The sequence below is a fragment of the Lissotriton vulgaris genome, chromosome 5, assembly GCF_964263255.1.
Source record: "Lissotriton vulgaris chromosome 5, aLisVul1.2, whole genome shotgun sequence".
Taxonomy (NCBI): domain Eukaryota; kingdom Metazoa; phylum Chordata; class Amphibia; order Caudata; family Salamandridae; genus Lissotriton; species Lissotriton vulgaris.
In genome coordinates this window covers 1,318,323,731-1,318,467,909 of record NC_141693.1, presented here as the reverse complement: position 1 = coordinate 1,318,467,909, position 144,179 = coordinate 1,318,323,731, and positions in this window count along the sequence as shown.

Here is a 144,179-nt window from a genome sequence, read left to right as displayed (position 1 = left end):
CAAACAGAGCTAGGGTCTACAGAGAAAATTAAATGTATTTAGTGACTACTGTAAGGCTAAACTTTTAGTAGTAAATATGGATAAAACAAAGATCCTGTGTTTTGGTAAAAGGTCTAAAAGTTTTAGCTGGTACCTAGGCAAAACAAAATTGGAAACTGTAAAGGAATATAATTACCTACGCCTATGGTTTGAAAGCTCCTTAAAATGGGACATACATATTGAAGCTCAAATGGCAAAAGCATCATCCTCTATTTGTGGGTTGAAAAAATGTTATAGAGATTATGGGGACCGGTCGCATAAACCCATGCTAAAGGCTTATGAAGCAATGATCCCTCCCCAAGTATTGTATGGGGTGGAAGTTCTCCACTTCAGCGGCAAAGTGGGTTGGGATCCTGAGGAAGGTAAGGTGTTGAAAATGCTTCTGTCCTTGCCGAAGTCAGCGATGATTCAGGCAATCAGATTAGAGACAGGAACAATAGCATGGAACATTCAGGCCAAAATGGCAGTGGCAAGGTTCTGGAAACGACAATTTCTAGAGGAAACCCAGAAGGTGTCCCTTTGGTGCAGTAATGAAATCCGGCATAGCAACCTAAAATGGGCAGCGGTGGCAAAAAGGAAAATAAAGGAGGTATCCGGTAGTTTAAAGGTGAGAGTGATTGAGAATCCTGTAGAAATTGCATTCACCAAGGGCCTACTTAGAGCACAAGGAAGGGAGCTATCAAGAAACCAGGACATAAAATACTTGAGAAAGAAAAAGTCGGTCCAATGTATGTTAGAAGCATGGGAAAATGATGCATGGTATCCATACTTAGAAACCCTGCCGAACTACGGATTGAGGTGGGAAATTTTAAAAATCCGAATTGGAATTAACCCTTGGCTATTGGAGGGGAGATTAAAGGCAGAAATGCTATATCCTGACGGTCGATGTAAGTGTGGACTGGAGATGAAGTGTGATATCTTGCACACACTGTTGGATTGCCTTACAAGTTTAGGAGTGAGAAAGCAGTTCTTACGGCCATAATTATTATTTTTTTTAAACATTTTTTGAAAACCTTTATTGTGCATGAAGAGTGGTACAAATACGGGCCTACAACCGTCAGGCCGGCCACAATACTGTTTAGCACATAAGTAAGCAATACGGTCCCCCAGCGACATCAGGCAGTATGGCAATAAGTAACAGCAGTTACACTGAACGGAATAGTGTCGCTAGGGAGGAGGAGCATTGAAGGTTTAGATTTTTAAAATTTTAAGTCTAAAGATAAAATAATGAAGAATAAACCAAGGAGAATCGAGTCCATATATTAACTACACCACATGGGCAGGCAGCATCAAGAAGTAACATCAATAACGAGGACTCCCCATCAAATCGGCGGTACAGTATAGATCAGCAGGAGAGTCAGTTCGCATTTACATTCCACCCACAGTGCTACCCACTCCCCACTAATCCCTAACACAGACCCAAAACAGAAAAAAGAAAAAATTATAAGAGAAGATCATACATAGGCACCATAGAAACTAACTAAAACTAAATATAACCCCCCACCCTACACACATGCAGATGCTATGGCCTGCCCCCCCCCTAGCAGAGTGTCTGTCGCCCCAATAAACCCGAAATTTAGAAAGAAAGGAGAAGTAAAGAAAGGAAGAGAAAGAGGAAGGAAAGAAAAATTAAGGAAGGAGAAGAGAAGGAAAGTTAAAGAAGTATAATCCAGTGATATAGGGAGTAAGAACAGAGTCTATCCTTGAACTCCCACAAAATTATAAGAGGAGGGTCAATTCACAAGTCCCCCGGATTACCCCGATCTCAGCCCTCACTTCCCTGTAATCATCATAAGCAAGCAAAGAGAATCAAACAACAAATGAATAGGGAAGAATATCAAATAACACATCGTCGCGCTGAGGAAGCACTCCAGTCCGAGTCTCAACCAGCCATTAATCACAGTTCGTTCGACAAGGGCACGTCTAACCCTGGCCAGATCGCAGACGCTGTCGCAAACTTAGCTCCAATGAAAGCCCCGCCTCAGGTGGAACAAAGAGAGAAGATGGCCGCATTCGGCGAAGAGACGATCCCCCAGGACAAAATGGCCACTTCCAGGCACACACAGTTTTGGCAGACCAGAAGGGCAACAGTCCAAAGTCCATCTGTAGTTGTGGAGCACTGGGGGTTAAAGTAGCATAGCGAGGCGTGCAGGTATTAAATAAAGCCAGGAGCCGTGCCTGCCGGGCCACACGGGAGGATAGTGATACCGTAGCCCGAGTAGAATTCTTAGGCAGGATAGGAAACATTGTAGCGACGCCGGGACCGGCAGGCGGCAGGATTTCTGAAGCAGCAGAGTGAGAAGTGTGCACAAGATCACAGGCGCGCTGTAACAATGTAGCCCGCACACCATCGCGCGGGGGTCGGTCGGAGGGAAGATGTAAGCAGCCAGACATTATATCCTGAAGTCCGAGCGCAGCTTCATCCAGTTTCTGTCCCAGTACTCGGGAGCACTCATACATATCCACCGTCAGGGCAGTGAGAGCGCTCATAATAGAGGCGCAGGTATATTCAGGCGGGGAGCCATCCGTGTCCACAGTATGGAGTGTAGCACCACGTTCACCACTCCGCCAAAGTGCCTGCAATGCAGCAGATTCCAAAGCCGAGGTAGAGCCCATAACGATCACAGAGGAGAAGTCCGCCATATTGCGCTGCTAGGGGTTTCGCCGATCGAGGAGGCAAGCCAACAATGGACAGACTGGAATTTTAGCACTGGATAGCCGGGTCCGTCTCCGCTTGTGCAAGACCTAACAAGAAACCCCTTCACGTAAATGCTGGCAGGAGCGAGTGAAGCGGCTAATCATGGCCGCCTGCTGCATGGACGGCAGAAAGGAGCAGCGCGTCTCACCTCTGTGTCGCATGGGAGCTGTGAAGCAGAGTGGATCCACAGTCAGGCGACATGCACTCCCCAGCGAGGGCAGAGACCAGCACTCTCACAGCCCACAGTCCGCCTGGGAGCGTTCCGTATTGCACCGCTCCATCAGCCCTCCGAGTCGCATCCCCCTCCGGCGTTGCACAGGGACACGGGGTCCCGGGTGCAGTAACGGTCCGCAGAGAAGCATGCCCTTTCTCCGGATTGCAGACGGATAGAGACACCGGGGGAACACCTCCGGTACCAGCGCGACGTCAGCTATCTCCAGCGTCTACTCTGTGTCAGGATCTGGAGCAGGATGGTGCTGCAGGTAACAAAGGATCGGGGAGCCGGGCGACTACACGTCCGTCCCCGCCGCCATCTTGGCTCCTCCTCCCCTTACGGCCATTATTTATAAAATATGGCATACATTCACGAGGGCAAGCTGCTATTCTACTGATAAAAATGGAAAAATTGGATACTGCAATTGCACTAGGGAATTATCTGAGAGGTGTAAATCGTTTGGCCAGGGAAAAACTCAAGAAAGTATTGTGACTCATTCTTTACCTACTTTTGCAGGAGATAATGTGAAAGACCGATGTACGTTTAGTTCAAATGGTTTTAACTTTTGTAAAATAATAATGATGTATGTAAAGGGCTTTTTAAAGATTGTAATGCTTATTTTACTAAGTTCAGATGTTTTTAACATTTTTATTGATCTTTTTTTTAAATTGGAAATATTGAAAAATATGAGCCAATGGTATCTTATGTCTTTACTATAAATGTATAAGTAGAGCAGCTCAGAATAGTAACTGTGTGATTTTAGAGATCATTACGTATCAATTGTCATTGTTTGGATTGTAATGTTTTATAATTTTTATGAACTCGAAGTTTAGAGACCATGGTCTAAATAAACGGATTTTCTCTCTCTCACTAAGCCTATCCACAAAAGTGAGGTACCATTTTTATCATACGACATGCAGAAGCATAGAACAGTAGAACATATATTATTACCATTTGGATTTTGCTGCATTTTGACCTTGCAAATGTAAACCAGGGTGCAAGAAAGAAGATATTTAAAAAATACTCTCTAAATCATATGCTTACTACGGGTTCTCACGAATTCAGAGATGTACAAATAACCACTGCTCCTAAACTCCATATCTTGTACCCATTACAGAAATACATAGGTTTCATGATACCCATTGTTCGCTCTACATATTTCACCATATTGGTCTATATTTGGTACACAAAGAAAAACCATTGTATGTATGGTGCTGCTCAGTTGTTGGCTCTAGGTACCTACGATTTTTGGGGAAACTACAAACTCTATATATCCCAGCAACCAAAAGGGTCTAGCTAACATAATGGTATATTGTTTTTGTATGTCAACCATCATGACAAACAGTTACAGGTGAAAACATCCTAAATGGCTGTTTTTCATACTAATTTTCAAAATGTCTTTATTTTACCACTTACTACTCTAGGAAATCCTTGACCGATTTTAGTAGTCTGTACCTTTCCTTGATCTCCCATGGGTTTCACACTGGTTTCTACCTGTTGGAAAACGAGGCAGCATCTGTGAGGCCTGCAGAAATAACATGACTACATTTGTCCTTCACTGGTAACCAAACATCCAACTGTAGTGCCTGACACTCAGAAGGTAGTGTTGCAGAGCAGTCTGAGGCTTACTCAAGGGAGGTGGTGTGGGCTAGTAATCGGCATTTGTAAGTGCGCACAAATAGCACTCAATAATTGATTGTCCAGTCTGTACTTTGCTTTATAAAAGTAAGAGTACATTTATTAAACACATACCCTACTCAATACTATGCACCAATTTACAAATATACATAAGCTGTTGGAATTACTTTGTGACATTGCATAACATCTCCACCCCTCCAGCAAGGGGGGGGGGTGGGGTCTAGTACCACCACTCCCATGTATGCACATCATCTTGTCCCCAATGCAGTTAGTGGATCATAACCTGGAGCAAGGGCCCTGCACACGGGCACCATCCCAGTGGCGACCCACCCCAGTACTTCAACCAGCATTTAAAATAGGTAACCCTGCCTTGGTGACACACAACCCTGAACAAGCATTTCCTACTGACCATAAGTTATGCACCTCTATACCTTAAGGGCTAACCTAACAGTCTGGGTTCTTCACCTAAGCGCAGCAGCAAGAATACATGTTTAAGCATCACTTTAGAATGATCTGACTCGTAACATTTGGATATCATTACAAATGCATTGCAATTACAGCCCCTTAAGGCATAACAGATGATCACAGGATTAAATAAATACGGTCAGACACCCTAGCAGGAGTGTCTAGCCACTTAAATCCACCTTGCTTATGACATCACCTTACACCAGTACTTCACATTACACATGTAACCTTCAGTCCCTCTAAAAGAAATTACATTAGTAAAAGCATTTCCAACGCAATTACACCTCTTCACCTCCAGGGGATGCCCTTCTCCGACGTCCCCAACTCAGCCCTTCGCTCCACGATCACTCCGTTACCGACCGGTATTGGGCTTTTTAGATGTAGGTGACATTTTTGTAGGATTCAGTATTTTACCGAATCGGTAATTTAAGGATTCGGTAAAATACCGAATTCTTAACATACAAATTACCGAATCCAGGATGTAGGGAGCACTCAACTTAGTGCATCCCTCAGTTAAGGATTCGTTATTTACCACCAACTAGAAGTTGGTGGTAAATAATGAAAACCTTTGAAAAAGCATTTTTTTGTGCTTTTCCAACAGTGCTATGTTGCAGACATACATGCCCTTAGGGCATGTATGTCTGCAACATGTGCACCCATACACAATTGAGGGGTGCAACAGGGTGTCAAAGTGACACCCTGCCACCCTTCAATGTTTCCCCCTTTTACCAAATCGGTAATTTCCGATTCGGTAATTGCCATTCATTCTTTTGGGCCTCCAGGCCCATAGGAATGAATGGCAATTACTGAATCTGTAAATACCGATTCGGTAATTACCGAAACTTACCGATTCGGTAATTTTTTACGAAAAATTACCTACATCCCATTTACCTGTTCTTAAATACCGAATCGGTATAATTCGGTATTTAAGAGTCGGTAAGCTGGGATTACCTACATGTGGCCCTTGGAGAGGGACTTCCAGTTTCGTGCTGGGGGAGACTGCGTTTCTGGAGCAGCTCCCCCTGCACCTTACACAAATTTGGCGGCGACCCCGTTCTCCTGGGGCACCACAAGTACCAAAATGATGTTTCCACCATGCCTTGCAAGGCATTGTGGGGCGCTTCAGGCTCCTTCCCTGCACTTAATTATAGTAGCGGCTCCGCCGCTTCTTCGGAGGAAGCCGCGATTGCGCTGTGGCTTTCGCTGCATCTCTCGTTTTTGATGGGGGGCCCGGACCCACCCGGACCCCCAGGTGACTTGCTGTGGCTCGTTGGGGGGCCCGGTTCCAACCGGAACCCCAGGGGTTTCCTTGCAGCTCGGGGAGCCCACCCCCGGCTGCTCCTGCGAGGGAGTGCGTTCCTCTTTACTTCAGGGAGGTCCGGTCCCACCCGGACCTCCCGCAAGGCCAGCATGCAGACGAGCAGCCTGGGGAGCCCACCCCCGGCTACTCCGGCCGGCTCCTCGCACAGCCAACACCTCCGTGTGAGGCCGCCGGAGCCGGTACCTTCATTCTGGTCTGCCCGCTCCAGCGGGCAGACACAAAGGTTCCCGCTGGTGCTGGCGGACCTCGGGGGAGTGCGACGCACTCCCCCGCCTCCCTCCAGCTTCGGCCGTTCTTCGGGTGCTGGGATGGGGTACCGGGCCCCCTCCGTGACTTCAGGGCGAGGGGATGGGGTCCCGGGCCCCTAGACATCTTCGTCGGGGGTGCGACGGTGCTCCCCTGCCCCTCTCCTTCACATCACCGGGGGCCAGGGTGGGCTCCTGGCCCCCTTCTGGCATCTTCAAGGGGGGCGTGACGGCACCCCCGATTTTGCTTCCTCCTGGGGCAGCCCACAGGACCTGACACACCCTGTCGGCATGTTGCGACTGGCGGCGGAGCCCCACACGCTTCGTCGTTGGTCCCAGGCAGGGTCACAGGTCGCCTACCTTCTCGGGGGCATATCTCTGGTGGCCCCTCGAGTCCGATTTGTCCTATTTTCACGTCTTCTTGCTCCTGGTGGCGTCCCCCAGTCACTGGGAGCATTCTCCTTCGTCCTCTGGATCTCCAAGAGGGTTAATTCTGCAGAGAGCGTTTTTTCACTGGCTCCCCGCGCCTCTCTTCTCCCTGCGCAGAGGCCTCTTCTTCTGCGCACAGTCCTGGGCTCTCCTTCTGGTGCTGTTAGGGACCTGGGGGGCAGTCAGGGGTGTCCTAATTCCAACTGCCCATTGCCAGGCTCCAGCACCTTCAGCCTCAGCAGACCACACCCCAGAGAGAGCTCTCTTTCTGTGCAAGTAATTTTTAAAATTTGAGTATGGGACTGGCAGGAAGTCTCTGTGTATCCTATCAAACAGCGAGACATCACTTCCCTGCCCCTGTTCCCTCCTTCTTGTCCAGTCTCTGGGTTGTTCGAAATGGGGTTGTCCAGTGTCTCTGGCCACATGGCCTCTGAAACCAAACTCCTTCCCCCCTCACTGCCTTTACCATGGTTTAGCTTGGTGCCTGGCACCCAGCGACAGCAGATGATGGATTGGCTTGTAGCTCCACCTATCCTTTCTCCTTGGAGAGAAGATCTTCGCTCTAGGAAGAAAGGTTATTAATCTAACCTGCCAGGGCCAGACCCCAGCCAGGGACTCAGAGAAATATGACATTTCTGGACGACCCAAAAGTAGTACACATATGACTTTGGACTCTGCAGAATACTTATTTTCACATCCGCTACACATGACTTTAGTGCGTGTCTGGAATCTGTAGGCCTTGTGGAAGTAACTCTAGCCATGGGTTCCACCTCCCCATAAGGGAATAATGAAGTGAAAAACACAATAAAACACTCTGACTTTCCCTGGCATGTTTCTTTCCAGTGCATAAAGACTATTCCATGTCACCACCCAGTTCTGTAAAGGTCCTGCCACACCATTCAGTTTGTACCTGCTCCTGGACTGCGCACGCTAGGAATCTCCCATGTGCAGCCCCTACACGCATGTACACATATGTCTGCATATCTCCCCTGTGCAGACCCTACACGCATGTACACGTGTCTGCATGTAACCAACGAGGTGCGCCATTCTCCAGCTGCTGCGCAGTGGCCTAGTCAAGCCAGGTGGACAACAGTAAAATATCCGAGGTCTCCTTCATTATGAGCTCACTGTGGGTGAGTCCCAGATTATGAGGCTCCCTCACAGTAAAAGCTCAACAATTAGGTGCTCAAAAAGCAAAACATCTGGGCGGCCCCTGGTGTCAGAACCACCTTCTAACACAACCACAAACTGAAAGCAGGTTGAGGACACAAAAAAATATGAAAAATGGGCTTCCTCTTGAAAGAAATTCCAGAACTGTGATAAAATTATACTTTTTTTTAATTAGCTATGCATGTCCCTGAAAGCTGGGAAGATGGTGACTTCAGCCTAGCAAACTATTTGTGGCTGCCATTCTTAGGCAAAAAAACAGACGCTTTTATCCAAAGCACTTTATTCTATTTTTCCAGAGAAACTAAACATTTGACTATATTTTTCCTAGTTCCTCTGTCCCCTCCAGGGGAAACTACAAACCGCAGGTATCTTTAGAATACCCAGTACGTTGGAAAAAAAGGACTCAAATGTGGTCAGGGGCGTAACAAACACCCCCGCAGCCCCCACGGTGCGGGGGGGCCCCCAGTCTTCAGTAGGTAAAGTGGGCCCCCTCAGCTCTTCGGCAGAGAGCTGTGAGAGAGACAGGCTTGCACTAGAAAGCAGCTGCAGTGTGCTGTGCCGCCTGCTCTGAGCTCCTCCCAGTGACCCAGGTCTGAAGAGAAACAAAGTATCAAGTTACATTGCTTCTCTTCAGTCAGAGCCTGCCAGAATAAGGATGGGGTGGGGGCCCCAGAGAGAGCAGGAGGCAGCACAGAGGAGAGCTGACAGGGGCAGGAGAAGGATTGCAGCTCCAGGAACAGGATTTGCTGAAACGCATTGGAAGGTAAACAAGCATTTGCAATATATGGTTTTGCAATATATGCATTTGCATATATGCAAGTCATATATGGTTTGGATTGGAATTGTTAGTTGTGGAATTGTGTTGTGTGGATTGGATCTGTCTAGTGAAATAATGTCCATCATCTTCCTTTGGTATTGCTTTGTTCGCAGTAAGTTGGCAGGGTATCTCCAGACGTGGGTCCCTTGCTCACTTTGCCATGGATTCAAGATAGCCTGGCTGATGAGGGTTATGAACCCGAAACCGGTCCCAGGATGCTTGTTTCCGGTCCGGGGAAGACATGGCTTGGCAGTTCGGGCTGGACTGTTCCCAAGAGGCACAGGGTCAGACTGATTTGCATATGGCCATGTCTGAACTGGGGTGGTGGAGTGAGCTAAAGAATTATGATGGATTAAACCCGGATCAGTTGACTGGGGGGTGAGTGTTTGATTTTCTCAAGCGCTCCGTCCACCATCCCCCTTTGGTATCGCTAGTGAAATAATGTGGCATGGTTTGCAGTGTAATTATGTGGATAGTAATTGTGTGGTATTGAGTGTACTGGAATTATGTGGAGTGGGATTTTGTCGTATAGTGGGATTGTGTATCTTGGAGTGAGATTATCTGTAATGGTATTTTGTGTTGCAGAGAGGTATTTAGTGGAGTTTACTTATGTGGTGTGCTGTTAAATATTGTAGCTTGATGTGGAATTCTGTGGTGTAGATTGGATGTATGTGGTGAGTTGTGTAATTGTGTTGTTGGTTTGAATTATGTAGTTTGTTTCATATGTGGTGTGGAATGGAATTGTGTAGAGTTGAATTTGTGTGACGTGGAAGTGTGTGCTGTTGAGTGAAAATTATGTTGAGTGGTATTATAAGGCATGGTGTAAAGTGTAGTTATGTGGAACGTTGCTACGTGGCATAGACTGGATTTATGTGGAGTGTATTTATGCAATATGGAGTAGAGCATACTTGTGTGGAGGTGAATTATGTGGTGTTGAGTTGTATTATGTGGAGTGTAGTTATGTTGTGTGATGAACTGTGTGGGAATGAATTGTGGAAATGTGTGGCATGTAGAATTATGTGGCATGGTGTGGTGTATAATTGTGTGGAGTGGAATTATGCAGCATGTTGCAGAGTTGTATTTTGTGGAGGGTAATTATGCGTTTTGGAGTGGAGTATAAATATGTTGCATGAAGTACAATCATATAGGTTGAAGTGGAATTATGTGTAGTGTATTGTGTTCTGTGGAGTGTAATTATGTGGTTTGGAGTGTGTCGTGTTCTGGCTAAGGCCTAGAAATGATTGTGGACCACATGTGTAGTTAGTGCTGGTGGTCAGCTTTATGCTTGCCCACGCCCAGTGCCCTGGGCTATTTATTCACTCTTGTGCGTGCCCTTCGTGAGGACGTCGTGCTGAACCATTATCCCCACGCCCCGAGGGGGGGGGAGGGGTGGAGCCGGGGAACATCTCTGGGACCTCTGTGTCATGGTTGGGCTCAATTATGCAAACACTACATTCCTCCTTTACCCAGAAGTGAAAAACAAACAAAAACCCATCAACCATAACATGAACATCTTAAAGTCTTAAATATAGTCTCTGTGAGTTGCATTAAACACAAAAAAAGAACATTCTTACTTTGGCCTGACGGAAGTACAGTTCATGCTCCTTCAGCGTTGACATCGGGCCACAAAATTCCGGTACCTCTGGGATGGCTTCGGATAAGGGCGCAGATGGTACCTGCCCTGGCTGCCCCCGTCGGAAGGGGTTTGAAACATGTCCTCAGAGCCGTCTGCCTCGATGACACCTGGGTGCCTCTGTGCTCCTTGTGACGCAACGTCCCTTTGGGTTGGTGTGGACGAGTCGTCTTCGGAGCTCCCCGTTTCGCCGGTGGTCTCTTCTTCCACAGCTTCCCGTGGACCTTGAGACAGCACAGAGTGGTGTTCTCCGGAATACGAGAATCCTTCCTCCTCTCCACTCGGGACCTTCTTAAAGAATGACACGTTCCTTGTGACTTCTTCGCCACCCCTGGTCGCCGTGACCAGGGTGCCTTTAACATGGGTGACAGTCCAAGGGTCTAATTCAAACGGAAGGCGGAACTTCCCTCCTGGATGGCGGTCCTTCACTAGCACTCGGTCACCAACTTGAATGGGGCTGTCAGCAGCTCTTCTCTTCCGGGAGGCCTCGCGATTGGTCTTTGTTCACTGTTCCATGGATCGATTAGGCGGGGTTGGTGATGACGCCCATGTGGGGTGGTGCGGGATAGTGTCAGTGACTGCCCTGCCGATACAAAGGCGGCTTGGAGGGATTCCTGTGGTGCAGTGGGGTGTCAGCCTGTATTCACGTAGGAACTGATATAGGGCCAGCTCTAGGCTCTGGCTGTCCGCTAACGCGATTTGGATGGTCTTGTTCAGAGTCCTCATTAGTCTCTCGACTTTCCCATTGGCTTGAGGCCATCTCAGGGTTATGAGTCGGTGTTTGATGCGGTGGGACTGTAAGTACGCAGCCAGTTCGCCGCCGTTGAAGGGGGGACCATTGTCCGTGCGTAGTTCTCCAATGAGGCCATTGGTGGCGATTATCTTTTCCAGCTTGGGAATTACCTCGGTTGCAGCAGTCGAGGACAGGATCTCCACTTCGGGGTACCGTGAGAAATCGTCTATCACCACGAACATGTATTTTCCTTTGGGAAGGCTGCCAAAATCCGCACTGGCTCGCACCCACGGAGACGTTGGTCCTTCCTCCATAATCACTGGCGCCGGAGGGTTGGGTAGGCTAGTCGCCAACACACGGGACATCGCTGGACCATATCTTTGACCACCTTGTCAAGCCCCGGGAACCAGAGTTTGCTCTGAGGGCGTTTTTTTTACTTTACGATGCCCTGGTGCGCGCCATGTGCTAGGAGGGCTGCTTGCTGGGTGAGACTGTCGGGTAGTACCAGGCGAGGGCCTCTCAGGAGACACCCTTCCGGAGATATAGACAGTTCGTTTTGGACTTGGTGGAGTGCCTTCAGCAATGCTTGAGCCCCAGGCGTGCGGAATGATGCTGGGCTTTGGAGTGGCTTCCAGTTACCCGATACGATAGCCTGGATGGCAATCTGTAGGCAGTCGTCGTCCTTAGTGGCCTGCGCCACTTCCTCCAGGGAGATTGGCAGGGGTCTTGACCTTTCCACAATCATCCTGACATATTCCTCTGTGGCGTCAGCTTCTGCAGCTTCCGAGTCAGTGACCGGGCGGGCGTGTCTCGACAAGTAGTCGGCTGGGTTTCGGGTGCCAGGTCGATACTCCACGGTGAACTGGAACTCCTGGAGCTGGAGGACCCACTTCTCAATCAGAGGGAGGGGGCATGAGGAGGACCCCCGGAATAGCGGAATAAGGGATTTGTGATCTGTGATTACCACAAATGGGTGTCCGTACAAGTAGATGTGGAAGTGCCGGCACCCCCACAATATGGCGATGGCCTCCCTCTCGATCTGCGAGTACCGCTGTTCTGTCGGTGTGAGGGTTCTGCTCGCATATGCAACGGGGGCCGATTCTCCACACGCTTGTTGCTGGGTCAGCACGGCCCCTAGGCCTGTCGGGCTGGCGTCCACGACGAGTTGTGACTCGTTCCGGGGTCGAAGTAGACTAGGGTCATGTCAGCTGAGAGTGCCGCCTTGGTCTTCTGGAATGACTCTTGCTGTTCCGGCCCCCATTCCCAGGTGGCGGTGGCCTTCGTGAGGTCGCGGAGAGGGCCAGTGAGGTCAGACAGCTCCTTGATGAACCGCCCACAGTATGTGACCATCCCGAAGAAACTGCGGACTGCTGTCACCGATGTTGGAGCGGGGGCTTCGTGGATATCCTTGACCTTTTCCGGGTCCGGTCCTACTCCTTGGTCGGAGAACCTGTAGCCAAAGAAACTAATGTCTTTGCGTAGGAAATCACACTTTTCCCTGTGGAGGGTAAGACCTCGCTCTTGAAGCCGGGTAAACACTGCTTGGAGGCGTTGGATGTGCTCCTCTAGGGTTGGGGCATGGACCAAAATGTCGTCGCTGAAATTCAACACGCCGTCTAGCCCTTGCAGGACGTTCTGAATGATGTTTTGGAACACCTCTGCAGCACTCGATATCCCAACGTTGAGCCGGGTATATCGCCAAAGGCCGGCGTGAGTGGGGAAGGTGGTTATAGCGCGTGACTCCGGGTGTAAGGGAATTTGGTGGTACCCTGACCTCAGGTCCATTTTCGAGAACCACTTCGAGCCTGACAGTTCTCCAATGATGTCATCTATGGTGGGTGTCAGGTGGCGCTCCCGCTTGATAGCAAGGTTGGGGATACGCATGTCAACGCAGATCCGCACCGCGTCGGGCTGCTTCGGTTTTTTGGCTACCACAATAGGCGATACCCATGGAGTGGGTCCGCTCACCCTTTCGATGATTCCTGCTCGCTCAAGTAGGCGTAGTTTCGCTTCTACCTTGGGTTGTAGGTGGAACGCAATACGTCGGTGCCGGAGATCCACTGGGGCGACTGACTGGTCTATGTGGAGATGAATGGCAGGTCCCTTCAAACAGCCAATTCCTTAAAACAGCGAGGCGTGTCCTAATACGAGATGGTCGAGGCTGTGGGCTTGGACTGTGAGTGCGAAATGTATCAATCCGAGATCTTGGGCAGTTCTGCAACCAAGCAGGAATCCTGATCCTTCTTGTGACACGTAAATTTTGGTTTGTAAGCGAGTGGAGCTGTGGGACAGGGCCGTCCGGAACATCCCGCACAGGCGTAATGGGCGACTGGTGCCGTAGGCGTATACTTGCACTCTCGTTGGATGGAGTGCCGGTGCGTTCTCTAATGTTCGGTACACGCTGGCTGCCATTAAGTTGATTGTCGAGCCGGTGTCGATCAGAGCCGCTACTGCTTGATCCTGCACATTGACGGTGCACATGGGTTCCGCAGACGGTGTGGCTGCCAGAGTGTTGAGCATCCGCACCACGTGGACGGAAGCCGCATCTGCGTCGTCGTCGTCCATGTCGCTGCTGGTGGAAGTGTTTGGCAGCGGCTCTAGCTGTCTTACCCTTCTGGGTGGTCCACCCTGCTTCTTCCTCTGTGTCGACAGACATACACTTGCGAAGTGGTTGGCTTTTCCGCAAGCGCTGCAGATCTTGCCTTGTGCCGGACATACTCCGTTGTGGGGCGTTGCACCTCCGCACCAAACACAGGCGCGGTCTGAGCCGGTCTTGGTCTCCCTCGCCGGGACTGTTTCGTGCGGTTCTCTGTGGAAACGGTCTTGAGGGCGCACACAGGCTCCGTTTTGACTGCGACCGTCAGCTTTGGCTCCATGTGCGCGGCTCTGGCCTTCGACAATTCCTTAGACCGCCCTAGTGCCTGGATGTTGCGCATGGGCATGTTGTCCATTTCCAATACCCTCTCGCGCAGCTTTGAAGATGCGCAGCCCTGAATAAACTGGGCGCGGATCTCGTTGTCCACATCGGGGAGGGTGCATGTGCTGGCCAGCTTCTTCAGTCTCGCGTAGAAGACGTCTACAGACTCCTCCGGGAGCTGGCGGGCTTGGCGGAGTAGGAATCTTTCGTAATCCGCGCTGGGGAAGGGCTCAAAGTACGCTGTGATGGCGTCGCGCAATGTGGGGTAATTACGGGGCGGGCCGCCCTCCGTTACGTATTTCGATATGTCGTGGATCGCCTCACCTCGGAGGTGCAGCAGCATGGCACGCCGTCGCTCGACTGCGACTTCCGCCGCCACAAAGTAGTTCTCTAGTCGTTCTACCCATTTCCTCCAGCGTGCCGCTTGCGACGGGGGGTGCCAGTGACAGCGAATGGCTCCAAAGGAGGTACGTTAGCCATGACTGCTGCGGGCAGGCACCGGTGTCACCAGCGGGTTCTGTGGGCAATTCAGACAAACAGGTGCTTTTGGGCATGCAGGAGGAGCGAGATACGGCTCAGGACAGTCCAATTAGCGTCCCACGCGAGATGCATGAGAATTGGCAGGGTCTGTAGCAGTCTCACGCGAAATGCATGGGGCTTGGCACAGTCCGTAGCGTTGCACGCGGAATGCGTGAGGGTTGGCGCGCCCATCGCAAGCAGCGTCTCCGCCAGCATGTCTCTGCTTGCGTCTACACGGAGAGGGTTGGAAAGGCAGCTGGGTGTGCGGAGGAAGTCGCTTAGCCGGGTTTGAGTGCGGCCAGGTGGAGGGAGCAGCTGGAGCGCCGGGTCTTCGGGGAAAAGTACGGTGCCACCGCCAGACTGGAAAGGCGGTCCGCGGCTGCGGGGGCGTATCAGCGTGTCCAGAGCGCAGGAGAAGCAGCGGTAAGACCAGGTCCAGGCGCGGGGCAGCAGGGGATGCCCCGAGTGCACGGCTCGACTTTGCGCCGGTGGGGGAGGCCGCAGGGGCTACGGCAGTCCGCTCCTTGGGCAAGAGCGCAATGGTGCCTTGCACGCGATGGGGTGGCGAGACCACCTCGTCGCCAATGTCGTGTTCTGGCTAAGGCCTAGAAATGATTGTGGCCCACACGTGTAGTTAGTGCTGGTGGTCAGCTTTATGCTTGCCCACGCCCAGTGCCCTGGGCTATTTATTCACTCTTGTGCGTGCCCTTCGTGAGGACGTCGGGCTGAACCATCATCCCCACGCCCCGAGGGGGGGTGGAGCCGGGGAATATCTCTGGGACCTCCGTGTCATGGTTGGGCCCAATTATGCAAACACTACAGAGTGGTATTAAGTTGTGTGGAATGTTATTATGTGATGTGGAATTATGTGGTATGAAGTGAAGTGAAAATATGTGTTTTTTAATTTTTTAGGATTGTAATTATGTGGTATGGAATGTTGTACAGTTACATTATTTATAGTAGAATTGTGTGGCATGGAATTCTGAGATGTTCAAATGTGCTGTGTTTGGGAGACTTAGCATAGCTGCCAAAGGTTTCAGATTGCGATGTGTGACATTTTCATAATTTCAGTGTAGTTATGAGTGACATTTCAACTACTATGAGTGACACTTTCTTGTGAGAAAAACCAAGCAATGACGAGGAGGGAAACATAAATATTAGAAATTACGCCCATTTGAGCAACTAGAAACTCTAAGAAAGTCACTGAACTAAAGTGCGCTCAGAGCAGGCTACTGAAAACTGAGCAGACTGTGTGTATGTCACCCATTACGATTGTTTCTGCCCTATTCCCCCTCCCTCTAGTGTTACTTTTTCCAATGTTTACATATTGCTCCCCAGCATTTCTGATGTTTTTTGATCAATGCAATCTGCATCTACACATATGTAACCTGTGTAATTTCTTATGTAAAGTGCTCTGGTACCTCCGGGTCTAGCTAGCGCTATATAAAACTTCAAAAATAAATAAATTACTGTTACATTAGGAAAACGTCACACTTACCACTCTGAAACCTTGGCATCTATGAGTCAATCAGTGTGAAAATGTGCTCTAATTGAGGTGTATTCTTTGCACCCTCATGGTGACCAGCCTGCCAGGTGGCTTTGCAAACTTGCAAGCGCCAAGCAGTTTTCATCAGCTACATGTTAATGTAATTTTACAAAATAAATACATAGGATGTTCTCTGCAGAAATCAGAGGTTTGCCTGCGCCAGGTTACACTTACTCCCACACTTTACAAGTGGCACGTCATTCAAGGTCCAATAAGGCCTCCCTTTATGTCTGGTTACTCTGCGTAGGAATGCTGCAAAGTTGTTTTTAAATGCTAATCTGTGGTCAGATTAAACCTTCCAAAAAGAGCTGCTTTCATCTATGAGTAATCAGTCCATTTCTGGGATGCTAAAATTACAGTAAGAACCAGTGACTTACCCTTTAGTGCCTCCTCAGTGATGTCTGTCTGAGGTAGGGTGCAACTGGGATCTAACATGTTTTAGGACTATGTGGTCTAGACTGCCCTGGGCTGAAGTGTTTTGTCTTTTTAGCCAGGAGTGTGAGGAGGGGAGATCCGAGCCTGAAGCAGTATGTGCAGTGGTGCCTCTGATGCTCCCAGACTAGAGTTAGGTCACAGCGCCCTGCGCCACAGTAGGCACTTTGACCCTTGGCGCAATCAGCTTGTCTGCGGAGCAAGGTCTGTCAGTGCATTAATTCAACACCTGCTGGACGGACGGGGACCTGAGGCCTCCTCTGTGTGTGTGTAAATTGGGCCTCACGGGCCTGCGACCAGCAGGCAGAGGCCCGAACTTGAGAGGCTGGATGAGGCAATATAGTAGACTGCCAGAGCATGCCTCTCGATGGACTCTAGTCAAAAGAGGTGCATTGAGGACCGCGGGAGGGCCAACAGGCGTTGGATGGCTGCGAGGTGACTGATCACAGTAACAGGAGGGGAGGGGAGGTTATGTCTATGCACTCCGAAACTGTATTGTCGGGTATCAATACAATGTCACCTGGGTACAGTAACGCTTTCGAAACCCAATGTCAATCATTTAGCAATTACTCAATGTAATACCCCCAATATTTAGGGGCTCTGGCTCATCCCTACTTGCCCTCTCGCATGCACCACTCAGGTGAAATGTTCTGTCCCAAGAGTTAGACTATTACGCATGGGCGGCCGCTCTTTTGCCTGCTTGAAGCCTTACTTATGGAACTCTCTCCCTGTGTAGCTTCGCACTGAAACTCTTTACGGCAAATTCCGTAAATGCCTAAAAACCTCGTTATTTAACCAATCATTTATTTTCATTCCCTTCTGTTCCTTATAGGTTGGTGCCGGTAAACCCTCTTGGGTAGCTGTCGTGCCTAATAAATTAAAATAACATAACTTAATCAGTGCATCTATATATCTATCTTGCATCTGAAGAAATCAACGTTCTGAAACAGGTAAAAAGTTACCAATACACATAGGTCACAGGAGTTACGAGACCTTCACAATTAACGTTTTTCTTTTTCATTCCGGTATGTCTGCTGCTGGAAGTAGCTTTTACCGCCATGTGAAAGTTTCGAAGAAAACAAGTAGGAATCCGCCTGGAATATTATTCCTTTAATACTTACTCATCGTTATTTCCGTTCCCCAACAACACAGTAGCAATGAAATCAGCACTCGCTGTGGTGTCATAGTGTTGGAATCTTAGATCCCTGCACCACCATGCACACTGGCTGTTTTTGCACATTGCTCCCCGCAGGGAGGTGGAGGTTATCCCGGGTCACATCACCAACTCCGGAGCTCCGGTGCCCTTCTCAAGCCCCAAGCTCCTGTCAGGAACCAGTCCATGCATATGTCACACTTGAAACAGCTGACATCGTAGGGCTGCCGGTGGACATAGTACGGAAATACAGCAAAATGTTGTGGGCATAGAAAAGGGAAACTCCTTACAGGACTACCACACAGGCAGCTGTACTGCATAACAAAATTTACCGCATCGCATTTAGGAGACAGGGGAAGTGTAGGAAAGTGAGTTTCTGTGGCAGTAACCCCCCACTTTTTGCCAGACTACTGATGCACTTTTATTTGGTGTGCCCTGGGTCCCTGCCAATCAGGTTACCAGGGCCTGTGTTCTTTCACCCAAAACAAATTGAATTGGCATCTCTGGCCACAGGTCAGCCCCTGGTAAATGGTACCACAGGTACCCAGGGCACTGTGACCAGATAAGGCCTCTAAGGGCTGCAGCACTTATTGTGCCACCCTTAGAGGTCCTGTACCACTACACTCACACACTGCCTTTGCAGGCTGCATTGTTTGGTGCAGAACAAAGTGAAGAGTCAATATGGCACACATCCCTGTGTGCCATGCCTACAAGCCACTGCTTTGTCATAGATCAGTCACCTCTCTAGCTGGATGCCCTATGGTCATGAGCCCTGTACCCCTATAGTGTCTAAGTCCATTCTTAGACATTGTGAGTGCAGTGCTGCCATTAAGAGTATATGGTGCTGAGAGTTTGGAATTACGAACCCCACAGCACCATAATGGCTACACTGAAAACTGAAAACTTTGGTATCAAACTTCTCAGCACATTAAACCCATTCTGATGCCAGTGTGGGATGTAATGAAAAACGTACACCGAGGGCATCTCGGAGATGCCCCCTGAAAACAAACCCACCTCTAGTGTCCCGACTGAGTGGCTGCTTAGGTTGCTAGTAACAGACATGTTTCTGGACCCCTGAGTCAAGAGCCTGCTGCTCTCGGGGGCCTGAAACTAAGCACATCCTGGGATGAGGTGCCAAGCCTCCTCCCCCAGGATGGGCAGGGTTCACAAAGGGGAAGCTTCAAAGGCTTGCCGCCTTTGTGAACTTCCCCAGATCACTTGCTGCTTTCAGCAACTGATCCCCACTGGTTCCGTCCCCCACTTAGGGCGGGAGATCAGGTGGGAAGAACAAGTGAGGAAGAGAGGTGTGCCCACCTCTGCCAACTCCACCCCTCAGGTGGGAGAGGCGAGGTGAAGCACAACTCCGAGTCCCTGCCATCTTGAGGATGGGGTACCCAACCATCCGGGGACAGGCTTGTGCCCCCCTCCCACTGGAGGGTGGCAAAATAGGGGGTGTACCCACCCTAGGGAAAGGACCCATTGGTCCCTGCCCTCTACCTACCTGTAACATCCCTAAATCCAGTATTTAGGCGGCACCCTGAACCTTGCTTCCTCAGATCCAGAAACTACAAGAAGAAAAGAAGAAGAAGGACGGAACAGCCGTGCAGTCAGCTAACAAGAGGAAGACGCCCACTGACTTGGCCCCAGTCCTACAGGCCTGTCTCCCCTTGAACTTGCTCCTGCGAAATCCCAATGTGTCCTGTAGCCAGCAACCTCAAAAACCCTGGAGGACCTGCCTGCCTTTACTTCCAAAGACTGCTTTTCCCGTGAACACCGGATTTGTTCAACTGCAACCTCTGGCAGCAGCCGGAGACCGCAAATCCAGCCCACTCTGAACCTGCTACACCCGGCCCGAGTTTGAGTGGAAAAACACGACGAGGAGGTCACCCCGGGGATCCTGAAGCGAGATCAGGTGCCCACTGACCTGCCTCAAGCCTCCAGCTGATGCCTGAAGTCTAAATCCAGAAGGCCCCCCTAACAGCGACCAGGAGCTGGCAAGAAGATCCGACCCCAAAAGGCACCCCTGCACTCGACGTCCCACGGCTTTGTGTGACCAAACCGACATTGCCTAGCCAACCCCTAACTTCACAACTTACCTCTGGTCGCACCCAGAAGTCCTTCGTCTCCCTGCCTGCAGTGCTTTTGCAAACCGGACGTTCTCCATTGAAAACAGCAGGGCGCCCGACGTCGAAAGAGCACTTTGCACCCGGCCGCCTCAGTGCCGCTGAGAGTGCACCTTTTGTGCTGCTTTGTTTCTCCATTTGCCATGACCTAAACCCTCGGAGCTTTGCTCCCACAACCCAACCAAAATGTGTTTACTTACCTGTTTACAGGAAATGTCCCAGTGCTGATTCTAGGTATCCAGCACTGAGTTAGAAAAGTAACGTAAAAAGTAACTTGCCTGTAATTTACTGAAAAAGCCTATTAATTTCAATGTACTGTATTTGCTAAGTATTGCACCCAACTGCATCTCCTGTAAATCAAACAAAGTACAATTCCTGTTGCATTTTCAAACTTTTCTACAATCAGCAACTTATTACTGTAAAGTATTTAATGCTTACCTCTGCCAAGTTTGATTGGTTCTAGAAATATAACAACAGTATATATTTTTATACAAAAACAACTGGCCTAGAGTTCAGTTCTTGTGTGTGAATTCATTTGCTGACTGAGTGTGTACATCAAATGCTTAATACTGTCTTAAGGTCGACCACTCTACCACAAATAGAGCGTAACTTTAACCTCTGCCTACCTCTGGGGTCACCTGGACTCTATACACACTATACCTCATTTTGGTGTAGTATATATAGAGCCAGTTTCCTACAAGAAGCACCAGAAAACAGACGGCGGCCACAGGGATTTAATACTAGATCAGAATTGATTAACAGCAATGGCACCCGAGGAGGCACGATGCCTGGTATGCGTGATTTTGCATTTCTGTGCTGAGGATCACCACACCTAAATGCGTTTGTCTAACGCCAGATGTGTGGTACTTGGCAGGGATGAATTCGGTGGCGTGGATTTGGACAAGCTATGCACGCTAAGGCTTTTATGTTATGGGGTATAAAGTGGACGTTTGACTATTTTTCTTTGTAAAAATAATATGGGCTGTTTCTTTACCTTCCGATGCATTTCTGAACAATTTGTTAAGCAAAATTGCATTGTTGCATTGTGTGAGCATACAGTGAAGAACAAGTGTCTGGCAGACATGCAAAAAATCATCCTACATCTCAGTTTTAACGCCCACACTTCTAAGCAGTAATTCCAGTCCTAGAATGAGTTACCTGTTTGCTTAACAACAACAGTTAGTAAAACAAGTATGTGCTTTGCAAGCCTGTATAAGTAGCAACGGTTTTAAAGGGACTTGTTTTCGTGCAAGGTATTGCTTTTCCCAGTTCACAGAAGGGATAAAAAACATCTCCAGATAATAATAGGATTGACAGGAAGGTGCGATAGCAGAATATTGATACGTGTGGATCTGGTGAGGACTGCGGGCAGCAAGTGCTTGATACGCTATTTACATAAGACAATACTATATATTTTTTCATTATCCTCTATTAGTTATTAATAAGGAAGGAGGAAGAGAAGCGTTCACCAACAGCATTCAGTTAGTCTTACGGAGACAAAGAATGCTGTGGTCTGTGGTAGATGCCGGCCAAAAGTCATAGTTATATGTATCAGGAGCTGCCAATGAAAGGAAGTGGGAATGCACTTTAGACGTTGCCCGTATTGATGGCTACTGTGCGGTTGCAGACTTTGTTGGGCTGACAGTGGGTGGGGAAATGCTACGCTGTCACTATAGGTTTAATTACATGAATCGCTCATTCTCTCTGGTGTTTGTCCTTGGGGTACTTGCTGACTGGTGCTACACATGGGATAAGGTTTGCCTTTGACAGGAGGTATGGTTTAGTGGGGTGCATAGAGTAAATTATTGTTGGTGTGAGGATACAAAAACTCGGACCCTTTGTACATTTAATATTATTGTGTACAACATGCAGAGGATGAAAAGAAGCAGGAACGGCGTTGATGCCGTAGAGGCTAACAGCAAAAACTGGGGTGGTCAGTTGAAGAGATTATTTAACATGTTTTAAACTACTACATTGGCATTGGGGAGGGCAGCAGCTGAAAGGCGCTGCGCCCGTGGATTTTGTCTGTCTGCCTGCCTGTACTGGGGTTTGTGAAAGGACTCTAAGGTCCAGAGAGCTGCGTGGGCCGTGAGGAGACCGCCCCGCCTCTTCTCCACATCGGGCACCACTTAAATACATCTTGCGCCTCCTGCTTTGCGGGAGACGCTGCGCCCGTGGATTTTGTCTGCCTGTCTGCCTGCACTGGGGTTTGTGAAAAGACTCGAAGGTCTAGAGAGCTGTGGGGGCCGTGAGGAGACCGCTCCGCCTCTTCTTCACACCGGAAGTACTTTAAGAAGTCTAGCCTTCCGCTGCGCGGACGTGCGCCGGGCCAAGGGTGGGCCCGTTTGAGCCCGTTAGAGAACGGATGAGGATGGGACGGGCCCCTCCCTAACAACTGCACTGGAAGGTTAGTGTGAATCCAACATATAACTGCAACTAGTTGGACCAGCTATTGTACCTTAGTAATTGAACTTTGATTAAGACTTTGTCTCCATTTGTTACTCGCTCAGAATTACATAATGACTTCACCTGCTGGGAGGAAAGGTAGAAAATCCATTACAGGGGGCTCCATAGTGGGAACGCTGGATCAGTTTTTGATTAGAGCATCCTCGATTTTAGCTCACGAAATCACCCAGACAGAAAAACGATTATCTATGGATTTGACTTTGGAAAAGCGCTCCTCACTGGGTTTAGCACAAGCAAAATCACCATTGCAATCCCTGGCCATAGCATCTAGGGAAGCAAGCTGTGATAATGTGGTGGAAGGAATCAATTCATCACCACAGGAAGTGCGCGAGTTCGACGCTGGTGGCGAGAGGCATTTTGGTGTACTTAGCCGACAGTGTGGTTGATTTAAGAACCACTATTTCTTTTTAAACATTTTAATAACATCTGTGAACTTTTAAGCAAAATCTGATTTTAAAATGTGCGGGTGAATTAGCGGGCAGAACTTTGCACATTGTTATTTGCACTTTTCCCCTCTGCACCTACCCAGTCGGTCCCCCGTTCCGTCACGGCTGTCTGTGCCGCTTGAACGGAGGGACGCGACTCCTCCCCCTCAGTCTACAAACGCGCCAGAACGAACAGCCTCGCTGGTGTGAGCAGCGCGACTTAGGCGCTGGTGGCGAGAGGCGTTTTGGTGTACTTAGCCGACAGTGTGGTTGATTTAAGAACCACCATCTGTGAACTTTTAAGCAAAATCTGATTTTAAAATGTGTGGGTGAATTAGCGGGCAGAACTTTGCACATTGTTATTTGCACTTTTCCCCTCTGCACCTACCCGTCGGTCCCCGTTCCGTCATGGCTGTCTGTGCTGCTTGAACGGAGGGACGCGACTCCTCCCCCTCGCAGGCTCACTTCCTGGGTCCCTCCTATAAGGGGATATGTGTCCACGGTGGCGCAGCGGACGTGCGCAGCGGGCGCGCCGATGGCATGCCAAAGGCAAGCCCGTCTGCGCCCGTCCGCGACTGGATCGTGGCCAGGGCCTACCATGCTGTCAGCTCGGGGTTAGGCGCAAGCAGGATTGTCTGGTCTAGAGAGGATCTACTGGCGTTGAAGCCGGGACAGCCGTGCAAAGCATACATACCGGACTCGGCTAATGCCAACATCCCACAGGTATGCTCAGACTGTGGAAAATCTCTAAGCAGGGCAATCTCCTCCAGGCCTCGTAAGCCTCAAGCCCAGGCAGACATTTTTAGCTGCAGCCTTAAAGCTGGTCTCTTAAACTGCAGGTCTTTGGTAAAGCATGCTGACGACATCTGGCTATTGCTAGAGGACCGGGAGTGGGACACGTTATTTCTGACGAAAACTTGGTTGAACTTCCACAAAATGACCGCCATTGCCCTAGCGGTGCCACTTGGTTTTAAAATGAGCTTTTCCAATCGGGCTGAGGGTAAAAAGGGCGGGGGGTGGCCCTCATCTTTAGAGAGCGGTACACGCTCACATCCTCCATGCCGACTGCGATTGCAGGGGTGGAAGGATTGCATTTCTGTCTTCAAATTAATCCTCGTCAGTCACTGGCGGGGCTAGTTATCTACCAGCCCCCGGACTGCACAGAGGCCAGTTCAGTCGATCTTATAGACACTATCATCCAAAGCTCCCTCCTCCATTCATATTTCATATGTACATGCCGAGAAAGTGGACTGTCCGCTGGCGGAGCAGCTTATTTCCACACTAAGTGCCGCTAACTGACAATGCCCAGCACAGGCCCCACGCACAAAGCAGGTCATACGCTTGACCTGATATTTTCAAACATCAGGGATTTGTCAGTTGAAACACCACTGCCGCTGCTTTGGTCGGATCATGCGCTAATCCCTTTTATGGTTAGGATACCGGGGGGAGGGCCAGAGACTGGGAAGCGCTCTTTCCTGCAAAGACAATGGAAAAAACTGCTCCCTGAAACTATGGGTCCTGTCCTGGCTCGGAATACCCCGGCACTCACTTCCAACACTAATAGGGATGCTGAGGCCATGAGTCAATGGATAGGCGATATGGTGACGTCTATTGCGCCAGCAAAACGGACAATGTCACGGAGGGGATCCCCCTCAGCTCCCTGGTTCTCCATGGAGCTAAGGGCTGAAAAGTCAGCCTGTAAGAGGCTAGAGCGGCTATGGACGGTGAACTATTGCGACCAAGGGAGGGTGCTTTACAGAGCCGCCATCCGAGAATTTCATAAATCAATAAAAAAGGCTAGGAAACTTTTTATTGCCACCTCTATTCAACAAGCAGAACACTCTAGCAAAGAAGTATTTAAAATAGTGCAATCTTTTTTCAAACCTAGCTGCATTGAGCTGGAGATCACCCCGTCGGAAATACTATGTGATAGTATCTCAGAATACTTCGACAATAAAATCAAGAAAGTGTATGACACTTTTACCCCGTCTGGACACACTGTAAAGTCTGACTCAGTGGAGGCTAGTGTTCCCCTTGTGGCTTTATGTCAATTTCAGCCAGTTTCGCTTGATACGGCCATACAGGAAATAAGCAGATGTAAATCAGGTTCGCCTGATGACCCCTGCCCACCAAAGCGATGGAGTTTGATGGAGGAATCAATCGCGCCCACTCTCCAGCATATTTGGTATATGTCCATTTTCACAGGAGTGTTCCCTGAGAGTCGGAAGCATGCTACCATCCTCCCGCTGAAAATAAAAACGGTGCTCCAGAGGATCTTAGCAACCTTCGAACAATTTCACTTTTGGCGGCACCAGGCAAAATGTTAGACAAATTAATTCAGCGGCAACTAAATAAATTCACGGAAGACAATAATATTCTACATGAAACACAATCGGGTTTTAGACCGGGCTTCAGCACCGAGACCGCCCTGATCGAGGTGGCCGAGTCAGTCAGATGGTCGCTGGATTCAGGGGCATCGGCTATGCTGGTGCTCCTGGATCTATCGGCCGCCTTTGATACTGTCGACCATGGCAGGCTATTACAGCGGCTGGCAGAGATCGGCCTCCGGTATCAGGCGCTCGGGTGGCTTCACTCGTATTTGTCTAACAAATCTCAGAAGGTGGCATTGGGCGCCTTTTCCTCTAAATCTAGGAGATTGAACTGTGGGGTCCCACAGGGGTTGGCACTCAGCCCGCTGCTTTTTAATATTTATCTGGCCCCGCTGTTTATGCTGATTGCCAATTGGGGAGTCACTGCAATTTCTTAGGCCGATGACACCCAATTGGTCTTCCCGTACTCTGAGGTGTTGAATGGTGGGGTTTCTAATCAAATGGCGCTGAATGGTGAGGTTGGGAGGAGGGAAGCTGTAAGTGGGGTACCTCACTCCATTCATGTAAATTTGAATACCCCTTGTGCACCACTGGGAAAGAGATAGCCATGTATAGATCTCCCGCCAGAATCTATCCCTTATGTGGTGGTACTTGCTGGGGTTCCCCCCCTTAGTGAGGATAAAAGGGCGGAGTACAGGGATCTTAAGAACAAGTGTATATTCTGGCTCAACCACAATCGCCCCTTGCCATCTGGAGTTTCAGCTGAAATTCTATTTGCCAGGCGTGTTGACTGGGTGGTCCCCTAAAAAAGGTCATAGAGGGAGATTGTATTATCATCAATTTTAGAGATAGGAAGGCTGCAAAAACACATCTGCGATTGGCCCGTGGCAAGTCTAGCAACTACAATACGTTCCCTATCCCTTACTTACTTCTACCGAGCACTACAGCAGCCCACCAGAATTATGTCGTTAGCAAGGGGTGTGGAGCGTTGGGATAATACTGAAGAAGGTTCAAGGCTGCATAACGGCTTTGATAGGGTGTCTGGGCTGGAAGTGTGATTGACAATCTGTCCCGCCCAGTGATGGGACACACCATCTAGTATCCTCCAACTGAAATGTATGTAGGGGAAGTGATTCATTTGCAGAAAGTGATACGGGTGATGGTGAAATATCTGAAATATTAGCAGTTAACTCTCCCATCATGGAATCAATTCCTGGAGATAGCAATTCACTCTTATCAAGTGCTGAGATACCCCCAAATCTTCCTAGTGGGGAATTATCAGTCCAGAATCTCCCACTTGTTTTTGATAAACTGTATGGTCAGAGTGCTTTCTCGGATGGGCTGGACCCTGTTGGGGGTTCGGTTCATGTAAGGGGAACTACGTCGATGATCTCTTGGAATATAGCAGGCATGGGCCCAAAATTACTTTCACCAGAGTGGTCGGATTTAATTGAAAAATTTGTCATTTGCCTCTTCCAGGAGACTTGGTTAGTAGACCCAGTGTTTCGTGTGGGCTATCTTAATTTTCATGTCCCCGCAATTAGGAAAGATAGGGGCCGCCCAGTTGGTGGACTTGTTACATGGGTCGGGCAGGACTTAGGATGTACCATTCACCAACGGTTAGTAGATAATAGTGACATTCTTGTAGTAAGATTTGTTATCCCTTCAGGAACTATTCTAGATATTTTAATGTCTACGCTCGAGGCCTACCAGGGGGAAAAAAATCTGAGGTTGTATTTGTTCTAGAACAGTTACTCGCTACTACTCCCACAAACGTTTTTGCCTCTTGTAGCGGGAGATTTTAATACCACCTTCTAGCCCCTCGGGCATGACAATCAATATCTTACCAAAGAGGAGGACTCTAGGTGGGGTATCCCCTCTCTTGAGTTGGATCCCATAAAAAAATTTACAGAGGCGGCATTTCAGCTGAAGGGATTGTGTGTGGGTAATCACCTGAGGGCAGCCAATGGACGTACTCCATCAGATAGATCAGGAACTAGCACCTACGATAATGGTCTTAGGTCTAGCCGTATTGACTATCTCCTCGTCCACATAAGTTTGTGGCCCTACCTTATAGATATGGTGGTATCTAATCGTGTAGAGAGTGACCATAACCCACTTAGCGCTATTCTCAGCCTCTCCTTAGCAGCGGGCATAATACCCGGTCAGGATGTAATAGTCCCTGACCTTGTTTTAGCTAACGATATGCGCCTCTTAAAATGGTGCAGAATTGTTGAACACCCCGAAACCATAGCTATAATTCATGAAGAAGTAACCTCCGCACTGGCTGTCCTGGGGAATAGTACTGTTAGTATGGATTCTCGTTCCTTTGTGACCGAAGTCCATACCAAATTGTTTGACCAATTAAAAACTCATTTTTGTAAGCCTTGTTCAGGGAAGATTGTAAGGGGCAAGAGACCCGAGGGATGGTACAATGCAGCATGTCGACAAGCTCGGGCTAGTCTTGGCAGAGCCCTAAAATTGAGAGACACATGCAAAGTAAGGGCAGCTCGGGTCTGCTATAGGAAAACCCAGTTGGAGGCTAAGAAGCGATGGGATGATGAGAAGTGGAGGGAACTTAAAGATGCTTGTGTGGCTAAGAACTCCAATCAGATTTGGGACCTATATAAGTGGGATAGAGGAGGCTGCGTGGATCGCCCCCAGAATAATGTGGCCAAACATGCGTGGGTTGACTTTTTCAAACCGCAGTACGCCAAGAGCAGTGATGCTGAGGTCTATGAACCTCCCCCACATATTTATTATGTTGGGGTGTTGTTTACTCCTGAAGATGTTGATAGGGCTTTGGATGGAATAACTGGTGGTAGAGCGCCGGGCATGGATAGCATTCCATCAGACGTCTTCTTAAATGATAAGCCAACATGGCGTTTATACATTGCACATATTGCAAACGCAATTGCGTTGGGTTCGGTCGTTCCACCCTCTTGGAAGGGGGCGGAAATCTTTCCAGTATTCAAAAAGGGCGATAAATCAGTAGCAGGGAATTACAGGCCAATAAGCTTGATTGACTCGGTCCAGAAGATCATGGGCAGATTGGTTCTGTTTAAGGTTCAAGAGTGGATGGAGGATAACAATGTTTTGAGTCCAATGCAGGCTGGCTTTCGCCGTTTGACCAGCACAATTGATCAAGTTTTTCGCTTTATCAATTTGTACTTGAGAACGGTCTGACTAGGAAAGGGGGCCCTTTATGCGGTATTTGTTGACCTACGAGCGGCCATTGATTTAGTACAGCGTAAGAAACTATGGCAAGTACTGGGAGAAATGGGGATGGCCCCAGAGCTGCTGACCCTTATCGTCCGGCTCCATGAGGATAATTTTGCCCGAGTCCGGTGGGGGGTACAGGGTGAGGTTACGGATGCCTTCCCTGTTGACAGAGGTGTGCGATAGGGTTGTGTTATGGCACCTACCCTGTTCTCACTCTTTGTCAATGGGGTGGTTGACTTTCTCTCTCTGACCCCCTCGGACGCTCCGGTGCTTGCAGGTACACACATCTCAATCCTCATGTTTGCGGACGATACCCTAATAATATTAAAGACCCCTAGTGGCCTTCAAAAGGCCCTCCAACGATTTGAAGAATTTTGTATCGTGCGTGGCTTAGAAGTAAACACCGCTAAAATCAAATTCATGTCTTTTAATGCACACAGGTCGTTCAGCGGAAATGTTTTCATGAATAAACTGCCCCTGGAAAAGGTTGATTTTTTTACGTACTTGGGTGTTACTCTACAGAAAGATATGCAATGGAACTGCCAACTTGATCGGGCTGCCCTGACGCATAAACGTCAAGCAGGAATTCTTCTAACCAAGTTTAAGTCCTCCCTGACCAAACCAATCAGCCCAGTTTTAGACATTTATGGGATGAAGGTCGTAAGTTCGGCCCTGTTCGGAACAGGGCTTTGGGGGTTCGAGAATCTGAAGTGTCTAACCCAGCTGGAGAATGCGTTTTTACACAAGGTTACAAGTCTTCCTCAAAGCACCCCTTTAATACCCCTATTGATGGATCTTGGCAAAAAGCCAGTCTTATACCTAGCCAACCTTCGCCCTTTGCTGTATTGGCGTAGGCTATGGTGCACAGAGGAACTTGCACACTACGCTAGGGGTCTAATGGATGTAATCAAAGCTGATTCATCACATAAAATCAAATGGTTAAAGGAGATTAGATCTCTCTTAGGAAATCTTGGAATGTCAGAGCTTTGGGATGATCCTGCAAATGCAGTATTTCCTTCTAACGAAATCCTGAAAGTAAGGTATTGGGAACTGGTTTTTTCATCAGTAAGTTCCCAAAGCCTCTCCACCCACCTTAGTGGTCGTTTCCTCGAGTACAAGTCTTGCCCAGTGCTGGAGAAGTACTGGGACTTGATAGAGAAACCCTATGACCGCAAGCTGTACTTTCAAATAAGGGTGGGTGCCCTCCCAACTCGGGAATATACTTGCAAATGAGGGGGTTCTGGTAATGATAAATGCGATAAATGTTTTGGCGGGCTGGATGGAAGCAGTGCTGTCTAACTTTCCTGGAGGGCGCAGCAGCAGTATTTACTGATGTATGTAAATCGCCTGATGAGAGGGTGGATGTGACCAATGGAGGAACCAGAATCCTTTTTTTATGGCTGGGGTCAGCCCCTGCAGAATGGCGAATCGCTGGCCTGAGAGCTTTTGACTGACGTGGAGAATGGGAGGTCCCCCTCCATGTACTTTGCAGGGGACCCCTCAAGTTTCGTAACAAAAGTTTAATGGGCCCACCTGCAATGTACACGGAGGGGCCCCCGTTCTGGATTGAATACAGAGCGCTCAAGCAGTACTGTGCTGAGGGGGGACCCTGCAGCTCTGCAACCCCCCGCCCCCCCTCTCTCCCCCAGCAACGCGGGGCATACGGGGGCCTGGGTTACGTCCAGGGTGTGGATAGCTTATGTGGAAATAAGTTATGGAGCCCTAAGTGTAAACTACCCCAAATAGCTAAAAAAATAAAGGCTCAGCACTGGGGGAGGGGGTGGAGGGGAGGCCCAGCAATTAAGGAATTAACTCTAAATATCTCTGAGTTAATGCACGTTTTTCTGACAGCATAGCTTGTAAACGCAGGGAAGTAATTGCTTCTTTGTGTTTCCTAGCTTCTAAAGCCAGAAAACATGCATTAACTCGGTAAAATTTCGAATGAATGTTTATGCCCAATGAGATCCTTCCCCCACTACCCCTCCCAAGTGCAGAGAACTCTTCTGCGCTGGTGCAGCTTTTCAGACGCACATAAAGCATTACTCGTATGCGCTAAGCCGGCCTCCCTTATATTTGTGATTTTTTTTGGCGGGGGGGGGGGGGGGGGGGGGGGGGGGTATCTCTGACCTCATCAGCTATTCCTGGAAGCATCTGTGCTTCTTAACGAAAACGAATTAAAGCATTTTATATCAATCTACCCTCTCCGTCAGGCAGCGGGGCCTTGGAACACCTGATTCCCCATAATTCCCAGTGCTGCGCTTTGTCATTACCGGTAAAACATGCTCGAGACGACAGAACTGTCATCCAGTAGCAAAAACATAAAAATCTTATGTTGGCTAGCATTTTGCTTGTCTTACAGCCCTCCAATTCTTACTGCTCCTCAAAGAGATCACTGAGCAAAACAAAAAAAAGATTACTCAGTGTTTTTTCTGGAAATGGAGAGAGGGCGTGTGAGTGCTTCAGATTTGTCAATACGGATGTCGAGCATTTTGACTATTCATCTATCTGTCTTCCTCTGTTTTTATCAAGCTGCAAACACATTTGCCTTTCTAGAAATGTATATGTCTATTGGCAAGCTAAATGCTTCCCACTGACTTCAATTCTGACTTTCAGTCCACAAATTTGAATCCTGGTAAGGTCAACTCATCCTTCAATAACACTCATTATTTGAAGCGCTTACATATGGCAAAAGTGTGGTGGGAATCCCAGCATATTAAAATTTGTTATTCATATTTTCTTACATCCATTATTATTGATTTCTGGTTGTTTTTGTCTATCTTTCCACCTGTCTGCCTACCCATTTGTATTTTCAGTTACTATAGGTCATTCCACCTTTCTGCATATCCTTCCTGCAGACTAGTATCCATGCATCTGTTATTCTGTCCTTCTATGCATTCATCTATTGGTCTGTCCATCTGTCTGTCAAGCCTTCTGTAAATATAGCCATCAATGTGCCGATCGATTTTTATATATGCACACATCACTCCGTTAATCTATCTCGCTATCCTTCTATAAACCTTCCCACCGCTTTATCCCTTAGTCTGTCCATCTGAGACTAGAGCCCTGCATATCCACCATTCATTGGTTTTGTCTGCCATCCAATTTATCAAGATATTAAACAGTCTTTTTTGACAGTCTACCCTTCCACACAGCCAGTCATCAACAATTTGTTGCATTATTTCTTTATGGCGCTCTTTGCACCCAGGTGGCTTCTTCATAAGTTAACTTCATACTGTGAAGCTGGTCCTCGGGTGTGCAAAGGGATGCCCAGGGTTTGAAGGGCTCTGGAAAAGATGATACTTGACAATTTGCATATTAACTATTAAAACCAAAATTGACACTTTAGACATTTTGGCGGGGCTTAACCAGGCATATGTTTCTCAAGGGGAGATCAGGATAAAAAAAAATCCAGCTTGGTTTAAGTTAAAATAGCGACACTAGTATCACTGAACTCGAAACTTCACGTACCTTTTAACCAATTTAATAAAGTTAAAAAAAAGATACCAATACTGGATAACTGCAGTTACAGGTAAGTGAATTATTTTGTTATATATATCTTTCATAGATTGACATGCTTGAAACAGAATAGCAAGCAGTACTCTAAAAAATCATATTGTCCGTAATGGACGGAGGGAGACATGTAAGATATATATATATGCTAAAAGAATGGGGACAGAGCAATTTGGCTGCATCGATGAACCTCATTCATATATTAATAAAATATGCAGCTATTGACCGAGCAGAGAATCTGAAAATAATTGAAAAAATTCAGAAAGAAATTGACAAAATTACTGAAACTGAGAACACTAAGAAACTAAAAGAGTCAATGATGGACAGACTTAAAAAACATGAGGATAAAATAAAACCAGGAAAGTGAGCAAATTTGCGCGTGATCAAGCCGATTATGCTAACGGACACATTTTTACATTTGCACGCAAATATAACAGAAGGGAACGTGTGGGAAACCTATGGTTTTTTCAGTGAATATATATATATATATATATATATATTTGCAAGGTGTTTTAAATGCTAATTCCTAACTATAACGTGTGTGAAACCTATGTTTTTTCAGTTAATATATATATATATATATATTCACTGAAAAAACCATACGTTTCACACACGTTATAGTTAGGAATTAGTTAGGAATTAGCATTTAAAAAACCTTGCAAATTCATTGAAAAAAACATAGGTTTCACATGTTATAGTTAGCTGAACATTTCTCTCATACAAAACCTTTGACATTCCTCCGTTATAGTTAGCTCAGCCAATGCACTGCTGATGACGTCACATATTACAGCACTCATGACATGGTCAGTGTCATCACTCATGACATCACTGATGACATCTCAAATGACATCCCTGATGACATCACTGATGACATCATCCGGTCAATGTGTGTCTTTCTAAAAAATATATATATTTTTTATATATGTATATCTAAAGGTCGATGGAAGAATAAATGGGTAAATAAGTGTCTAAATGGATGTTTTTTATTGTAAAATTCATTGTATAACTGACTTATTAAGTATATCTTAGTGAATAGGTGTACTAGCAAGTAACCTTTAAATATTTAAATATCTGTATCAGTGTCTCACTTTGTATATAAGTGGCTGCATGGGTTTTAGAGTAGCTACAGGAGTGTGTATATGGGTTATTAGTTGGTTTTTTGAGTACCAAAATGAGTGTTTGTACGGTTCGGTGGGGAGTATTACTTAACGCACAGATGCATGAATGACTGACTCACTGTTTGTTTGTGTTTTGAACACAGCATGTGTGCATGACTGTATGGGTGGATGAGTGTGTGTATGGGTGTGTTAGTGAGTAAATAACTGTCTCAATAGTATCTTTATGAGTAACTACAGTTGAATAGCTCTTACCTGAGCCAGCGAGGGGACAGTGTGCTTTCCCTGTGAGACGCTGGGGATATCGCCTGGACTGTGCGCTCCCGCCGCCGCAAGATACACCTGGCCGCCGAGTGGAGGAATCAGGAGAAACCACAAATCCCAGGGGGCATAGCGGAGCCCCACGTCACCTCCCTACACGGAGGCGTTTAAATTGCGCGCTCTCCCCGCGCCGCGGGCGCCCGGACGAAGCCCGGACAAAGGGAGGACAGTCTTAGACAGTCCGAGACTGGCCGCGACTAGACTGGGCCGAACACTCTGCCCCTGCCAAGATCGAGGCAGCTTCTAGTAGTAAGACTATATTGCCTTACCTTACCAAATCCTACAGAGGATTATTGTTGTGTCCTCCCCTTTTCTAGTTTGAGTACCGCTTATTCTGGGTTATAAACTCCCAATATTATTTTGAACGTTAACCTGCAATTGTGTAGCATGCCGAAAAAAATTGCCCCAACCACGTCCAATACTATGGATAACTATTTGGTCCAGGTGGTAACGAAAATCAATAGCGAAAGGCGACAGTCATTAGGATTAAGTCAATCCCCAGTTCTCCCTCCCCTGAGTCCATCTCCATCATCTCTATTGGTAGATACATCATTACAGGCTGCTAGTAGTGACGCTCCTGAGACCGATCTTCATGCCAGTGGCAAGTATGATCAAAGCGCACTCCTAGAGGCTGATCCAGAAATTGACCCTGTAACTGACCCGGAAAGTGATGCTGATTCTGATCCTGAGACACATGTCCATGTTATAGAAGATGATCTTTCCTCCGTAGAGCAGGAAACTAGGACGGTCAGAATATGTAGAAAGATCCAGCCCAAGCGTGGCGGGTTACGGTCAGGGTTAAGGGGGAAAAGGGCCTCACCGCCACGGAAAACTAAGGATAAGAGAATGGATGTTGGGGAGGATAGTGTAAAGCATATTATGGATGATGAGCTATTTCTTAGGATAGCTGATATGATTGAGTGTAAAATCAAAGCTATTTTCAAACCAATGGTGGCCAAAATCGATAAGCTCACTGCCGAGGTGAAAAAATTGGGCGGGTCTCAGAATAAGGTTGTGGGGGAGGTTGGCAACATAGCAACTCTAGTTTCAAATCTAGCAGGTATATCTGGGGAGAATGTTGCGAGTGTGGCAGAGGCAGGGAGGAGTATGACAGCAACTATCCGCCCTAGTCAGGTGCCAGTAAATACAGATAATCACCCAGTAGTAAGAGAGGATGCTTTGTTAACATCAACCGTACCACCTGTACTATGTCAGGAGACAGACTCTCCTCAATTCATAGTAGAAGCTTCACCTCTGGTGTTGGTACTGGCAAATGTACCACCTCTGGTACCTGGGCAGTTAGAATCCTCAACATCTCTCTCTAGTAAGGCGCTGCATTGGCTGTCGGGTAACATGCAGATGGCTCCAGCAGGGAAACAGCAGTTAGCAGGGGAGATTAAGACTGCTAGAAGGGTAGCCTGGATAGGGAACAGACCGAAACACTTCAAAGGAGATTGTGTAGTGATGAACTTCTCCAATTCGGCTGTCCTCCCTAATGTTTTGTCAAATATACTCCCCCCTCAACGTAGGAGTGGCAGTGTTGTTCCCCTCACCTTAAATTTTTTTTATGGTGAGCAGCAAAACGTGACTTATCCTAAGACTCCTGGGCCAAGGTGGGACACCATGATGAATAGGTGGGGTGCGGGTGCTCCAGCTAATGAATGGGGGATTAGCCTAGGAAATAGGTTTGGGATCCTGTCAGGCCTGAACGACTGCGACTGACTCTCGAGGGATTGCAATACGGCATGTACTAGATTATCTGAGGTCTGTGGAATGGGTGACATTATAACTCAGAGCACCGCCGTTACAAGTGAGATCCCAACGCCCCAGACCAACACAATGGGCAAATGTAATATCTTAGTAGATTTGGAAGGGACAAATGGCCCAATCAACTATTTGACTGTATTGCTGATAACACAGCAAAAAACAAAATTGATTTAAATCAGGAGGCATTAGATACTAGTCTATGTGGGGGTATACTACCCAAAGAGGGCAGGGATAGCGCTGACCCCCGCACCAAATTTGACAGTACTAATTCTCTCGCCCAATCCACTTTGGTGTCATGGAACGTGGCAGGGCTGAGAAGTAAGGTAACATCCCTGGACTGGCTAGCCTTTTTGGATAATAAGGATATAATCCTCCTTCAGGAAACATGGCAGGTAACCCCGGAATTTAAGCAAGGATATTTAAACTTTTACACTTCAGCCATTCCTAGCTTACGGGGGAGACCGAAGGGAGGCTTGTTGACATGGGTTAAGCAGGACAGTAGATATTCAGTCACTCAGCTGGTCACAAATAGCCCAGATATTTTGCTAATCAAACTCACACGCTCAGACTATAAGGACCTTTTTGTCTTTAATATTTATTCCAGGGGGCTCCCAGGTGGTAAATCCACTGAAGCAGTTGATCAGTTAGATATTCTCCTTGAGCGATATTGCTCAAAAGGTAACATTATTGTGGCAGGAGATTTTAATTGTTGCTTTGAACCCCTAGACAGCTACGATATGGACCTTACAGTGGAAGAGGACTATATCTGGAAGATCCCTCAGCTGACAATACCACCTATTAAAAAATGGTCAGAGGCAGCACTACAACTCAAAGTCCTATGTGTGGAGCACGGGTTACGTGCCACTAATGGAAGAATGGGTTCTGAAAACAGGGCGCCTCTACCTTTAACAACGGTACATCTCATAGCCTCATAGACTACATCCTTACAAATAAAGAGAACTGGTCCAGTATTGATGACATGCGGATAGAGGAATGGGTAGAGAGTGATCATAACCCATTAATCCTGTCTTTTAGGTTATTTGATTTACTTAAACACGAGGGCCTGGGTGATTGTGTGGAGATAGCCCTCTCAAATAACCATAGACGAATTAGATGGGCTAACTGTGTAATGAATGAAGAAGGTGTTGCTGCCATGAGGGATTTGACTGTCCAGGCTATAGTAGAATTAAGGAACAATTCCACTGTGGAGGCAATCGTGTCAAATGCTAGTCGGATCCACAACAGTTTTTTTAATCAGTTAAGATCCTTCTTCGTCAAAAAGGTGACTAAAAAACAGAGTAGGCCAGCGAGAAAGGAGGATCAATGGTATGGCAAATCCTATAGGGTTGCATATAGGGTCCTATCAGATGCAGTAAAAACCAAAGATATAGCTAAGATCAAGATTGCCCGAGTAATGTATAAAAAAACGCAACTTAAGGCAAAAAGTGACTGGGACGATGAATACTGGAGGGAGCTCCTGAGTGCTAGCAAAGAAAGATCTATGTGCTCCTTCTGGGATATGGTCAAATGGGGTAGGGGGATTAAAAGGGGTGAACCTACTAATTATGTTTCACCAAATGCTTGGGTCTCTCATTATGCGTCCCAGTTTGCCGACGTGGACGTGGACGAGGAGGGAGAAGAGCGTGAGGCTCTTCTAAAAGCAATTGAGGGCACAAATCACCTTTCCTTTACCAAAGCTGATATCATTAAAACTTTGAACAATATCCCAAAAGCTAGGGCACCAGGCCTGGACTCCGTTCCAGCAGACCTTTTTATGCATGACAATGATCTTTGGGCCTCTTACATCCACCTGCTAGCTAATGGCATTGCGATGGGCTCACCAATACCAGAGTCCTGGAAGGGTGCCGAGATTATCCCAATTTTTAAAAGGGGGGAGTGCTCGGACCCAGGAAATTATAGGCCAATTAGCCTTATTGCTTGCATACAAAAGGTAGTGGCAAGGCTCTTACTGCAGCATATTCAGGGCTGGATAGAGGAAAACGATATTTTGTCGCCTCTACAGGCAGGGTTCCGTAGCCATACCAGCACGATTGACCAAGTTTTTAGATTTGTTTTATTATATTGGCGTGTAGTGTTACTGGGGGGGGGGGGGTATGCTCTTTGCAGTTTTCGTTGATCTTAAATCAGCGTTTGATTTGGTGCCTCGTACGAAGTTGTGGGCAGCCTTACAAGAACAGGGTATCCCACTTGATATCCTATCACTCCTAATCAGACTGCATGAAGATAATTTTGCCCGAGTCCGCTGGAACCAGCAGGGAAGCGTAACTGATAAATTCCCTATCGCAAGGGGGTACGCCAAGGGTGTGTACTTGCCCCTACACTCTTCTCACTAAACATCAGCAGGGTGATCAGCTATTTTGACCAGCAACCAACCGATGCCCCCAAGTTGGATGGCAAGTTGATCCCCCTGATGATGTTTGCCGACGACACGCTATTAATTTCGAAGACACAGCAGGGCCTTCAAAAGGCCGTTGGAGTCTTTGAAGTTTTCTGCAAAGACCATGGTCTTGTCATTAATACATCTAAGACAAACTTCATGGTCCTACATAAAAATAAATACGTCAGAGGGAAGGTGGTTATGGATGGGGTTCAACTGGAGCAGACCCAAGTATTTAATTATCTGGGCATAACCTTATCATCCAAATTAGACTGGAAACAGCACACCAACCAGCTGGTCACGAAGCACGCACAATTGACAGGAGCACTCACTAAGGAATTTTATTTATCTCATACTTGGCCAATCACCCCGGTTTTAAAGATTTATATCGCTAAAGTTGGAGCAGCAGTTCTTTATGGGGCGGAACTGTGGGGGCTCAGTAACTTAAAAAGGCTGACGGGTGCGCAAAATACATTTTTGCGCAACATCACAGGCTTACCGGCTTCCACTCCGTTGATCCCTCTCCACTATGACCTAGGGTCTCATGGCCTCGAGGATATGGCCAGATATAGATCAGTTGCCTACTGGAGGAGATTATGGGTTACTCCAGAACTCTCCCAGTATGCACGGGCCTTCCTCGAGGTGAGAGACTACGATAAGGCCCATAACATACTATGGCTGAGGAAGGTAAAAGCAATATACAAGGCTATGGGATTATCTCCATTGTGGGATGACCCAGTAGGGAATCCCTTTCCACCTAGAAAAACATTTCGAGACCTGTACTGGAACATGCTTGAGGGAAAGAGATTTGGCCGCTGTATTGAACCATCTTTTACGGCAGATTTCCTAGAACTTAAGCATTCTCCGGCCTTTGAGGCTTATTGGGATTGGATTACCATCCCAGGGGACAGGAAGAAATATCATCAGATTAGGGTGGGGACATTACCACTAAATGCTCTCACTGCAAAATGGCGCGGAGGACAAGGTTCGGCCTGTCCCTTTTGTCCTGATCAGCGGGAAGTCATTGTTCTCTTTGCCTGTCCAGAATATAAGGTACCTAGGAGATCTTGGTTAAAACCTATTTGTGTCCAGTTAGGTCTCAAAACGGGTTGTGAGGCTGTCAGGATTTTACGAACTGACAACTCCCAAGCTGTAGTTATAGCCATAGCTAAATTCCTCCACTGGATGTGGATAATTCGGGCCCGCAAAATGAGTCTACAGTAATTTCGGCCTAATGACACTTGAAACTGTAAAATGTACTTAGTGAGTAATGTACCTAGTCATGAATTACATTTTTTTTTTGAATGAAATGAATTAAATATACATGTTTTCTTTCTTCTTTTTTAACATAACTTTTTTAATGACTGTAATCTATGGGTTTTATGTTTGGCGGTAGGCCAATAATTGTTAATTGAGAGTTGAAGTGATGAACTGTGGATTTTACCAGCTGTCAATGAAGGGTAATTTTAAATTTTAAATTGTAAAAATTTTTTTGAAAATGCCAAATGGTTTTAACTGTCTTTTATGATTGAAAAAAATCGAAATAAAGACTTTTTGAATGGAATTGAGTAACTACATATGTTTTAAACTAGTATATGTGAGTATTGATGTATATAAGTGAGTATATCTGAGAGCGACAGATTCTAAGACTTCCTGTATAAATAAGTATGTGTTTCTATAAGTGATTGTTTAAGACAGTAATTATGTCTACGATTCTGTAGAAGTTAGTGTAGTGGTGGGTGTATAGCTGTATATGCAAGTAAATGGATATTTGATAGTTTATTTGCATGTGTGAGTATGTGTGTGACTAACTCTATAGATGAATGTCAGTGTATAACAGGATATATAGGTGTATGCGTACATATGATGAGTCAGGAAATGTGTGAGTTACTATATAGAACTGTTGGTGAATGAGTGGATGTGTATGTAGATTTTGGGATTACTCAATAGGTTGTTCTAACTGGAATTGGTATCTCCATTTTTTTTTTAAATTTTAGTTTCTATTTTTGATTGTGTGTATCAAAGGTTATATTACAGTAAGAGGAGGTGTGCCACAAGGATGATGTCATCAGTGATGTCATCAGGGATGTCATTTGAGATGTCATCAGTGATGTCATGAGTGATGTCACTGACCATGTCATGAGTGATGTAATATGTGACGTCATCAGCAGTGCATTGCGGGCGCGCAAGTTATAGTTAGCTGAGCTAACTATAACGGAGGAATTTCAAAGGTTTTGTATGAAATAAATGTTCAGCTAACTATAACATGTGAAACTTATGTTTTTTTCAATAAATTTGCAAGGTTTTTTAAATGCTAATTCCTAACTATAACGTGTGTGAAACCTATGGTTTTTTCAGTGAATATTTATTTTCAGTGAATTTCATAGGTTTTTTTATAGCAAATTGTTGGGCTACATCTGGCTGATATTTGGGCTACATTTGTTTTTTTTTGTCTCTGGTGGCCATCTTTGGGCTACATTGGGCTACATTTGGGCTCTAACATATATATAGCCCAATGTAGCCCAATATGTAATATATACTTATTTATACAGGAAGTCTTAGAATCTGTCGCTCTCAGATATACTCACTTATATACATCAATACTGACATATACTAGTTTAAAACATATCCGAACATCTCCAATTCAGACCCGCACCCACAACCCAGCCCTCCCGGCCCTATGCAATATTAGAGGTTCATCACTAGGCGAAAGCATCTACATCAAGTTCTGGTGGTTCGCAAATGTCCCCTCTGAACTTGTTCCATGCTCCCCAGACTTTTTCCCACTTTTGCGGGCATCCACGGTGTATAAAGACCACCCTTTCTGCCACCATTGCCTCGTCCATATCTTTACATCACTTGCGAAGCGTAGGTAACGTTCCCGACCCCCACAACATAGCAATATTCTGTTTCGCCATCAGCATGCCAAGCATAGCCCAATCCTGTTCCTGATGGTTAAGGTCATTCGCTTCCCATACATTCAGTAGGCAGCGTCTCGGCTCCGGGAGGACCGAGATTTCTAGTGCTTGAGATACAGTGCGCATTATTTTGACCCAGTAAGCCGCAATGCGGGGGCAGTCCCAAATAGTGTGGTAAAATGTACCCTCACCTCCACAGCTGCGCAAACAGTATTTATGTGTTGCTGCCCCCATTACGTGAAGAGTCGTCCTGGTGTAGTATGTGCGGTGTAGCACTTTGAGTTGGACCAACCGGAACCTGGACGGGATTGCCGTCTCACAGGGCGAGGATAGGGCCTCCTGCCACTCCGAATCATCAAAGTCACCTATCTCCCTGGCCCAGGTCTGTCTCAGCTTGGATGTGGGGTCTGGCAAATTATTGATCAGTTTACGGTATGTTAGGGAGGTCGCCTTTTCTGTCATGTGTTCCGTCAGGAGCCTATCTTCCAGTGGATTGGATTCATGCAGTGCAGTGCCCGGTGGTATGGCTGCCTGTAGCGCACGACGGATTTGCAAATACCAGAATTTCTCCGTTTGCGCCATGCCAAATTGTGTGTGAAGGTGTTGGAAGTCGACCACCGCTCCCTTTTTCCAAAGGTCTCCCACCACTGAGAGGCCAATATTGTCCCGGATCTGGAAGCCTTTACTCCCGCGGAGGGTACCCAACTGTTGGGAGTCCCATAGCGGCGTCATCTGCTTGATTAACCCCGCACATTTCAGTCGTACATGCGCCTGGTACCAAATGTGTATTGTGTGCTCAGTAGGGTCAATTAATCCCGGGGGGTTTCGGCGCCGATAGAGATTAGTCATCAGGCCTATTTCTTCCAGATTTTGCCTGTCTGCCTGATATGCCGGCTCATCTTGTGGGGTGTGCAGCCAACTATTTATTAATTTAAGGTGTCCCGCCCAATAGTACAGCTGTAGGTTCGGAAGTGCTATACCTGCATCGTACCAGCTACGTACGAGCTTGTCCTGCGCAATCCGTGCTGGTTTATTTCCCCACAGTAACCTGGCGACATCCGCTGCTATAGTCTTAAAATAGGTTTGCGGGATCAAGAATGGAGTGTTTTCGAGGACATAGAGGAAGCGCGGCAGTGCCATCATTTTATAGAGCGCTGCCTTTCCTAGCAGTGTTAGGGGGAGGTTACGCCACACAGCTACATCACGTTTGAAGCGGTCCAACTGGGGCTTTAGATTTTTGTTATAGAACTCAGAAGGTTCAGGTGTTGCATAGATACCCAGATATTTAAAGGCGTCAGTAGTGATGCGCAGTGGGCAGTCCGCAGGTAGCCACGGGGGCGGGCCAACCAGAACGTAAAGGACTGACTTGGACCAGTTTATTCTGTAGCCGGACACCCTGCCGAACTTGACGCAAACATTCAGCAATTCCAGGATGGATTTTCTAGGGGAGGTGATATATAAAAGTATGTCGTCAGCGTACAGGGATGTGCGGTCTTCCCAGGCGTCTGTCCACTGAAGGCCTCTTATAGAGGGCTCCCATCTAAGCCATGCTGCGAGCGGTTCTAGTATCAGGCCGAACAATAGGGGGGACAACGGGCATCCCTGCCGCTTGCCTCGTGCCAGCGGGAAGTCCCTGGATATAGGCCCATTGGCCACTACATGCGCCATCGGGTTATTGTAAAGTAAGCGAATCCAAGCACAGAACTTGGGTCCAAATCCCAAGTGCTGTAGTACAGCAAACAGGAACGGCCACTCCACCGTGTCGAACGCCATACTGGTGTCAAGGGAGAGCATAACCGCAGGCTCGTGACTAAAAGACCGGCAGGCCAGCACCGCGTGGAGTCGCCTTAAATTAAGAGCCGTACTGCGGTGGGGTATGAATCCTGACTGATCGGGACCTATCAGGGACGCAATTTTATACAGTTTTAATGAGTACTGGTGACTGCAGAATCAAAACATTAGCAGGAGTTTGACCTCAGAACATAACAAAAGCTGGAACTTTTATCAAAAACAGTTTGCGTCACTTCTCAGAAAATTCAGAAGCAGAAGTTATGAAAAGATAAAAAGGCATAGGTTACAGTTTATTTCGAGCCATGTTGCTAAGTTTCCAAAGTTAGAAAAACATCAGGTGAGAAGTTGCGAAAAGTTGCAGTTAGCCCCTACCTCTACTCTTAGACCATCTTGTTCTTCTAGATGACAGATGCCTCCTGTTTTTTCTTCATGATCTCAATGTACAGTAAGATGTGCATGCAGATGACAGGGCTCTGGAACTTGCATATCAGGCAGTGACCTGAGGTTAGTGGCCTTCACAGGAGAGATACATCTAAGGTTACAGAAGGGCATGAGGCCTACTGTCTTTGTAGATGCTCAAAGCAGTGTGGGCAATTTAGCACAACCTATTCTATGGGTTGGCAGGGACATTCAAGACTCTCATGCTTCAGATGAATATAGAATGGGTTTGTGGCAGAATATGGTAAAACTAGACCCTGCTTCATTTTTCTCCTCTTGTTCATTCTTGAACAAACAAAACTCTTATAGCAAACTTTGGAGGCCCTACTCCCAGTTGAGGTATCCAAAGGGCGTCATTCACATAGGAACATTGGCTCTCCTGCTGCTTCCTCAACTCTATATACTCTCCTTCAGGTATGTCAACAAAGGATGTTTAGGGTGTAGGTGATGGTGTATCCAAATGTAAATATTCTCTTAGTTGGTATTTACTGGTGGTGAGTTAGGGGCAGTTAACCTGGCACTGGGTAATCGTAATGGGCTGCAGTGAGTGTGGTCTTGGTGTTGTTAGCTCTACAACTTCTAGGAGTGCTAAGTTGTCCCCATTCCCTGTTCTACCCTTCTTCTTGTGTATCGGCTTTCTGACATTTCCTGTTCCTGCCTAGTTTATTCCTATTAATTTACCACCTGTATTTTTAGCACAATGACAAAACACCTGTCTGATTTCTAGCTCTGGTGTTGTGGTAATACTGATGTGTACCGCAGTGGAGAATGCTTGTTCATCCACCGGGCAGGCCATAATCTGATCGCCCAAGGAGTTGTCCACAGTCACTGCCATCCTCCTGGACCAGGGTGTGCCTGTAATGGAGCAGGCCATGGTACCGTCTTCATCAAAGTGGATGGTCATGTTGAGTTTTGTCATGAGGTCACATTCCAGGAGATTCACTGGAGAGCGTGGCAAGTAGAGCAGTCTTTGCTCTACATAGTGACCTTCTATCTCTATTGGTACTGGCTTGCTGAAAGGGCCCCTAACTATTGCCCCAGAGAATCCCTGTGTGCCCGTTATGTGATCTGAAATGGGCGGGTATTTCCTCTGTAACACAGGAGTAGGTAGGACCTGTGTCATTATGAAAGCTGTAAGTCTTATTGTTTTTCATGACAAAGACAATGGGGTCCTCCTCAACATTGGTCGTACACGACAACTTAGGGCACACAAGAGTTGTCTTGGGATGTCATCCACAACTATACCCTTCTGTTTGGTATTACTGGATGATGCCCTGTGCAAATATGTTGTTTGAAGGAATCACTGTGCCCACTTGAGGTGCAAGTTGCTGTGATGCCACTTAAATGTTGGTGCTTGGGGCATCATCTGGTACATGGGTGTCTGTTGTTGTTGCAAGGGTGGCTGTACCTGTCGAATGGGAGCCTGCAGTTGAGCTATTGCGGGTGCCTGGAGGTGCGGCATTGTTTGCTATATGGATTGCTGTTGTATTGGAGGTACGTAGAGTACATTATTTGGGGTTGAATTCGTTGGGCTGTGAAGGCTGGATATTATTCTGTAGTGGTGGTCCTGTAACTATTGCCCTTCCCTCATTCCTCATCTTGGCACGACAGTCCTTTTGAAAGTGGCCAGGTTTCTGACAATAGTAGCATACTAGAGGCCCTGATTGCTCTGTGGCCCTTGCTTGACAAATCCTTCCTCCCCTGCCCATGCATTCCTATGTTTCTAGCCCTATTTTGCAGCCTGTCATTGTATAGCTGACGTGGTTGAGTGTTGTTGGGAAGCTGTGGCTGCATATGAGGTGCAACACCCTGTGTGCGCCCTACTAATGCTTTCAGTGCATTTTGGGGGAACGCTGCAACGGCAGTCATCTGGTTGATTGGCGCTGCGAGCATGACTGCGTCCAGTGCATCTTTTTCCTTATTAAGCTTCTGCTGGACCAGCTTGGTAACTGCATTTTCAATTGCTACCTGCCTGTTCCTATTCTGCTCTTGCTTTTTTTAAACAAATGAATAATGTGATCTTGTATTTTAGGCCACGGTTTGGATTCCATGGCGACTATCTGGTTCAAAATCAGGCGGCCAGGCTGATCTGCGGGCTTCCTAAATGGCAGTCCATCAGGCCAGGCCTGGCAGACCTGCATTGGCTGCCGGTAGCCCAGAGGGTGGCTTTTAAAACCGGCTGCATTATCTTTAGGGCATTACAAAGCAAAGGCCCCAAATTCATCATCAACCTGCTTGCCAGATACACCCCCTCCCGCAACCTCCGTTCTGGTCACAAAAACTTGCTCACAGTGCCGGTTGTTAGGAAACAACGTCAGGGCGGCAGCTCCTTTCATTTTCTTGCTGCATCCCTCTGGAACTCCTTGCCAGCTTCTTTAAGGTCGCACGAGGATATTCTAGCCTTCAGACTAGCCTTTAAGACCTGGCTTTTAAGAGAAGCCTATCCTTAGATGTTCTAAGTGGTCCTCTTGTTGTTGTGTTATGCTCTACAGCGCCATGAAGCCTACGGGTGTACGTGCGCTTTATAAGCTAAATTTAACATAACATAACATAACATAACATTTCATCTAGCTTTTCCTGCACTTCTATGTATGGGCAACCCCTTTTTAGGTTTTGCCTAGCGAAAGCTGCGCTTTCTGCGCAGCTTTTCGTGCAGGCGAAATCCTGTTGAGAACTGTAGTGTGGCTTTTGTTCGGCCCTCGTCATTGATTGGCTGGCTCCGTAAACGGAGCCTTGCCATTGGACGAGGGGCCTGTCCGTCAATGCCGGACCAGACACGGGGGCGTTCCCGACATTCTTTGGCTTTTGCCGACGTCACGGGACGCCGGGAACGCCCCCGGGTCTGGTCCGGCATTGCCGGCACTTCTGCGTCTCTCCTAACCCCGTGACTGGCCGGCCGGCCAATCCTAGCGCGGCCGGCCGGAAGTGCCCGCCCCCCGCAGCCCGGGGGAAGAAGGAGAAGAGGACAGCAGCAGTATGGCGGCGCCCGCGGGGAGACCGGAGAAGTGCCTCTCCAACCTGCCGCTCTCCACTCGCTCCCAGTAAGTGCCTCTCCAACCTGCCGCTCTCCACTCCCCTCTGACTGTTCTTTGTGCTCCGGGCCGGTCCCGCTCCGCGGTTCTCGGTAAAATGGCAGAGCTGCCGCTGAGCCTCGTGTCGGAGTGAGAAAGGAGCGGCGGCGGGCAAGGAGCGAACAGAAGGGCAGACCGGGCCAAGCGGGAGCGCACAGGACCCCAGTCAAGGCAACCCCCAACACTACCGCAGATGTTACAGGCATCCGCCACGCGATAGATTTAGTTTCAAGAGTTTACCCTACGAACTGCATTAGAGTGGCGTGCTTGGCTCTCATTGTTTAGGAGGCACATGTTTGGCGACGCTACATCGTGCACGGGACTTCATGAGCGCCGTTTAAGGGGGAGCCCAAGACAACAAACGTATTTATTAGCATCGGTTGAATATTTGTGCAATGCATAAAATAAAGGCATGACATGCTTTTTTGGACAGTAACTATCGTCGGAGGCAGTTGGTGGCCCTCGTGGGGCCGCCATATTGGCTGTGCCTGGACACCCCCCCCTTCCCGAGCACCTAGCGTGCGGAATATATATGCGAGTCTGGGAAGCGGCGTCAGGTTATTTATTTATTTTTAATGCAATGCAGCGCGGCCTTTACCCGAAGGCGGCAGAGCGCTTCACAATAGTGAGTTGCGGGTCGCGTTCTTTACGAAGCATATATTACAAGGTTGACGGGAACGTAATTGACGGCTACGTTATTTATTTAACTATGTAATTTCGCGTTGAGTTTTCGGGATGCTTCTGGCTGCGGGACGAGGCGGTATTTCTCGGGTCTGCCTTTTGTGTGGCACGGGGTGTCATGCTTAGTGTGCACGAGTGCTTTATGAGCAAGTATGACGGTATGTAGGGCTCTCGCCGTTTGGCCCTATGGGCGCTAAGACATTTTCAACAGGCAGGCTTTTGCTATCTTGCAGTTTAGGTTACATTAATGTTTGTTTAAAGAGAACTTTTGAAATTTACTTTAGAAAGTGAAAGTTTACATAATAAAAACTAAATGCCTCTGAAATGCCCCAGTTTTCGCTAGCTCCGCACACCATACTTCATATAAATGCCATTCAAAGTACAACTAGCACACTAAATATAACGCGGATGTCCCCTACGGTATTTATAACATTAAGTAACGGACTTCAGGATTTATACTATCACTGCGCACAGGCACAGTTTGCGTATTATCGGCTGTACCCTACACAGTTTATAACACATACGGCTCCGTGGCATGACCTTGCGGCTCATTATCTATCCATCTAGGACCGGGGTCTTTCATTCCGGAGCAACCGGAACAAAGAGACATCGCAACTTCCCCCATCACGCGGCGGCAATTGACCAAATTTCTGTGCTCCATGATAACAAAAGAAATGTTTGTGCACAAGGGCGCAAGTTAAATTACAATTTGAATTCAGTGGCAAGGCTCTAATAGAACACGCATTAACATTTTATTAATAAACCTGCATCGCGATTCGGCGTCTTCTTTTGTGCTTGGGGAAAATGAAGGGTCTTGCAGCTGCGGGCAAGAGGTGACCGTGTACGCTCGTTGTTTGGGTCCGCGCACTCAGTAAATCCCAGCACGGGAGGCCTCTACGTGAGGTCACTTACTGGCAGTGATTTTACTGTTCAGAGCGGGGAGAATAGAGGAGGAATGCAGCGAGTCCCTATTAGCGTGAATAATTTATTTTATGAAATAAAGGTAATGGCTCTCCCATTTGTAACTTTCCTCGCCGTTTCAGTAAGTGGGAGGAATTGTGATAAATGCAGGTGTAAGAATAACACGGAGAGAAGAGCAGGATACGGGCGGCGGGGGGAGGGGGGAGGGAGAGATGCAGCAATAGGGGGAATAGAGAGAGAGGGATGGTGAGAGGATACCGGAGAGAAGCGAGAATGAAGAACGTGTGGGAAACGTGCTTGGTCTAAGAGGGGCTGACATAAGGGGATATTTTCCATTTAAAATTCTGACTAGTGTAGTAATAGCAATAGTCTATAATTTATGTCTGCTGCCAGCCAGGGTGTTAATCCCGTCCCCTGCCTGTGGGGGGCCCCTCAATCAGTCAGCGATATGGTCCGTGTAATCAGAAAAGTCCAAGACCCCCTGGTACACCCATGGTTCAAAAAGCTGCATACTGGACAGGGGCTTTCCAGTGACCTCCCCAGCCGTTTTCGGGCCGCGGGTGTGAAATTGTTTGGAGGTGGCTCACGCGTTAACCCAGTGGCGGAGGGGATTGGGCATCGGTCTCCAGAGTTGCTTGGGACCCTGTTTTCGTGCCACTGTTGCCTGCTTGGGACCCTGTTTTCGTGCCTTTGTTGCCTGCTTGTGGCCCTCTTTACCTCTGTTGCCTGCTTGTGACCCTGTTGCTTGCTTGTGACCCTGTTGCTTGCTTGTGACCCTGTTTTCGTGCCTCTGTTGCCTGCTTGTGACCCTGTTTTCGTGCCTCTGTTGCCTGCTTGTGACCCTGTTTTTGTGCCTCTGTTGCCTGCTTGTGACCCTGTTTTTGTGCCTCTGTTGCCTGCTTGTGACCCTGTTTTCGTGCCACTGTTGCCTGCTTGGGACCCTGTTTTCGTGCCTCTGTTGCCTGCTTGGGACCCTGTTTTCGTGCCTCTGTTGCCTGCTTGTGACCCTGTTGCTTGCTTGGGACCCTGTTGCTTGCTTGTGACCCTGTTGCTTGCTTGTGACCCTGTTTTCGTGCCTCTGTTGCCTGCGGGGGGGGCTCGCAGCGAGCCCACAGTGTGTGGGGTGGCGCTCGCAGTGTGTGGGGGGCTCTGTGTGGGTGTGTGTGTGGGGGGGCTCTGTGTGGGTGTGTGTGGGGGGCTTTGTGTGGCTGTGTGTGGGGGGGCTCTGTGTGGGTGTGTGTGTGGGGGGGGGGGGGTTTGTGTGTGTTGGGGGGCTCTCTGTGGGTGTTGGTGTGTGTCATTTGCAAGAGATAAAGCTAGTGGCATTGTAAATGACAATGCCATTTATTTATGTTAAAAAAAAAACATAAATAAAAATAATGTCAAGAGCAATGCCAATCGCTCTAACTTTAACAAAGGCAAAACCATTGCATTGTAAATGCTTGTTCACTGTGTGATAGACGAACCTACAGTTCCCTCCAGTTGCATTCCATTTCTCTCCTAATTCTTGATGAAATTTTTCCTTCAGTAATAAGAGATATTGTGCTGGGTCTTGATTAGTTTGCATTGTCTGTAACATGAGGGACCCGATGTCTGGGTTATCAGGGAACTTGTGGCATAACTGGGACCATATAATGGTGCGTATTTTGTTAAATTGAGCGCCGTCATATTTTATTTCAGTTAGTGTTATTCCTCTTATTCCTGCTTTTAGTATGTCTTCAGCTTCTACACCAATCAGGGAGGTGAACAGGTATTTAATGTCAACTACCGCTTGGGTGGTACCAGCTGTATGTTTTTCTAAGGCTGCTATCCATTTACCAGCACCCTCTCTTAGAGGTGTTAACTGTTTTTTCAAGTTGTCTTTGTCCATTTGGAGCCATGGGACATATTGAGGGGCAGCATTTGGGTATTTTACCATTAAGCTCATCTGACGTGTCACTGGGGTAATTGTGGCTGTGGGTCGTGTGAGGTCAAATTGACGTGCATATTTCTGCCAGACCTTTAAGCTTGTCCTCATGTAAGGGTAGTCCCACTCTTCATCCCCTCCCCATATAAGATACAATCTTCTGCTGTTGCCATGTTCTGTGAATCAAAGGATCCATTTTGTGTCCACGGAATCATCTGTGGTGAAAGTCCACCCCTCCAAGTCATCAGTGAATGGATTGACATAAAAGTCAGAACCCACCCCGTGGGTAACTATTTATTGGGTGTTATTTCTTTGCTCTTTAATGCAGTTTGTTTACAGAGCATAATGTTTCTGTAATTTTTCTGCTTAATGGAACATGTTAGGACTGTTCCTGAAACATCATAGGACATGTTGTTGGGTCGTCCATGTGTTCCCAACACTGTTAGTCGTTCCATCTCAGTTTTCCTTTGTCTCCTAATTGTTTGCTCTTCCTGTTCTGGGTGAAATCTCTCAGGGGTGGCATTTAGGAAGTCATGCGTGAACTCAGATAGTGGGCCCACAGGTTGTGTCATAGCGTTGCTGGCTTGAGCAGAGCTGTTGTTGTGAGTGGTCGTAGTGGCTGCCCAGAGCATACCTGAAGAGGTGACAACATGAGTTTGTGACAATCCTTTATAACATCTTTTGCTTGGAGAGTGTGGCAGTGGTGGTGTGTGTGGGGGGCATTTGTCCTGGAACCATCCCGACTTATCGGGATGTCTACCTTATTGAGCATGTAACTAACTGTATCTTGTACCTTTTCTATTTTCAATGATAGACGGGGGACAGGGGAGAGGATGTCATTTGGGCTGGGTGAATGCATCTATTGTGGCATTTCATTGTTAAAGTCTTCAAGTGTTATGCTGTCCGTGCTTTTGCTTAAGTTAGCTGTGCATTTCCATCTGTCCATGTTTGGGAGGGCAAGGGGCTTGAAAATTATTTTTCATGGCTCCTGAATCGCCGGGTTCTAACTGGGAGATTCTGGAAGGCTTCCCCGCCATCGTGCTGAGATGAGGCATTGCCAAGTTACAACTGTTTATGGTGGTTGCGAAATTGGCTCAGGAGGTGTTGCTGTTCATCGCTGAGAGAGCAGATGGAACCCGGACCAATCGGGCTTTATGCCTCACCGCAATACGGCACTGAACCTAAGACGCCTCCATGGGGTGCTGGGATGCTGCCACCGGTTACGCATGGATGCAGTAGTGGTGTCCTTAGACGCAGCGATGGCTTTCGACACACTAGAATGGTTGTACATGATGGCAGTACTTCGGAAGTTGGGGTTCCCACCTAACTTTGTTAGCTGGGTGAAACTCCTGTATACAGATAATTGAGAATAACAATATCCAGGCAATCAGAAATAATATCAAACTGGCAAAAAAACACACACACAAAGTAGTGCAGAAGTATATAAACACAAGTAAAAGAAAGCAAGATAACCATTAATTATAATCACATATAAAATTTAATACCATGGATACAAATTGATAAAAATTATTATATTATTAATAATAAGATAAAAAATTAACATTAAGAGAAAACAGATAAACTAATCTCTTTATCGTAACAGACGGGGTGGGAACAATGATGGCTCCCACGGCTGATGGTTCGGGTCAACGCGTTTCGACACTGAGTGCCTTCATCAGGACCTTAACAGCACATTATCAGCACATATCTGATTATATCTGAGGATATCTCTTAATTGGATTCTTCTGGATAAAAAGGGTTCAAACGATTAAAAGGCAAAGCCACAAAGTATTATTCAAGTCACTTCGTGAGTGTTCGTGCCTCGAACACTCTTGCCGCCGCTAATCAGACCGGATCGCTGTTGTGAAACAGCACCACGTTTCCGAACCCATCTATCTCGTGTGACAATCCAGCCGCTTTTCAACCTAAACATAGAACGCTCAGATTCCGGCAGACAGTGGATACAAACTACGCAATATACACTGGGGGAGAGAAACTTACGTCGCATTCCACCATTCTGTATGTTTTGGGAGCTCACAAGAGCACGCCCACATGAAGGCTTAGAGTACTGTTCGTTTGTGGTAAAGACAAGATTGAATATTGAAGATTCCTTATACACCAGCGGGCACTTAATATTTCTATTCATGAAGTGACTTGAATAATACTTCGTGGCTTTGCCTTTTAATCGTTTGAACCCTTTTTATCCAGAAGAATCCAATTAAGAGATATCCTCAGATATAATCAGATATGTGCTGATAATGTGCTGTTAAGGTCCTGATGAAGCCACTCAGTGTCGAAACGCGTTGACCCGAACCATCAGCCGTGGGAGCCATCATTGTTCCCACCCCGTCTGTTAGGATAAAGAGATTAGTTTATCTGTTTTCTCTTAATGTTAATTTTTTATCTTATTATTAATAATGTAATAATTTTTATCAATTTGTATCCATGGTATTACATTTTATATGTGATTATAATTAATGGTTATCTTGCTTTCTTTTACTTGTGTTTATATACTTCTGCACTACTTTGTGTGTGTGTTTTTTTGCCAGTTTGATATTATTTCTGATTGCCTGGATATTGTTATTCTCAATTACTTGTTGTTCCCTGATCCAGGAATTTGACTTTGTTCAGGGGGTCCCTGTTTTATACAAAAACTCCTGTATACAGAACCATTGGCCCACGTCTTTGTCAACAATAAACTCTCAGAGGCTTTCCCATTGGAGAGGGGAACGAGGCAGGGATGCCCCCTCTCACCCCTGCTCTTTGCTCTGGCTCTCGAACCGCTGGCAGCGTGGGTTAGGCAGACCCCCGCTATGCAGTGGATATGGTGGATTGACGGTTGGGAGGACAGGATTTCGCTATATGCTGATGACATCCTCCTGTACCTTACGGCGCCGCACGAGTCCCTAACGGCAGCACTGGATATCCTTCGGAGTTTTGGAGAATACTCTGGCTACAGCATTAACTGGGGAAATCTCTCATCTATGTCTTGCACGGAGCCCATCCACGGACACCGGATGATTGCCCGATCCAAATAGTCAGCGACGGCTTTACATATCTAGGTATATACATCTCTAAGGACCGTGCCGCAAGATACGAGCGGAACCTCTTGCCACCCTTACAGTTGCTCCAGAGAGACGCCGCGATCTGGAAGAACCTCCCGTTATTGCTGCATGGCCGAGCTGCACTATTTAAAATGATGGCGCTGCCACGATTCCTATATGCCCTCCAAAATCGCCCAGACCTAGTCCCACAAAAGTATTTTGCCGCTTTTGAGGCAACCCAGAGGGAACCTTCTCTGGACGGGTATGCCTCGTATCTCCTTCCAGAAGCTCACGTTGGGCTGGTTTGATGGGGGGATAGCACTCCCGGAGATCAGGAAATATTACTGGGCGGCGCATTTGTTGGCCATTAATGAGGGTACATACTGTGCAGGGAATGAACCAGGGTACGAGATTGATGAATGGCTTCTTTCAGGAGGAAAGTTTGAGGCAGCTCTCTAGTCCAGACCGGGAAGGTACCGACTAACGGGACCAACCAAACACTCCATCCAGCTGTGGCATGTAGTCCACAAGAAACTGGGCTTCAGAGAAGCTAGGCACTCTTAGCCGCACAAAAGGATTTAGAAACTGGGATCTCATAGGCATTTCTGGTATCAAGGATTTATGGGGCCCAGAGGGAGTACTAACATGTGATACCCTTCAGCACACATATGATCTAGCCCGGAAGGAACACTTCCGTTACATGCAGGTCCGACATGCACTACAGGCCAATATTCCTCTGGGACGCAACTCCCGGAGTCCTTGCCACTAGAAGATAGATTACTGGATGGCCACCTCCAAGAGAAGGCAATATCGCTCACATACAAAAAGCTCATTAATCATACCCCGGATCCACTACTAGCCTCTTAGAGAGAAGTGGGAGGCAGACGGACTCGAGATTGACGATGAAGAATGGCGCTAGCGTCCCCCAAGGAAATAACAATATTGGCTAAATTGCGACTGATTCAGTTGAAGATCCTGCACAGAGTGTACATCTCTGGTACCAGGCTAGTCTTGATGGGGCGCAGCGATGAAGGACTCTGTCGTAGGGGGTGTGGGGAGGTGGGAACCTTCCTGCACATATTGTGGGAATGCCGGAAGGTACATGCCTATTGGACATGGATGCTTAACTGTATGTGGGCTGTGTGGGGGTGGAATTGCGACCTGAGACAAAGAGGTGCCTCCTTAACATTTGGGAACCCTCAGACCTCCCAGCGAAAGGCAAACTATGGGCCACACTGGGCCTGGCGATAGCAAAGAGAAACATTGCGAGGATGTGGGGGGCCGCTACACCACCAACACTCAGTGCATGGCAGAAAGACATGGACTGGAGCATGGTTCAGGAAAAGACGGTGTATGTGGCCAGGGGATGCCCGAGGAAGTGGGTAGCTGTATGGCCTAAATGGAATGAATACAAGGGAAACATATGTGAGCCCCCCATGCTTACGACTGTTGCCGAGCTAATTGATTGACGATTATGGTTTGTAAGAAATTGATTTAAACTTATGATAGATATTGATTCGCCAGATTTTTAATTCATGTGTATTCCTGTTATGTATAACTTATAATGCTGTTATGCCCTGTGTGTGACCACACTTCATGTTGCTTTTCTTTGAAAATAAAAAGCATTTTTTTTTAAAAAAGAGAGAGCAGATGGAGTCAGAGTGTGAGCTGTGGCTCGCTGCGTGTGAGATCTGGGATACGGTGTCATAATCTTTCTCTTTCCCTTGCAATATTAGTTTGGTCTGGTGTAAGTTCTAATGTGAACTGTGCATCTATCTGACCTGCTATTCCCTGTGCTACAGCATCTACCAATGGCCTGGAGCTGCTTAGGTATTGCAATTCTCATGTCTGGTCTATTATGTCAAGGTCCTCTAGGGGAGATGGTGGAAGAGAGTCATCTGGTATATCACAGAAGCCAGCGGCTGGCAAATCATTTGAAGTTGGAGCTAAGTCTGAGAGAGTGATAATATTAGGGTACATTCCGCTCACATGATAAGCAGGTGGGGCCATATCATGTGAGCGGCATGTACCCTAATATTATTGGCTCTGCATTCTATTTAATTAATTTAAAGATGTGCCACAATGCTAAGATGTCTTTGTGCTTTTGAAGCTTGCTGCCTGTTTATTTAGTCTCTTGAAAAGTAGTAACATGGTGCAGTATAGTACGGTCAAAGGTGCCTTCGAGTGGCCATGAGTGTGTGAAATTCTTTGTGTTGTTGTGTAGCTCCCTGTTGAATTTTTCGCTGCTCTTGCCCTGTGAAAATCTTTAGCACATGTTGCAGTGGAGTATACATAGATATCTCTATTATGGCTGTTGTGTGTATCCGGGAAACATAAGCAGGGGCAATTGTCAGCCTTATGCGGTGCTCTCGTCAAGTCTCAATACCTAAAACCTGGCACACAGTTCGGAGGATGGCGCTGGTTAAAGGTGTTGCTGGGATGAATGAAGAAGAGTCTCCTCCCGAGATACCAGAACGTGGTCTTTGATGAGGTACACAACAATCTGCGGTGCTAGGGATTCTACTGATGTCACATTTATTCCCTAGTCCTTCGGGTGTTGTAGGGCTTTGTTTATGTCACGTACTGCATTCTGCTCTGCAGGCGACGTTAGAAGGCGTGTGGTGAGATAGTTAGCCAGGCTTTCTGGGTAGGTGTAGTCTAACTCTGGGGCAGGGGAGTGTTCCTCTCCCTGCAGGTGACCCTTTGTGTCTGGTGAGTTGGACTCCTGGGAGTCTGTTTGTGCTACTGTGTTGTCAAAATGATATGTAGGTGTAGCTTGTGTGTCTGAGGATGTGCTGTCTTAGTGGTGAGCTTCCTTCACTGATCCCGCCAAATAGTAGGATCCTGTAGGAGAATTCCACCAGTTCTGGGAACCAGTTGGGTAAACAGGGGAATACTGGGACCCTTCGGTAGTTGAGGAGCCACGGAACTACTTGACCAAAGTAGGTTTGGGCAGATAGAGTCCGGCAATATTGGGCTTGCACTTAGGTATGTATGGTTAGTGCAATGTATTGAAAGTCCTTTCAATGTGAGGAATGACACACTTGCTGCCCGGGTTGTAGATAGGTCTATCCCTAGGATTTCCCAGGCCGTTGACAGGATGTCACTTTGATCTGCAGTAATTGATGCTATTGTGTATGTTTGACTGTTAAAGAAGGCAACAGGTCTGTTGTGTAATATGTGCAGAATAATTTCTGTTTTCTCTCTGCCCTCATTACTCATGTGAATTGTTGTGAATTGTTTTTAGCATAGTTTACTTGCTTTCTACAGTGAATTATTATAGAGAAGCGAGTTCTGGCTGTATTTAGGAGTAGCTTTTATTTTTGCCTATTTATGAAAAAGAGGTTTTATTTTATTCACAGTCTAACGTGCCAATTTGGAAGCCTACCTAATGTTTTCTGTAGGGCTTCTTTGAAAGGGATTGGGTATTTACGCTACTGGCTGAAATGTTCTGATATTTTAATATTTAGACTCTGTTATCAAAGCTTAGTGAGCAAGGTGACAGATGGTACTTTGAGCCCTGTTCACCCAGTTATTAGCCTAATTATGTATCATCGTGAAACTAAGGTCCATGAATCATTTTAAATGAACATGCAAAACAATAGGATACATCCACATGCTCACTAACAGGGTGGAGTACTCCAAGATTCACACAATATATACCCACATTTTTCAGGCCTTCATTATATTTTCGCAAATAATAGTCACAAAATGTATATATCTTTTTACATGGCTAGATTATGTCTCACTAGTGTGAACCAAAATATTTGAACACAAACAGCGCAACACTGTGTTCTTGAGCAAGACACCGATCTTACAAGAAAATACAATAAAGTCCCTTGAAAATGTGGAGATTGAAAAATCATGAGCTGCACAAAGAGAAAGACGGCAGCTTATTTAAATGGCCACAACTTATTTAAAGTATTTTCAACCTTCACAGTGGTCATTATTTGTCAGAGACAGAATTAAAGAAATAATTCATACGTTCCGAGGAGTTAAAAAAAACTAGCACTAAATAACGTTCTCTTGAACTTTTGAAAAGCACTGGAAACCACAAAAAGCCGTTCTGTGTTGCTTGAGCAAGGGAGCATTTCGAAACTGAAGCACTTCCTATTATTTCTTTATGAAGACAGAAGTGCTGCAAGATAAGTGCGAAATGTGACAAGTTACTGGGCGCGCCCTATTGTTTGTGTTGGCCTTCGGTACCTTAACGCTTTACATCCGCAAAAGCTAAAGATCACAATATTATGTGCCTTCCGATTCCTTTCTGTAACTAACTAGACAGGTGCATGAATTATCACATCAGTAATTACTTTAAGAAGCACTGGCATGCCTTGGTGCATGATTAACCTTTCCTGAGTACTCGCATGCCCTGCCTTTGGACAGAGGAAGGCAGGCGATCCCTATCTTTTCTAGACAGACAATATGAAGAAAAATACAAAATACTGAAACTCCAAGTGCAATCTTGCACGGGAGACCCAACAACCAGAAACCACAAACCTCGACGAGTCCTACAATAAGTCCTGGCTCGGTGCCTGCTTATGTGTGTTTTAAAAAAAGCGATTTTTACCTTGACACAGGCCCCAACCAAAACACCTAGAACCAAGCCACACTAGGGAAAGACAAAGATAAAAATAAAAAGCTCTTTGACTTACCCTGGTGTGTCCAGTGGTTCAGGCAGGAAGAGCTGGCGAGGGACAAACCCCGGCTGCAGCTGCAGGGGAAGCCACGCTCTCTAGAGACTGGAGATCCCTATGCACGTCCATTTCGTTGGTCGCCAAATGTTAGAAGGTAGTTTTCTTCACCGAACAGGAACGAACACTGAATGTGTTATCTGAAATAACAAGATACACTCTGAGAAGCAGGAATCGAGTCAGGAGTGGCACTTTATTCAAACAAGCAAGTAACAAGTGCAGAGACACTTCATTAATCAAGAATAAAGACATGCAATAGAGCAAATCTTAAATTATGGCAATTCAAAGAGAGAGAAATTGAATATCAAAATGCAATCAAGCAGTATAACCTTATCTAATGCTAAATCAATCAATAAGTCAATCAGCTTGCTGGGATCACCTCGTTGTGAAATACACTGTGTGAGGAGATCAATGAGATGGTCAGTAGAGAGTCCTTTTATGCAGTTTTTAAAGAGGGCTCAGTGGTGGAGGGTATAGTTCCACCTTCCCAGCACACCACACCCAGGTGTAAGCTTAGCGGACCCAAGTGACTTGGCTGTGAAGGAGCTAGTAGTGTAACTGCAACAAATCATGGACATAATGCTGAAGAATTCAAACATTCTCCCCCAGTCAAGAGATCTGGGTGAAATTCATCGTTCTTTTGCCAACTACGCCACCCCAGTTTGGACCCTTTATGCAAATCACTCTTGACCCTGTGCCTCATGGGAACACTCCAGACCGAACTGCCAAGCCAGGTCCTTCCTGGACCCGAAACAAGCATCCTGGGACCAGTTTCAGGTTATGTCACCCTTCATCGGCCAGGCTAGCTTGAATCAGGTGGCACAGTGAGCAAGGGACCCACGTCTGGGCATACCCGTCCCACTTAAGGCGAAAAGTTTTACTGCAACAAATGATGGACGGAATGCTGTATGATTCAAACATTCTCCCCCAGTCAAGAGATCTGGGTTAAATCTATCGTTCTTTTGCGGACTATGCCACCCCAGTTTGAGCCCAGCCATATGCAAATCAGTCTTGACCCTGTGCCTCATGGGAACAGTCCAGACCGAACTGCCAAGCCCGGTCATTCCGTGGACCGGACACAAGCATCCTGGGACCGTTTTCGGGTTTATGTCTAGTATCACCCACCTGGTACACCACCACTGGGTACAAGCAGGGGCATAGCTGTGGAGAGGCTAGTACCACTGGCTCCCACCCCACGCCTGGGTGCAAACATCAAGGCTTCGCACTGGATGTATGACCGTACAATGCGTGCTTTTACAACGTGTACCGTTACGACACAGATTTTACAACGCAAGTCGTTACAATGACTTGCGTTGAGGGGCGCTGGATAGTGAATAGTTTAATTTACTATTCCAACTACAGTCTTCGTGGATAGTAGGGAAGGTGTTGGATAGTAAATTAAACTATTCCCTATCCTAGAGCGCCCTCCAGCGAAAGTCGTTGTAAACGACTAAACCTGCGTGGTAATGGTACCGCGTTATAAAAGTTTTGTGGTAAAGGATGTTCCCCCTTCGCGCTGCCTAGGGGTGTGGAATACGGTGGTACTGCCAGACTACCACCCATCTGGCATTCCAATTCTCTGGCAAGCTTCAGGGTCTGAAAGAGACTGGGTGAACATAGTCCTACAGTTTACGCTCGCTGCATATTTTGAAAGGCAGTGAAAGCGGTGGTCAGGCACCTGTAGAAGGTGGGGTGCTTAGCCTGGCAAGATACCAGAGCGTGCACCTAACTCTCATTTTCAATGCAGAAGATTGTTTGCAGTGGAGTTCGTACAGTCACAGAGGGTGGCCAGATTTCAGTGCCTGCACCCAATCAATGCAGTGCCCAACTTTGAGTCCATTGGTCTCACCCCTCTGGAAATAATTAAAGGTCGGCCATTGCAGATGTTAGACGCCCATGAAGGATGGGTTGTAGGGATTGGCCAGGGGTCATTCCATGCCCCCCACCATCTGTTTTACACATACAAAGGCCACCTGTTAATATTGGTGCTCAGAGCCTGGACTGTGAGACCCTTCTCTCTACCCCGACTGTGTGCAGTCAAAGAAAGAACATAGTATAGAACAGCTTTTGACGTAGGTTTATGGACAGCTTCTGCAGACGCAGTGCCTGTTATAGTTAGGGTACATGGACCTATATTAAAAACTGGATATGCAGTCCATGTTCTGTAATAGTTAAGCTGTCTACGAAAGTTTTCGTCGGAGACTGCAGCTATTTCCTAGTAGAATTTGCCAAAATGTGTGGGCAACTGTGGTTGGAATTTAACTTTGGTGAGGTACAAAAAACACTTCGTTGTTAAAAAAAAAATTTTTTAAACACAGAAATGTACTCAAAAACATAGGTGAAATTATGGTAAGGTTTGCTCATAACGCCTTAATGTATGTTATCCATTATTGGGGCATCTTTCATGGATTCACATGCTTGAATCCTTCCCCCTGGTCGAGATGGGAGTCCCACAGTAAAATAATCAAGCAGTATTTAACAAATACCATAGGCTATAATGACACTAGGCCATGTTTTTGATAGCTTATCCATGTCCTTTTTGAAAAAGGACCAAATGTTGGATACACCCAATCAGCTGTCAACACCCTCTAGAACACTCCCAGCAGAGGCAGATTCCCTCAGATGTTCACCCCACGAGTTCCCCTGAGTGCTACTCAGTTCTTTTCCTACAACTACTAAATTGTTCTACAAACTTGTCATCATGTCTGACAAGAGAGGCGTTTTCCCCATTGTAAATCCTGTGGCACTAAAAGAGTTCCTGTGAATGATCCGCATAAGGATTGTATATATTGCCTGCATCCTAAACAAGAGGTAAGGGAATGCAAAATCTGCCTTACTTTTTCCTCAGGGACTCTCAAGGATACGGAAGGAAGGTTGTTATTGTGGCTCCAGACCCCTAAACACCAGGCAAATTCTTCAGAGGGTGATAGTGGTAAATCCTCTAAGTTTCACAAAAGAGCCAGGTTGCAGGACAGTTCCACTGGAGAAGGTAGGAAACACCACAAACCTTCTCATGGGACAAGGATTCTAAAAAGGAGAAAGAAAGGAAGCACTCCTCAGACACTGCTTTTTCTGTGCCTACTCCACCTTCCAGAAAAGTCAAGGACCGTCCCAGAGCCTCTTCTGCAGACCCATTGAGGCATAAATCTGGCATAAAATCATTGTCAATGATGTAACCACACACTCGTCGACGATGACAAGCATTACATTGTCGGCACTCTCGATGACAGCAAGACAGCAATATTGGGTCCTATACCGTCGATGAGAGTATCCCTCTCTAAAAGCCCACCAACGTTGGGATCACCGTGGATGGCAACATCATCAATGACCGTCGAAATACTTCCATCAGCGAAGATATCATCGCTGAAGATAGCGTTGATGAAGCCGCCATCTACGAGTGACTCGTCGGCGAGCTCTCCATCGACAACCGCTACGTCAACAACGCTACCATAGACGGCGACACCATCGACGAAGAAATCTGCTCAACTGACTGTATCTGCAGCATCTACGCCACCGTCGACAACGGTTACTTATATTAACAAGGTAACTAAAACACTTTTATGCCCAGCCATGTCAACATACAGTAATGTATCGCCTTTAAACCCATCGCATCTCTTGGACATAGAGTACACTGACGATGATGGTATTTATGGTGCAGCTCATAGCCCATCAGAGCTGCATATAAAATGTCAAGAAGATGAGGAGCATGATGATTACCATGATGAAGACCAGTATTATCAACAGCACTATGTGGCCCCACCTTGTCACTACCAGTTTTCAACCAGAACCATGGTAACCATCTAGGACGGAGGGGAGAAGTTGCAGACACCGCCCACTAGGGCATGTACTTACGTAATTGTCTGCATGCGATTGAGACTCGGAGAGAGAGCCTATAAGACCCTCCCCTCCCAGCCAGGTGACGGAGCCTCCACCAATCCGCATGAGGAGGCGTGTATTTTAAAAGGACTGCGAATAGCAAGGCGATTGGATGCCGAAACGTGTCATGCAGCCCAACTTGCGTTAATAAAAGGTTTGCATCCCAGGTTACCTGTGTGGGCTACTTTCTTCCGGACACACACACACTAATATATATATATATATATATATATATATATATATATATATATATATATATATATATATATATATTATTTTTTTTTTTTTTCCTACTGGTGGACGCCAGTAGGTAGTTATAGTTAGGACCTAGTTTCCATAGGAAATCCACAACATTCTATTTGGAATAACTTTGGCGCCGGTGGACGAATCTTCGCAAATTTCTCCAAGAAAATGGCCTGCTCGGTTCCGCTCCTTCCCTGGAAGTTTGGGGGTGATTCGTCAAGCGGGGGCCGAGAAAAAAGGGGGGGCCGAGAAAAAAGGGGAGCCCAAAACATGTTTTTTCCCATGCATTTTTCCGTAGGGACATTTAGCCAGGGCTACAGCCCGAACGGCTGAACGGAATTACACGAAATTTGATAGAGAGGTAGAGTTCTGTTTGCAGATTGTGCTTTTTGTTAAATGGTGTAAATCCGTTCAGTAGTTTCTGAGAAAATCTCAAGTAAATTCATAGCGATATCTAGAGACGGAGTTTAGCACGCGTACTGAAATCTGTTCAATTACGAGTGCGAGCTGCATGCTGATTGGCTGTGAACTGTCTGTTAATACTCGAAACCAGGAAGTGTTGGCGGCCATCTTGTGCCTCGCTAGAACCGAGTCACAAGAAACTAGTAAAACAAAGTTGAGAAATAAGGGAAGGGGGTAGGCTAGAGACATTCTGACCCTCTAGGCTTGCTCAGGGGGTCGTACATGGATGTTTAGGCTCTATTTTTCAAGTTGATTTTTTAAAGAAAAATCACGGCAAACGTGTATGGAAATACATACAATTACGAGCAGGAGCTGCATGCTGATTGGCTGTCAATACTCCAAACCAAGAAGTGTTGGCCGCCATGTTGTTTGTCGGGAGAGGAGAGTCACAAGAAAACATTAAAACAAAGTTGAGAAATAAGGAAACGGGGCAGGGTGGAAAGATTCTGAGGCTATAGTCTTGGTCAGGGGTGGTACATAGATCTTTAGGCTCAATTTTCATTTTTTATAAAAATAAAAAATGGCGGGGTACTCGTGCAATACTTGTACGCGGTGGAAAAGGTGAAAAAAAAGTAGAAGTCTGTTTTATTAATTAGGTCCTGGGGTGGAAAATTAAGGGGGCAATTTTTCTGCATAATGGGGGCATGTAAGGTGCCCCGAGCACTGGGGAACGGCACTCAGGTTTTATTTTGAAGTATGCGGGGGGTTACGGTCCTACTCCCCGCAGTCTCCGTGAGCGGCACCACTCGGGTCTTTTTTTATAAAAAATATGTTTTGAGCTCTCTCTCTCTCCCCGTACACGTCGCGGGGAACGCCACATTTCTGGGGCAGTGATATGTAAAATGACCTTCCAGCTCCGGGTACCTGCATTGTCTGGAGTTTTTTATTAATGTTGGGAGGGTGGACTTGATAATATGTCCTTGTAAATTCCCATAGAAGCCTATGTTCTGGTGTTAACATGGGCTTCTATGGGAAATAACAAGGCCGTATTGTGAAGCTCATTATCGACGTTTTATCAGCAGTTTCCTGCCAATAAAACAGGGATAATTTTAACACCGGTCCTTGATAATATGCACCTAAGTTTACTGGTCAAAAAAAAGAGCAATGGGCCATATTATCAACAAAAGGCGATACATTATCGTCGCTTTTATTGGCAGGATACTGCTGATAAAGCGGCGATAATGGGCTTGATAATATGCCCTTGTGAATAACCATAGCAGCCTAGGTTAACATCAGAACTTGGGCTGCTATGGGAATTTACAAGTGTCTATGGTTTTTTATTAATGTTGGGAGGGTGGGCTTGATATTACGTCCTTGTTAATTGCCATAGAAGCCTATGTTCTGGTGTTAACATGGGCTTCTATGGGAAATAACAAGCCCGTATTATCATGGTCATTATCGCCGTTTTATCGGCAGTTTCTTGCCAATAAAACGGCGATATTTGTAACACCGGTCTTTTTGAGCTCTCTCTCTCTCTCTCCCCGTACACGTCGCGGGGAACGCCACATTTCTGGGGCAGTGATATGTAAAATGACCTTCCAGATCCGTGTACCTGCATTGTCTGGAGTTTTTATTAATGTTGGGAGGATGGGCTTGATAATACGTCCTTGTAAATTCCCATAGAAGCCTATTGCTGATTCTGTGTCACACAGGAAAAGAAGTACAAAGGAAAAGATTTACAACACAGAAAATCAACTCTCACATCCGAGAGGGGTGGAACAAAAGATATTAAGATGGATGATATATCTAGAAAGCAATGAACTCGGTAGTGATCTGGTGAAAATCAACAGTACACAAATAGCCTGGTTTGAGCGGTTAAAAGAAAGAAAACCACCATATGAGGGTGAGGTGGCATGGAAAGGAACCGCTTGGAGAGTGGAATGGAGAAAAAAAGTAGTTATGGACAAACACAAAGTCAAACATGGTATTTATAATGGACTTGAAAGGAGGGAAAATATAGGCATGAAATCTGTGAAGGAAGAAAGTGAAGAAGTTAGAATAAATGAAAATGAGTTTGGTAGTAAAGGAAAATGTAAAGTTACCCCAACTAAAAGACTAAAGGAGGAAAAGTGTAAGCCTATTCGACACCACTTTTGGAGAGAGTGGCATGAAGTTACATGGTGTGAACCCATGACCAGAGGTTCAGGTGCTGAGTATGGAAAGAGATCCGAAGGGGGAGGATGGTCTAGACCAGACAACGATTATGATAAGGTGTATGAGGTCTGTGTGGTTACAAGGCGCAGACGCAGTGCGGTCTGGTCCAGGAAACTACCCAAGGAGAAGATCTTAAAGTTTTGATCTCTCACCTGCATGGAAGGTGAAGATACGTTGGAGAGTAGCCTGGAGCATAATTGTAAAGTCTTCCCAGGTGTTTGGGAAGTTAAGAGGAGACTGTGGAGGAGGGTAAAGAGGCACACCACAAGGTGCAACGCTCCTCCTCGAGGTAAAACTTAGGAACTGACTGGTGGCTTACTGGCATAGCGGAAAAGCAGCTATTCTAGGAATCATTTACTCTGCAGCATCCGCCAGGGAAAATCTGTTTTCCACTTGGGATATGGCCTGGACTTTTGGTTGGCCATCACAGAACTGATAACTCTCTTTAACACCAATACCTCCTGGGTAATATTAGAACTGAGGATTATTATAACTTTGACTTTGGGTTGGCCATCACAGAACTAATAACCCTTGTTTACAGTAGTACCACATGTGAAATATTAACTGAGTTTATCTAGAAGCCTGAAGTGTTGGCCCCGGGACATGACGATGGGGTAGTTATTTTCTACCAGTGTCTACATTATTTCCTTGAGGACAGACACATGTTTCATTAGTAGCATTATGCCTTACTGTTTCTCGTTAGTATTTTAGGGGCTCGGGGTGGACGGGAATTGTGGGTGTTAATCTCACGCCTTACCCTTCCCTATCAGATTATACCGGGATATTCTGGGGATTCATTGTCTTCTCACGGTTGATAAGAAAGGGAGGGGAAGAGTAGTTAGAGGCTCAGGAATCTTCCCTGTTCCTGACCTCCTCCACCCCGCCCTCACACAGACTGTTTTCTGGTTTAAAGTGGCTCTCTGCCAAAGCTTTGGCAGAGGCCTTTGGTTCATCCTTCTCTATGTTCCAGGATCGTACAGGGGATGAGGTCTTCCTTGCAGGACCCACTTTTAGGCCTCTTTGTGTAGTCGCAGTTATCTTCTCTTTTCTTGTTTCTGTCTTTCTCTCTCCTTCTTTCTCTCTTTCTCTCTCTCTCTCTCTCTCTTCTATCCACTCCGCTCCCCATTACATATGCCCCCTGCCTTTTCCCCTTTGTCTCCCTAGGGAGGATGATGTGTTGTAACTTGTCACTTGGTTCCTCCCACTTCTCCCTCTTTCCCCCCTCCCGCTTCCCTCCCGTTGGTATGACCCGTGCTGTCACTTGAAGGCAGCTGTGGAATGTTGGTGAATTACGATCCTGTCAAGCAGGGAGCACCCATGAGGAATTGAACTTAATAAATGGTATTGAACCCTACAACGTGTGGACCTCGTTACTACACCTATGTTCTGGAGTTAACATGGGCTTCTATGGGAAATAACAAGGCCGTATTATGATGGTAATTATCGCCGCTTTATCAGCAGTTTCTTGCCAATAAAACGGCGATAATTGTAACACCGGTCTTTGATAAAATGCCCCTAAGTTTACTGGTCAAAAAAAGAGCAATAAGTCATATTATCCACAAAAGGCGATACATTATCGTTGTTTTTATCGGCAGGAAACTGCCGATAAAGCGACAATAATGGGCTTGATTATATGCCCTTGTGAATAACCATAGGAGCCCAGGTTAATACCAGAACCTGGGCTGCTATGGGAAGTTACAAGGGCCTATTATCAAGCCTATTATCGCTGCTTTATCGGCAGTTTCCTGTCGATAAAAGCGGCGATAATGTATCACCTTTTGTTGATAATATGCTCTTTCATTTCTATGATAGTATGTAAAGCTTTCCTTTTTTTTTGGTGTAGCAGTTGTACTTTCTCCGCATGCTCAGCGTCGTTACGAAGCCCACGTTTTCTTTTTCTTCAAGTTCAACAAGCAAACCTTTCTTTGTATCAGTTAGTAAATCTGTCGCTTTCTTTTCCCGGTTCGTGTGTGTCATCCGGTGCTGTACTTTTGTACAGTATTAATAGTCATATTTTTTATATATTTATTTGAAAGGTAGTGCCGAGGCGCCAAATGTTGATTACGTACTCCGTCCATCGCCATTTTCGTAGTTTCTCACCATTGTTTTTATTATATCTGTTAGAACTCAGTAGTTTTCAATCCTAGTCTTGAATATCTTTCTATAGTATTTCAACATTATTTTTATTGTGGGCCGTCATACCCCTCCCCCACAAAATAAAAGAATTATGTAGTTTTTTTTAATGAACTTTTACTAAACAATAAATATAAACGAAACTCAATTATAGCTATATTAGAATTGGAAAAATAACTTAAACAATGTTATAAACAAATTGTGAAATGGATTCCAAAAGGTGTCCGATTGGTATTCTGCAAAAGAAAAAAGGAAATTAGAGTTTAGAATTATGTAGATGTGAGTAAATGAGCTGAAGCATTACGGGGCATATTATCAAGAACGGTGATAAAATTATCGCCATTTTAGCGGCAGGAAACTGCTGCTAAAGCGGCGATAATGGGCTTGATAATATGCTGTTGTGAATTCCCATAGCAGTCCAGGTTCTGGTGTTAACCTGGGCTACTATGGGAATTCAGAAAGGCATATTATCAAGGCCATTATCGCCGCTTTAGCAGCAGTTTCCTTCCGCAGAAACGGCGAATATTTTATCGCTGTTCTTGATACTATGACCCTATAGGTTTTGGTAACTCTACGGTTTTGCATGTGCAGTGTGACTCGTACATTCCAGTTCTATTATAGTGCCGCGTTCAAGTGGTGTCTGTATGGAAGTGCCTACTGCGTTACTGACGCCCGTTATGGCGACTTATTTCTAATGCATTCCTATGAAGGCTTTGTACATCTAGGCCTCTGTGCTTACCGGTGTATAAACTTTGCGGGTAAACATTTCAGGCAGTTGGTGTCACAACTTATTCTGAACAATTCTTCTACACGTCCAAGACAGCAGTGTCTAAGTTTGAGAGAGAGAGAAATGATGTCACAGAGAGTGAGAGAGAGAAAGAGAGAAAAAACAACATTAAAACTGTGTTGCAGAGTCCGGAGTTGAGATTATTTATTGAAAATTGAGATGTAGATTTACTAGCTGCTTGCATCATTTTACCCATGTTAAAAGTGACTCAAAAGTGGCGTAATAAGGTTGTGGATCTGTTTGTCAGACTGTTGTAAGCTATCTGTTGTCATTGCTTGGAGGTAATTATAGATAAAACCCATTATAGCCACTTTAGCGGCAGTTTGCTGCCGATAAAGTGGCAATAATTTTGTCGCCAAGGCTTGATAATATGGCCCTCTCTTGTTTCACAAATAAAGCTAACACTACAGTTTTACGAGTGCAGTGTACCTAGTACCTTTATTTGTTATAGTGCCGCGTTCAAGTGGTGTCTATATGGAAGTGCCTACTGCGTTACTGACGCCCGTTATGCCGAATTATTTCTAATGCATTCCTATGAAGGATTTGTAGATCTAGGCCTCTGTGCTTACCGTTGTATAAACCTTACGGCCAAACACATACGGAAGTAGACTTCACAACTTTACTTCCACAATTCTTCTACACGTCCAAGCAGACAGCAGTGTCTAAGTTTAAGAGAGAAAGAGAAATGATATCACAGAGAGTGAGAGAGAGAAAGAGAGAGAAAACAACATTAAAACTGTGTTGCAGAGTCTGGAGTTGAGATTTTTTATTGAAAAGTGACATGTAGATTTACTAGTTCCTTGCATCACTTTACCCATGTTAAAAGTGACTCAAAAGTGGCGTAATAAGGTTGTGGATCTGTTTGTCAGACTGTTGTAATCTATGTGTTGTCACTGCTCGGAGGTAATTATAGATTTTACAGAGAAGGTGCTGTACACTACGCACTCTGGGCCATGATATCAAGCATGGGCGACAAAATTATCGCCACTTTATCGGCAGCAAAGTGTCGCTAAAGTGGCGATAATGGGTTTGATGATATGCTCTATGGAATTCCAATCGAAGCTCATGTTTGATGTCCTTCACATGTAACATCAGCTTCCATTGGAATTCCATAGAGCATATTAGCAAATCCATTATCGCCACTTTAGCGGCACTTTCCTGGCGATAATTTAGTCGTCCAGGCTTGATAATATGGCCCCCTCTCGTTTCACAAATAAAGCTAACACTACAGTTTTACGAGTGCAGTGTACCTGGTATATTTCAGTTGTTATAGTGCCACGTTCAAGTTGTGTCTATATGGAAGTGCCTACTGCGTTAGTGACGGCCGTTATGGCAACTTATTTCTAATGCATTCCTATGAAGGCTTTGTAGATCTAGGCTCCTGTGCTTACCTTGTATAAACAGTGCGGCCACCGGAGTTAACTATTCGACTTGAACTCTGCTTCTGTACGTCAAAGTATATTCAATAAGTTGCAGAGAATTCCATTGCTGTTGCTCGATAGGCCGTGGTTGCTTCTGAACGATGTTTGCTGAAGGAGAGAAAAGGACATTTTGATTAGTCATCGTAAACTGAGTTGCGTAACTATCAAAAGTGAATTTTAATGTGGGTTCCTAATATTCCGTAATTAACCTCTTCAATGCTAATGACAAGGTGAACTTGTCATGATGCACTGGTTGGCCTGTGCGGATGACAAGGTCAACTCGTCATGTATAATGGGAAAATGAGAGAGCCAGCGCAGGACGGTGAAAACCCCTTAGCATCCAAGGTGTTAAGACTGTTGCAGCTCCAGCAAACAAAGGAAGATCAATAAGTTAATAGAGGCCTGGGATGGCCTTGTGACGCAGAAAAAAAAATACTATCATGGACGCCCAATTAATAATAATAGAGGCCTAAGTACGTGGCGTAGTACAGAAATACGACACAGAAATTCATGCACACATAATGTTTAAGATTAGAGGTGTATAGGACCTCGTGACTTATAAAGAAATATTTCAATTATGTAAGTACAATTTAAAACTATGGAGGAGTAGGAAAGCCATATGAAGGATAAAAAAATAGCATTATGCATTTACAATTTACAGAGGAGGCTGATGTTGTGGCGTCTTCTCTTACCTTTGCTTCTGTCGTCTTTTGTTGTGTCTTGAAAGACTGCGGTTTCGCTGGGTCTGGGGTGTTTTCGACAGTCTGTCTGTCACCGCAGCAGAGGCAGGCAAAAGAGAGCGTCCTCACGTCAGTGCCCGCATTATATGGGAACCGCGGGGGCTGACCAAACCAAGCCCAGGGCAGTCATTGGTAGCGTTTTCGTGGTCTGCAAGAATGATGACCCTGGGGGACATGTAATTGGGTAATGTATTGGTTTGCAGGCTAAATGATAGCAAGCGTGCTAGGTGGTGGCATGTGGGTAGTGTGGGCGGGCGTGTACCGCGCATGTGCAAGTATGAGTGTGTGCACTAACAATTAACAACAGAGAGAGATGGGGACGGTGTTATAATGTACGCAGAGGCAGGCCCAGAATCGGATCTGCAGTGAGTCAGCACTTCTAATCATTCTCCTTAGCGCGCCCTGAGCTCTTATTTGAATTTGAATTTGAATTGAATTTGAATTTAAAAGTATTTGTTAAGCGCACGTATACCAGGCGGTTTCTTGGCGCTGAGGGATGCAAAACCTGAGAGGCAGAGGAGCGGGGGCTAGGGCGAGAAAGCTTGCAGAAAAAGAAAAGTTTTGAGCGCCTTGCGGAACTCAGAATACGAGGCTGTAGATTTGATGGAGGGAGGGAGGGAGTTCCAGAAAGTGGGGCCCCCCAATTTATTCTTCCTGAACCGCGGTACAAAAAAGAGAGACTGGGTGGAAGAGCGCAGTTCTCTAGCGGGACTATAGTTTTTAATTTCCTAGTTCATAAAAGCTGGAGCAGTTCCGGCGCGGGCCTGAAACGTGGTGCATCCCAGCTTAAAGAGAGCCCGCTCTCTGACGGGGAGCCAGTGCAAGGCCTTTAATAGGGGAGTGACATGGTGCGATTTGGAAAGACCGTGGATGAGGCGGGCAGCTTGGTTCTGGACCAATTGGAGACGTCGGAGGGCATAGGCGGGGACGCCATTGTACAAGATGTTGCCGTAGTCTAGGCGCGATAGAACCATTGCCATCAAGATGAGTTTTAAGGCAGTAAAAGAAAAGAATCTGAAAATCTTTCTAATGGTGCGAAGGTTAAAAAAACAAGATGAGACCACCATGCTGATCTGGGAGTGCAGAGTGAGATGTTGGTTCAGCGTGATCCCAAGTGTTTTGACTGAGTGGGAGGGTGAAGGGGGGGAACCAAGGGAGGGGGGCCAAAATGTGGGGGTCCAGGGACTGGATGTACCGCCGGTAAGAACTAACTTGGTTTTGTCTGGGTTGAGTTTAAGATGGTTAAGGTTCATCCAGTCCCTGATGAAAAGTATAACTGATTGAAAACTGTGAATGGACTGAGGGGAGTGAGAGAGGTTGAAGATGAGCTGGAGGTCATCAGCATAATTAAAAACCGTAACCTCCAGCTGCTGTAAAGCAATAATGAGGGGAAAGATGTACAAATTAAACAGAAGGGGGGAAAGGGAGGAGCCCTGAGGGACACCGCACTGCACCTTGCGTGGCGAGGCAGAAAAGTCTGCAAGGTGGACGGCCTGAGTGCGGTCTCTCAGAAAAGAAGTGAGCCAAGCCAGGATGGGCCCCCTGACGCCCGCCGCCTCGACACGGGTAAGACGAATGGAATGGTCAACCGTGTTGAAGGCGGCGGATAAATCAAGGAGGACCAGAGCCTGGGGCCGGTTGACATCCATCCCCTCCCTGAGTTTGTCCATGACTGAGATCACAACTTTCTCGGTGGAGTGGAGCGGATGAAAGCCAGCCTGACAGGGGGCTAAACAGCCATTGTCCTCGACAAAAGAGCTGAGGACTGTTGTAATGTGGCACTCCAGGATTTTGCCCAGGTAGGGGAGGAGGGAAATGGGACGGTAGTTGGAGAGGGAAGAGGGATCCGCACCGGGTTTTTTCAAAATAGGAATTATTGTTGCCGATTTGTGGTGGTCAGGGACAATGCCATGTTTGAGGGAGTCGTTGAGGAAAACCAAAGGGGGCAAAGGGCAAGCTAGGAAGATCTCCCTCAATACAAAAGCAGGGCAGACATCGGAGGGGGAACCAGATTTGACCCGGGCCAGCAGGGGGGAAAGGGTTTCCCTGGTCAAAGGAGGTATATGATCCAAATGGGATCTGTTGGGCGGAGGCTGAGGGGCAACAAAGAAGGAGGAAGGCGGCGGTATGTTGGCCTTGATGACTGCGATTTTCTCAATGAAAAAATCATTAAGGGAATCACAAAGAGATTGGGAGGGGGAAGGTTTGAGGGAGGCTCTATCTGACGAGGCCAACTCAGACTGTGAAGAAAATTTCCCTGGGCTGATTTTCAGCCGAGAGAATTTTGCCAGAAAAGTAGCCCGTCTTGGCAAGGAGGATGGCCTTTTTGTATGTGTTAAGTGTGAGGGAATAATGTGCTTTTAAAGTCGGGCAGTAAGCACACCTCCAGGCGCGCTCGGCCTGGCGCACAACCAATTTTTTCTCCTTAAGGTCATCGGTGAACCATCTGTTGGCATTGTGGGCGCGTCTGACTGTGACACTTCTCAAGAGAGCCACTTGGTCACACGCCCTAGAGAGCCATTCATTGATGGCAGCTACCTGAGATGAGGGGACAAACTCCTCTAGGGCGGGACAGGAACCTTGAAGGGAGGAGCAAAGGGAGGGCATGTCGACCTAATTCCAATTACGGGCCCAGGTGTTCTTGGGAACGGAAGGACGTTTGGTGAGGCTAAGGTCAAGGAAAAACGAGATCAAGAAATGATCGGACCAAAGACAGGGCGTGATGATTGGGGTTGTGACCGGGACGTTGAGTGACCAAATTTGGTCCAGGGTATGCCCCCGGACATGGGTGGGTGTGTGGACATGCGACACAAAATTTAAACTGTGAAGGAGGTCGGTGAAATCTTTAGACACCGCGTCTTCCACGGGGTCGGATGGCCAGAAGTTGAAACCCCCAAGAACTAGAACGGAGGAGTTGTTAACTGCTAACGTAGCGAGCAACTCCTGAAGCCCAGTAATGAAGTGGGGGGTTGAATGGGGGGGGCGATAGACAAGGACACAAGTAATAGGGACTTGGAAGGAGGCAGATCGCATCACCAAACAGTCGACTGCCATGATGGCCGGGGAAAAGAGTAATTGGAAATAAAGGCCAGAGCGGACAATCAGGGCGACGCCACCTCCTGCCTTCCCTGTCGGTCGATCGGCCCACAGGACGTAGTATGAGGAGGGAAGGACCGCAAGTACATTGGGTATATTTACATATGTTTGTTTAATAGTTAAAATCTCTGCATGTCTGAGGTATTCATCCTTGTATTGACAGTTGCGTCTAATTCTTAGATATTGCCCGTAAGGGAGATTGTCTTTGAGGCTCCGAGGGTGGTTGCTTTTAAAATGAAACTCCCTTGATCCTTTGCGGACCCGGAAGTCAACGCGACAGCGACGCGGCGTCTTCGATTCGAAGGAGACCAGCTGTAAGCTCCGAGCCCCATCTATTGAAGGTACACAATTTTGATAATTGTAAACTTAGAGGCTAAATCCGAGACAGACAGACTGCTAGTATCTATGGGAATCGTCTAAATTCGTAACATCATGTTTTCTTGCTGATTCGTTTTAGGCGGAGGCACAAGAAATTCAGACACAGACACCTGTGCTCTCCCGCCAGGTAAGACGTATCCGAACTCTAAGAGCTTCCAGAAACAAAGTCCGACAAAATCGGTATTGATGGTTTCTCTCTCCCCCCCCCTTCTTTCGGTGCGCGGAGAGGCAGGGAACGGTTCAAATTAACACAACACGGACCTACAAACAAAGTAAGTGTTGAGTACGTGTGATTTTTGAAAGTGGCTTTACATATGATGTGTGGCAGGCTATGTCATTGTATGATTTTTTCCTCAGATAACGTGTACACGAAATGCTTTGTGCATTTCGTCCACACTCTGAAAATTAAGAGGTAAGATAAGGAGGTTCTAGAATTACGGAGTAGGCAGCACCCCTCAGCAATAATACTTTACCTAAAGAAAGTTTTATTTCTTTCTTCACAGACAACGGTCCTGATGATAACTCCAAAATAATACGAGTTTGAAACGCGTAGACCTTTCAATAAGCCAAAAATACAAAAAGGGTTCCAAGAATTGTAAAAATAGATCCCTCTCAGAGAATACTAACTGTAGATGGCTTAACTGTGAATAATTTTATTCCAGTACTTATTTAAAAAGTATATTGTTTTTGTTGTTTGTGGTGGTATGTCAGATGAATGAATGGTGGCTTGAATGGTTCACTTTTTTGAATTGTATATTTAAACTGTATTTTTGTTTATGTAAATATGAATGTTTTTCTTTGTGTACATAAGGTCTTAAAAATGTGAATTTGGCAAATTGATATACCAAATTGGAGAAAATATATAAATAAAATATAAAACAAATAAAAGAAGTGATAATACACACGAAACATGGTGTTTTAGTTCATATGTTTTGAAAAAATAGTTTAGGCGAAGTAAATAGCGGCACATGCATCTCTTTTGTTCATTATAGCTTGTGGCAAGCTGTGCCGTTGGGAGCCCAGACCCAGTGGTGGTTCTTCTGTTGTATTTGCAGGTTATTGCCTGTGTGGTCCTTTTTCCCAGTCAAACAGCTGAGTAAGGATTTCTTCTCTCTTTTTTCATTCCTTTCATTGTAGCAGGAATTAAGGTTCTGCGCCCGTGACTTCACAGCGTGTAAGGTGACCTTATGGTAAGATTGAAGTGAAGTTTGTATGAGTATGTCTGATAACGAAACATTTGCATATAGCGAGGAACACATAAAAAACCTGCTTGCTGCCCCTCCATTATTCACCTCTGCATCTTTGAGCACTTCTGCTCAAAATCAGAATGAAATTGACAAATTAACGAGGTTAAAGAAAAAACAAATTCGTACTGATCTACATGGGCATTTTTTGCTTCAGCATCTGAGAGGTGGTACAATTCCAAGTGGATTACAGATTAAAAATGTCCCAGTGATTTTTACGGAAGACCCACTATACAAGAAAGGATATAGCTATATAGAGACGAAATGTAGCCGTGATCTAATGGTATTAACAATTTAAACAGCTCAGAGACTTTCCAAATTACAGTTGGAAGAAATTGAGGCTTTGGAACAGGCAATTTCTACAAATCAATCGATTACCGATGCTAAAGGTTTATTGGAAAAAGTCCAAAAGGAGATCGGAGAGTTTAAAGATTACACAATAAATCAAAAAACAGCTCAATTCGACAAGGACAAAAAGAATTTCAATCTAGACAAAGTATACCCTTACCTTCAATCAGATTTTTATACTAGACCAGAGGCAAGGAAACATTTACAAGATTATCAGGGGAGATCAACGCACAACTTTATTACTTTTTCTGATACGTCATCATCTGGAAGTAGTAGCGAAGGAGATAATCCAACCCCTTGGAGAAATAATAACAGACGAGGAGGGTTTCAACAGCAACACCAAGGATTCCAACAACAACTTCAAGGATCTTTTTTAGGCAGAGGCCAAACGAAACCCCGTGGAAAAACAAGATTCAACCAGCAGCCATGGGAGATGTCGACGAGACGACAGAATTACAAGAACTGACTCCCTCTCCAATCTTTAATCTGTCCAACAAAATTCTAACAACTGAAGAAGAAAAAATATTGAGAAAAGGACTCACATTTGTTCCTACTAAACAGACTGACTTTGTCAAATTAAAGACAGAAGTGATCGAATTTTGCCGTAAAGTGAGGTTAAAATCCTTTTTTTCAGCAAATATGTATCTTTCACCAAATGAAACAACGGGACTACGGAAAAAATCAACCTTTTGCCCTCCCACCAGTAAAGTACCAAAAGAGGTAATAACATTTGAAAGAACTATACTATCTGCGGTGACCAATATGGAATCTAAAAAGAAATGGATTAAACATAATATATCCATAGCAGAATCAGAGGCATTAAACAATTTGAAAAAAGATACTTCGGTCATCATAAAACAGGCCGACAAAGGCGGCTCAATTGTAGTCTGGGACAAGGAACTCTAAATCAGTGAGGTAAAAAGACAACGTAATGATGGCACTTGCTATCGGAAAATAAACAAGGATCCAACATCTGACCTAACAAATGAATTATACAAAATCATTGATGAAGGTTTTGACTAAGGTTTCTTAGGTAAAAAGGAGACAGAATACCTTAAAATCAAACACCCCAGAACACCCTTATTTTATGTGTTACCAAAAGTACACAAAAATGAAAAAACTCCACCAGGGCGTCCAATAGTGTCCGGTTGCGAATCTTTATTGGAACCGATTTCCAAATTTGTAGTATTTTTTCCTAAAACCTTTTTTACCTTTTGTTAGATCATTTGTACAAGACACAACTGATTTTATCAATACATTGACTGTGATTGATTTTGAAAAAATAAACATCTGATGGTGACAATGGACATCTCGTCACTTTATATATTTCAATTTCAATGGAGAATTCTTTTACCAAATAGGCGGTGTGGCGATGGGATGTCCATTCGCCCCAGAGTTGGCCGTTTTATTTATGGCAAAATATGAGGAGGCTTTTGTCTATCAGAATAATCCCTTTTTCCGTGGATTAAACACTGGTATCGTTATATTGACGATATTTTCTTTGTTTGGACAGGCACAGAGGAAGATCTGAATACATTTCATGATTGGATCAACAACAGAGTGCCATCAATCAATTCAGCCTGGACCATTCAAAGGTGAAAATGCCATTTTTGGATGTTGAGGTCTACCCCTCGGAAGGGGGGCTAGTAACAACACTCTATAAGAAACCGACGGACAGAAATAAGTTGCTTCATTTTAAAAGCAACCACCCTCGGAGCCTCAAAGACAATCTCCCTTACGGGCAATATCTAAGAATTAGACGCAACTGTCAATACAAGGATGAATACCTCAGACACGCAGAGATTTTAACAACTAATCTATTACAACGTGGTTACCCAAAAAAGCTCCTAAAAAAATCTTTAAAGAGAGCACGGTGGCCACCACGCGAAACTTTGCTTGAAAGAAGAACAAAAAAAGAAACTGACAGGATGGTCTTGGTTTCGACATTCTGCCCCAATTGAAATGCACTAAAAAAGGTGGTGAAACAAAACTGGCACCTACTAAAAAATGTGGATAAAGCTTTTACAAATGAACCACTGCTCGCATTTAAAAAGAGCAGCAGCATTGCGAATCAATTAGTGAGAGCCGCCTTACCAAAAGAAAAAAATACAGACCTCCGCACAATGCTAAGATTACCGCCTATTCAAGGTCACCACAGATGTGGTACATGTTCATGTTGTGATTCAACAAAAGAAGGAACATTATTCACACACAAAGAGATAAGCTGGAAACATGAGACCTTTCAAACTGTAAATCTCGGTATGTTATATATGGAATTACATGCCCATGTAACCTCTTGTACATTGGAAAAACAAGCCAAGAAGTGCGTGTACGGATACAACAACATAAATCCAGGATAAAAAACAACATATTGACAGCCCCTCTCGTCAACCATTGGCGAGAACAAAATCACAAAGACACTGACCTCATATGGACCGTGGTGTCGAAAGGGGAAAATGACGACAGAGGCGGAGACTTGGAATCAAAGCTTTCGAAACGTGAAGCTCTGTTAATAGTAAAATTCAATACCGCTCTGGACGGATTGAACGAACTTTCTGAAATGTTTAAACTATAAAGTTCAACACAACTGTACCCCTAGAATTTCCTTCTACCACAAAGGGTCTCATACCATACAACTAGATGGGTCTCTGATTCATTTGACTTTCCAGCCCTAGTGAATCAAGTGCACGCTCAATACCAGCAGTCACAATGGACTACAGCGTCAACAGAACACCAGCATGGCCCAATGTAAACAGCCTGCAGCAGATCGAACTATTCGTTAAGGCAAGTTAAACTACACTTCCCATGAACATCCAAAAATCATTGTGCTCCAAACAGCCTTCAGTGGATCAAATTACGATCATGTTCCAGAGTCTCCAAAAAGTTAAACTACATTTCCCATGAATATTCAAAATTCATTGTGCTTCAAACTGGAGGAGAAGATTTATATAAAGAAATAACAGCATACAATTCGTCCATCTGTAATCCTCCCTGCACTCGGATTTTTCGAATGTGTTGAAACACAATTAACACGCACTACACGACTGCAAAAAAACGTTTATAATGTTATAGAAACTACGAACTACAACTCCCTTGATCCTTTGCGGACCCGGAAGTCAACGCGACAGCAACGCGGCGTCTTCGATTCGAAGGAGACCAGCTGTAAGCTCTGTGCCCCGTCTATCGAAGGTACACAATTTTGATAATTGTAAACCTAGAGACTAAATCCCAGACAGACACTCTGCTAGTATCTATAGGAATCGTCTAAATTCGTAACATCCCGTTTTCTTGCTGATTCGTTTTAGGCGGAGACACAAGAAATTCAGACACAGACACCTGTGCTCTCCCGCCAGGTAAGACGTATCCGAACCCTAAGAGCTTCCAGAAACAAAGTCCGACAAAATCGGTATTGATGGTTTCTCTCTCCCTTCCCCCCCCCTTCTTTCAGTGCGCGGAGAGGCAGGGAACGGTTCAAATTAACACAGCACGGACCTACAAACAAAGTAAGTGTTGAGCACGTGTGATTTTTGAAAGTGGCTTTACATATGAAGTGTGGCAGGCTATGTCATTGTATGATTTTTTCCTCAGATAACTTGTACACGTCGGGGGCTTTGTGCATTTCGTCCACACTCTGAAAATTAAGAGGTAAGATAAGGAGGTTCTAGAATTACGGAGTAGGCAGCACCCCTCAGCAATAATACTTTACCTAAAGAAAGTTTTATTTCTTTCTTCACAGACAACGGTCCTGATGATAACTCCAAAATAATACGAGTTTGAAACGCGTAGACCTTTCAATAAGCCAAAAATACAAAAAGGGTTCCAAGAATTGTAAAAGTAGATCCCTCTCAGAGAATACTAACTGTAGATGGCTTAACTGTGAATAATTTTATTCCAGTACTTATTTAAAAAGTATATTGTTTTTGTTGTTTGTGGTGGTATGTCAGATGAATAAATGGTGGCTTGAATGGTTCACTTTTTTGAATTGTATATTTAAACTGTATTTTTGTTTATGTAAATATGAATGTTTTTCTTTGTGTACATAAGGTCTTAAAAATGTGAATTTGGCAAATTGATATACCAAATTGGAGAAAATATATAAATAAAATATAAAACAAATAAAAGAAGTGATAATACACACAAAACATGGTGTTTTAGTTCATATGTTTTGAAAAAATAGTTTAGGCGAAGTAAATAGCGGCACGTGCATCTCTTTTGTTCATTATAGAAGGAATTCTGGGCACACCCAAACTACTACTCTCCATCAGACATGTGGATTACTTGGGCCGCACCCATTCAGCCCACAACCCTCAATACATAACTGTTGCCTGGGACAGTCAGCCTTCCCCGGTCCCCACCTGCCTCTTAAGCCTGCCAAGCTGGAGGATACCCCTTTACAGGACTCCCTGGAGATTATTATTATCGAGTTTTTGAAACACAATACAGGCATGACCTCATCGGCTCTGATAGAATGAAATGCACTAAAAGTGACATTGAGGGGCTGCTGCTTGGGTCTGGGATGTGGTATGCAGAGACAAGTGGAGGATGAACTGTTGAAGTTGGAGCTAACTTTACTGGCCCTTGAGACTCACTCTGATGCTAAACCTTTTCATTAATTTGATCTGATTTGATGAATTGGAATTCACTGATGCAAAGAAAATGCATACAAATCTACTCGATGCCTGAATTATGCGACACACTCAGCCAGGGTGCATGCGACCTCTGACCGTTCGGGGGCTCTTCTTGCCTGGCTGATTCACCAGGGACGACTTGTGCAACCCATCCCTGCGCTGAGGTCTCCCAGAGGCAAAATGCTCTATACGCAACATGAAATTCACAAGGTGATTGCCCTTCATTACGCTTCACTTTACAAATCATCGTTGGAGGCGCCTGTGTCATATATCAGCTCTCTCTTAACAGAGCTCTCTTTTCCTACGTTGGTCCCAGATCAATGTTTGGAACTTGATGCCGCCATTATCTCTGCCGAGATCCGGGACTTGATGTGAACCCTTGCCACTTGGAAGGTACTGGGCCCAGATGGCTTTCCATCTGAAATCTATAAAACATATGCAGATCTTCTGGTCCCGCATCTTCAGCAGATATATGATGAAGCACTCCTTTCTTCACACCTCCCAGACTCTCTCTGTGAGGCTACTTGTCTCCTTACCAATGCTTGATAAAAGTCCTATCCATCTGGGCTCTTACCGCCCATCTGCGTTATTAAACGCAGATTACAAATTACTGGCAGGGGGACTGGCGAAGAGACTGGCCCCACTAGTACGCTTTTTGATACATGGTGACCTGAACGGGTTTGTCCTAGCGCTTACCACCTCTTCTGATTTACACCGGCTCTTTAGAATAATGTGATACGCCCCTCATACGTGGCCGCGATCGAGGGGTTTAGTCCTCGATCTAGAAAAAACATTCAACACTATTGAATGGCCCTACCTGTTTGAGGTCTTACCAAGATATGGCATTGGGCCCCGTTATATTTTCACTTGATGAAGCTCCTCTATGACAGACCGATATTCCGGGTCTGAACTAGAAGTCTCGTCTTGGAAATTCTAAAAGTATGCAGAGGCAGCAGGCAGGGATGCCCCTTTCCCCCCCTCCTTTCCTCCTTAGCTATGTAGCCCCTGCTCTAGCAATGCAGTATACCAATGGGCGAGGCTTTGCACTCAATATCATTATATGCAAACGATGCAACTGTTCTATGTCAGAGATATCTGCTCCGTTCCAGATGCCATACCTGACCTCCTCAATCATTTTACACATCTATCTGGACTACACATCAACTGGGAAAAGGTCCTGCTTGTTTCCCTTTGTTCCCAGTCTACCAGACCTGGCACTCATAATTAATGGTACTCCAGTTACTTGGCAACAGACTATGTTCTGGTACCTGGGTATTGGAATTTATCATACTGATCGAGACTTACTAGATGGCAATATCACTAGAGTACTCACCTCCCTAGCGTCACAGACCCTTTTTCCACTCCCTTGAGAGTATGCTTCCCAATATTATATAGAACAAATCTTGATGTAGAGTGGCGCTCCCGAAACTGTATCTACCTTCAACTCAAGGAGGGCTAGTGGTGCCCAACCTGGAGAATTACTACTTAGCATCCCAGATACAATGGGAGGCCCACTGGATGGCGGTGTTGCACCTCCCGGACACTGCAGTGGATGGTCCTCCTTATATACTGGACAATCGTCTTTACCTTTTTCACCCCTGTTCTAAGACTTCCCGGCCTCTCCCTCTACAGATAAAGGTGGCTTATTGTTGCTTCCATTGCTGCTTCTTTCTCACCAAACATAATAACACCCTATGCCCCAGCAATTCCTTTATTAGGTATGCCCCGGGCAACAGAGATGTACTACTAGCTGAGCTCTCAGCCTGGCATGCAGCGGGCCTACACACATTGGGAGACCTCTATCGGGACAGTACACTCATGACTTATGGTATGCTTACACAAGAAGAAGGAATGCCTCTGGGACATTTCATTATTCACACCTCTTAGACTGGCACACTGCAGTGCCACTGGGGAGACATCATACAAGAACCACAAACACATTTCGCACTCCAATATTTACACATCATGGGAGAGGAGCGTCATCTCACCCGGTGGTTTGCGGACGCACTTTGCCTGCAGACTGCTACAGACTTGACTTTCCTGCAACCCCACTGGGAGAAGGATATGACTCGCCCATCCACTCCTAAGGAATGGAATATGATTCTGGCAAGCACTATGTATGTCCCTTGCAATACTAGGTTCCAGTTAATACAGTATCACATTGTACATAGGGCATATCTTACTCTGGAACAAATTAATCATTACTTTCACAGGATAGATGCGGTCTGCCCCCGAAGTAGCCATCATGATGCTGATATCTTACATATGTTGGTGTCATGCCCCAAACTAAGGCACTATTGGGAGGTATAATTTATTTAACTGCACCAACAGGCATCTTACAAGTACATTGAAGGCCTGTATATAGGGCATATTTTCAAGAGATAAGAAGTACAGGGCCACTACTCATTGTTTGGACCTTGGCCTCACAGAAGCCAAGTGCCTCATTACGAGGCGCTGGAAGTCCAGCAAGCCACTGTGATTAATGGACTGATCACATTGCATACTCAATTGAGCTAGAGCAAAAGGAGTCTCTCTCTCTGTAGAAAACACAGCCTGGGCCTACATAAATACTCCATTTTGTCCAACTGGGACGAGATCTTGATGGCCCTCCAAATTGCATTGTGCCCTGAAGGGGAAACAGGTGACGCTATTGATCTATAAATAGTACCTTATCAAGAATACCCACGTAGACCATGATACCACTGTCTGAATTGCTTCTTTGTGTGTACATTGAGAAAAGTATGAAGTGAAATAGAGTTACATTGTATTGATGGTACTTTCCTCAAGGCAAATAGGTACTGTATTGAGTGATAAATTACCCTTCTTATTTTCTTTCTTGTCGCCATCCCTCTTTATTTCACCTCATCCTTATGTTGTTTATTTCTGTTCCCTCTGAGCTAACCGGTTACTCACAGTTATACGGTTCATATATGTTTGATGTCATTATCATGGAATGTTGCAATATGGCGAAACACTGACTGTTCAGCCTGGGAGGCATCTCTCATACCTATTTTGAGCTACACAGTGCAATTATTTCTTGCACTACGGGGATGTACTCTGGGCTAACTGCATTGTGCTCACTCAAATGTCCGTTACACAGTCACTTATTAACACCCTTGCACTGATATTATGCCTAATATTGTGCTGTAACTGTACTATGGAAACCTCTTAATAAAAAGATCAAACAAAAAAGAGCTGCATGAATTATATGCACACTCTTCCAAGTCACAGCATGACATATCTTCTCGAGAGGCACTTCCACAAACAAAGTATTTGAGGTGGATACGGTGCTCGTTGAGTGAACCCTGGTTTGCCCTGTGAGGGACTTCCCAGTATTTCAGTGGCAGAACTGGATTGCAGCTGAAATTAATTGAGCAACGGTTTCCATCGTGACTGGAGCACATTTACGAGTGTATCCATCTGAGTCCAACAATGAGTCAGTTCTCATGAGTTGTTTAACACAATGTAAGTAGAATTTTAAATATCATTTGATACCTATCATAAGAATAGACCTCTCAGCTAGTAGCTAGGAAAGTAACCTTTCCCCCTGCTGGTCCTCAACTTGCTGGCAAGGTGCGTTGGGTTTACCTCTGTCCCCTGTAAAAAAGGTTAGAAATTTGCGTGTCATGTTCGATGACAAGCTGTCTTTCATACACCGCGCCAACACAGTAGTCTCCTCATCCTTCTATGTACTAAGGATGATTAAAAAAGTGTACCTTTTCTTCCAGTTGGTGCATGCAAAACTCTTATAAGCATGCTGGTTATGCCAAAAGTCGACTACTGCAATGGTCTCTTCATTAATGCTCAGGAAAGGGTTCTAAGCAAGCTGCAACTGGTGAAGAATGCAGCCGCGAGGATACTCTCAGGTGCCCCCAAGTTTATGTCCATATCCCAGGTGGTTCGACAGTTACAGTGGCTGCCGATAAGAAGCAGAACCAAATGTAAGGCACTATGCATTGCGTATAAGGCTTCCCACAACATGGGACCTGAGTTCCTGAAGAAACCTCTTTGCGCCTACACGCCCAGTAGAACCCTGCGCTCCTCAGAAGCCAAACTATTGTTCGTCCCAAGAACTAAGAAAGCCACGTGGGGCGACAGAAGTTTTATAGTGGCCACCTCCAGGCTCCGGAACTCACTTCCTCTGCAGATCAAGACCAGTCCCACTGTAAAGGTGGACCTCAGCAAGGCCTACCAGTGCTAGGGGTTCGCTCTCCTCTGCACAAAAGTCCTCAGACCAGAAAATAGAAGTTGGCACAGAAGCTGAAATAGTAAACAGATATTTTATTAACCTCATGAGGTGGAACTACATTCACACAGTGTAGTGTATGAAGTAGCACAAGGAGTAGAAGAACCATGTGTCTTTTATACCCACACAGGAGCCTAAAAGAACGCGGTACGAGCACACATTGGAGAGTTACATACATAAATGGTTATACAAAGAATGCACAGTCAACAGTAAAGAAGGAGCCAACAGTTTCTGATTTTGGTAAAAACAACCTGACAGTTACAGACTAGAGCAGGTGCATGGGCAGCTACAGACTCTTCTGCACATGTGCAGAGTAGCAGAGGCTAAGTATAGTCAGTTCTTTGAGCAAAGCACAAGGGCAAGCAACAGTGAAGAAGGAAAAAGCACATGGCGAGCACATGGTTGACAAATTGGCTGCCGGAAACAAGATGGCTTCAGCTCAATGTTAAAAGCGATCTCTGCCAAATTTCCACAGACTACCCTATTTGCGTTAGCTGAAGACATCTATTATCTAGAAGAGTCTAGGTATACATCATGTATGTCGATTCTCATCATTTCATCAATCTCTTTATCTAGTACACGCTGGGCATTCATTTGCTTAACATCACGTCTGGTAGGTGTACAAGCAGTGATACAGATGGAGCAAAGCATTGGACCACATTGTATACATAGGCAGCATGACAGTAGAATTGCAAGTAATATGCACAACACTGTTAATAGTTTCCAGTCCCAGGTAGAGATCACTGTCCAAAACCAACTAGCCAAAGTCCATGTGCCAATATCAGGGTGAATCTCAGCAGCTATTTTGTGTAGCTTGGATATTGCATTAAAAACTGAAGGGGCATGATCTGGAATGTACATGCAACAACTACTTCCGATGATGCGACATGCACCACCTCGATCAGCTAGAACCACGTCCAGGACCATACGGTTTTGGAGCGCCATAATCCTCGCAATCTGTAGTTCCTCTGTGATGTTTCCAAGTGCCATAGCTGTCTGGTTGGTCACAGCTTCCACGACACGAGTCAATCGTCTGATTTGCTGCTGCTCAAGGCAGCACCAACAAAGTAGAACAGCCCCAAATTAAAATCAACATATTGCTGCAGTGCGGTATCAGTCCTAGCGAAACTCCTCGCTACAAGACTTATGACAGTCCTCCCTGCCTTGATCCATGAGGATCAGTTGGGCTTCTTGCCGGGCTGCAACACAGCGCTTAACCTCCGCCGGGTTCACAACGTAATGAGTAGGATACCACATCTCCAAGAGGACGCAGCTATCCTCTCCCTTGACGCTACGCTTGCCTTTGATTCTATAGAATGGTCATACCTTTTCGAGGTCTCACTCCGCTATGATTTTGGTCCCAAATTCATCCAGTTGATTCGACTGCTCTATACTAATCTCTGGGGTCAAGTCTATGTCAATGGACATGCATCCAGACGATTTCCCCTGCACAGAGGTACAAGACAGGGGTGTCCTCTGTCCCCATTGTTGTTCGCACTCACCCTTGAACCTCTGGCTCACTGGGTCAGAACTGACAACTCCATCCGTGGCCTTCGGTGGAATGCCGACACGATTGACAAGATCTCACTCTACGCGGACGACATCCTCGTCTACGTATCCTCCCCCAAATCCTCTCTGAACAGTCTACTACACGTCATCACAAATTTTGGCAAATACTCGGGCTTTTCCATCAATTGGTCCAAATCAATAATATACGTACTACACGGCCCACCCCCTCCTCTCCCACGAGGCTACTCAATCGAAGTGGCCCTGGATGGATTCAAATACCTCGGCATCTTTATCACCCCAGACCCAAAAATATTCTATGACTGTAACCTAAAAGGCCCACTTCAAAGACTCCATAACGACATCTCTCACTGGAGATCAGTCCCTCTCTCTCTCCCGGGCAGAGCAGCCCTCTTTAAAATGCTTGCACTCCCTCGTTTTTTGAACGCCCTGCAGAATTGCCCATTTCCCATAGCCGACTCTTATTTTAACACGCTTGAAGGAGACCTCCGACTCCTCTTATGGGACGGCGGCTCTCCCCGCATTGCTCTCCCCTCGCTTACACAAGGGTGGTATGATGGAGGTATTGCCTTGCCAAATATTCGACTCTACTATTGGGCTACTCAATTGACTGCCACTAACTCGTGGATATATGGTTCACCCACGAACCCTATTTTTCGCCGAGAGATAACAAGACGGGCCGCAGGGGCTATCTTGAGGCTTTGTATGGTAAACACTCTTGCGCCCGTTATATAGGCCCGATGTCCCATACAATAACAATTTGGCACCGTGTGAACAAGCGACTCGGTTGGGCTGACTCTCTTACATTATACACCCCACTCACATAAGTTCGGCTCCCTTTGTCACTATCAGGGCTTTGACAAGTGGGACGCAATTGGCATCTCTACCTTAGGAGACATACTTCACAAGGGCAAATTACTGACATTCGAAGAGCTCCAAAAGACACACGACTTAGCCCAATCTGAAGCCTTCCGCTATCTCCAAATCAAACATGCCATACTCGCCAACGTCCCTGACCTCTCTTCTCTTCGATAATTCTCGCCCCTAGAGGACAGACTCTTGTCAGAACCCCTCCAGGCCAAAGCGATATCCTATACCTACCGTAAATTATGTAATAACATGCCCAACACCTTCCAACTTCTACGAGACAAATGGCAGAACGACATCGGAGTCATGGATGATGCTGAATGGCAGGCGGCATTGATGTCCCCGCGCGAATCAGCTATTAACTACAGATTTAGACTTATACAATTAAAGATATTGCATAAAACATACATGTCCGCTCCCCTCCTGGCCAAAATCGGTAGACGCACATCTGACCTCTGTCTCCGTGGCTGCGGACAGATTGGTACCTTCTACCACACTATCTGGGAATGCCCGGTGATTCAGGACCTGTGGCAGCGTGCCGCTCACAAAATGAATGATGCTCTAGGAAAACCCGTCCCTCTGACTCCCAAAAGCGAACTCCTTAATGTGTCGGACCACACAGATCTAACTGCAATGGAACGACAATGGGCGGCTCTAAGCTTCCTCTTACTGAAACGTGAAATAGCAATGCAATGAGGTTCACCATTTAAACCGCTCTTGATCAAGTGGGTTGCTGCAATGGATTTGTGTATGCTGTGCGAAAAAACGGTCTACAAGGTCAGGGGGTGTCCTGGAACTTGGGATAAGAAATGGGGACACTGGAATGTTTATAGAGGTGCACTTTGTACTTCCCCTTCAACTGACATGGCGATGGCTAGACCTGGTCCCCCTCGTGATCGTACTTGTGATACACTGCTGTAATGTACGCATTCTATGTCAAGTTTGTAATTCATGACTGTCAGCTTATTATTGCCTCTGCTTTTGTTCAATAAAATATTTTAAACAAAAAAAAAACAAAAACATTCGTGAAGGGACCCAGAATTACTCAGATCCAGAGGAAATCGAGGAATTTTTTAATTTTTTTTATCAGGCACTATATAAAGAAGAGACTAGGTCGGATTTCTCTAATATGTGTTGAGATGATCTGGGCCCAAAACTGAATGATCAGGATAGACTTGGGTTGGAGGAAGCGATAACAAGGGAGGAAGTTATCGGGCGATAAAGGATCTAGCTATAGGGAAAGCCGTAGGACCAGATGGCATCCCGTTGGAAGTATACAAACATCTACAGGATGTAATAGTTCCCCTATTAACGGATCTATTTAACGGGATAGTCTATACTATGGATATCCGTAACTCATAGAAGGAAACAAACATTGTGGTATTCAATAAAAAGGACAAACCTAAGGATGACCCCGGAGCCTATAGACCAATATCCCTCATAAACTCAGATACAAAGATCTACGCCACGGTTCTAGCTAATAGGCTGGAGAGGGTTGTCGCGAGCCAGGTGTCCCCTTGGCAGCATGGGTTTATCCCGGGTCGGGGAACAACGAACCATGTGAGACGGGTAATCACTCTATTTGATATACATGCTGCCGGGGGGGATGGGATGGCAATGATCCTCCTCGACGACGAGAAGGCGTTACCTGGCGGTTTTTATGGGGGATATTGGTACAAAGGGGCTTTGGTCCTAAAATAATTAGTGCAATCAAAGCAATGTATTGCGAACCCAAGGCTCGGATTCAGATGATGGGGGGGAAGCTCAGAAGAGATTTTAATATCCTGTGGAACCCGACCGGGGTGCCCATGCTCCCCAATACTATTTGCCCTCTATATAGACCCGATGGTGCGGAGAAATCTAGGTTGTGAGGCAATTTTCCCAGTAGTATGCAGGGGCTAAGAGACAAAAATCCTGGCATATGCCAATGATCTGGCTGTAATAACGTCCAATCCAGAGACTGCAATAATAGCTCTTACGGATATGGCTAGGGACTTCGGAAAATACTCTGGCTACCGTCTCAACGAAAATAAGACACATATACTCTGTACTAACAATATGGCAAGACAGGATGGTAGATGGGTCGATTCAGCAATATATCTAGGGATTAGGATAACCCCGGTAGTCCATCTAATAATTGAAGAGAATTTTGGTCCACTGGTTGCCGCCATTACGCAGGAGCTAAAAAGAATAGACACTATCCATTTGTCTCTAATTGGACGCGTAAATATATTGAAGATGTCCATGCTACCAAAAATTATCTATCTCCTCCGCTCAATTCCGCTTCTGGTGGGTGAGGGGTGGATAAAAAGTATAGAAGCAGTATTTTCAAATTTCCTCTGGTCGTATGGTAAAATTAGAAGGTCCCTAAGTTATCTATCACTCCCACAAGAGAGGGGTGTATTGGCAGCCCCCAATATCAGATTATACCAATGGGCATGCCTTATGAGCCAGATGGCAATATTATTTGATACTGCCCCTAACTACACTCAGTCCTCAGGTCCTCCCTCTATTTTCGAACTACTAATGCGACGTGATGCTCAAGGACTGCTGTTACGCCGAATAGAAAGAGGGTAAAATAACAGAACTAAATACAAAATTAAGGATGGAATCTGGAAAATTTGGAAAGCTATTCAAAAGGCATTAATAATTCCTAAAATAAACTACTATACACCATTATGGGACTCTAAAGTTTTTCCTCAATTCGGCAATGATAGGATGGGGGCTATTTGGGAACAACAAGGAATAAGAATAATGGCGGACATCTTTGATAAGGGTACATGGAATTTAATAGTTTTTACTGATATCCAAGCTAAATTTGGTATTCCCTCTACTCACGCGTTTAAGTATCTTCAGATTCAGCAAACACTGTATGGTATCAGACCACGCATTCGTCCAGGCGGTAAAATCACAATAATCGAGTATCTGTTGAAAGATGTAGCGCGGATTAAGATAATTTATAAAACCCTAACAAACTCAATTTCAGATGATATGGATAAAGTCGAATCGTCGTGGATGATGAAATTAGGGGACCCTGATTTTGATTTAGATAAGGCTCTCCAGCTAGCGAATAAAGCGTTTCGTTCTACCAATTTGAGAGCACAATATTATAAAGTACTCTTTAATCTGTACTTTACTCCGGCTAAGCTCTTTAATTGGGGAATAAAGGAAGATGACAAATGTCCAAGATGCCAGGAGGGACCCGCCGATCTAAATCATATGTTCTCTCAATGTAAAAAAATGAGGGGAATAGGTGTAGAGATAGAGAAGTTTCTGGGGCTGCTGGATGTTCAGGTAAATTTATCCCCTACACTCATGATATCTGGTCTTGGTAATAATCCTGATTTAGAATGGGATAAGGAGGCCTTTGTATTTATATGTGTAGCAGTCCTTCGGATCCTGGTGGCAGCTGGATGGAAGGATAATACTGCACCTACTTTTCAAATGTGGCTGGCCAGGTTGCTAGGCATTCACAACATCGAAACTGCTCTCTATAAAAGAAGGGGAAGAAAGGTGAGGGAGTGGGGCCTTTCTGTCTGGGCTCCCCTCGCTTTGTGGAGACAAACCCCTTGATTGGTTAATAATATATCTGTATCTGTATATATATATATATATGAATTTCTCCTCTAAAGCTTATGCTATATTTGATCCTTACACTAAGCAACTATGAATTTTATAGTTTGGATTTCCCAATGTTTGAAGAATCTGATGCTGATAAATATGTTTCTCAATACATACGATTTTCTCCTCGAAGACTTATCCTGTTTTGGTACCTTATGCTAAGCAACGAAGAATCGTATATTCTGATATATCAATCCTTAATCAATCTTAAGTAATGTATTGTACCAGGTAAACTGAAAATAAAAAATGTTAATAAAAAAAAGGAAATGTTATTAAACAGTCGATAGTCCTTGTAATATGATGCAGGTGCCAGGAACACAGGAGGTAGCAAAAAGGACATGTAAATTTGGTGAATTCCTATGCCAACTCCAGACCATTCAACAGGTAGATGGTAGTATCCCTTGTTTCCGCAAATAAAGTATGTATTATGTGAAGATGTAAAACGTCTGTTATTGGTACCATCAATGTTCAAAACCAAGGTACATTCGCTTCTTCCCACTGGAATTTTCCCAACACTACTCACACACAAATCTGCTTGGGCTCTAGTAACAGCTATAACAAATGGTCCATTACCCTTAGCAGTTCGAGTATTTGGGTAAACATAATGTGCAGAAGCATTTCTTTGTCGGTAATCCTTCATCTCCCATTTAGTCCCATTAGCTTGCGGATCACCTTCTTCATCAGGATAACATGTTTTATTAAGATAGTAGTTTAATCTCCCTACACTCATATCAGTAATATTAGCCACTTGAGAAGCCAATAGAAGTGCAAACCAGGCTTGACAAGAGCCGTTGTGGGAAAAGGGAAGGGGAATGAAAGCTCCCTTTTTCTAATGAGCTAGCATCATTCCACATACCCAACAGTCAGGAATGTTCGTAGCATTGTGCGTGTGGTGCAACATCTGAATGAAAGTGTTGTTCAGATAAGACTGTCTATGTTTTTGCACATAAGGCAGAGTAAAATAGTGGTGTTTAATGGGTGCTGGAGTAGTGAAAGTCAGTATTTGTCGAGCAGGAGCCACTTCCTCTACAACCCAAGTTATCACTGCCATAGTGATCATAGTGACAGTGAAACCAACAACACACATACTCCTCTTGTCGTAAATCGTTGCAGCAGTTGATGCTTTCTCCATAGGCACATTCATCTCGTTGTTGAAGTAACAAAACCGTTGGAGCTCTAAAGTCCTGGGCAGCCATTGGTTTCTTCACTGAGGGCTGAGACAGGTGTCACTAAGCAAAAGGATCCCCCCCTCACCAGATCAGTCTGTCACAAACCCAGGACGGTTGCTCAACCAGTCTTTTTCAACAATGAAGTTTCTTTCCGGGGCAGCAGTTGATATCGGGATACATCAGGAACCGTATGGTCTGGGAAGACTTCCTCAGGTGCTTCAGGTGATATGGCTTGGTCTTTCTCCGTGTCCAGGATGTCTCAATGGTCGATCAGGGCAACAGGTTCCACCAGGGTAGACGGCACTCTTTTACAATGGGTAGAAGGCACCCAGTTCCTCCTGTTCGTCACTCGAACCGCAGTTCTCGTCCCTAGGAGGACTTGCTCTGGGCCGTGCCACCTAGGCTCCAAGCTGCTTGACCTCTGGAAGGATCAGACCATGACATGGTCGCTGGGCCGTAGTCCATGGCTCTCACCTTCAGACTTGTCAGGAAGAGCTTCTCGAACCTGTTGATGAATAGAAATCAAGCTGTCAGTCAACTGTGATAGGTAGTCACTTATCAAGACATATGGTACATCATGTATGGGGCGTGGCTTAGGAATTCACCAAATATTCATAGGCCTTCCAAATACCACCTCATATGGTGTAAGACCAGATCGTGAATGTGGCACTGATCTAATGGACAACAGTGCCAAGGGTAGTGCATCAGGCCATTTCAAAGATGTAGAAGCCTGCATTTTAGCTAGCTTCAGCTTGAAAGTAGCATTGTATCTCCCCACTAGCCCTGCTGATTGTGGATGGAATGCAGCATGAAACTTCTGCTTAATCCCTAATCCTTCCAAGACGTACTCGACAACGTGCCCAATAAAATGGGGTCCGTTATCACTACACAAAAGTTTGCAAACACCAAATCTGGGGAAGAATTTGTTTAAAAGCACCTTTGCTTTAGTGAGAGTTGTATTATCTTTCGCAGGGTACGCCTTTTTCCATTTACTAAAGGCACATACCACTACTAGGACATATTTTAGATTATTACAGTGTTCAAGCTGGATGTAATCCATTTGAAAAACTTCAAAAGGTGCCGTTGGTGTAGCAAACCCTCCTGTAGGAGTTTGTGTCCCTTTTCAAGGATTGTACTGAAGACAAATCAAGCAAGACTGTGTGAGAAGTTGGCCTGATATATAGTGCTCACTATTCTAGTGATCACTGTGTATCATACCAAACGACCCTTATTGATGATTGGTTGTAAGTCAACCTTATAGACCAGCTATCCTAGTAGCATGGACAAGAGCAGTCTTTAGGCTAAACTCTAGAGGGCGTGTTAAGCCAGCTGTTATACCATCACATATACCCCTTGAACACCAAGTGAAAGGACACCACACAAGTTGTTATAAAAATAAAAGGATATTTATTTATAACAAGTCTACCCTGAACTCTTTATGAGTCAGGGAGCTAAGCACACAACAAAACTCTTACGAAAATACTTCAAGTTGCACAATTTACACAAATGCCCTAGGGGCACGAAAAACCATATACACTAAAAGTGGAATGCGAAATACTAGCAGGTAAGTAACAAGATCCAGAGGCTTCAGGATCGCTAGGACTACACTACTGAACCCTAAGGTTAGGAGCAGGAGGCCTAGGGAGATCGGGTGCAGAGTGTGCACTCTCACGCGGGATGCGGGACAAAGTCTATGGATGCTAGTATTCCTAAAGTTACTGTTATCGGACGAATCCGACTGGATAGACTGAAAACGACAAAGGATCTGGACACTTAGATAGTAAACCTACGTTGGAGCACCGAAATGCTCAGGTTACCTAGCCCAGGGGCTGCGGCTGCATAGGGTTCAAAAGACGTCGGGAATCCTCGATGAAGTCTATGGAGCCTGAAAGAAGAAGTTGCTGGCAGGCGACCAGTGAAGATGTCCGGAGTGATCCAAGCCTGGATCGAAGATGGAGACGACCTGAAAGCAGAGGGGACTCAGTTCTTAATCGCTAGCCAGTGATTAGGTGGGCACCAGGATGGCACCGGATGAAGTCACCTCGACCAGGTGAGTGGGTGACGCTGGACTCTGCTGTCCCTCGGACCAGGAGGCGTTGTCGGCGACCAGGATGGAGGTGCGAGCTGTCCCACGAAGGTGTCTGCTGTCGGCGATGCTGGACCCAGGATTGGGGCAACAAACCTTGGCAAAGTCAAGCCCACGCGGTGGAGTCAAGATGGCGTCTGGAGTGGACCAGGAGGGTCCGGGGTGCTCCTCTCTTGGAAGGGAGCAAGGGCCAGTCTGGAGCAACCAGACCAGCGGTGTAATCGTCGTGGTTCGTCATCAGGAGGGCCACTAGCCAGCAGGCAAGTGACCGGACAACGCGGTGAGCAGCAAAGAGCAGAAGGGCCCCACGCAGATCTCGTGGATGCTGGGGGGCTGGACTTCGGTGCTGCTCAGGGTTAGGGCTTCTCAAACCCCAAAGCACTCACTCGAGGATCCCTCGGCGGTCGTGCTGGTTAAGCGTCGTGCAGTTTTGAAGATGGCCGGTCCCTTCAGGTCTCGTGGTACCCACAATCTCAGCTGGGCTGATGATGCAGGTAGAGGTCAGAGATGCCAGGGAATCCGGGTCTCGTCGAGCTGGGCAGTCTTGATCCGGAGGATGGACTTACAGCAAACCGCGATGCTTAGATGGTGCCTGCGGGTGCAGGGTGGCTACTCCTTAGCCACAAGGGAGAGTCTTCAGAAATGGTCAAGAGCTCTTTCGTGGAAAGTAGTCAAGATTCAGAATTATCTAATTTGGGAAGGGGGCCCGCTCCTATATTTATTCTAAAAAAAGGGGCTGGCACGCGACTAGGTCCTGCCCATGGGTGGGACCAGGAGGGGGGTGGTTACACCCCTCTCCTTTGTCCGGTCTCTCCCCAGCTCAGGGGCTGGTGTGCCCCTGGAACTGGTTTGAGCCGGCGTATGCACAGTGAGCACCGGGGTGCCACTTGCAGTCACCTTCCTCTCAGCCCTGCCTACCTGGGATACACAAAACCCTGTCTGGGATGGTGCTAGCACCGCCCCTGACAGGAAACCCTTTGTCCAAGCTCTCCTCGCTGGAAGGACTCCCAGCAGCAGGAGGTCAGACTTGTGTCTGTGGTGGCAGCATCCATTTTGTGATGCTGAGGCTCGAGTTAGCTTTAACCGGGGTTCACAGTTACATACATGTCGTGTCCCTCTAGAAGGGTGGAATGCTAACCCCGTCGCCAGAATTGGCGAGGGGTTAGTATTCCAATTCGTATGACACCTTACTCGACATGTTTTGATAAAGCGATACCAAAGATACCAAATAACCACGAGGATTATAATGCACTTAAGAGTATATGGTACGCGTTATCATGGAACAGCTATTAGGACTTGGTTCCGCAAGCTGCAAACGGGCTCAGCTCATGCCAGAGCACCATCTCACATAATTCCAAGCACTCTGCCTTCAGGATTGATAAGGCCTGCCATAGGAGTGACTGATAGGAATCTATGTGTTCATTTTAGGGTTAGATATAGGAATACTATATCTAAAGCAAAGGGTGATTACACCACCTTGCCCCAGCTGTCGTGCAGCCAGTTGTGTCAGATTTGGATGGCCAGCCAGGGGTGGCATAACACATGCTGCAGCCCCTGGTAGGCCCTGGGTACACCTATGCCCTGGATACCTAAGGTATGCTGTACAGGGACTGATAAGGTGGCCCAGTACCAATTGGTAAATGCACCTAAGGTACATGTGTGTCAATTTAGAGAGAGAACAGCTAGGCTGTGGGTCTGATTAGCAGGCATCAACTGCATGGGGTACTAACACCAACAGTCTATGTGACAAGATTATCCCTTCACTCTGACGTATAGACACAGCTGCTCTGCGACAGAACGGAAACACCCAGGCAATGCACGAGCAACTGGATCAAGAACAGCTGAAAAATATGCACAAGGATGTTGCTTGTCACCGTGTGTCTGTACTAAAACTGAAAGCGCACAACCCTCTTGTGTACATAGAGTGTAAAAGCCTTAGTGTAGTCTGGAGTGCCTAATACTGGTGCAGAACAGAGATCTTGTCGGAACTGTTGAACAGCATTCTGGCATTCAGTCGTCCATGGAAGGGGCATTGGAGTGTCTTTAGTCAGAAGAGTCAACAAAGGTTTGACAATGTGTGAGAAGCCTAAAATCCATTGCCTACAAAAAGAAGTAAGACCAATGAATGCACAAACATCTTTCTGAGTACGGGGCACTGATGTGTCTAAAATAGCTTGAATGAAGTCTGGTGTAAGTGCACGTCCCTCCTTAGACAGGAGGCGACCTAAATACGTAACCTTCTGTCTACAATACTGCAATTTCTTCCGTGAAACTTTGTGATGGTGTGATGCAAGAAATGAAAGCAATGACAGCGTTCCTTCTTCAAACTTTTCAGGCGTATCAGCTGCCAACAAGATGTCATCGACATATTGTATGAGAGCCACCCCAGTCAGCACAGGGAAAGAATCAAGCTGTCTTTTCAATGCTTGGCTGTAAATACTAGGACTCTCTTTATACCCTTGGGGAATTCTACAGAATCTAAAGGATTGGTTATTCAAAGTGAAGCCGAACAAATATCAGCTATCAGGATGAATAAGGATTGAAAAGAAAGCATTCTTCAAATCAATCACAGTAAAGGTAGGAGGAACCATGGTAAGGAGTGTCGTGATGTCAGAGACTACCAGGTATTGTGGCACTACAAACTTGTTAACTTCTCGTAAATAAATGATAAACCTGAAGATTTTAGTATCAGTGTCTTGTCTTTCTTCAGAATAGGAAGGATAGGGCTATTGCAAATATTGTAAGGGACTTCTTCCACAACCCCCACTTCAATCAGATCATGAACAATGCGTACAAGTGCTTCTTCACCTTCTCGAGAAATTTTGTATTGAGGAAATCGAGGCAAAGAAGCTCCCTTCTTTACATGAATATGCACTGCTAGAATAACCATTTGTCCCTCATCAGTGTCTGAAGTAGCCCAAAAAGTACTTGGAAGTGAGGCCAACGCAACAACCTCTCTAATGAGACAGGACTTCTCAATCATGGGATAGTTATCATTCAAAAATAACATGCACACCTTCTGGGGAACAACGTATCGTAGCCCTAAAATACTTGAGCATATCAAGACCCACAATATTGTCCGGTGTGTTAGGGGAAAAGCAAAAATGGACATGGAGCAGTGAATTTATCAACATGGAATGCAAGTGGTTGTGAAAGTGGGCTAAGGGAAGGTGTCCCATCAAAACCTATCGATGTAATGGTTAAGCCAGACAGGGGAGCCCTTGGAACCAATTGTTTAGACAAGGCGTTACGAGTAGCTCCTGTATCAACCAGAAACCGATCAGTAGAACCTAAAACATGTGCCTGAACATAGGGACCCTTCTGATCTACTGAGACTTCAACTGATTCCTTACCCATCCTAGGCATTCCTATGCAGAAGCAGAATCCTTCAAATCAGAAGATAAATAATCAGACATTTGATATTGGTTTCGTCTATCAAAAGTATTAGAGGAATTCTGAGTATGCGCAACAGTTTCAAACCTGGCGCAATTATCCATGCCAACCCTATTTCCTAAATACCCCAAGCGGCTTCAAATTTGCCCCGTCCATGCTGATACTGCTGAGCACGCAATTCTTGATAGTCAACAGCCCAATGTCCAATCTTCTTACAATAAGCGCACTGATCAGAAGACAGAGTAGAAAAAACAACTATGCCCCTGCACTATAAACAATCAATGAGTAAATAGTAATGGTATAAATTTGTTTTGGAATGCAATGAAGGTATTAGGACAAATCTAAACATTTAGTGAATCTCCGAGAATGAGTAAATATGAATGGAGATACATAGGTGGAGAAACAGTCTTTTCTTGGTGTAGTCACTTCTGTTTATTGTTCCATTTCAATAGCCAACACGTGTTTCATCGCAGGGAACAAGCTGCGAATCTTCAGGGCTTAATTAAAACATCTATTGGACTAGATACATTCCACCCGGATGTCTAATCCTCAATCCTTTTGTGATAATGAGTTTAGGGGAGATGGCCGGTCAGTGTGTAGACTCTGTTGAGTGTCCTCGTAGGGAAAAGAAAGTTCGTATTTGCAAAAGCCCAGTCCGGGCGTTGCGTGGAAACCTGAAATCGGAATTCCAAATTTATGTCCTGGCTGTGCGAGATCTCGTTATTTTCCGAGTCCAAATAACGAGATCTCGCACAGCCAGGACATAAATTTGGAATTCCTAGGAAAATAACGAGATCTCGCACAGCCAGGACATAAATTTGGAATTCCGATTTCAGGTTTCCACGCAACGCCCGGACTGAGCTTTTGTTTAGATTTGTCCTAATACCTTCATTGCATTCCAAAACAAATTTATACCATTACTATTTACTCATTGATTGTTTATAGTGCAGGGGCATAGTTGTTTTTTCTAATTGTGTGGATCAGCTTGCTGGTCCGTCTTGGAGCGGTTCAGAGTTGTTACCGCTCGCCTCATTGCCTATACTGACTATCGTTTTAACATATTACCTTGCGGCCACCCAGGAAGTGCGCCTAGTAATTCTGGAATACTAAAAGACCTCTTAGCTGTTTTCAGAAGACAGAGTAGGCCGAGCTTCAGAGGGTGCACTCTGGAAATATGATGCACGTCCACCGCTGCCACCACCTCTATAAGATGGACCATAAGCCTGAGGTAACATAACTTTAGTTTTCAACTCCTTAGTCTTTTTATCCTCATTGCCCTTAGCTTCCAATTCCTGACGTTCATAATACTGAGCCATAGTCAAGAGAGAGTCTGGAGTAGATGTAGTCCATGAACTTTCGCTGGCCTTTAGGCGACTAGCTATTCCTGGCAACATGTTCGCGACAAATTTGATGACAAACAGATGCCTGCCCGTGTCATCTGTCAACGACTGGCCACTAAAGTTGTGGAATGCTTATTCAAAACATGTAAAGAATTCAGAGACCGATTCATCTGCCTTTTGCTTACAGGATGCTAACACAGTCCAATCTATCTTTTTGGCTAGAATAAGAGTTTTCAATTTAACTACTATATCCTTTGGAAAATCTAAAATCACTTGTTGTGGTATCTGTGCTGGTTCCCTTTCTTCATCTATCCTCTCTAGTACCTTCCAAACATTTCCAAAAGTTACATGATCATCAACTTCTTCATAAAAGGTGGCCAGATTTTTCCGTGGGTCAGGCAAAGCAGCTTTAAGAGCCATGACACCTGCTCTACTCCATGGAGTATAAACCCAATCATAAATTAAATAACCCTTCGCATAAGTGGAATCCTTATTATCACTGTTCCCGTACCCTTAGGAGGGACATACAAAGGCGAGGCTTCCCACATGGGTTTTACATGAACCACAATATTCTTATCTGTCCCTGGAGCATCATCCTGCAGCACGGAGGTCTGAACTGCTTGTTCAGCTGCAGCAGCTGCCTTTTTCTCCTCCCGCAAACGGAGTGCATCAGCTCGTATTTTAACCACGCATCTGATTTAAGTCAGCCACCTGAAAAGGGAGAAAAAGACTGTCACGCAATTGTTTACAATCGTTTGCTATATCAACAGGCTCTAACTCTTTGGAATGCTTTCTAAACCGTGCAATCACTTCTGTGGTAAATGTTTCTACAAAATATAACTGTTCCCTATCCTGCCATTGTTGTACATCAGCTACAAGATCTGAAGCAGAAATGTCATCACGAGTTGCTTTGCGAGCAGCTGATCTAAGAGCGGCAGCACGATCAGCCAGTGGAATTGAGCGAGTATAATGCTGAGCACCGGATCCTAACTGATCCTGATCTATAGGAGAAGTATCATCATCAGAATAGTAGGGGCAGAGGGAAAAGTGTCTGGAGGCGGGGAGCGATCTAACAAAATGGAATCGTCCTGTGGTTTATTAAGTAGAGAGTAAAGGGGGCGCCAGACAGGGTATTGGCCATTTACCTGTAAACAACGCTCCCTATTCTCGCTCTCTTTTATCTCCTTCATTTCTTTATTTTTCAGTTCCAAAGCTTGCTCTCCTCTCACTCGTTCACGTGCTTCTTTCTCCCACATTCGTACACAATCAAACATATCCTGTCTACTTTTAGGTTTAAACATACATTGCTCCACATACTGAATCTTTTTAAGATCAAATGACCCATATGAACAAGTTACTTACCTTCGGTAACGATATATCTGTAAGAAACAGTAGTTAGTATTAGATTCCTTACCTTAGAATATCCCAAGGCGTCAGACTGGATCCGGAAATTTTTGCGTAGCAATACCCCTGCGCGTCGTTAGGCGTCGTCTCCGGCTCCACGTCCGTCCTCGGCATCGACTGCGCCGGAATGACGTCGTCGGAGTACTTAGACGCCGCCCATGCGCGCTGACGTCAGTTGTTAGCCACAGCTTTTCCGCGCCAGATACGCAGAGCCATGCTAGAAACAACACTGGTGCCAAGAAACTAGGGCCCTGAAAGGGGATAACCTTAACCCTAGGTATCAGTTCGCAGAACGGGGAGGATGGGTGGGGCGGTAAGGAATCTAATACTAACTACTGTTTCTTAGAGATATATCGTTACCGAAGGTAAGTAACTTGTTCATCTGAAAGAAACAGGTTAGTATTAGATTCCTTACCTTAGAATAGATACCCCAGCAATACCAACCCCGGTGGTGGGTCTGCGAACCAATACTCACACCAGGAAGTCCTGGAGGACGGAACGGCCAAAGAAGCCATCCCTCCGGACTTGACTGTCCAGGCAGTAGTGCCTCGCAAAAGTGTGTAGCGAGGCCCAAGTAGCCGTCTGGCAAATGTCCTGCAGGGGGACTCCCCGACCCAGGGCAGTAGTAGCCGCCATGGCCTGAGTGGAATGGGCCCTCAGCCCAACTGGAGGCTCCTTTCTAGCCAAGGAGTAGCAGGCCTTGATGCATAAGACGACCCACCGAGAGATGGTCCGTTTATGCACTGCCCGTCCTATCTTCGCACCCACGTAACCAACAAAGAGTTGGTCATCCACCCGGAACTGGCGTGTGCGATCCACATAGAATGAAAGCGCACGTTTTGGGTCCAGACGATGGAGCCGCTCTTCATCCTTTGAGGGATGCGGAGGCGGGAAGAAGGAGGGTAAGGTGACAGACTGCCCGATGTGGAAAGCAGAGACTACCTTGGGCAGGAAAGATGGTCTAGTACGCAACACCACTTTGTCCGGGTGCACAGACAGGAAGGTGGGTTTGCAAGATAGAGCCTGGAGCTCACTCACCCTCCTGGCAGAGGTGATGGCAACCAGGAAAGCTGTCTTCAAGGTGAGAAGACGGAGAGGACAAGAGTGAAGTGGCTCAAAAGGAGCGCACATCAGGAAAGTAAGAACTAGGTTCAAGTCCCACTGAGGCATCACAAAAGGGACAGGTGGAAACATGTGCGTGATGCCCTTCAGAAAACGAGTTACAATAGGGGACTTGAACAAAGAAGGTTGATCAGGCAGCCTTAGGAAGGCCGAAAGGGCAGAAAGGTAGCCCTTGATAGTGCCCAGAGCAGAGCCCTGCTGGGCAAGAGAAAGAAGGAAGAGAAGAACTTCAGAAAGAGGGGCAGAAAGGGGATCCACAGCCTTTGCTGTGCACCATGCCACAAATTTGTTCCACCGGCAGGCGAATACCGACTTAGTGGAGGGACGCCTGGCTGCCAGAATAACATTACAGACTTCAGGAGGCAAGTCAAATGGCCTCAACTGCCGCCGCTCAATCTCCAAGCATGGAGGTGGAGACTGGACAGGTTCGGGTGGAGGACCGTCCCCTGCTGCTGCAACAGAAGGTCTTCCTGAAGAGGCAGGCGGATCGGGGACCGACTGATATATTGAGTAGCTCGGGATACCAGAACCTTCGAGCCCAGTCCGGAGCCACAAGGATGACTTGGGCCCGGTCACGCCTGATCTTCTTCAGCACTCTGGGAAGAAGTGGTATAGGCGGAAAGGCGTATAACAGACCACAACTCCACTCGCGACGAAATGCGTCGCCGAGCGAGTGCCGCCTTGGAAATTCCAACGCGCAGAACTGATGACATTGCGCGTTCTCTTCGGTGGCGAATAGATCTAACCAAGGCTCTCCCCACTGCAGAAAAATGCCTTGCGCCACTTCCGAGTTCAGACGCCATTCGTGATCCATCGAGCACCGTCGGCTGAGTTCGTCCGCCCTGGCGTTCAGAGAACCCGCCAGGTGGTGAACCACCAGGGTCACGCGCTGATGTTCCAGCCACTGCCAGAGCCGCAGAGACTCTTGACAGAGGGTCCAGGACCCCACACCGCCCTGTTTGTTGCAGTACCACATGGCGGTGGTGTTGTCCGTGAACACCTGCACTACACTCCCCCGGACAGAGGGGAGGAATGCCTTCAGTGCTAGACGAATCGCCCGCAGCTCCAGAAGGTTGATATGGAGCCGGGACTCCACCGGAGACCAGAGGCCTCTGATCTCCGCCTCTCCCATGTGGCCTCCCCAGCCCTGGAGGGACGTGTCCGTCACAACAACGTGCTCCGGTTGGGGAAGGGAGAGGCATCTGCCGTTGACCCAATCGCGGTCCGTGAGCCACCACTGCAGCTGTCTCGCAGTGCCCTCCGAGATCAAAACATGGTCGGACAGGTTGCCCTGATGCTGGGCCCACTGAAACTTCAGGTCCCACTGCAGAGCCCGCATCCGCCACCGGGCGTGATGCACCAGAAGGATGTGAAGCCATCATCCCCAGGAGCCGCAGCGTCAACCTGACCGAAACCCGGAATAACGGCTGAAAGATCGGAATCAAAGCCTGAATATCCCGGACTCGCTGCTCGGGAGGATAAACCCGAAACTGCGCCGAGTCCAGAACAGCCCCGATGAAGAGGAGCTTTTGGGAGGGGCACAGGTGTGATTTCGGCACGTTGATGGAAAACCCCAGCAGGTGCAGGAGATCCGCCGTCACCTGGAGGTGGCTGACGACTGTTTGGGGCGAGCCCGACTTCAACAACCAGTCGTCGAGGTAGGGGAAGACTGAAACCCCTAACCTGCGCAGATGAGCTGCGACCACCGCCATCACTTTCGTGAACACCCGTGGGGCGCTTGTAAGGCAAAAGGGGAGCACGGTGAATTGAAAGTGCTCGAGGCCTACCGTGAACCGCAGGTAACGTCGGTAGGCCGGCAGGACGAGGATGTGAAAGTAGGCGTCCTGCAAGTCCAACGCTACCATCCAGTCCTGCGGGTCTAGGGCAGCCAGGACTTGAGCTAAAGTCAACATCTTGAACTTCTCCTTCCGGAGGAAGCCGTTGACGCTCCGTAGGTCCAAGATAGGGCGTAGGCCCCCTTTGCCCTTCTTGGGTACCAGAAAGTAGTGGGAGTAGCAACCACACCCTACTTCTGGCTCAGGAAGGCGCTCGATGGCCCCCTTGGCCAAGAGGGCCGTAACTTCCTCTTGCAGAAGTTGCAAGCGGTCCCCCGACACACGGTGGTACTGTGGTGGCATGGCTGGAGGGGTCGCCTCGAAGGGGAGGGAGTAGCCCCTTCGGACGATTTGCAGCACCCACCTGTCCGATGTGACTGTGCGCCAGTGGAAGAGGTGATGGCGGACCCTGCCCCCCACTGGCGTCACATGGGCCTGAAAACTCGGAAGGTTTTGAGGTGGATGCTGCGGGAGCGGGCTCGGACTGGCCTCGCCTTGGACCCCGACCGCCTCCCCGGCGGTTTCCACGGCCGCCACCGCGCTGAATATTCTGTTGCGGCGTGTGGCTGGCGGGCCGTGTGGGGGCGCCCCTTCCTTGGCCACGAAAGGAGCGAAAGGCACCCATTTGCTGGCGCGGGGCCGAAAGGCCCAAGGACTTGGACGTAGCCCTGGAGTCCTTAAAGCGCTCAAGCGCATGGTCTGCCTGGTCGCCAAACAGGCAACGGCCATCAAACGGCATGTCCAGAAGTGTAGCTTGAACATCGGCCAAAAAATTGGCGCAACGTAGCCAGGCGTGGCGTCTGACCGCCACTGTCGTGGCCATCGCTCTGCCTAGCGTATCGGTGGTATCCAGTCCGCACCGGATAGAGTACCGTGCCGCGTCTCGACCCTCCATTAGGGCTTGGGCGAGTTTATCCGTGACCTCCTCAGGGCATTGTGGCAGCACGTCCGCAACCGTGTCCCACAGGGTGTGGGTGTAGCGGCCCAAGAGGCATGCGGTGTTGACTGACCGCAGTCCCAGACTAAGGGACGAGAACACCTTTTTGCCAAATTGTTCAAACCTCTTGGATTCCCTGTCTGGAGGAGCCGACGGGAATGCGGTCTGGGAGTTAGACGCCTGGATAACCAGGCTCTCTGGGGTTGGATGGGTCGACAGGAAGCTTGGGTCACCCGGAGCCGGGCGGTAGCGTCTGGCCACGTTCCTGTCCACAGGCTGTCCTGAGGCGGGCTTGGACCAGGTGCCCAGCAGAACGTCAGATAAGGCCTCATTGAACGGCAGCAGAGGCTCGACCGAGCTTGACTGCGGTTTGAGGACCTCGGTGAGGAGATTAGTCCTCACGGCCGCTGAGGGGAGCGTAAGGTTTAAGGCCTTAGCAGCCCGCATCAGTACTACGCTATAGGCTGCCCCCTCCTCCGTAGCCACGGTGGGAAGGGAGACAAAACCAGTGTCTGGAGAGAGATCCAGGCCGTTGGCCTCCCCAAGCTCCTCTGTCCAGTCCGCTTGGTTCTGACACTCCCGTGTCAGAGGGTCCTCAGACCCCTCCCAGTCCTCTTCGTCACCCAATGCCTGGTAGTCAGGATCAACAATCGGGGCCCGTTCGTTAAAGTAGAATGTACCCACAGCTGTCTCGTACGGCGCCTAACGGGGCCGTGTCGACGGCTGAACAGGATCGATAGAAGGACTGGGGCCGGCGTCGACCGAAGTCGGCGCCGGTGGTGACACCCTTGGGGACGGCGCCGGTGAGGTCGTAAGGTCGACCGGCGTCGACCCGGATCCGGAGCCGGATCCGGTCGGGGCCTGCGGCGCCGGGACCGAAGTCGCCGAAGTCGCTGGGCCCGAAGGCGCCGTGGGGTCCGGTGGAGAAGGGAGCGACCTCATGGCCATGAGGTACCGCTCGATCTCCTCCGGCGTCGCATCTTGCTCAGGGAGCCGAAGGTGTGGGGCAGGATGTGCCGCTAGCGACTTCTGCGGAGCCGCGTGGGTGGTGTCACCCAAAACCCCGGCCGCGTCGGACGAGCGTCGGGGGCGGTCGGAGGAGCGATGACGCCGCTCCGACCTCTCATGCCTCTTGCCTGAGAAAGAACCAGAAGACCAATGCCGACTTCCGGAGCTGCGAGGGCTCCGTCCCCGCGACCGATCCCTCGACCTCCCATGGGACCAGGACCTCGAATGGCGCGGGCCGACTGCCGGAGCTCGAGCCGCTTGCGGGACCGCTCCCGCCTAGCCTTCGACGTCAGAGCTCGACAGTCGGAACAGGAACGGTTGTCGTGGTCGAGGCCTAGGCATTGCAGACACCGGCGATGGGGGTCGGTATTCGACATCAGTCGACTACACTTCGCGCAGGGTTTGAACCCGGGCATCCCTACCGGCACCTGAAGAGTCGTGAAGACTTGAATAAGATCAAAAATGACCAAAAAGTTTTAGTCAAAAAGTGACTAAGAGGCAGAGCTTCTCCGGATCTGCGCTAGCTGGCGCGGAAAAAAGAAGAAATGACGTCAGCGCGCATGGGCGGCGTCTAAGTACTCCGACGATGTCATTCCGGCGCAGTCGACGCCGACGACGGACGCGGCGCCGGAGACGACGCCTAACGACGCGCAGGGGTATTGCTACGCAAAAATTTCCGGATCCAGTCTGATGCCTGGGGATATTCTAAGGTAAGGAATCTAATACTAACCTGTTTCTTTCAGATTTATTCCATAACGTGCTGTACATTATAAAAGAAATACAATTTTTAATATACATATCCCTATTTGGTGTCCCCTCTGGGGGAGCCGGCTGATTCCGTTCAAGTTCCATAATGGTACCTCCAAGAAAGCAACACATTCTACGAAGTGTGCTAAGAACAGGCATACCAAGAATATTGCAGTATATGCAATATTATACGCAAATTAGCACTTATCTAAATGTATGCTGTTCAAGTTTTATAAAAAGTAGAGAAAAGTCTCCTCATTACCTCTCTATATAAATTGCAATTCATATATATCCAAACAAATTTCAAACATTGGCCAAGTTCCATATACAAAGTGTCGCATCAAACAACCTTACCACCAAAAGTCTCCAGATTCCAACTGTCAAGTTCTGAATATACTAAATGGGTCTCCAGAAGAAACCAGAAGAGATCTCATTCGAGGACCGGCACCACCTGGAGGGTCAGATCAGAAAGAGAGGAAAAACGGTGTAGGTTCCAAGACACGGGTCCCCTCGGGCAGTGATCGTCCGTAGCGAGATTCCAATCCTTCGTTTCAACCACTCCTTCGGGCATCCGAGTCACCGATGAGCCCCACTCGGTTGGGCGCCAATCTGTAGAGGTGGACCTCAGCAAGGTCTACCAGTGCTAGGGGTTCGCCCTTCTCTGCACAAAAGTCCTCAGACCAGAAAATAGAAGTTGGCACAGAAGCTGAAATAGTAAAAAGATATTTTATTAACCTTATGAGGTGGAACTACATTCACACAACACTTTTCGGTAGTGTATGAAGTGGCACAAGGAGTAGAAGAACCGTGGGTCTTTAATACCCACACAGGAGCTAAAAGGAAGGCGGGAAAAGCACACATAGGACAGTTACATGCATAAATGGTCATACGAAGTATGCACAGTCAACAGTAAAGGAGGAGCCAACAGTTGCTGACTTTGGTAAAAACAACCTGACAGTTACAATCTAGAGCAGGTGCATGGGCAGCTAAGGACTCTTCTTCACATGTGCAGAGTAGCAGAGGCTAAGTATAGGCAGTTCTTTGAGCAAAGCACAAGGGCAAGCAACAGTGAAGAAGGAAAAACCACATGGTTGACAAAATGGCTGCCGGAAACAAGATTGCTTCAGCTAAATGCTAACAGCGATATCTGCCAAATTTCCACATCACCCTGCTAGATTTCAGGAAATAAGTAAAAACCTGGCTTTCTAATAAATAAGCAGCCCGCTCCGCTCCTTTCTTGTTAGTCCTTAGCGCCGAGACACCCAAGAGTATTTGTGCGCTTTAGAAGTTGTTTAAATAAATAAATAAATAATGTTTGATTCAGAAAGAAAGTCTGAAATATTATAGGTTCATTGAATAAAAATCCGAAGAAACCTTGGAAATAATTCTTTGGATTGGTTCTGAGAAGTACTAAGTTGCAGAGGCGTAAGATCAGAGTGAGCGCCATTAACAAGGCGACCTTCCATGTGACAAATATACTCTGCAAAAGGGTTTGAATGAATTCTTCATGAGTTGAGCTAGACCTATTTTCACGTGCCCGTCCGGGGGAAGAAGCCCTTATTAGAGAAAAAAAGGAATAATTCTTGCATAAGAGGAGAGAAGTAGGGTCATGGTGTAGGACCTGGCCTAGTTCATCATCATAGGTTTATGGGATGTTGGAAGGTGAATGTGGTTGTATTCCGATAGCAGGAGAACCTCCATGTACCAATGCTGCGTGGGCCACCTGGGGGCTATCAGGAGAGGATGAGGACCAAAAACTCTGCTATCATTGGAAGGAAAGCTTGGAAGCTGAGTTAGATGGCTTTGAGCTCTGGGTGATATGTATTTTCTTTTGGCATGGAGACCACTTTCCTTGAATTTGCAGGTTCTGTAGATGGCCGTCCAAGCTCTCCAGGGAGGCACCCATAGTCATTACGAAGTGAGGTATTTGAGGTAAGAACATGAGGTTCTTTGACAGGTGGGAGGCCTGGGACCACAGGCAAGAGCTACCATCATACCTGTGAGAAGATCACAGGCCCTTGAACGATTCTTTTGTTTGAAGCTATTGTTTTTGTAGCTGATCCTTTAAGGATTTTATTTTCAGGCATGCAAGAGGGAGCATATTAATCATTGAGGACATGATGCTCAGTAGCTAGTTGAAGAGATGCACAGAATTATATATATATATTGTTCGGTTTCCTTTCCTCAAAAAATGCACACTCAGAGGTTAGGTAAAGTCTGCCAAAACTTTAATACCGCAGCACTGCTATGCGTTTCGACACCGTGGTGTCTTGATCACGCCATGTTCTGCAGTACAAACCACCGTGTTATACATAGAATTGACACAAACACAAACCTAGACAAGGGGTTGTATTCCCCTTCGCTTATTGGCCGCCATTTTGGAGTGGTTAAGTATTCATAGGTATACCATATTAACATTGTTTAAAAAGCATTTGTGGGACCCATTTGTTAGGAACGTTTAAGAGCAATATTTCTGTTTATGTTCTAAATGCCTTTGTAAACATGATTCTGTATATTGCACATCTTTGCACATATTAGACGGTCTGTATCCGATTTTCTACAAAACCGCCATTTGGCAGTGGTTGCGTATACCCATTTCTATCATGCTAACAGTATTCAAGCAAGCATTTTTTTTTACCATTGTTACGTGACGCAATTTCGTGAATTATTCTAGATCTAGTCTAGATGGGAAATATCTTATATTCTCTGACTGCGTATGGGTATCATAAGTTCATATTGATAAAGCGTCATACTATTATCCTCCCATTAATAATATTGCTAGACCCACAGGCATGGGGGTTCAATCATGGTCTAACATTTCTGCATGGTGTATACCCATAAGTTATGCTTTCGGACTAGTGCCGGATTTACTGGAAACTCATATCAGCTTGGTCTATAGACTAATTAGCGGACAATAAAGTAAAAGGGAATTAATTTCATCCAGGTGGATTCATTTATCCCCCAACATCCAGTTCACAACAGTCAATTCTAAGGTTAAATAGTGAAAAAACAAACTAAAGAAAGAAGTGCATAAATGTGCTCAAGTTCATATAACCAGTGAATGTAATTCCAATTGAAGCACAGGAAGAACGTGAACCACTCTCAGTTGCTAAATTTGATAATGTGAAATTTCTTCCTGTCCGTCTGTAAAATTAATCATAAGAAAAGATATTTTACCATCTTTAAAAACCTTGTACTTCTGTAACTATACTCAGTACTTCATACTTTTTCATATACAATTCATCTTGCACGTTTACATATTTAAAACATATATTCTACTTCCTTAGAGTTTATGGAAGGATTTATGCAGACAGTAATGGATACTCAATTTAATCAGGGTGTAGATGTGTTGCTAACTCCTCATCAAGGTTGTGTCCCCCTGGGTATATTTTCTCCAGTTCTATTATCCATTTGGATTCCCTCTTTCTAAGCAGTAACTCTCTATTACCTCCTCTCTTGTTGGCCATTATGTGTTCTATAGCATAGAAACTTAGTAAAGAGTTGTTTGAACCGTGTCTTTCTTGGAAATGTCTCGCAATTGGATACTGATAATCTAGATTCGTGATGGCCCTTAGATGTTCCTGTACACGTTTTTTCACCATACAGATTGTGCTCCATACGTATCTTAACTTGCAGGGACATTCAAGGATGTAAATGGCGTAGGTGGTACTACAGGTTAAGAATTGGCCAATACTTCTGTTCTTGTCACTTCCAGGTACTGCAAATTCTCTCACCATTTTGCTCTTGGGATAGGCTCTACAGTGGCCACACGGATAAAATCCTTTCAAATTGTGAGTGGTCCCTGCTCTGTTCTCTGAGATGTCACTTCTCACCAACATATCACGTAAGCTTTTGCCACTACGATATGTTATCGAGGGTTTCTCTCCTACCATCTTACCTATACCAGTATCAGTTTGTAGTATTTTCCAATTTTTTCCCAAAATTTGTTGTACTTTCCTTGATTTGTTGTTATATGTGGTGATCAATCTTGTTACTGTAGCTTTTTCATTATCCTTTTTCCTGTCCTCTAGAGTAGTACTTCTAGTTATCTTGGCTACCTTTGTACTGGCTTTCGTTAGCACCCATTCTGGGTACCCTCTCTCCCTGAATCTTTCTACCATTCGAGTCTGTTCCAACTCGTAGAGTTCCTGTGTGCTACAATTCCTTCTTGCCCTCAGTAGTTCCCCATATGGAATGCTCCATTTGAGCACCTCTGGGTGAGCACTGAGGGCATATAGGAGACTGTTTCCGGCAGTTTATTTTCTATGGAGGCTAGTTGCCAACCCCCCATCTTTTACACTCACAGTGGTATCCAGAAACTCCACACTTGTTTTACGCATTGTTGAAGTGAGTTGGATATTATAGCTGTTATTATTCAGTTTATCCATGAATTTCTTAGCTTCTTGCTCTGAGCCTTCCCAAATGATGAATAAATCATCTATGTACCTAAGCCAGACCCTGACATGGTCAAAGTCTGTACTATGGTTCCGGTTGTTTTACAGTTCCTCCTCCCACTTCCCGAGGAATAGATTTGCAAAACTAGGTGCAAATGAGGAACCCATTGCGACTCCCCCGGACCTGTCTAAATAAATCCCCATTAAACATAAAAATGTTTTGAGTGAGACAGATCTCGATCATTTTCAAGATCATATTGGTATGTAGAAGGAAACCTATATCCCGTGTCTTTAAGTAATGTAGGCATGCACTTACTCCTTGGTTGTGGTCAATTATGGTGTACAATGCACTCACATCTGCTGTAATGAGAATACAATTGTCTGTCCAATTTATGCATTCTACTTTGTTCAAAAAGTCTTTTGTATCCCTAATGTGTGATGGTAGGGAAGTAACAGTCTTTCAAGAAATGATCTATGTATTTAGACATGTTTTCATTCACACTCCCAATTGAGGACCCTATAGGTCTACCTGGTGGGTTTGTGGGGTCTTTATGTATCTTTGGGAGGAGATAAAAGATAGCCAATTTTGGATAATCTTTTTTGAGGAAGCAGAATTCGGGCCAAGTCAAAAGACCTTCCTCCTGCCATTCCGAAAGTTTTTAGGAGGAGGGCACGCGGAGAACATCGGGCCAGAGGCAGAACAAGAGGCAGGGCCGGTCCAAACTCAGACGACTCAAGCTCAGACAGAGGCGCAATAAAAAGCAAGCCAGTGGGAACCAAACGTGGAGGCTTCAACAGGAGAAAGCGACAATGGATCCAGCAATGGTAAACAGAACAATCATTAATCTATCCTCTAGAACTTTGACAGACAATGAAAAAAGAACACTATGCCTGGGTTTAACTTTCTGTCCCAAATTAAAAAAGTGGTATTCTTTACATAACAGGAACAGGACACAAATAGATCCCATGCACGTGAATACACAAGCAACCAATAGTGAGCTACATGAGGGAGAAGTGTTATCACAAAGGTTGGAAGAAATAGGAGATACCCCTCCCAGCTTATCACAAGTGTTGGGAACAGGTACTCAAGAAGATCCCGACACTGGTCAGGCAGCATGTACACACTTTACACCACAATCCATCTTTTGCCCAGTGATGCCACATGACTCACTAGACACTTTTCATGAGGTGGTAGTAAAAGAACTCAGACAATATAAATACCAAAGAAATACTAGAGAAAAGACTAACTTTAATCTCACAAAAGGAGAGAGAGATTTTATCATTTCACATGCAGAGGATAACAACGTCATTATCAGACCTTCTGATAAAGGAGGAAATATTGTCCTGTGGGGGAGGAGTCTATACATACAGGAGGCCTTATTCCAACTTAACAACAACGATTTTTATTGTAACAGTAACACAAGTGAATACAATAAAAGCATCACGAATACATGGGAAAAACTTTCGGAATGGCAGGAGGAAGGTCTTTTGACTTGGCCCGAATTCTGCTTCCTCAAAAAAGATTATCCGAAATTGGCTATCTTTTATCTCCTCCCAACGATACATAAAGACCCCACGAACCCACCAGGTAGACCTATAGTGTCCTCAATTGGGAGTGTGAATGAAAACATGTCTAAATACATAGATCATTTCTTGAAAGACTATGTTACTTCCCTACCATCACACATTAGGGATACAAAAGACTTTTTGAACAAAGTAGAATGCATAAATTGGACAGACAATTGTATTCTCATTACAGCAGATGTGAGTGCATTGTACACCATAATTGACCACAACCAAGGAGTAAGTGCATGCCTACATTACTTAAAGACACAGGATATAGGTTTCCTTCTACATACCAATATGATCTTGGAAATTATCGAGATCTGTCTCACTCAAAACATTTTTATGTTTAATGGGGAATTATTTAGACAGGTGCGGGGGACCGCAATGGGTTCCTCATTTGCACCGAGTTTTGCAAATCTATTCCTCGGGAAGTGGGAGGAGGAACTGAAAAACAACCGGAACCTTAGCACAGACTTTGACCATGTCAGGGTCTGGCTTAGGTACATAGATGATTTATTCATCATTTGGGAAGGCTCAGAGAAAGAAGCTAAGAAATTCATGAATAAACTGAATAATAACAGCTATAATATCCAACTCACTTCAACAATGAGTAAAACAAGTGTGGAGTTTCTGGATACCACTGTGACTGTACAAGATGGGGGGTTGGCAACTAGCCTCCATAGAAAAGAAACTGCCGGAAACAGTCTCCTACATGCCCTCAGTGCTCACCCAGAGGTGCGCATATGGAGCATTCCATATAGGGAGCTACTGAGGGCAAGAAGGAATTGTAGCACACAGGAACTCTACGAGTTGGACCAGACTCGAATGGTAGAAAGATTAAGGGAGAGAGGGTACCCAGAATGGGTGCTAACGAAAGCCAGTACAAAGGTAGCTGAGATAACTAGAAGTACTACTCTAGAGGACAGGAAAAAGGATAATGAAAAAGCTACGGTAACAAGATTGATCACCACATATTACAACAAATCAGGGAAAGTACAACAAATTGAGAAAAAATTGGAAAATACTACAAACTGATACTGTTATAGGTAAGATGGTAGGAGAGAAACCATCAATAACATATCGTAGGGGCAAAAGCTTACGTGATATGTTGGTGAGAAGTGACATCTCAGAGAACAGAGCAGGGACCACTCACAATTTGAAAGGATTTTATCCGTGTGGCCACTGCAGAGCCTGTACCAAAAGCAAAATGGTGAGAGAATTTGCAGTACCTGGAAGTGACAAGAACAGAAGTATTGGCCAATTCTTAACCTGTAGTACCACCTACGCCATTTACATCCTTGAATGTCCCTGCAAGTTAAGATACGTAGGGAGCACAACCTGTATGGTGAAAAAACTTGTACAGGAACATCTAAGGGCCATCACAAATCTAGATTATCAGTATCCAATTGCGAGACATTTCCAAGAAAGACACGGTTCAAACAACTCTTTACTAAGTTTCTATGCTATAGAACACATAATGGCCAACAAGAGAGGAGGTAATAGAGAGTTTCTGCTTAGAAAGAGGGAATCCAAATGGATAATAGAACTGGAGAAAATATACCCAGGGGGACACAACCTTGATGAGGAGTTAGCAACACATCTACACCCTGATTAAATTGAGTATCCATTACTGTCTGCATGAATCCTTCCATAAAATCTAAGGAAGTAGAATATATGTTGTAAATATGTAAACGTGCAAGATGAATTGTATATAAAAAAGTATGATGTAATGAGTATAGTTACAGAAGTACAAGGTTTTTAAAGATGGTAATATATATTTTCTTATGATTCATTTTACAGACGGACAGGAAGAAATTCCACATTATCAAATTTAGCAACTGAGAGTGGTTCACGTTCTTCCTGTGCTTCAATTGGAATTACATTCACTGGTTATATGAACTTGAGCACATTTATGCACTTCTTTCTTTAGTTTGTTTTTTCACTATTTAACCTTAGAATTGACTGCTGTGAACTGGATGTTGGGGGATAAATGAATCCACCTGGATGAAATTAATTCCCTTTTACTTTATTGTCCACTAATTAGTCTATAGACCAAGCTGATATGAGTTTCCAGTAAATCCGGCACTAGTCCGAAAGCTAACTTATGGGTATACACCATGTAGAAATATTTGACCATGATTGAACCCCATGCCTGTGGGTCTAGCAATGTTATTAATGGGAGGATAATAGTACGACGCTTTATCAATATGAACTTATGATACCCATACGCAGTCAGAGAATATAAGATATTTCCCATCTAGACTAGATCTAGAATAATTCACGAAATTGCGTCACGTAACAATGGTAAAAAAAAAATGCTTGCTTGAATACTGTTAGCATGATAGAAATGGGTATACGCAGCCACTTCCAAATGGCGGTTTTGTAGAAAATCGGATACAAACAGTCTAAATATGTGCAAAGATGTGCAATATACGGAATCATGTTTACAAAGGCATTTAGAACATAAACAGAAATGTTGCTCTTAAATGTTCCTAGCAAATGGGTCCCACAAATGCTTTTTAAACAATGTTAATATGGTATACAAATGAATACTTAACCACTCTAAAATGGCGGCCAATAAGCGAAGGGGAATACAACCCCTTGACTAGGTTTGTGTTTGTGTCAATTCTATGTATAACACAGTGGATTGTACTGCAGAACATGCCGTGATCAAGACACCACGGTGTCGAAACGCGTAGCAGTGTTGCGGTATTAAAGTTTTGGCAGACTTTACCTAACCTCTGAGTGTGCATTTTTTGAGGAAAGGAAACCAAACAATATTAAATCGGGAAAGTGGTTCTAGCCGTTGTGTATGCACCAACCGACATGGGATGTTTTCCAAGAGGAACCTGAAAACGTGTGGATTGAGAGATATGTATATATATATATATATATATATATTTATATATATATATATATATATATATATATATATATATATATATATATATATATATATATATTACCTACTGGCGGTCGCCAGTAGGTATATATAGTTAGGACCTAGCTACCATAGGAAATTCCGAACATTCTATTGGGAATAACTTTGGCGCCGATTGAGGGATCTACCTGTAATTTTCCTTAAATTTGCCTCGCTGCGCTCCGCTCTTTCCCTGAAAGTTTCCGGGGGATTTGTCAAGCGGGGGCCGAGAAAAAAGGGGGGTCCCAAAACGTGTTTTCCCCATGTTAATTTCCATAGGGACATTCTGACAAGGCTACAGCTCGAACGGCTGAACAGAATTACACCAGATTTGGCAAAATGGTAGGGACTGGTATGCAGCAGTGCCTTTTGTATGTTTGGTGTAAATCCCTCCAGTAGTTCTTGAGAAAATTGAATTTGACATTTTTCAAATGACATTTTCTATGGGAACTTTAGACACGGCTACAGCCCGAACGGCTGAACGGAATTACACCAAACTTGGCAAAATGATAGGGACGGGTATGCAGTAGTGCCTTTTCTATATTTGTTGAAAATCCCTCCAGTAGTTGTTGAGAAAATTGATTTGAGCAAATTATATATCTATATGCGCTCAACATTCTATTGGGAATAACTTTGGCGTTGATTGAGGAATCTGTGTGTAATTTTCCAGAATTTTGGCCAGCTCCGCTCCTTTCCTGAAAGTTTTGGGGGGATTCGTCAAGCGGGGGCCGAAAGGGGGGCCCCAAAACATGTTTTCCCCATGTTAATTTTCATAGGGACCTTTAGACACGGCTACAGCCCGAACGGCTGAATGGAATTACACCAAACTTGGCAAAATGGTAGGGCCTGGTATGCCGATGTGCCTTTGCTATGTTTGGTGAAAATCCCTCCAGTAGTTCTTGAGAAAATTGAATTTGAAATTTTTCAAATGGCATTTTCTATGGGACATTTAGACACGGCTACAGCCCGAACGGCTGAACGGAATTACACCAAACTTGGCAAAATGATAGGGACAGGTATGCAGCAGTGCCTTTTCTATATTTGGTGAAAATCCCTCCAGTAGTTGTTGAGAAAATTGAATTTGAGCAAATTATATATCTTTATGCGCTCACCATACGCGCAGCGTAAGGTACGCTTACCGTACGCTTACGTGCGCATACCCTTATGTGCGCGAGCGAGTTTCTGATTGGCTGGCAGTCGACTGTCAACATTCCAAACTGTCCAAACCAGGAAGTGTTGGCCACCATCTTGTTTTTCAGGAGTACTGAGGCACAAGAGAGCCCAAAACAAGATTGGAAAAACGCGAAAAGGGGGCAGGGTAGAGACCCCCCAACCTTCTAGCCCTTCAGGGGGTCCCAGAAGGACCCCCAAGGGCAAAAAAAAAAAAAAGAAAATCCAAAAAAGGTACGCGTACCGTGCGCGTACCCCGCGATTTAAAAAAAACTTGGTGATCCTACTGGGACCCCCTGAGAAGGGCTAGGGGGTCAGGGGGTCTCAACCCTGCCCCCTTTTTGCGTTTTCCACTCGTTTTGTGCTCTCTTGTGCCTCACTTCTCCTGAGAAACAAGATGGCTGCTCAGGTGGTCCCAGAAGGATAATAACATATATAAACGTTATCTGCTAATAGAATTAGCATTTACAAAGCCTTTGAAATTAAAAATAAATATATAGGTTTCACGCCTGAAATAGTTAGGAATTAGCATTTAAAAAACCTTGCAAATTCACTGAAAAAACCATAGGTTTCAAACCTTATTTAGTTAGGAATTAGCATTTAAAAAACCTTGCAAATTCACTTAAAAAACCATAGGTTTCAGGCCTTATATAGTTAGGAATTAGCATTTAAAAAACCTTGCAAATTCACTTAAAAAAACATAGGTTTCAGGCCTTATATAGTTAGGAATTAGCATTTTAAAAACCTTGCAAATTCACTTAAAAAAACATAGGTTTCAGGCCTTATATAGTTAGAAATTGCTCCTATATAGTTTGTTGTACTAACTATATTTCGCGCACCCGCAATCCACTGCTGATGATGTCACATATTACATCATTCATGACATGGTCAGTGACATCACTGATGACATCACTGATGACATCTCAAATGACATCACTGATGACATCAGACCTGCACATATTCAGACCTGCATGTTAGATACTCTTGAATAGCAATTTTGTCTTCACTAAAAGCTGTTGTATAGTGGGTACCATTTTTAGCAAAAGTGCAAGCAGGGCATGACGTACACTTGGAAAAAACCATTTTAGATAGCCATGTTTTCTTGACTTGGACCTCAGGCATAGATCTGTCAAGGGAATCACGCATGGAGGGTCTCTTCTGAATGTGATTGCTGGTTGGCTAGGTATAATGAGACCCAAGATATTATCCGTTAAGACAATGGGCTATTCGGAGCAAATAATGCGACAAATAGCTCTTTCTTGGGTGCAAAAGGTGGTTATAAGGCGCACTGAACACTCTGTTTTAGGGACGGCCGATACAATAGCTGCGGGTATCAATAATTCATCCAGAGATCGAAGTTCGGCCATCACTAGAGCTTGATCTAAGATTTTACATTTGTAACCCCTTTTAAGAAACCGCTGGACAGATTCTATGTCAGGACCGGAGGCTTCGGATCATGCTTTTCTTCCTTCGATTTGTTACATATACAAAAAACACAGCAGCCTTAGAAAAGCTCCAATCCATGTTTAGACTGCAGAAAAACGTAGAAACAAACGACTTTTTAAAGTTTATAAGTCCAGGACAAACTACAGCTCCCATGAGCCTTCCAACATTAGTCCTTCTATTATGTCCACTCCAAGTATGATAGTCAGTCCTTCCTCAACCTTCCTCCTCTTTCTTTGCTGCTCACGCAGCAGTCAGTTAAGTGAATTTTTCTACTACTTGTTTTATGGGCTGTAACAATGTATTTCCCGTCTGAGGTTTGACGGGGGTGTTTTGGGCACTGACAGTGTTTTATGTGCATTTCCCCTACAGAGCCCCAGTCGTGAAGCGTCCTCGCTCCTTCCGCGGCGTTTGTCCCGGTGGCGGTGCGGTGATCGAAGCACCCGCCAGAGGGCGCTCGAACGTCTCGCCTGCTCCTCGGCGCGCTTCCCTTCACTCTGGGGAGCCGCGCTGAGGAGTATTTGGCCCTAATTTACACTTCTGACGCCCTGCGGGGTCTGTACTTGGCGGCAGAGACCGCGGTGAACGCCGATAGGCGAGTGCACGCTTGTGGTGAACTGTGTGGTTGAACGCGCATTGGGGGTGGTCAGACCCGGTTCCTGTGTGGAGGGTCAGCGCGTTGGGGGGTTTATCGTGCAGCCCTACCTCGCCAGTTTCATTTGGCCCAAAAAGTGATTGCAGCCTAAGTCGCCTGCCCATATCTTGTTCCCCGACACCCTCTGTGGGGGGTAAGGCTCACAACGCAGTTTTTGCGGCAGTTGCTCATTTCTTAGCTTGGCAGCCATGGAGCAGGGTGATTATTTTGAAGAGGAGTCCCACTCCTACTTACAGGATGAGGAGTTTTATCAGGCAGTCGACAGCTCTATCTATCGCTGTGTGACTGAGGTGGTGGGTCCCATGGAGGACCGCCTGTCTGCGCGCATTGTCGAGGAATGCGCCAAACTGGCGCAGGCCCATTTGGGAGCTCCTACTGGTCTCCCGGGCCAGTCAGGTGAGGGCCCTCCTGCCCCAAAGAAACCCTGCAGGGAGGGGGCTCCGGAAGGGGGTCAAGGGGTGGACAGAGGCGCCTTTGAGCGTCTCAGAGACGCTTCTTTAGCCAAGGCGACTGCTGTCCCCCCCTGCGCCACTTTCGGGTCCTGAGCCTTCAGTGGTTTCGGAGACCGCACCTCCGTCTCCGGGGCTGGATTCCCCCGACACAGATGACAATGGGGAGTCGGTGCACTCTTGGCGTCCCTTGAGCTCGGCCGCTGAGTTACCCCAGGACAGTTCCGGCATGTTGGACCCGGATGAGATTAGGCATCCGCGGTCCGCCGCCTGGACGCCGGGAGACACGGTGGCGAAGTTCGTGGCAGGTCGCCTGCGTAAGCCTTTGGAAAAGGAAGCCAGGGGCTGCCTGCGAGGGGAGTGTCCGAGGCCCACATTGGAGGGTAAGGTGGCGCTTGTGAGAAGTTGGCCTGATATATAATGTTCACTATTCTAGTGAGCACTTTGTATCAGTCCAAACAACCCTTATTGATGATTGGTTGTAAGTCAACCTTATAGACCAGCTATCCTAGTAGCATGGATATGAGCAGTCTTCGGGCTAAACTCTAGAGGGCGTGTTAAGCCAGCTGTTATACCATCACATATACCCCTTGAACACCAAGTGAAAGGACACCACACAAGTGTTATGAAAATAAACAGTGTATTTATTTAGATCACAACAGCCCTGTACTCTTTATGAGGACAGGGTACTAAGCACACAACAAAACTCTTACGAAAATACTTTAAGTTGCACAATTTACACAAATGCCCGAGGGGCACGAAAAACCATATACTGGAAAAGTGGAATGCGAAATTACTAGCAGGTAAGTACTGGACTAATAGGCTTTGGAATCGCTAGGACTACGTTACTGAACCTTCAGATTACTAGTAGGAGGCCTAGGGGACTCGGGTGCAGAGTGTGCACTCTCACGCGGGATGCGGGACAAAGTCTATGGAGGCTAGAATTTAGAAAGTTAGTGTTCTCGGGCGAACCCGACCAGGTAGGTCAAAAACAAAAGTGGATCTGGACCCTTGGATAGTGAGGCTATGCTGGGGCACCGAAATGCCAAGGTTACCTAGCCCAGGGGCTGCGGCTGCATAGGTCTGAAAAGACGTTGGGAATCCTCGTTGACGAACCAGGAGCCTGAAAGAAGAAGTTGCTGGCAGGCGACCAGTGAAGATTGTTCGGTGGATCCAAGCATGGATCGAAGATGGAAGACACCTGAAAGCAGAGGGGACCAAGTTCTTAATCATTAGCCAGTGATTGTGTGGGCACCAGGATGGCACCGGGCGAAGTCACCTCGACCAGGTGAGTGGGCTACGCTGGGCTCTGCAGTCTCACGCACCAGGAGGCGTTGTCGGCGACCAGGATGGAGGTGCGAGCTGTCCCATGATGGTTGATGCTGTCGACGTCGCTGGACCCAGGATTGGGGCAACAAGTCTTGGCAAATTCAAGCCCACGCGGTGGACTCAAAGTGGCGTCTGGAGTGGACCAGGAGGGTCCGGGGTGCTCCTCTTTTGGAAGGGAGCAAGGGCCAGTCTGGAGCAACCAGACCAGCAGTGTTGAAGTCGTCGGTCGTCGTCGGGAAGGCCACAAGCCAGCGGGCTAGTAGCCAGACAACGCGGTGAGCAGCAAAAAGCAGAAGGGCCCCACGCAGATCTGGTGGATGCTGGAGAGCTGGGCTTCGGTGCTGGAGCTGCTCAGGGTTGGGGCTTCTCGGACCCCAAAGCACCTCACACGAGGATCCCTCGGCGGTAGTGCTGGATAGAAGTCGTGCAGTTCTGATGATGGCCGGTCCCTCGAGGTCTCGTCGCACCTACGGTTCTCAGCTTAGCTGTAGAGGTAGGTAGAGGTCAGAGGTGCCAGGGAAGCCGGGTCTCGTCGTGCTGGTCGGTCAGATTCCGGAGGAAGGACGTGCAGCAAACCGCAGTGTTCTTAGGTGGTGCCCGCAGATGCAGGGTGACTACTCCTTAGCCACAAGGGAGAAATCTTGAGAAGAGTCTTGAGTTCCTTTCGTAGAAAGTAGTTTCTTGATTCAAAGATGATCTAATTTGGAAGGGTCCCCGCTCCTGCCTTTATCCTAAAGAAAGGGGTGGGTACGCAACTAGGTCCTGCCCTAGGGGTGGGACCAGGAAGGGGGGTGGTTACACCCCTCTCCCATGCCGGGCTTTCCCCAGCTCAGGGGCTGGTGTGCCCCTGGAACTGGTTCTAGCCGGCAGATGCGTAGTGAGCACCGGGGTGCCACTTGCAGTCACCTTCCTGTAAAGCCCTGCCTACCCAGGATACACAAAACCCTGTCTGGGATGGTGCTAGCACCGCCCCTGACAGGAACCCCTTTGTCCAAGCTCCCCTCGCTGGAAGGACTCCCAGCTGCAGGGGGTCAGACTTGTGTCTGTGGTGGCAGCATCCATTTTGTGATGCTGAGGCTTGAGTTAACTTTAACCGGGGTTCACAGTTACATACATGTCGTGTCCCTCTAGAAGGGTGGAATGCTAACCCCGTCGCCAGAATTGGCGAGGGGTTAGTATTCCAATTCGTATGACACCTTACTCGACATGTTTTGATAAAGCGATACCAAAGATAGCATTTAACCGCGAGGATTATAATGCACTTAAGAGTATATGGTATGCGTTATCATGGAACAGCTATTAGGACAGAGCACCATCTCACACGATTCCAAGCACTCTGCCTTCAGGATTGTCAAGGCCTGCCATAGGAGTGACTGATAGGAATCTGTGTGTCCATTTTAGGGTTAGATATAGGTATACTATATCTACAGCAAAGGGTGATTACACCACCTTGCCCCAGCTGTCGTGCAGCCAGTTGTGTCAGATTTAGATGGCCATCCAGGGGTGACATAATAAATGCTGCAGCCCCTGGTAGGCCCTGGGTACACCTATGCCCTGAGTGACAGGGTCTGATAAGGTGGCCCAGTACCAATTGGATATGTACCTAGGGTACATGGAATCCATTTTACAGAGAGAGCAGTAGGCCTGGGGTCCTGATTGGCATGGTCCCAGGCCAACTAAGTCGGAAAACCAGCAAAACACCAGGCAAAAAGTTGGGGGCAACCATAGTCAGGTATCCACCTTCGTACAGCGCTGACGCCCGAGTTAGACGCAAAAATGGCCACCTTCCTCGCAAAATTTATGATGGACCCGCGTAATGGCATTGACCGTTCCTGGCGGTCGTGCCAAGATAAATTGTTGGACGCAGTGGGGCCCGCCACGAAGATCCTCGACATGGCGGAAGAGGCGAAAGCCAATGGCACGGTTATTTCCCCTGAGGTTTTGTCCAATTGGGCTCAGCGAGTAATAATCTTTTTGGGAAACGCCAACTGCGCCCTGTCCACCGAACGACGGAGATCTCTGCTTATAAAGCTGGACCCGAAGTTAGGTGATTTGGCTTCTTCGGAAGCGGGGGCGGTCGCCCAGGGCGGCCTCTTTGGGGAGCCTTTCATTTAAGAGCTCGGCAAATTTGTGTCCACCTTCACTTCGCTGGATAAGGCGCAGTCCAGCATTAAGCGTGTGTTCCAGCAGCGTTTTTCCCAAGGGGCCGGTCGGGGCAGGGGCCGCCCGACCGGCCGATCAGGGCAGCATGCCAACGGTAGAGGGCAAGGCTCCGGCAGAGGCCAAACCAGACCTCAGCGAACTTCAATACCTTTTACCCCACGAGAGGGCAACGCTTCGGCGGTCGAGGCTACCGCAAGAACCCTGGACCCAATAAGTGTTCTGTCTTCGGACCAGGTTCTCATGGTAGGCAGGTTAGCGGCCTTTTACGAGGAGTGGGCGTCGCTCACTGCAGACGCCTGGGTTTTGCAAACCGTGCGGGGGTTCCACATAGAGTACTACGACAGGCCCTTTCAGGAGTGCCCTCCACGGCCGATAATTTTTTCCGAGTCCGATGCGCGCTTGATAGACGGAGAGGTCTCGGAGTTACTCCAAAAAGGAGCCATCCGCCTATCAACGCGGCATCCCGCTGGTTTCCTCAGCAATGTCTTCCTAGTAGACAAGACGGATGGAGGCAAGCGTCCGGTGATCAACCTTAAGGAGTTCAACGGTTGGTTGGTCTACCGACATTTCAAAATGGAGGGGATTCACCTTCGGGATGTGCTCCTCCCACGGGATTGGATGGTGAGGCTGGATCTAAAAGACGCTTATTTGGTAGTGCCCATCCATCCTCCACATCGGCGTTTCCTTCAGTTTTGCTGGAAGGACAGAGTGTTCGAGTTCACCGCCCTTTCTTCCGGTCTTTCCTCGGCCCCTTGGTGCTTCAAGAAAGTGCTGCACCCGGTGGTGGAGTTCCTGCGGAACAGGGTATTCGGATGATCGTTTACCTGGACGATATCCTTTTGATGGCCCAGTGTCCAGTGATCTTGACTGATCAATTTCAGCAGGTAGTTAAGCTTCTCCAGAGGCTGGGTTTCATCATCAACGGATCCAAGTCGATCCTGGTTCCGTGTCAGAAAATTACCTTTCTAGGTTTTGTCATAGACTCCGTAGGAGCCTCTCTCAGTCTACCCTCGAGAAAGATAGCCAAGATCAGGCATACGTTACGACAGACGATTTCAAAAGACCGGACCTCTTTGCGACAGGTGGCCAGAGTGGTAGGACTTCTGTCATCCTCCATTCAGGCAATTTTCCCAGGGCCGTTGCACTACAGAGCGCTCCAGTGCCTCAAGGCCCAACACCTCCGAAGGGGCATGTCCTAAGACCAGATGGTGCCCCTCTCGGAGGACGTGAAGGAGGAGATGTCCTGGTGGCTCTCACACATGGAGGCCTGGAATGGTCGGGCGATCTTCGGGTCGGTTCCGGATCTTGTGATAGAGTCCGATGCCAGCAGGTCTGGTTGGGGTGCCCGTTGCGGGGAGTTTTCCATCGGCGGCGCTTGGTCATCCGACGAACAACAGTTGCATATAAACTGTTTAGAGCTTCTAGCAGGGTCTTTCGCGGTCTGCTGTTGGACCAAGGATTCCGTAAAGTCCTGCGTTCTCTTAAAGATGGACAATGTCTCGGCGGTTAGATACGTCAACCACCTGGGAGGCCCTCGCTCCCGAGCTCTGGCAGATTAGGCGAAGGAGTTCTGGGACTATTGCCTTTCGCATCACATAACGGTGACGACGGAATATTTGCCGGGTCAGGCCAATCAGGTGGCGGACTGGCACTCCAGGCACCTGAGGGATGCCAGCCAATGGATGCTGGACATCCCGGTCTTCCAATGGCTGAACGCCCGCTGGGGTCCGTTTTAGGTGGATCTGTTTGCCTCCCGGCTGGACCACCAACTCAGTTGGAGGCCGGACCCGCTCGCGGAGGCCACGGATGCTTTCCTCCAGGATTGGAGTCAGGAGAAGCTCTATGCATTTCCTCCATTCTCGATGGTGGTACGGACGGCGGCCCAGGTACGCTGTCAGGAGGTGGAGATGGTGTTGGTTACGCCGCTCTGGAGGTCTCAAGTCTGGTTTCCGGTTCTTCTGGAACTTTCTTGGGATTTTCCTATCCTACTCCCCCAGTTTCCTCACCTCTTGCTCAATCCGGATCGGGAGCCACATCCCCTCATCATTCAGGGCTCTCTCCGCCTCATGGCATGGAGGCTTTCCGGAGACGTTGGTCAGTCCCGGGCATTTCGGGATCGGCTGAGGGCCTGCTCTCCAAAGCCTGGGCTGATAGCACGGCGAAGCGCTACAAATCTGCTTGGCTTAAATGGATGCATTGGTGTCTTCAAAAGGACCTGGATCCCGTGGTCGCAGGACTCGTTCCGATCCTAAATTTTTTAGCCGAGTTGGCAACTAAGGGCCTGGCTTATAGGACAATTAATGCTATGCGTTCCGCAATCTTAGCGGGTCACCAACCTGTGGAGGGTTCCCCAGTGGGAGAACATCCCTTTGTTTGCAGGCTCTTGCGAGGTGTTCGTCTCTCTTTACCTCCGGAGCCCCGGTATTCGGTCCTTTGGGACGTCAATGTGGTCTTGAATCTGTTTCTGTCCTGGCAATCTAACGCATATTTGTCCCTAAAGGAGCTTTCAGCTAAATTGGCTATGCTTCTGTGTTTGGTTTCTTGCCGGCGTGTGTCGGATGTGATGAAGAATAGAGTTGCCCGCCGTAGATTTTCTATGGAGCCAAGTGTGTAATGTATCTGCCTCTATGTATAGTTGTATGTCCAAAAATTCAGCCAAGCTGTCGTTGATGGTAGCCGTGAACTTTAAATTAAGGTCATTAATGTTAATGTCCTGAAAAAATGCTACAGCCTCATTAGACGAACCCTTCCAAATAATACACACGTCATCTATATAAGGCCAATAGTGGACAATGTGTTGCCACCAGTAGCAGTGGGCGGTGCCGAGCACGTGCTTCTCCCACCAGCCAACATGCAAGCATAAGTAGCTGGGAGAGAAGCACGAACCCATTGCCACCCCGCGCAACTGTTGAAAGATGACATTCTGAAATTGGAAAAAATTGGTTTTGAGACAGATCTCAATCATTTGTATTAGCATTTTGTTATGTTCACGTAAAGACACATCACAGCTACTTAAAAATTGTTCAGTCGCTCCAATGCCATGGTGATGATTGATAGATGTATACAATGATTTATATCCATCACCACAAATAGATAGTCAGAACACCAGTCAACATTCTTGATTTTGATTAAAAAATCAGTGGTATCTTTCAAATAAGATGGCAAATTGGTAACATGAGGTTGAAGAAAGAAATCAACGTATTTGGAAATGTTTTCGTTAATGCTTCCCTGTGCAGAGATTATCGGACGACCTGGGACTGAGGTAACCAACTTGTGGACTTTGGGGAGGACATACAGGATTGGGGTGATCGGATGTTCCACACTTAGAAACTTGGATTCTTCTTAGGTAAGAAGGCCAGTTCGCTGCCAATTGTGGATTTTTTTGCGGGTTAATTCCTCACTCTTATGCATCACGAACTTGGTGGATTTGGCATAGCATGAAGAATCTGATAAGTGTTTGTCAGCCTCAGCCAAATAATCAGACCTAGACCACAAAACAGTGTTTCCCCCCTTGTCCGAATTTTTTATGATAATATTGTGGTTACTTTGTAATTTCTTGACTAATTGATGGTATTGGTTATTGTAGTCAGTCCTTTTGGCATTATTCAGTACTTTCCTATTGATATCTTGAAGTTCCACAATAATCCTGTCACTAAAGACGTCAACAGCGTCCTTAGGCATGAGAGGTAGGAATGTAGATTTGGAGCTAAAGGGACACGGTGCAGGTTGTTTGACGTTGATGACCTGGCTAACTGCTGGAGCAACTTGTGACTCATTTTCAAAAGCTAGATCATAAAGATTTTGTAGACCTGAAATGTCACCCACTTGCATAGGTATGGTGTCATCCGAAATATTAATAGGAGATTTCTTACGAAATGTATTTAGTTGAAAGTATTTGATAAGTTTGATTTTGCTGATGAATTTAAAAACATCTATGAGAGTCTGGTTGTATGAAAATCTGTTTTTTGGACAAAATGTGAGTCCCAAAGATAAAAGTTGCTCCTCAGCCTTAGTACGTGTCACATCTGTCAGGTTAACAACTGTGTTTTCCACTGATGCTGTTAATTTCTCCAACTCCTCTTTGTGTTGCCTCGCAATGAACCTCTGTTTGCACCTGTGTTTTCTGTCACGCCTGCGTTTATTGATGGATTTCCTTGCTTTGGCTGAGGTTTGCGGGGGCGCAGGGAGTACCTCCGGTCCTTGCCCACAAAATTCAGTTTGTCTACCAGGGAGAAGTTTGCCAAGCCAGTCAACCCTGGTAGTGATGTTCCTGGTCTGCTGTCTTCAGAATCACTATTAGAGGTTAACGAGGCAGCATCAGTTTCGCCCTCTGCGGAAAACATTACACTGGCCACTTCTGTTGGATTGGTGGATTTATTGTTATTGCCTGTAAGTGCTTTGCGCTTGTAATTATCATATTTCCGCGCAAATGTGAAGATTTTGCCCGTGGCATAGTCATTTTGGTCGCGGGCAAATTTGAATATTTTTCGCTCCTTGATCGTTTCCTCATGCTTCCTGATACGTGCCTCTATCTCCTTTTTAGTTTTGGCAATAAATTCTGTCTCCTCAGTGACATCTAGTAAAGAATTTATATTGTCTATTTCAACTAAAAGTGCATCCCGGTCAGACTCGGCGTATTTGATTAAGATGTGAATCATGTTCATTGAACTTTGGAGATTGTTTTCAGCCCATTCTTGCAACATTTCGGGGTTCAGATTTTCGTAAGTGGGCACAATCAAAACACGCAAACCCCTTGGCACACGGTTTGCATCTCTATATTTTTCCAAAGATTTCTTCTCCCTCCACTTAGACAGTTCACTGCCCAGCAGCTTCTCCAACGTTTTTAACAAAGATTTGGCGTCACTGTTATCACTGGTGATGGCGTCGGTACGTTGTTCATTAACAACCACAAGAAGGTTGTCAAACAGCGCCTCCGCTGCTGACTCTCTATTGCAGAGAGCGGCAATGGATATCATAGTGCCTAATAAATATATTTCACGGCGTTCAAATTGTGCCGTTCAGTCTGCTTAGTGTGGTCCTAATAACACAGCAAAAAGTAAATACCGCAACCCGCCACTGGTCCTTGGTTGAAATGTAAGCACCAGTGCATGGATGTCTTACCGAAATCCGCACTGGGGTTCCCGTCAGTCAGCCGACCGACCTGACTCCGCAGCTGCCACGCCGTCAGATATCACTCAGCACACAGTGGTGTTTCACTCCAAATGGGCGGGGGGCACAGCTGAAAGCAAAACTCTTCCAAGTTGAAGTGTAGATACTCGGAAGCATAGATGGCTGCGCCAAACGCCGTGCCTCTAAAAACGGGGGGGTCCACAAACCGGAAGCAGCCAATTCCGGTAAACGAATGCAACAGATTATATATATATATCTCCCCGTCAATCAGGAAGCACCAAGCGGAAGACATCCACAGGAAGCTCAAGTAAGTGGGTGTTCTTTAATTGTAACAACTTGCCAGCAGTCACTTCAATCAGAAACCGCCATCTCGAATTAATGCCAGATGCGTTTCAGGAACAAACTCCTTTCTTCAGTGGCAGCAAAAAGTTTGCGCTGCACATGCACTGTTTAAATTTCAAACACCTGCCTAAGTGGGCGAGGCGCTCCGCAGCCTTCTGGTGCTCGTAGTCCATGTGCACAATAATCCCCAGTGGGTGCGCTTTTCATCCTGCTTAGATGCAAAATATTAAAACCCATATGGGTTGATGCTTAGTTCATGTTGTAGTGGCCGCCCTGCTTTGCAGAAATCCAAACCCACTTGTGCTGGTTCCAACCCTGAAATGGAACGTTCACATCTTACTCCCGATATTTCAAGCTCAGGTAAAAGCCAGAACGGGTCCGCGTTGCAGCAGTGGGTTCCTTCCACGGCTATGCAAGCCGTAAAATATCCGTCAATCAGGAAGCACCAAGCGGAAGAAATCCACCGGAAGCTCAAGTAAGTGGGTGTTCTTTAATTGTAACAACTTGCCAGCAGTCACTTCAATCAGAAACCGCCATCTCGAATTAATGCCAGATGCGTTTCAGGAACAAACTCCTTTCTTCAGTGGCAGCAAAAAGTTTGCGCTGCACATGCACTGTTTAAATTTCAAACACCTGCCTAAGTGGGCGAGGCGCTCCGCAACCTTCTGGTGCTCGTAGTCCATGTGCACAATAATCCCCAGTGGGTGCGCTTTTCATCCTGCTTAGATGCAAAATATTAAAACCCATATGGGTTGATGCTTAGTTCATGTTGTAGTGGCCGCCCTGCTTTGCAGAAATCCAAACCCACTTGTGCTGGTTCCAACCCTGAAATGGAACGTTCACATCTTACTCCCGATATTTCAAGCTCAGGTAAAAGCCAGAACGGGTCCGCGTTGCAGCAGTGGGTTCCTTCCACGGCTATGCAAGCCGTAAAATATCCGTCAATCAGGAAGCACCAAGCGGAAGAAATCCACCAGAAGCTCAAGTAAGTGGGTGTTCTTTAATTGGAACAACTTGCCAGCAGTCACTTCAATCAGAAACCAGCATCTCGAATTAATGCCAGGCGCGTTTCAGGAAGAAACTCCTTTCTTCAGTGGCAGCAAAAGAAATGAAAAGTTCGCGCTGCACATGCACTGTTTAAATTTCAAACACCTGCCTCAGTGGGCAGGGCGCTCCCACAGCCTTCTGGTGCTCGTAGTCCATGTGCACAATAATCCCCAGTGGGTGCGCTTTTCATTCTGCTTAGATGCAAAACATTAATTTGAGATGCCGTTTTCTGATTTTCTGCCGTTTTCTTGGCCCGAGAAGATCCCCAGCCGGCCCGCAGGAAGTCAGGCATCCTTTCGCCTGGCGGCGGGCGGGACTTCCGGTTTGTTGCAGGAAGCCCCGCACACGCCGCCGTTGCCGGAGGAGAGCCCGGGTGAGCAGAAAGGAGGCAGCTGGGTGCCCTCCCCGGACAGCCGTGGTGCCCCCTGCGGTCAGAAAAGAAGACCCAAGCCCGAGAAGTCCAGAGTACAGGTCCAGCCCGAGGAGTCCTGCAAACCCGGTGAGTGGGGCCCTGGCGTTCCGGTGTAAAGAGGGGGGCATCGGGGCACATTGCCAGTGCCCCCCCCCCAGTGTTGCTAGTTACATTTTGGGAGGCGCAAGCTTCTCCCGCATTTCTGGGGAGCCCGTGGGGCAGCAGGCCGCCATAAACATTCCCGGGGCATTTGTAATTTGAAGCCCTGAGGCTCCCAGGGGCCATTGTCTTCTTGAGTCCCCCGAGCGGGACTCCTCAACGAGCTTGGGGGCATTTTGGATGGTAGAGTGGCCCCGGCTGGCAGCGGGTCGCTCCCACGTGTCCCGCAGTCCTTAATATTTAGAGCCCACGAGAGGCTCTAGGGCTCTAGGGCACATTATTGTTGAGAGCCCTGAGCCCTGAGAGGCTCCTGGGCATTTTGCTGTTTCGAGGCCCCCGAGCGGGAGTTCAACGACGGGGGCAGTTTGTTCATCCGAGCCCACGAGGCTCCACGGGCGCATTTTGTTATTTAAAGCCTAAGAGGCTCCACGAACGCAGGGGCAGTTTCCCTGAGGTAGAGCGGCCCCAGTTGGCAGCGGGCCGCTCCCCCCCAGTTGTTTCTTCAGAGCCCACGAGGCTCCAGCATCTTCAGGGGCATCTTTGTCCTTTGGGAGCCCACAGAGGAGGCTCAGAAGGCACGCTGGTGCCCATACACATTCCTACAGCTGCCCAGCACTTAGTGGGCAGCTGCTACGTTTCGGCCCTTTGCGCAATCTTCTGTTGGCTGCCTGCGCAGCCTACCCTGACTTTGCTGGACACTGGGCGTTTCAGCCACGGAGAGGACAGTTGGTCTGGGGTAAAAAGCAGCACTATTGGCAGATACAGGGCACAGCGATGGCACCTGCTTCGCCCCCAGCTATGCAAACTTGTTCGTTGGCTGGTGGGAGAAGCAGGTGGCCTGGGCCGATCAGTACAATCACTGGGTCAAATGTATCACTACATGGTATAGATACATTGATGATTTGTTGGTTTTGTGGAAGGGTTCTAAACATGAAGCAGAGAATTACATCGCTGAATTGAAGAATAATACCTTGAATCTTCATTTTAGTGGACACTTAAGTTCTACAGAAGTATCTTTCCTAGACCTGAAAGTGTTTGTAAGGGATGGTAACATTTGTACAACCCTTTATAGGACAGAAACAGTGGGCAATTCAGTCCTTGAAGCATGCAGCAGCCATCAGAAATCCCTGAAAAACAGCATACACTATGGCGAATTACTATGTCTAAAACAAAATTGTTCTCTAGATACTGATTTCCAAAATGAGGCTTCATCAGCAATTGAAAGATTCAATTCGCAGGACTACTGCCCGGAATTGCTGGTTAAAACTTAAAGTGAATAATATTCCAAGACAATGCCTACTACGAAATAGAGAGAATCCCGATAGGGAAACCTTTAGATTCAATTCAACTTTTTCGAATGAAACAGGCTCATTTAAGCAATTTTGTGCCGGAATTGGCACATCTTGAAAGCTGATGGGGTGATAGGAAATTCACTTCCTGATTATCCACAGGTGACCTTTAGAATGAGCAAATCCCTGTAGGACACGTTGGTGAAAAGTCATTATGAACCTATCCCATTTGTTCCACGCATTAGCACACTCACTGGCTTTCTTCCCTGCCTTAAATTCAAGTCTTGCAAACAGAGCAAAAAGGTTTCTACATATAGAATTCCAGTCATGACAAATCCCAGAGTCATCAACAAGTTTTTGACTTGTAAAACGCCCTTTTGTGTGTACTGCTTGCTATGTCCTTGTGGCAAGCAGTACATTGGGAGCACGATACACCCAACAAAGCGATGTATTTTAGAGCATACACAAGCTATTGAGAATTTGGATTTTAAATCCCGTTGTTAGGACTCGAGCTACTTGTTCTCTTCTCAGACTACATGACCCAGAATGCTTAGCAAAGGAAGTGGGTTGTGTGCTGTCCCATGCTGCCCTTCGACTGGTCAGGTGATGGGGAGGTTCTTAAGCCCTCCATTACAGTATCACAGTGCTTGGCTTTCCTGGTGTAATTCCTGTTCTACTCATTGACCTTGGATTTGCTCTGTGTTCCTCCTTCTCCGAGTGGATTTTGTCTCTTCCCTTGCTGGGATTCAACTCTACTGTGTCTCCAGAGAATTTTCCCCCATGCGCGAAGAAGCACGGCAGACCTGAAGCAGAGGTTTCCTGCTACCTTTTGTTTTGTTGTCTTTTCTGTGATTCGAGTGGGCGCGATAGCCTGATAGTAATCCAGCAAGGTGGATGTTCCTTTTTCTTTTTATAAAACTTTATTCAGAGCGAGGACGCGCTGCAAAATCTTCCCACTTATTATTTGCAAAGGAGTTTTCAATACGAGGACCCGCTGCATCTTCTTCCGGCTCTTGCCTTACCGAGAATTCGGCATTCAGCGCGAGATAGCGCTGCAACTTTTTAACAAGTTTTCTTTTCGTTTAATACTATTGTGCAGGGAGCACGTGGACGCTTTAATTTTGCAAATTCATTTCAACTTGCCTCACGATACATTTCTCCCGAAGTTGTAAATTAAGCCTGAGTGCCTTTGAGGCTTTTTCTTTGTATTAACAGCTATTTTCCCAGTCAAATATACAGCCACAAGACGATATGAGACTTCCCAGGCTCCTGTTGAGCTAATTTTTGTGTGGCTTTGGAACTCAAGAGTCTATCCGCGGCAACTGTCTATTTTTTATTTCTACAAGAGACCAAGGAACATTCTTCTGGATCATGTCCTGCCGATAAACATGTAAGTGTGGGATACCACACAACTGTGGGGTTAGTGGGGTATGGGAGATTAGGTCGTAAAGTCTATGACATAACTCCACAGAGTAATTGTGTTTGTTTATTCTTTCTGTTATTTTTTGATAGCTTTCTTGCCCCTCGCTGGATTGGATCTTCTCCTTTTGGCTGTCTGGGAATTTGGACGGACAGTCCTTCTTGGTCTCTTCATTTTCCGAAGTTACTTGTTCCTCTCCTGTGTGTTCTGGTGTAGCACGGATGGGGCGGTATCTTTGGGGAACGGAGGGTCTCTAGCTTCGCTCCTGTGGATTTGGTCTTTCTGCCTGGGACACCGCTTGAGGCCCGACAGAAAGCCAAGCCCACGTTTTTTATTCCCCCTGAGCGAAGAAGGTTTCCATTACAGCCAATTATGGATGAGGCCATGTCAACCGAACTTTCAGATACTACGATGAGAGAGTTAGCCGCAACTGTAGTTAATCTACAAACTGAACTGAAGTTGGTGAAAGGCGAAAACCAACGGCTAGTAACCGAGATAAACGTATTGAAAACCTAAAAACAAGTGGAGCTTAGGGTTACGGATACTAATCCTAAACATAAACGCACTTACATACAATCGGCACATTTTCAGGTCCCTTCTTCCGCTTCCCCTTCTGAGTCTACCTCTTCTCCTGGTAATGTTACCGTTGTCACCACTCCACAAACCCCTCTTGCCATGCCCGAAAGATTTCATGGGGACAGTAGTAGGTATGGGGTATTCATGAATCAGTGCCACCTGCAATTCCTGTGTAGGGCTGCCTCGTTCCCGGATGACGCAGCAAAGGTTGCCTTCATTATTTCATATTTAAGTGGCAATGCCGCCCTTTGGGCCATGCCATTGGTGGAAAATGATGATCTTATTTTGTACAATTTGGCTATGTTTAGGGACAGGATGAAGAGTCTTTTTGCCAGGCATTCCTACATGCAAGCCAGTGACAACGAACTATTAAACCTTAAACAAGGGTCTAAAGATATAGTGACTTATATCACTACATTTAATAGATTGGTTACCGAGACCCACTGGCCTGAAGAGAAAAGGACCTCTCTGTTTTACAGAGGTCTTAAAGATGAACTTAAAGACATTCTTTCACAGATTGTTGACCCCCCTGAAGATTGTTCCGCTTCCATGGATTTAGTGGTTAAATTAGATCACCGCCTATGTGAGAGAAAAGGAGAAATAACAAAGGGAGATTACTCTGAATTATTTCTAGCCAGAAGTGATAAAAAGAATCTAAAGACGCTAGCGAACCTATGCAAATAGGAGGGATTCAAGGTCCTCTGTCCTATGAAGAAAAAGAAAAGCGTAGGAAACTAAACATTTGCCTGTATTGTGGTAAAGGAGGCCATTTTGCCCGAGAGTGTCCCTCCAAACCTAAGGTTTCCTTGCGGACATCTACAGGGAAAACTGGAATGACAGTGCAGTCGGAACACTAACTGACTTGGGGAGTACCGAGGTCGCTCTTCCAAGTCCTCCGCTTTCATTGACCTCTCAATATTTAGCAAATACTTTGGCTCCTGTACCAAAACATTTTTCTATCAATGTGGTGTGCATGCTACCATCTCAGCTGAGACAAACTATGGCTATCTTGCTAGATTCCAGAGCAACTGGCAATGTTTTAGACATAACCGTTGCCAAGGCTTTGGGATTAGATTTTATTCCCAAAAAATATCTTGAAAAGGTCGGAATTGTCCTGCGGTATGATCATGTATCAAACTCCCGACATTATTATGATGTGTGACAATGGCAATTCTGAGGTTATTGTATTTGATCTGATAGATACCCCCAATTTTGGAGCCATTCTAGGAGTTCCATGGTTCCAGAGACATAACCCTCAAATAGACTGGGTCTCTAGGAAGGTAACTTTACGATCTCCCTTTTGTATTACTCATTGCTACCGAGAAATGGCACACTGGCATTCTCCTGTGTATTGTGCCCTCTCAACGAGTGATACACATATACTCCCCGCTGAATATCAACAGTTCTCCGAGGTCATTGACGACGTCAAAGCAGTAGCCTTACCACCCCACAGAGGTCCTATGACTGTAGAATTGATTTGGTGCCTGGTACAGATCCACCGGTCAACAGAGTATATTCCCTCATAGAACCCAAGACCAAGTATTTATATGACTACTCACAAGATATGTTAAAAAAGGGGTACATAAGACACTCAACCTCCCCTGTCTCCTCCCCTATTTTTTTTATTCCTAAACGGGAAGGAGGACTGAGAGCCTGTCTGGACTATCGCTCCCTAAACAAGGTGACCATCAAGAATAAGTACCCTCTTCCTCTCATCTCCAATCTCTAGGATCAGGTCAGAAAAGCCACCATCTTTACAAAGCTCGATCTAAAAGGAGCTTACCACCTGATCCGTGTCAGAGAAGGAGATGAGTGGAAGACGGCTTTTCGCACTAAGTTTGGTCTTTATGAGTATTGCGTAATGCCGTTCGGGCTATGCAACGCCCCTGCGGCCTTTCAATTCTTCATTAATGAAATCTGGAGAGAGTACCTTGACGTGTTCGTCATCGTCTATATTGACGATATCTTGATTTACTCCCAGAACGAGAAACAACATGTGGAACACGTGAGTCTGATACTTAGGCGGTTACTGGAAAACCACCTATTTGCAAAATTGGATAAATGTCTTTTCCATACACGTAAAGTAGCTTTCTTGGGGTTTGTCATTTCCCCAGAAGGGATACATATGGATCCGGCCAAGGTGTCTGCCATAACCCACTGGGCTAGACCTACCACTGTTAAGGAGGTGCAAAAAGGGAGTGGAAATTAAATGGGACCAAACAACCGAAAGAGCTTTTCAATCCTTAAAGAACGGTTTTATCTCGGAGACCTTGCTCACAGGAGCAAGGTCTCCGTAGAGACCGAAACGCGTCAGGTGGTGCTGGTCGGCTGACAAGCGAAAATAAATCTAAACCACCCTACAACCTTCGTTGTATGAGTATAATTGGTAAAAGAATAACCGAGAGTGCGCGGAGAATTGACTCCCCTTACGGGGAAACTGGAATTGATGTAACCGCGGCTTGGTTTCTGCCGCGCTCCGAGTGCACTGCCTTAGAGCGCCTGGTGGCCCGCCCTCTGGACCAAACGGGAAGAAATATATATATATATATATATATATATATATATATATATATATTTCAAAAACACTCCTTATTGCAAGCAGTAGATTACTTGCACTCGCAACATTAATGACGCTTCTTTCAAAATCGCTTTTCACTCCGCGTTTATTGTGGCATTTTCAGCAAACCAGCAACCCCTACGCGTTTCAAGGCAACATGCCTCTTGCTCACTGGGATAACAAACAAACGCCATTAGCTGCAATACCATTATGTATCCACCTTTGATGACATAATTTCCTCTGTTCTGCAGCTAGGCATTCTGGTAATGGTAGTGTCAAGCATTTTTATATAAAAAAAGCTATCCGATTTTCATTGTATATATTAATTTAAATAGTCACATTTTCACTTAGTGCATTTCATCATTGTTATTGTTGATTCCTCACAATTATAGATCAACTAATATATTTATATTTTTCTTTTTTCAAACATTTTCAGCCCATGATCACTGTTTACTATTTGAGCCATATTTACAAACCAATCTAGCCCTCGGGTGGGCAAAGAAGTGAACATGTTACCTATCCCTGTACCAATACAAAACTCATAATATTGATCTCGTTAGTGATCTATAATTGTGAGGAGCATGTTGCCTTAAAACGCGTAGCGGTTGCTGGTTTGCTGAGAATGCCACAATAAACGCGGAGTGAAAAGCGATTTTGGAAGAAGCGTCATTAATGTTGCGAGTGCGAGGAACCTACTGCTTGCAATAAGGAGTGTTTTTGAAATCTTATCGGCGAGGCTCTGCCGACTTCCTTCCGCACCACCAAAGAGCGCCCAGAGACCGAAACAAGGGGCCGACTTTTGGAAACAATTGTCTATACCGGTCGGGTGAACGCCAACCAATTAACAGTAACGTGAAGCGAACGTGAAAACTGTGAGACTCACGGAACGCCAAAAAGTGGAAGGACGCGGAGGAGACGACCGGAGGGCTGTCTGCTCCGTTGAAGAACTGCAGAATAGGTGAGTGAGCTACGGAGTAAATTCATTGTTATGGAGGTTGGCTGGTGTCAATTGAAAAAGACACTTGTGATAACCTGGGGAACTGTTTGAGAAATTAAAATCCCAAACACAGGAGAGTCTGATTGAAGCAGCAGGCGCGATACCATATTTGCAGTGATTAAAGCTTAAATTACAACCGGCAAGATGGAGAAAAGGGAGGCTAAAAGAACTGAATTAATGAATAAATTTTTTGAACAAGAGAGCAGTAGTGGCACAAGTAAAGGAAGTGACACAGTTGCTACTCAAAAAACATATAGACATAAAAAAGAAATTAAGGAACTGGGAAAAACTATCTAAAAAAGAGATAAATAAATGGTGGGAGATCACATCACTTAAGAAATATTTGGAAGTCAAAAGAGTGCCTAGGGGCTTGCGTATCAACAGTGGCGTAACGAAACTTGAGGGGGCCCCCCTGCAAAGCACATGGAGACCCCCCCCCGCAGCGCGGTCCACCATGCCCCCCCGGGGCGCGGCCCACCATGTACCACTTTGCCCTACCACCCAGAAATCTAGCATATTTTGCTTTTTACGGAGTCGGCTGTCCTATTTTTACACCTTGTTGCTGTGTTATGTGACTGCACCCCTTCCTCTCTTGCGGGGTACCTATGAGTAATAGAAGGCTGGTCCCTCACGCTCTGCGATTAGTGCTCAGTAGCCTGATGTCATTTACATTGCAGTTCCAGGCCCTAGAAATGCACGCCAAAGTAGCTGAAGATTCAACCAGTGCGTGGCTCGCATCTCTCCCAGGATGCACACTCCTGGCACCTGCAGCTGACCCGTGATAATTCTTTATTTCCCTTATTTTAACATATCACTTGTAGTCAGCGTTTTCAGTAAATAGGCATGCATTAATTGGCCAGATATCCATATTGCGGGAAGGGCAATGACCAGAGTGCTTTTGACTCATGAACATGGATTTCTGCCAGCGCATTAACATGTTTTGTGTGAAGCAGCTAGGTTTAAGTGTAGGTCATTGTGTTTCTGTAGTTTTGGCTCCCGGTTACCCGTCGCTTGTCTGTGGTTATATGCATATTTGGACTTGTTGTCTAAAGGGACCATTGTTTAGAAAATATATATGAATGAATGTGGTGGTTGTATATCACATCACAATGTATCTACCTCCTGACTGCTTTAAATGAAAAGGCAGTGCCAGGCTCTGTGGACAAAAGTTGCTTACCACGGTACGACATGTGGGTAGGAGGTCGTCTTTTTTGGTGAAAGCTTGGAGCACTATGATGTAAGTTATTGGGGTCATTTACTTTTAAGAGTCTGACAGCAGTGCAGGTATTTCCATATATTAAAGCGATGTTTGAATTTAGCTTAGTCATGGCATAATATACTCCTCAGAGACTTACAATATCCTCATAATGTATGACACGTACTTTATCCCATTTATGCTAATTATAATAATAATAATAATAACATTTTAAGCCTTGTGACCGATGTTACTAATACGCATAATGATATTGAATTTACCAACCTTGGAAAGATGGAAAGTTGAGACCCCTTTGCCAGAGTTTGAGCTCATAATTCATGGAGTTATCAGCAGCAAAATCTCACTGATATATTTTGCCAGCTCTGGAGAATCATTCCTACCAGACTTTACAAACCTTTCCAGGTTCAATGTTCTGTGGTAGATCTGAATTTCTTAGTAGGACACTTTCATGTTCAGCTATCAAAAGAGTCCACATTCTACCTTAGAACCTCATAAATCGACAGCGAAAATCTGACCGAAGACCAGTACATATAAGGAACTACAGGAACTATGATCGAAATATTTGCTCCTCGTTGCAATTGAAAATCAAGTCTCTCCATGCACCTATATTTCCATTCTTAGCAAAGTTAGAGAACATGAAAACAGCTAGGGGAAACCAAGTAGATAAAATACAGAGCACCTGGCATCAAAGCATTTAATGAGCAGGAGTATAGTGCAGCCATTTTACTCACAATTGCTTTAAACAACTATAATAATGTCCTGATTTAGGTACATTTCCGTGACTGATACCCCTCTGAATATGAAGAGCACACTACAACCAGGGTTGTTTCACCCTTAGGTCTAATGTCTCTAAGTCATCAACTACCAGATGAACAACATTCGGCACCTGCTTAATGCTAAATAAATGTAAGCAATTGTTTTTGTTTTAAATGTGGAGCAGCTGTGTATGCTATACATCCTGTTTTTGATAATGGCAATCTCTGCGAGGTGCACACATTGCAAAAAATAAGTCAGCATTATTTACCCAGACATATCGTTAGAACTACATGTATCAGAAGTAGTTAAATAATGTTTTCCCACTGCCATCAGTTCACAAAAATCATGCCATCTGTTTCCTCAAAGAATTGGTTTTTAGTAGGCAAAAGTGGCAACAATTATGTTTAGCAAAGGATCTTAAAGACATGTTTTCCTAACTTGGGGCCTAATTGCGACAGAGCAACCTGTCCGACAAGCTCTAAATCAGGCCCTAAGCTTTCATAAGACCTGGAAGCTGCACAAAATGCAGGTGTGTAACTTGTTTATTCTGGCAATAAGTCATAGTGGTCATTTTGTGGTAGAGTGACTGGCATAGCAATGCCTTCCTGGCCTAGGCTCGCTACCATCTCATTCTGTACAGTCTGCAGACTTTGGCTTACGTGTGAAACAATTTGTATGGCACTAAAGGGTTGTTGACATCGATATATTAAATGCCGAATATCTATGCAGAACATTGTAAGATCACAGTCCGTTACCCTTGTTTTTGTAATAGCACAATGCCAGGACAACAGTACTCTCATGAGGACTCCAAAGGGTACTGTGAGGAATCCTACTTTCAGACAAACAATTAGGAACGAGATAGAATACAATTTTAGGAAAATGATGACTTGACCTGTGAGGTGCTTCGGACAAGTCACTGAATCATACATTAATCATACATGCTACCCAAGTTTATGAATATCGGAAGCTAGTGCGCCAGTCCGTCATGATTTATGAATTCAAAGTGCTGTTATTTAGAATTCAGTGCTGTTTGCCATCACTTTTAAACAAAAGGGATTTTTTTTAAATGCGTCTTATCCATTCTCATCAAAGTTGCAATTTTGACACAAGGACATTTCTCTATTTGAAAATGTTTTCCAGCTTAGCGTGTACCATAAAGTTTTATCAAAACTTTCAAAGCGTCATTCCCAAGATTTCCCCAGTTCATTATTGCTGCTTCAGTTGCATGCATGCATGTCTCCCAAAATTGCCCTTCCTACTACCTGTATGTTTGTTGACACTGTAGAGGGCCAAGGGCAAAATACTTTGTTATACTGTTTGGAAGAGTGGACCCAACCCCCTGGAGGCCCCGCCGATGACAGACTTACTTCGGAGTTCGGATAGTCCTGAGCTTGGGCGGGCCTGGCTTTGTCTTCGTTCTCTGCCTTCTTGACTATGGCTATGCGCACCGCTGATGATGCCACATGCTATACCTTACTCAAACGTGTGAGCTCGGGGGCGTGGCTTCAGCGGCAATGGAGTAGGCTGTGAACCTGAAGAGCTCCGGTGCCCCGCTGCCTATATTAGCCATTTCAAGCGGAATTTGAGGGCTACTCACCATCCCCGGGTCTGAGAGAGATCCCTGGTCGAGTGGTGCGCTGTGAGAGTGGTGTCCGGACCCCTGGGAGCTGACAGTGCAGCGGTGGTGTGGCGGCGGGGTTCCGGCGGGCAGTCGAGCCCGCCATTTTAGGTGGGGAGCCGGCGGCGGACCCTTCCTTCCCTCTCCGGGGTGACACTGGGCAGCTCGGCGCAGCGGCGTGGGCTCCGCTCCCACGCTACAGAACCGGAGCCTGGTGCAGCGGACGGCGTTCCCGGACGGGGAGAGCCTCGCGGCCCGCGGCTGGGACGGGCGCCGGACTTGAAGGCGGGCGCCCCCTGGAGGCGGCGGAGAGGCCTACGGAGGCGGGGAGTCCTGGTGCTGGCCTGCTGGGGGGCCGTGCTGTCGCCGCGCGCCGGGACCAGGGCCGGCCGCTCCCAGTGACAGGCGGAGGGGCTTGAGAGCACGGAGGCCCCGGGAGCTGGACTGTCCGGACGTCGCAGCGCTACGGCGGCGGAAAGGCCAGAGGCGCCACTGCAGTCGCCATCTTTGATTCCTGGCCGTCGTGGGGGACGCGGCTGACGGTGGTGTCGCCGCGTGGCTGCGGAGACCTGAGACATTAGAGAAGAGTGCGGAGGTGAGGCGCATCCGCTGGGGGCTGCGGCTGCACGCGAGGGGCGCCCCCTCACTCCTGGTGTCCTTGGAGGGCCTCTGCCTGTCACCCAGCACCCCTCCTCCCCTACGCACTGGAAGCTGCGCCTGGCGAGGGAGAGCTGAAACTCTGCGGCCCTACGGCGGGGGACGCGGAGAACCACTGAGCCCTTGCCATCTACTGACCACCCACCCGTAGGCCCAGGAGGCGGGGGACTGCGGCGGACTGTCTCGGCTGGGGGCCTAGAGAAGCGGCCTGTGGGGCGGGTGGCGGTGAGACGCTGCGAGCCCTCCTCGTGGGAGGTACGACTTGGCCCAGGGCCCCTGGAACTTGTGCTGGTCCTCCAGCTGGTGTGCTCTACCCTGACTGCAGTGGCGGCGCACCGTGCCGTCCAGTTGGGCCTCACCTACCTATGGCCTGCCTTCCCCGGCTGGTGGCGTGCAATTAACGGCCGGAGAGACTGCTGGCGCCATTAGCTTTGAGCCCTTGAGGGTGGGGAGGTCCCTTCCTTGGCCTACTAGAGCGGGCTGCTTCTTCCTATTGCGGTGCTGGCGCTGGTGTTGCATCACTAGGGGGCCTTGCCTTCTTGAACTGTGTGTGCTCTGGCATCTGGTCCCCCGATTTCCTGCCTCTCTGCCCTGGGTGCGGCGCCTTGACCTCCGCTCTGCGCTGCTGGACCCTGTCTTCTGCCCGCACTGTGCGGGGGCGCTTCTTGCGGGCCTCCCACCTGGGCCTGTGGTGGACGGGAGCTCTGGTCGCTGGACTGCTGCCGTCTGGGGACACGAACGCCTAGCTCTTAGCTGCCGGCCTGACGGTGACAAGATCCTAAGGGGGCAAGCAGGAACCGGCGGCAGTGGCCAAAGTCACGTGGGTGATGGCTATGTGGTTCAAGTCTGGAGCGGCGGCGCCAACTGAAGACCCCTCGTCGATGGCTGCGGACTCGCCTTTATGGCCTCCTTCATGTCTGATCTCAAGACGGAGATAGGCTCCTTGCGCACGGAAGTCCAAACATGTGTTAAGGAGATGCGCAAGGAGGTCACTGAACTGGGCGATAGAGTGGACGGCTTGGAGAAGCTAGTTGACGCGTGTACGGAGGACCAGGAACGGCTGTGGCAGAGGGTGGCGGCCCTGGAAGAGCAAAACATTGAACTGCAGATTAAGCAGGAAGATCTTGAGAACAGGAGCCGCAGGAACAACCTCCGAATCCGTGGTGTACCGCTCGACGAGGAAGGGACGGACATTCTGACCTACGTAGCGCAACTCCTGCACGAGGTGTGGGGGGACTAGGATGCCTCCCCTCCGACACTGGACCGTGCCCATCGGGTGTATGGACCGGCGGGTAGAGCGGGCCTCCTCCCAGACATCCTGACACGGGTGCACTACTTTACAGAGAAGGAAGCCATCTTGAAAGCGGCCCGGGACAAGCCTAACCTCACCTACGGAGGCCACAAACTACAGATTTTTCAAGACCTGGCTCCTAACACCCTGCGACGGCGAAGAACTTTTCGGCCGGTAACGGAGAAGTTGAGGGCTCTCAACATTGCCTACCAGTGGGGCCACCCCTTTGCCCTCATCTTTCGCTGGGAGGACAAGCGTAGGGTTCTCCGGTTCTACCAAGAGGCAGCGCAACTTCTCAAGATGCCGGACTCGCCGGCCCACAGCCCCTCAAGATCACGTCAACAGGAGAGAGTCCCTGCCCGCCCGGACTAGACCCAGGTTCGGCGGCATCGTCGATCCCCTCCAGTAGATGAGAAGACCGCGTCGCAGGCCAAGCAGGACATCATAGCACATATCCGCTCCCTTGAGGGTGACCGCGATGGCCAGACCTCTCATCCGCCCACCCCATGATCTGGGCCGTGTTGGAGCATACTCTTCAGTGACTCCCTCCGGCGCTCTGGGGCGCTCCTCTGACTGTCACCTTGCAATCCTGTCTTGGCTTGCTGCCTGCACAGACGCCCTATGAGATGCCTAGACTCCTACACTTTGCTGCTGTTGCTAGTCGGAGCGCCAGTCGCCTTGAGACACAGGCGAACTACGCCCACACGACGCCTTGTCCTGGCCTACGCCTGGAGACTCCACTGCTCCTGACCTCAACATGCGGACCCCCCCGGAGCTGCTTGCGGGATGGGCTTGGTCCCAGTGGGGCCCTATTCGCATTGCAATGCCTGGTTCGCCATCAGGGGCTAGGCGATGGCCATTGATATGCCCAACTGCTCCACTTACTTACGTGATGCCCCTGACCCTGGTTCGAGCAGCGGGGCCACCGGGGCTGAGGTCTCCTATCCTGCCTGTGGGTGCCCCCTCTACTGCCCCATAGGGAGTGACATTCCTGAGTGCGTCCAAACCCTTGGGTAGAGGATGCCCGGTGACTGGGGTAGTCCGATGTGGCCCTGTTGGCCTTTGTTGTTCTTGGTTCTTGGCGTGTTTGGCCTCCTGCTGTTTCCTCTCTCTTTCTCTTTCTCTTTCTCTTCCTCTTATCTTCTTTGCTTTCCCTTCCCTGGCCTTCCTCTCTTTCCCTTTCCTCTGGTCTGGCGGGTGGTGGGGTGGGGTTGGGGTGGCGGCTGCTGTCTGGGTGGGGGGAGCGGACCCTTTGGCAACTCCCTATGGTCTCCTTTTCCTGCGCTGGTGGGAGCGGGGCACATGGGCGGATCCTGCTCGACGTTTGCTATGGCTGCGACTATACCTAGTACCCTGAAGGTTTTATTACTTAACGTTAAGGGCCTGAACTCCCCTAATAAGCACAAGCAGGTTTGGTGCTACCTCCTCCAACAGCAACCTGACATTATTTATCTTCAGGAAACCCACCTACTGCAGGGGGACACGCACCGCATGGCCCACCCCAAGTACCCTCTTCAGTTTTGGGCGGCAGCGGACACTAAAACTGCGGGGGTGGCCATACTATGCAGAGCTGGCTTCAGGCGGGGGGATTCCCGGCCCTATAAGAGTGGGGATGGGCGCTTCATCAAGGTTACGGTATGTGCGGGAAGGCGCAGGCTCACCTTATGCAATGTGTATGCTCCTAACCAGTTACAAGACCGCTATCTCCAGGCACTATTGAGGGAGCAGGTACCCTGTGGAGACCCGCACATGATACTGGGTGGAGACTTCAACCTAGTGTGGGAATCGGACTTGGATCGATGTGGTGCTACCTCCAACGCTTCCGGGGTGATGTCCTCTGCCCTGCGCAAGCAGATTGCAGACTTAGGACTACAGGATGTGTGGCGCTATCACAACCCGGACCTTAGAGATTACTCATTCTATTCGCATACCCATAGGTCTTACTCCCGTATCGATTTCCTGTTTGCGTCGCTGGAGTTGCTCCGAGACACGCTGGGTGCTTCCATCTCGGACATTTCTCTGTTGGATCACGCTCATGTTGAAATGCGTCTTCAGGACCCGGCGGTGCGTCCCATGCGTGTCACCCGTTGGTCTTTCCCACCGGGTGTTCTCAGGGACGCTGACGATGTGGATAGCATCCGGGAGGCCATAGACGCCTACTTTGCTTCCAACGACACCTCGGGCATGCCTTTCCCGGTGGTTTGGGATGCCTTCAAGGCCACGATTCGGGGACACATCACCTCCCTGGCGATTGCACGCAGGCGTGCTGCCTGCAAACTGGAGGCTGAGTTGGCAGCGGACATTAAGAAAGCCGAGTTGCAGGACCAGGAGCGGTCGTCTCGAGACACTAGGAGGAGATTGGCCACTCTCAGAGGGCAACTCAGACTGCTGCGCACCAACAAGGCGGAAGGTGCCCTGTTGGCCTTGAAGCAGAGGTACTTTGAGGGTGGCGACAAGGTAGGCCGACTGCTGGCGGGAAGGCTGAGAGCACGTGCTGCCAAGGCCCACATAACTAGTGTCCAACTGCAGGACGGATCGAAAGTAGTTTCGGAGAAATCCAAACAGGCCGCATTTATGGACTATTATACATCCCTGTACAGGAGTGAACCTGTATCGGTGGATGGGATAGCAGCCGTCCTAGATGACTATGAGGGGCCGAGGATACAGGCTGGGGACGCGACGGAGCTGGAAAACCTCATTACGGAAGATGAGATCACGGCGGCGATTAAGGACCTATCTTTGGGGAAAACGCCGGGCCCAGATGGCTTGCCGTTATCTTTCTATCGCACATTTCATGCCCAGCTACGGCCTCACCTCCTCAGACTGTTCAACTCTTTCTCAGAAGAGGTGGGTCCGTCTCCTGACATGGGCATGGCGGAGATAGCGTTAATACCGAAACCCGGGAAAGACCTCGCATTGTGTGCGTCCTACCGCCCTTTCGCCTTGCTTAATACGGATCTCAAAATATACACTAAGCTCCTCGCCCAACGCTTAGACCCGTATATGCAGTGGCTTGTGGACCCCGATCAGGTTGGATTTATCCACGATCGCCAGGGGGCAGACAATGTGCGCAAACTTGCGCACCTTGTAGGGAAAGTGCGGCATTGGAAAATCCAGGCCTGCCTTCTCTTCCTGGACGCAGAGAAGGCGTTCGATCGGGTGGACTGGGCCTTCCTCAGGGCGGTACTTCGTAAACTCGGGCTGGGTCCGAAGATGATTGCTAGGATTATGGCTCCATACATAGGGCCCAACGCTCGAATTTGAGTCAATGGAGACTTAACACTACCCCTAGCGATTCACAGGGGCACTAGACAGGGGTGCCCCCTCTCACCCCTCCTATTCGCTCTTGCAGTGGAACTCCTCGCGGAGCTTATACGGCGCGACACGGACATCCACGGGATAGCACAGGGGGGACCGGACAATAAGGTGGCGATGTTTGCGGACGATCTGAACCTTACTCTCACGTGCCCGCGAGACTCCCTGCCGGCTGTCCATAGGGAGCTTTGTCTCTTCGAAAGAGCTTCCGGCCTCAAGATCAACCACGACAAGTCCTGGGCCCTGAATCTTACCATTCCGGTGGAAGATCTCCCCACCTTGAGAGAGATTGTGCCCTACCAGTGGGCTGAGCGCCATATCAAATACTTGGGTCTCACCTTGACCCCCTCCCTTGATGACTGGAGTTCTGTTAATTGGCGGGCCTGCCGAAAGGAGGTCTTAGATGACCTGCGGCAGTGGAAACCCCTGATGCTGTCCTGGTTAGGCCGCCTCCACGCAGTCAAAATGTCGATCCTTCCCAAAATCCTATACGTATTTCAATGCCTCCCCACTCCAATCCCGCTGCAACGTGAGCTCACATCCTTCACCTGGGGGGGTAAGCGCCCCCGTTTTTCCCAGAAAATCCTCATGGCCCCGCGCGACAGGGAGGGGGGAGGAGGAGAGGGGGGGGGGACTAGCCTGTCCTAACTTGGTCCACTACTATTGGGCCGCGCACCTCCGATTTGTGATAGAGTGGGGGGTCAGAGAGAGTGAAAAAGGGTGGCTTACACATGGACAGGGCGGTGACGGGACGTACTATTTGGGACCTGCCATGGCTCCACCGAGCGGCCCGCTCTAGAAGTGCGTACCTGGCAGTGCCCATGAAAACGGTGCTGGACATCTGGGATGCCACTGCTGTATCCAGGGGCCTTACTACGTTCCCGTCCCCGCATACCCCCATAGCGGCAAACCCTCACTTCCCGCCGGCCCATCAAACTCGGGCATTTGAGAACTGGGTACAGGGGGACTGTAGGGTGCTTTGCGACCTGTTCGACGGGGGCTCTTTTAAATCGTTCGATCAATGTTGTGAGGAGTTTCTCTTGCAGCCTGCCGCGCAGCTGCAATACGCCCAACTGCGACACTGGGCTTCTGAAGATAGTGTACACCGGGCTGCTACACGCGCCTTCATCCCCTTCGAACGCTTGGCGCGCACCCTTGGGGGTTTGAAACGATTGATCTCCCAGATTTATCACATTCTACAGCACCCGCCACTCATACCCACCCACCCGTATCAGCGTCAATGGCAGATCGATACGGATATCACGCCTTCACAGTGGGAAGTGGTGTGGAGAGATATCCCCAAGGTGCATCGGAGCATCCCACAAATGCATATAAACTTTTAACCCAATGGTATTACACTCCTCTGCGACTTCACAAGATGTTCCC